Source organism: Ostrea edulis, chromosome 3, assembly GCF_947568905.1.
Source record: "Ostrea edulis chromosome 3, xbOstEdul1.1, whole genome shotgun sequence".
NCBI classification, from domain to species: domain Eukaryota; kingdom Metazoa; phylum Mollusca; class Bivalvia; order Ostreida; family Ostreidae; genus Ostrea; species Ostrea edulis.
The window spans coordinates 53362553-53501546 of record NC_079166.1 but is presented as its reverse complement, the minus strand read 5'-3'; the positions used below and the strand labels follow the sequence as shown (position 1 = coordinate 53501546).

At 36.2% G+C, this 138994-nt stretch overlaps 7 protein-coding genes and 1 long non-coding RNA gene across 16 annotated transcripts; 3 read left to right on the top strand and 5 right to left on the bottom strand.

Annotated features, from left to right (window-relative positions):
• Positions 1-403: 403 nt before the first annotated feature.
• Positions 404-26900, bottom strand: LOC125676430 (uncharacterized). 6 transcript variants are annotated; one of them, XM_048914293.2, is made up of 12 exons: positions 26648-26900; positions 23047-23129; positions 22721-22946; positions 21750-21866; positions 21416-21473; positions 20986-21146; positions 14974-15045; positions 9565-9627; positions 9413-9464; positions 8707-8782; positions 2692-2953; positions 404-699 (listed from the first exon to the last, which is right to left on the bottom strand). In XM_048914293.2, the coding sequence occupies exons 2-12, from the start codon at positions 23104-23106 to the stop codon at positions 494-496; spliced, it is 1353 nt and encodes a 450-aa protein (XP_048770250.2). In that variant the 5' UTR covers positions 23107-23129; positions 26648-26900; the 3' UTR covers positions 404-493. The 6 variants fall into 6 exon arrangements, with proteins under 6 accessions (XP_048770250.2, XP_056014105.1, XP_056014104.1 ...); XM_056158130.1 differs by having other exon boundaries at positions 2692-2902; XM_056158129.1 differs by lacking the exon at positions 26648-26900 and adding an exon at positions 26525-26620.
• A 5599-nt stretch (positions 26901-32499) lies between these two features.
• LOC130053587 (uncharacterized) lies at positions 32500-33220 on the top strand. The gene is made up of 2 exons (XM_056160936.1): positions 32500-32514; positions 32651-33220. Exons 1-2 carry the CDS (start codon positions 32500-32502, stop codon positions 33218-33220), a joined length of 585 nt encoding a protein of 194 aa, XP_056016911.1.
• Positions 33221-38289: 5069 nt separating this feature from the next.
• LOC125674922 (multiple epidermal growth factor-like domains protein 10) lies at positions 38290-43660 on the bottom strand. The gene is made up of 5 exons (XM_048912292.2): positions 43493-43660; positions 43371-43420; positions 42591-42725; positions 39615-39752; positions 38290-39514 (listed from the first exon to the last, which is right to left on the bottom strand). The coding sequence occupies exons 1-5, from the start codon at positions 43606-43608 to the stop codon at positions 38991-38993; spliced, it is 963 nt and encodes a 320-aa protein (XP_048768249.2). The 5' UTR covers positions 43609-43660; the 3' UTR covers positions 38290-38990.
• Positions 43661-53797: 10137 nt separating this feature from the next.
• LOC125674210 (melanocortin receptor 5-like) lies at positions 53798-67082 on the bottom strand. Its single transcript, XM_048911310.2, has 5 exons — positions 66216-67082; positions 57971-58192; positions 56461-56612; positions 56017-56216; positions 53798-54263 (listed from the first exon to the last, which is right to left on the bottom strand). Exons 1-5 carry the CDS (start codon positions 66541-66543, stop codon positions 54023-54025), a joined length of 1143 nt encoding a protein of 380 aa, XP_048767267.1. The 5' UTR covers positions 66544-67082; the 3' UTR covers positions 53798-54022.
• Positions 65105-78789, top strand: LOC125674214 (uncharacterized). Its single transcript, XR_007370055.2, has 3 exons — positions 65105-65234; positions 73388-73441; positions 77985-78789. It is a non-coding gene; the product is annotated as an uncharacterized LOC125674214 (long non-coding RNA).
• LOC125674211 (prostaglandin E2 receptor EP4 subtype-like) lies at positions 74202-82336 on the bottom strand. 3 transcript variants are annotated; one of them, XM_056158128.1, is made up of 2 exons: positions 81314-82313; positions 74202-74547 (listed from the first exon to the last, which is right to left on the bottom strand). In XM_056158128.1, the coding sequence occupies exons 1-2, from the start codon at positions 82037-82039 to the stop codon at positions 74485-74487; spliced, it is 789 nt and encodes a 262-aa protein (XP_056014103.1). In that variant the 5' UTR covers positions 82040-82313; the 3' UTR covers positions 74202-74484. The 3 variants fall into 3 exon arrangements, with proteins under 3 accessions (XP_056014103.1, XP_048767268.1, XP_056014102.1); XM_048911311.2 differs by lacking the exon at positions 74202-74547 and adding an exon at positions 76165-77361 and having other exon boundaries at positions 81314-82336; XM_056158127.1 differs by lacking the exon at positions 74202-74547 and adding an exon at positions 77464-77600 and having other exon boundaries at positions 81314-82298.
• A 14637-nt stretch (positions 82337-96973) lies between these two features.
• Positions 96974-127034, top strand: LOC125673831 (ribosomal biogenesis protein LAS1L-like). Of its 2 annotated transcripts, none has more exons than XM_048910665.2 (14): positions 96974-97145; positions 99774-99866; positions 100601-100744; positions 100883-100955; positions 101116-101226; positions 107401-107526; positions 110499-110566; positions 111669-111754; positions 117315-117530; positions 120009-120126; positions 124041-124174; positions 124567-124677; positions 125687-125840; positions 126837-127034. In XM_048910665.2, the coding sequence occupies exons 1-14, from the start codon at positions 97063-97065 to the stop codon at positions 126922-126924; spliced, it is 1605 nt and encodes a 534-aa protein (XP_048766622.2). In that variant the 5' UTR covers positions 96974-97062; the 3' UTR covers positions 126925-127034. The 2 variants fall into 2 exon arrangements, with proteins under 2 accessions (XP_048766622.2, XP_056014101.1); XM_056158126.1 differs by lacking the exon at positions 96974-97145 and adding an exon at positions 98658-99051.
• An 8541-nt stretch (positions 127035-135575) lies between these two features.
• LOC130053586 (uncharacterized) lies at positions 135576-137286 on the bottom strand. Its single transcript, XM_056160935.1, has 2 exons — positions 136549-137286; positions 135576-135584 (listed from the first exon to the last, which is right to left on the bottom strand). Exons 1-2 carry the CDS (start codon positions 137284-137286, stop codon positions 135576-135578), a joined length of 747 nt encoding a protein of 248 aa, XP_056016910.1.
• Between the last annotated feature and the right edge of the window lie 1708 nt (positions 137287-138994).

Below are 138994 nucleotides of genomic sequence, written 5' to 3'. Positions count from 1 at the left end.
TATCTTATTTAAATTAGTAAATGATTTAATAAATGCTTAGTTTATATTGAATGTACCGTGTCTATATTAAGAATATTTATATAGATAAATGATGTCTTTCTTTTCTCTAGCCGTGTGAGTCTAGATTTTATTTGTTTATACTCAGAAATGTGTCACGGATATAATGTGTATGAATACATGTAAAGGAATAAGAATGTTCCTAAGTAGTGAGGAAGTCCTGGCTGAAGAGTTTCCTAAGATGTCGAGATACATCCTAAGACGTGTTCTAAGTTGATCTTAGAATGTTCCTAACTTTTTTCCTAAGTTATATCTTAGGACATATCTTACGACATATCTTTAGAAAGTTTTGAGAACATAACTGTAGGTGCTTAGGAGGAGTAAGTCTTTCATGTTGACCAGTGACAACAAGAAAAAATGTGTTTAATGAACAGGTATCATTCATCTTATTTCAAATATTTTGATCAAATGTAAAATCGAGAAAAAGTCAGATTGGTTATACGTGTCGCCGTTTATCGACCATCTCCTTGGTCGCTTTATTCAATTTAACTAGCTGCGTGAAAAATATTGTTTCGTCGTCTGACATAGCGCACTTCTCAATAAGTTCTTCCATTCCCCACTTTCCTTTACACTCTGGACATTGCACGCTTACACTCCCAGACTTCAACGAGCTTCTAGTGTGGGCAAAGAGGGTATCAGGAGCTAAAAAGCAATAAAAACTTTTTTAATATTCAATTCTTATATATTCATACTTTCATATGTAATGCTGGGTTGTTTTTTTTTTATGAAAGACAAATTGATAAATTCAGTTTTATTTCAAATTGTGCTCTATATTACAAGAGGCCGGTGGGCCTTGACGGTCACCTGAGTATCTTATTCCATACAGGGAGTCTCATATTTTCATATAATATAGGGTTATTGAACTTATATTGGTGAATATTGGCACAAGTTGGCTGTGAAAATTCACGAGCTTGCGAGTGCATTTTGACAGCCAATTAGTGTCAATATTCACCTATACAAGTTCAATAACCCTTTTATTATATAGCTAAATTATTCAGTTGTTAAATTATATCCTTTTTCACTCAAAATACTCCAAAATAGACGAGAATTCGTCAATATTGGCATCTAAGCTGAAGGTGTGCAATATCAGCATGCATTTCTTAACTGTTCAATATTCAACTCGTCGTTAATGCATGAAGCAAGCCGATTTTGTGAATGGGAACATCATAATTCATATACAGTAAAACATTTCACTTAAGTAAATATCAAATACCGGCTCTGTCAGATTCGGAGGGCCGTCATCTGCCATTTTGGCTTGTTTACGTCGTTACGGTAACGTCAATATTGAACGCTCGGAATGTTTCGGGCGCATACAATTTACGCAATGCAAAGTTAGTGTTCAATAAATTCTCAGGATATTGAACGCTAACATTCTCAGATTTTACGCAGATTTTATACTTTTATAATTATATTATTAGCTATATGATAAGCCCCAATATTGAGTCTTTTGTGTCCATGTTTAGGATCTTATAAAATACATAGAATTCCTTTCCAATTACAGAAGAGGGATAAATGGAAATTTGAAGCATATAAATCATTTTCACATTCCCTCAATATTTCTATATACATATATGTATTTCACTATGTGGTCACATTAGTTTCATGGACATCATAATCATGCATTTAGTTTTTATCAAATATATATGGCAGTAGAAACGATTTAATACATTTTAATTATAGATTCATATTGGTACTGCCCAAGGGCATGAACCCCTGACCCAGGATCCATGAATTTCACAATTTAGGTAGAGCGTTTCATGGACATCATAATCATGCATTTAGATTTTCTCAAATATATATCGGATATTTTCTAAGATTTAATACATTTCAACTATATGGCAATAATGGCCACACCCCAGGGTCTGAACCCCTGACCCAGGGGGCATGGATTTCACAATCATTTGATTTAAATGGTTTCTTGGATTTAGTTTTTCTCCCACATGTGTGACACTAGAGAAGAAGATTTTCAAAAATATGGCTTTCTAAAACCATATTTGACCCAACCCGCCTATGAGGCCCCCAAGGGTAGTAGGGTAATATATTTCACAACTTGTTCTCATCTTATGCTAGTGATGCTTCACAAAAATTGGTAACAATTGGCCTTATAGTTTTCAAGACGAAGTTAAAATTGTAAATTGTTAACGGACGATGGACAACGCACGAAGACCAACGGCAGTAGGTCACTTAAGAAACTCAGGTGACCAAAAAAGGCAAATTGATCGATTTTGAACTTAAAACTGTAGCTAAATGTTTCGTTTAATAAAATGTATTCAAGATATTTGAAACTCTTAAAGGTAAAGTACTTTTAAGTACTTTTCTTTGAATTTGTTTGAATATATGATTTTTATCAGGATTAAAGTTGTCCTGTCATATGTTTGAATCAACTTACAAAACATTCTCTTTACATACGAATTACATAATTATGTACGAGTTAATTATATAATAAAGTATGGAGCTCTTTTGTATACATTATATATCGATGTGTGTCATGATTGTGAACTTATGATTGTTTTGTTTTGTTTGTAACCACATTCACTTTCACTTGCACCTGTGCAACATTAAAAGGCGGTTAACTATCTGTGGACTTCGTCTTGTCTATGGCAGAATTAAAGTATCGTATGCAGAATATTTTACTTGTTAGATGAGCGCAGTTCATTTCGCATCTTCTGGAAAATATAGACTTCTTGGATATGACGTCACATTCGGGCTCTTGTACAGTTCTGTCGGAGTTTCCAATAACTACTTCTATGGTATTTTGGTGCTTTTTCAAATCCGCAAAATCTCTGTCATCATCATAGATAACTCCCATTTCTTTTTCAACTATCCAGAGTGAGTTTGTGTCTACCTTAAATATTTTGGACAAGTTCTCTTTCAAGTCCGAAATTGTTTTCAAATTCTGCAAAAAAACATAACTAATGATTATATATTAATGTACCGAAAACAACGTTGGTTAGGATTTCGATATAATGTACATGAATAGCTCATTACAAAAATTCAAATATCATGATATGAGTCACCTTGTGCATGATGATTTTGACTTAAAAATATTAAAGTCTGAAAGGCAGTTTTACACACAGATCTGTCACAGCTACCCGACGCTTTACCGCAGTAATCACTTTATATTTCAAGGCTTTGACATCTTTCCCTTACGCCAAAGCGATTTATTGGAGGAAGTTTGGGATGTAGAAATACAGGGTCATCTAACTACGTAGCAGCATGGATTCCGGCGACAAAATAGCAGATGTGTGAAGTGTCATTGTTACTAAGATAGTAATACTGTAGTAGACTTTAGTATATATGTATAATACGGGTAACCTTAAAATTGCTGCGTTTCAAGTAAATTTTAATCTCATTTAATTATACCCCCGCAACAAGTTGTGGGGGGGGGGGGGGTATACTGGAATCGGGTTGTCCGTCTGTCTGTCCGTCCGTCAGTCTGTCTGTAGACGCAATGGTTTCCGGGCTCTAAAGCATTATCCTTTCCATCTACCGTCACCATATCATATATATGGACTACCCATGGGATGAAGATATTCCCTATTGATTTTGGCGTAAAAAGGTCAAAGGTCAAGCGCACTGGACATTGAAGTAGCAATATGGTTTCCGGGCTCTAAAGCGTTATCCTTTCCACCTACAGTCACCATATCATACATATGGACTACCCATGGGATGAAGATGTTCCCTATCGATTTTGGGGTCAAAGGTCATGCGCACTGGACATCGAAGTAGCAATATGGTTCGGTTTGTCATGCCATTTGTTTTTTACACTCAGAAAAGAGGTAGTTTATACCTATTACCAACACCCTTTGAGAGATTGGGGTAAGCGGGGGGTATTCTTAGTGAGCATTGCTCACAGTACCTCTTGTTTTACATGTTACACGCTTTTTCATTAATTGACAAATTATTGAAATATTTCATCCAACGAAAAATAAATTGCTGGAACTATTTTCGGATTCCTCTGGATGCTTCGTATTTATAGATCTATTTATAGATAGGGAATCCTGAACAGAAAAACTTTACCATTTTATCGATCTATATAAATTTACGCAACAAAAACAAATATAAAATATAAATAATAACTAATTATGCAAAATCAAATAAACATGGCTATTTGAAGACACCCCCCCCCCCCCCAAATAACACACATCTGGTTCTGCAATTCCGTGGCTGAGAGTCAAATTTTTTCAACCGGGGATGACAATAATCCATTTTGCACCTTGCGACAACTTCTCTCATGTCACAAACCCAAATGCCAGATACACCGCCCATTGCATCAGAGATACTGCAATATCGTAGCCCTTGACGACTATGGTTTCAAACTCCGGCATACAGGTGACTCTCGATGATTCGAACTTCGATCTCTCGAAGTGAAATCATGGTCCCGATTTTTTTTTCTGTATAACAAAGCAAATTTACGATCGATCTCTCGAAGTGAAGTTAGGTCCCGTAAAACACATTTCATTGGTTTTCATTCTCGATCTCACGAAGTGGTGGAAGCGTATACCCACCGTTACCCAAGCGTGTAATAATTTCCGCTTGGGCCGTAATTGGATTTTGTTGAATGCCGGAGGGGTAATTAGGTGTTTACATAGTTGAAACATCGCCCGTGCTTCTTTGTGGAGTATATAATTGACTAATTGGGGTTTTGTGTCGTGATGATTAAATCTATATACAATTCGACTAGGAATAAAAGCTATATCTTGTTTTGACGTGACAACGAGAAAGTAAGTTTTATACTTAATGTAGGATCTACAGACTGTTAAATTTCTCTAGTTTGTTCTTTGTGTAAAGTTACTCTAAAACATTGATTTACTCGTTCGTTATAATTTTTGCTTTGGGAAAAGCAAAACATTGTGCTTTGTTTAGTGTGCGGTAGTAAAGAACAAATAAATACATAAACTTTAAAATGTTTTATCAATGCAAAATAAGTGGGGTTTTTTTAATTTTGATATCAAATTAACTACCTGACGAATATGAAGGAAAACATGTCAAAACGATACCATATGATCTTGTGATAAACATTGCAGGTTATTGTAAAATCTTAACCATACCGGCGGAATTTCAATTTCCAAATTTCGAACTCTCGATTTCTCGAAGTTTTATGAAGGTCCCTTGAACTTCGAGTTATCGAGAGTCATCTGTAATATGTTTATGAGTGGGCACCGAAACAAGGCTTCCGTACGACGTTACAGCAGCTGTCACTGCCTTAGGAATTCACTGATAAAACTCGAAAAACCCTCTGTAACATTCAAATGTCCACCTGGAAGCCGTGACAACCCTCAACCTGGCATCCCAAGTCATGATCATGCACGTGTCCCGCGTTTGCGGTAGTACCGGCATCGAACTTTGCACTTTTCCACTCAACAAATTCCAGCAATTTTCTATCTCTAGGACTTATTTCTAACTCATCATTTTAAAACTACATTCTTCAGTCCACAAGAAACCCATTTGCTCAACAGTAAACTACAGTTCGTGGAAGCCGCCATTAACGGGTTTAGTTGAAGGTTTTAAAGTTGTGTATTCACAAATTACTATGTCGATTGATTGATTGTACAGTTTAACGTCCCTCTCGAGAATTTTTCACTCATATGGAGACGTTATCACTGTCGGTAAAGGGCTGAAAATTTTAGGCCTATGCTCGGCGCTTACGGCTTTTGAGCAGGGAGGGTTCTTTATCGTGTCACACCTGCTGTGTCTCGTCAGAAGGACTGCCCCATTTAGTCACCTCTTACGACAAGCAAGGGGTACTGAGGACCTATTTTAACCCGATCCCCATGGGATTGCCCATCTCGAAATGACATAAAATATAGTCCGAGAGAAAATCGTTAATTCAACTCAAATCATATGTTTTATGATATAAACTCAATGTTTTAAAATATTAAATGATAAGGAATAAATTATTTAGTTTTTCGTTGGTATACCACGAAAAAAAGACTGGACACTTTTGCATCGTGCGCTGCGCGCAATGATGCAGTTTTCCGTCTTTTTTCGTGGAATACCTGCATCCAACGAAAAAATAACTGATTCATTCCTTAAGTCGTTGTTGATATATGTTGTTTCTACATCACCTTGTAAAGAAATGTACATACATGTATAAGCAATTGTTTTCTGCCTCTCGACATTTGACTTGAAGTATCTGCTAATGCGATATTCATTTACTTTTTTTCTTGTTATAAATTCATCTTGAAGTTCGCCCAACTGACCGAAAGCAACAAATCAACAATCTTAATGCCAACAACAGTAACCATTATATGCCGATTTGACGTATATTTCTGCAAACAAATTCTACTCTTGCAAAATTATTCTCACTGATCATTGATAGCTTGTCAATAATTACATGTATACAGTGTCAATTATCGATATTTTGTAATGTGTTTTCTTTATTAAGGTCTTTTTTAACCATATCTCGCGTCCAATATTCCTGTCCAGGAAGGAAAACTCTGCACCTTGACATGCACTGAGCAGGTTATCCCTGTGCTGCATGTTATTACAGTGTTTCCCTTTGCTTTGTAATTAATAATTTTGTTTACCACAAATTATGTCCAAGTCCCGCATTAGTAATCATTAAAACTGTATTAAACGCTTCTTTTTATGGTCTTAAATCCTTTTATTTATATCAACTTCTTCTGTAATACTGCTGAAGAAGCCCGGGACCACCTAACAATTCAGTGCATATTTCCTTCGAATATGCAGTTCAAACTGATAACCATCACATTGCTGACACAGATTTGTTTGGAAGATTGTTATATTCTTAAACCAGAAAACTGTTGTACCTTAAAAAGTTGATGAAAGCAAAACATTATAATGGTAATCTAAAAGTAGGCATAGTAGCCATAGAATTCACGACTTTTCAGGAATTATTTTAGTTTTGTCTTGCATATTAAAAAGGGGTGGGTCGAAGGGAGTGTGGGTTCGAATGTCAAGTGTATTTGAGGACCGTTAGTATACACATATATGCCCAGGTATCTTAGAATGCTAATAGAAAAGTTTGACTTTGATTGATTGATGTTTTCTGCCACACTCAACAATTTTTCAGTCATCTGGTGGCGCCCAGTTTTAATTGATGGAAGAGAGAACCCAGATACAAAGTACCTGGGAAGAGACCACCGACCTTCCGAAAGTAAATTGGGAAACTTTCTCACTTACCAGCACGATCAGGATTCGAACCTGCGCCGACAGAGGTGAGAGGCCGTGTGATTTTGAGCGTTATGCTCTAAACACTCGGCCACGGAGGCCCTGACATTGATATTCGTGGATAGTTTTCTACAGAATGTACCTTGTCAATGCTGCAGGCCCAAAAAGCATAGGCAATTTTTTCTGCGTGTGGACAAGTTTTCCTCATTCAACCCCTAAAGTCAATTTTTACCATTCTTAATTCAAAATAGTTTTGACCCGAGAAAAGCCACATCCCAAACTTCTGCTCCAGTCCCTTCATGGAGTACATGTAAAAACTGAGTGCCGTTTTACCTTTATGTAATCATTAACTTTATATGCATGTACATATGTAACTGTGTATGGAAAAATAGGCTTAAAGTTTTTAAGATACCCCGCGTACTGTGGTTCAAAAGCTTACCAATGAACGTTAAATAGCGATGTTTTTCTTTTTACAATTTATCCTCATTTTGAAAATTCAGTCAATTTTAAAAGCTACATAATCCACAGACTCTGGAGGGATGATAAGTATCATTATGAGATGTCAATCTACTCAACATACCATAAAACTTCCTGGTCAAAAAACAGCCAACATGAGAAGTTACTGCATACTTTGATTCTATGCCATGTCGTGGAGTTGAAATAACTAAACAGGTGCATATTGACTACCAGCTAACAACTGAATAACATTTTCTGGAGATAGAGTATGAGAGCCGATTGATTGTATATTCTTTAACGTCCCATTCGAGATATGTTCACTCATTTGAAACGTGACCATTACCGGTGAAAGTCTGCAAAATTTATGCATATGCTCGGCGCTTACGGTCTTTGAGCAGGGAAGGATCTTTACTGTGCCACACCTGTTGTGACACTGGACCTTGGTTTTTGTGGTCTCATCCAAAGGACTGCCCTATTTAGCCGCCTCTTACAACAAGCAAGGGGTACTGACGACCTATTCTAACCCGGATCCTCTTGTGAGAGTGTGAGAAACCTACTATTTGGTGGAGGCCTACTGAAACAGTAAATCCCCCGGGCAATTGCTGCTCTAAAGCAGGACTTACCCTCGGGCGGTCCTGTAAAGTAGGCCTTCCACCATAGAGAAGTTTAATTCTAGAGCCTTAGTTTCAGGGAGAGCTCACATTAAGGAAGAGTTCTGGAGAGTCCCATGAGGAACTGTGAAAAATCTTGACAAAAACTTAATAGTTTGCATTTTACATTTGTGCTGGTGTACATTCATGCCAAACAGATTTAGATGATGTTAATAAGCCTTTGTGAAATTATACTTTTAACGTCAATGACCAAATATTGGCAAGCGTGAATGTATGTTGCACACATCCTTTCAATGATATCAAAAAACCTCTTCATATGGGTGAAACAATATACAACCAACATATCCCCTCAGCTTTTTAAAATGCTTTCAAAGCTGGAACTGACATCTTTTTCTGAGTGTATGGTATATTCAGTATACCCTATAAAACAGTTCACTATCCTACATACCTTGATACTACATTGTCCACTTTTTCCCGACAGTCTTTTGAAATCCATTTTTTCATCTTTAGCTTCATCCGCCAATCTACAAAAGTAATGTTACAGATGCAAATCACAAACAGGAGCACCGCAAGGTTACACATATCCCCTAGTTAAGAGTGTCTACAAAGCTCTTTCTATGAGGTCCTGTAGTGACCTTGAGACCACAAAATTAATAGGTTTCTTCCTTTCTTAATAAGAAATCACATGTACAGTATCAAATCAATCGAGAAAAAGATGTGGTCTGTGGAGTGTCTGCCATTTTTCTTTGAAGTCCCATTGTGACCTTGACCTCTGTCCTTCTTACTCTAAAATCAATAGGGTTCTTCCGCTTTGATTGCAAAGCATTAAATCATTTGAGCAAAAATGTTATCTGTAGAGTGTCTACAAGCTGAGTGTCACGTGTTTTACACACACACACACACGGGCACGCGCGCGCGAACAGCCATGCTACTACATGTATATCCCCTCTTGCAATGAATTGCTAGGAGAAAATACGGTAATGTAAATTTCCCTTCTTTCTCTTATCATTTTGATTGTGTTGATGATTCTGTTAATGATTGTGCTTGCACAATATGTGTGTACAAAAAATTTGTTTATCTCCGATTCGTATTTAAAACTCAAGGAAATCTAAGAGATTTATTGAATTCTTTCATAAAACGGGGTTAATGTGTACCTCTTTGTATTTTCTTTTTCATCTGCTTCATTAGTAGAGCTACGGGTATTTCCTTAAAACAAACAAAAGATATCCTCATCATTCTATAGAAGACAACTTAATACATGATACATGTAGACTGTCTATAATGTAAATGTAATATATGAATTTACTTTCTTCGATGGGTATGGATATTAATCCAGGATCATCATGAGCGCCTTCAGCGTTTGCAGTCTCTGAAAATGAATATACAAATGTGATGTCATTAATCAACACATCGCTATTGTTAATCAAGTTAGCTGAATAGGAAGTCAAAATTTCATTCAAAATCAGCGGTATATCTAAAGTACATGTATATGAGCACGAGATCTACATGCAGTCGTTGTTACTGCAATTATTCACACGATTGAGGGTTTATGTTTTAACATATTTTAGATCACCGCGGCGGAGTTGCATAGTCGAATACCCACGGGTGATCTTGTTTTTTTAAAGACGAGATCACCCGTGGGTATCCGACGATGGCGGAGTTGGGAAGAGCATATAACATACCCACAACCGCCAACGGCGTTCATATTTTCATATTTAAACCAATTATCAAGTTGTTATAAGCACTACCTAAACCACGCTTGCGCGAAAATCTCATCTAGGGATATACTCAGCAATTGCATTTTATTTTATCTCTATAATTTAATTCACGTGATTCAGCAGTGATGGGGGCAGGGTTTGGGAATGGACACATTTACTGTAATCCATAATCTAGACCCATTTTACATTGATGTAATAACCACTATCCTCGCGTCGAGTACTAAATGTTTGTATTCTGGGCGTTTACAAAATAATTTTCAAACTTTGTTAATGTTTATGAATGTGGTTACATTCTCTTGTAATTTTAGGTCCCAACGCCAAAACATGTTCAAACCAATGTTTGCCCCAGATGTTGTGTGTTGGTCAGTTTTTTATGATTGTCCAGGTTAAACATTTATGAACAAGTTATATTTTATTTTATAAAACTCAGTTGTGTTCACTGGTAAATAGAAGACTTATCTTGACATACTTTTATAGTAAAGACTTGAGTCGGATGCGTATATAACCTGCATTTTCTCTACAGTGGTACTAGTGACCCAGATACAATTTGAAAATCCAGCATAAATGTATGTCATAATAATCCCAATGATGAATAAAAATATACATCCTAGGTGTACCTGCAATTTTAGGTTACAGATGCTGGGTACGACTTTCATTTCTTTTCTAGAACGATAGACAAATCATTATATATGGTATAACTTTCCACTCTACAGTCATATATTTATATTACTTTGCGACTACATATGCCAGAAATGGTGTTAATCAAATGTGGATTCTAAAAAAATAGAAAGCACGTTTAGTAAACTTGAAATCGCAAAACTTTTCCCAAATCAATAACATCAAAACCTATCATTTTTCAACACTTTACACGACCATTCCTCACGATAATTTAAAGACTAGACATTTTGACATCATAGAAAGTTGTTTCTTCAACAAACATGGAAAATGGAAATATTCTAGTGATCAGTCATCCAAAAAATTACTTTGTTAAACACCACTCTGATTCCACGCACAACTACTCTGAAGTTAAAATTAAAAAATATGCTAGAGTTCCTCATTGACAATATCTTCGTGGTCTTTGGTGATCAGGTCTTCCAACAGTCTGTTGGAATTCCCATGGGCACGAATTATGCTCTTTCGTTAGCTGACCTGTTTCTATATTCCTATGAGGCATAATTTATTCAAAAACTTTTACGTGAGAAGAAAAAATCTCCTACTTTGGCCTTCAATTCAACATTTAGATATATCGACGACGTTTTGTCTATTAACAATAACAACTATCATTCATATATCGATTCGATATATCCATGTGAGCCCGAAATAAAAGACACCTCAGAGTCGTCCTCTTCTGCTTCATACTTAGATATTTTATTGAAAGTAGACATTAAAGGCAAACTGACAACTCAACTGTATGACAAGCAGGATGATTTCAGCTTGTCTATCGTTAACTTCCCATATTTATGTAGCAATATTCTATTATCACCTGCATATTGTGTTTATATATCTCAACTGATTCGATATGCAAGAGCTTATTCTGCGTATGGTCAGTTTTTAAATCGAGGCAAGTTACTGACAAACAAGTTGATGGTACAGGGGATTGAAGTCAGCATTTCGCAATTAAATTCTATGGTCGTTATAACGATTTAGTTCATCAATACAACCTATCATTGGGTCAAATGCTGTCTGACATGTTTCATACCGATTGTTGGGCCGTTCTTGTTACACTGATTTTGTCTACGGATAACATCGTTTACCTGATTAGGATATAGGGCTCACGGCGGGTGTGACCGGTCGACAGGGGATGCTTACTCCTCTTAGGCACCTGATCCCACCTCTGGTGTGTTCAGGGGTCCGTGTTTGCCCAACTATATATTCTGAGATTGATCACTGTTCACCTTTCATGCAATATTTAATAGTTACCCAATATATACATGTACCTGCTAGTCATTGGCATACATGTATTTTCTCAGTTTTCAGTATTCAAAAACACACAAAAGAAGAAATACTAAAAACAACAAGCCTCACTATCTCGGGAAAATGAAGCAAAATTGTGAATAAAAAGTTGTTTCTGAATACACATTGCTAAAATTGCTTTTATACACGGTGTTCTACAACTGTAAGTTTTTGTACACGGTGTTCTACAACTGAAAGTTTTTGTATACAATGTTCTACAACTGTAAGTGTTTATATACGATTTTCTACATGTGAATGACTTTGGGGATGTGGGGAATTGAATTTAGATTTGAGTCAACTTTAACATAACCACGACCGTATGAAGTTTAACGTCTATGGACGAGCAATGAAACTCTGCAAAGGTAAGTAATATAACCTTTATCATCCCGAATATATTGTTTGGATCATTCCCCTTTGACCAGACTCGATAGAGCGTTTAAGAGAATCTAATGAAAAAGTGAAAAAAACGAACAGTAATCAATCTCATAATCCCTATAAAGAATAGAAAATGAGCTGAAAATTTTCGAATTTCATTTTTTCCATTTGCATTGTTTATTTCTATTGTATTTCTAAAGGTCAACCAAAATGTGAATACCAGTTGTTGATACATGTATACAACACTCACAATTCTTTGTTATTCTAACAAGGCTCGTGTCATGTTTTTGTTTACATATAGATTCTTTCATAGAAAATAGCATGCGTTATGATAAACACAGAAACTTTTTAATTGTGTTCAGAATTAACTTGTAAATTAAAAAATACTTTAAACAAAACTTTTACCAGTACAGTGTATATCTAACCTGTGTAAACAAAACTTTTACCAGTATATCTAACCTGTGTAAACAAAACTTTTACCAGTATATCTAACCTGTATAAACAAACCTTTTACCAGTATATCTAACCTGTGTAAATAAAACTTTTACCAGTATATCTAACCTATGTAAACAAAACTTTTATCAGTACATGTATATCTAACCTGTGCAAACAAAACATGCACGAGTGTTGTAATTGTGAGCTCTGTATCTCCTATGTACCTCGACAACTGACATTCAGTTTTTGCTGACGATTAGAAATACATTTTCAGCTCATATCATGTTCATTCTTCTATAACCTCAAGTCGTGTCCATTCTTCTATATGTTGATAAATATTTACCTGTTTTAACACCGGTTTACCACATTTCTCTTTTCCAAATTCAACATTTGGTTGGTGGTTGTTGTTTTTGTTTTTTTTTTTTTGTCTTCATTATTTTTCATTTGTTTGTTTAGCAATAATGTAATGCACTTTAAAGTAATTTACCAATTAAAAGAGATGCTGTTATTTGAAATTTGAAGGATTGATCAATAATAATGATAATGTGGTGTGATCCAAAATATATTCCAAGCTCCCACCAATTATGCATCACTGAATATAAATCTCTTCATTTATTCCCTGTATATGTAGGGGCGATATCAAAAGTTCAATGTCTGACAAAAAACTAAATCCACATAGTTTACACCAAGACTCCTCTTTAAACTATATATGATGAATGTTGAAACTAGACTATACACAAGTAAAAACTATAAACATACGAGTATAAATAACACTCTGTCTACCTTTTCTACTGTTTGTTCACAAATGAAAGCATCACTGAAGAGACATAATTTGTCGAAATGCGCATCTGGTGCATCAAAATTGGTACTGTATAAGTTTTACATATTAACACTATTGGATGCTCATTGAAATGTAACATTATTATGTGCTTTCCCCCTTTTCCACTAAAGTGTAATCGATGTCGAATGACAGAAACTTTTTACCCCCTCCCCCCTTAACTAAATGAATTTACATTTTTATCCGACATCAATCTTTTCTCGCCCCTTATCTCATAAAATAAAACAATATAATTTATTTATACCCTGAATAACTTTCTGGGACAAATGAATCAATCCTCTTTGTGATATAAACATGATGTAAGCACGACTTTCTAAATGCCGGAGAAACAAAGGATTATCATTGACAAACCATTGGTCGATATTACCAGACAGCATGGACGTAATCCCGCCCTTATCTCATTTATGATTTGTTAATTTTTTTAAACAGGAAATCGTTATCATGTCATACATTGCATTTTATTGAATATGTACAATTGTATCTGTCTATTTGTAGATTTTGCATTTATAACATCCCAGTCAATCTAAAAATTACAAGTCTCAGTCTTATTCACCGATTGATGGTCTTCGACACAAGGCATGAGGCTTTGCCCATCTTATGTTTATTTCAATAGTCTGTCTTCTACCTGATGATTTAAAACATATTTACATGTACCTGTTTTGTTGAATATCAATCACATCCCCCATCAGGATATTTAGGACGTCTGTAGTTTCTTTAAGGTGGCCCATTACATAATAATCTTGTTTAATGGCTCGTTTAAGCACCTTGTATGAAACACGAGTTCACCATCGAAAGAGTGATACAAGCTTAGAATTATTTTACGTGAATTGTTACAACAAAAATTTTCTTCTGAAATGATAAAAAGATGCTTTTTTGCAAACAAGGGATTTTAAATCCAAACTTTTCTTTGATTTGATGTATGACATGAATATCTAATTTTAAAAAGGTGAAGAAGACTTGTTCGTGTAAATACTAATAATTTTTTAGATTAAAATATTTGTGAAAATTATAATAGTTTATTGTTAATATTTTTTTTAAATCTACGACTAAAATGTTCAAGAAACAAGTCATTTTAAAAAAAGATATGTTAGCAAAATTCATTTCAAAGAATTTCAAGTGAAATGACAAAATTTCAGAAATATAGCTACTTTTTTAAAATTTGAACCAAACCAAAAATAATTGATGAAATCATAGATCTTACGAGGTGATTTAACTAGCCATTAAATAAAAGTTTGGTGCAATGAGCAACCTTAAATTCGAACATAATACTTTTCAATTTGAAAGACTGTAATTTATACTTTATAGCATGTTTATATGAATATTTTGTCTAATCAAAATCTGTATTGAAAATAATTCTACAAGTACTATGAAGAAAACTATTCTTCAATAGTATTACCCTCAGTATTAGGACTGCATGCTTCTGGTAGTAATTCAGCTTTCTCGGGAGTGGAAGGACTTCCTGCATTCTCTTTAATATGAATAATAAAGTATTATTCAAACAAGTTTTTGAATTTCTATCCTTTTTAAAGAAAACAAGGAACATCACTGTTGTAAGAAACGCTAAGGAGGAACACATCAGATGAAATTTGAAATGAATGAAAAGTGGAGGATATGTACAGTAATATTTTGAAATTGAAAACTTTCAAATTTAAATTGTATATTCAATAAATGCAGTTTCAGTAGAAAGTAATCTGGAAAGAAAAATTAAAACTCCTACTGGACTCAAACCCACAATCTACAAATCAGCGGTCGACACGTTAACCCACTGAGCTACCCAGCGATCAAATTTAAAAATGAATATAAAAATATTGCTGCTATTTGCATTTTCATTCGTTTCTAAAGGAAGTCACTCATTATGACAATGTAGTTCACCTCCTTAAGTAGATACAGACGTGTGTTTACAATCATTATGTTACATCTTAAGTAGATACAGACGTGTGTTTACAATCATTACGTTAAGTAGATACAGACGTGTGTTTACAATCATTATGTTACATCTTAAGTAGATACAGACGTGTGTTTACAATCATTACGTTAAGTAGATACAGACGTGCGTTTACAATCATTACGTTACATCTTAAGTAGATACAGACGTGTGTTTACAATCATTACGTTAAGTAGATACAGACGTGCGTTTACAATCATTATGTTAAGTAGATACAGACATGTGTTTACAATCATTACGTTAAGTAGATACAGACGTGCATTTACAATCATTACGTTACATCTTAAGTAGATACAGACGTGTGTTTACAATCATTACGTTAAGTAGATACAGACGTGCATTTACAATCATTACGTTAAGTAGATACAGACATGTGTTTACAATCATTACGTTAAGTAGATACAGACGTGCGTTTACAATCATTACGTTACATCTTAAGTAGATACAGACGTGCGTTTACAATCATTACGTTACATCTTAAGTAGATACAGACGTGTGTTTACAATCATTACGTTAAGTAGATACAGACGTGCATTTACAATCATTACGTTAAGTAGATACAGACGTGTGTTTACAATCATTACGTTAAGTAGATACATACGTGCGTTTACAATCATTACGTTAAGTAGATACAGACGTGTGTTTACAATCATTACGTTAAGTAGATACAGACGTGCGTTTACAATCATTACGTTAAGTAGATACAGACGTGTGTTTACAATCATTACGTTAAGTAGATACAGACGTGTGTTTACAATTATTATGTTACATCTTAAGTAGATACAGACGTGTGTTTACAATCATTACGTTAAGTAGATACAGATGTGTGTTTACAATCATTACGTTAAGTAGATACAGACATGTGTTTACAATCATTACGTTACATCTAAGTAGACACAGACGTGTGTTTACAATCATTACGTTAAGTAGATATAGACGTGTGTTTACAATCATTACGTTAAGTAGATACAGACGTGTGTTTACAATCCTTACGTTAAGTAGATACAGACGTGTGTTTACAATCCTTACGTTAAGTAGATACAGACGTGTGTTTACAATCATTACGTTACATCTTAAGTAGATACAGACGTGTGTTTACAATCATTACGTTAAGTAGATACAGACATGTGTTTACAATCATTACGTTAAGTAGATACAGACATGTGTTTACAATCATTACGTTACATCTAAGTAGACACAGACGTGTGTTTACAATCCTTACGTTAAGTAGATACAGACGTGTGTTTACAATCCTTACGTTAAGTAGATACAGACGTGTGTTTACAATCATTACATTACATCTTAAGTAGATACAGACGTGTGTTTACAATCATTATGTTACATCTTAAGTAGACACAGACGTGTGTTTACAATCATTACGTTAAGTAGATACAGACGTGTGTTTTCAATCATTACATTACATCTTAAGTAGATACAGACGTGTGTTTACAATCATTACGTTACATCTTAAGTAGATACAGACATGTGTTTACAATCATTACGTTAAGTAGATACAGACGTGTGTTTACAATCATTACGTTACATCTTAAGTAGACACAGACGTGCGTTTACAATCATTACGTTAAGTAGATACAGACATGTGTTTACAATCATTACGTTACATCTTAAGTAGACACAGACGTGTGTTTACAATCATTATGTTACATCTTAAGTAGATACAGACGTGCGTTTACAATCATTACGTTACATCTTAAGTAGATACAGACGTGTGTTTACAATCATTACGTTAAGTAGATACAGACGTGTGTTTACAATCATTACGTTACATCTTAAGTAGATACAGATGTGTGTTTACAATCATTATGTTACATCTTAAGTAGATACAGACATGTGTTTACAATCATTACGTTACATCTTAAGTAGATACAGACGTGTGTTTACAATCATTATGTTACATCTTAAGTAGATACAGATGTGTGTTTACAATCATTACGTTACATCTTAAGTAGACACAGACGTGTGTTTACAATCATTACGTTAAGTAGATACAGACGTGTGTTTTGAATCATTATGTTACATCTTAAGTAGATACAGACGTGTGTTTACAATCATTACGTTAAGTAGATACAGACGTGTGTTTACAATCCTTACGTTAAGTAGATACAGACGTGTGTTTACAATCCTTACGTTAAGTAGATACAGACGTGTGTTTACAATCATTACGTTACATCTTAAGTAGATACAGACGTGTATTTACAATCATTACGTTACATCTTAAGTAGACACAGACGTGTGTTTACAATCATTACGTTACATCTTAAGTAGATACAGACGTGTATTTACAATCATTACGTTAAGTAGATACAGACGTGTGTTTACAATCATTACGTTAAGTAGATACAGACGTGTATTTACAATCATTACGTTAAGTAGATACAGACGTGTGTTTACAATCATTACGTTACATCTTAAGTAGATACAGACGTGTGTTTACAATCATTACGTTAAGTAGATACAGACGTGTGTTTTCAATCATTACGTTAAGTAGATACAGACGTGCGTTTACAATCATTACGTTACATCTTAAATAGATACAGACGTGTGTTTACAATCATTACGTTAAGTAGATACAGATGTGTATTTACAATCATTACGTTAGATCTTAAGTAGATACAGATGTGCATTTACAATCATTACGTTAAGTAGATACAGACGTGTGTTTACAATCATTATGTTAAGTAGATACAGACGTGTGTTTAGAATCATTATGTTAAGTAGATACAGACGTGTGTTTACAATCATTACGTTACATCTTAAGTAGATACAGACGTGTGTTTACAATCATTATGTTACATCTTAAGTAGATACAGACGTGTGTTTACAATCATTACGTTACATCTTAAGTAGATACAGACGTGTATTTACAATCATTACGTTAAGTAAACACAGACGTGTGTTTACAATCATTACGTTAAGTAGATACAGACATGTGTTTACAATCATTATGTTACATCTTAAGTAGACACAGACGTGTGTTTACAATCATTACGTTAAGTAGATACAGACGTGTGTTTACAATCCTTACGTTAAGTAGATACAGACGTGTGTTTACAATCATTATGTTACATCTTAAGTAGATACAGACGTGTGTTTACAATCATTACGTTAAGTAGATACAGACGTGTGTTTACAATCATTATGTTACATCTTAAGTAGACACAGACGTGTGTTTACAATCATTACGTTAAGTAGATACAGACGTGTGTTTACAATCATTACGTTACATCTTAAGTAGATACAGACGTGTGTTTACAATCATTATGTTACATCTTAAGTAGATACAGACGTGTGTTTACAATCATTACGTTACATCTTAAGTAGATACAGACATGTGTTTACAATCATTACATTACATCTTAAGTAGACACAGACGTGTGTTTACAATCATTACGTTACATCTTAAGTAGACACAGACATGTGTTTACAATCATTACGTTACATCTTAAGTAGACACAGACGTGTGTTTACAATCATTACGTTAAGTAGATACAGACGTGTGTTTACAATCATTACGTTAAGTAGATACAGACATGTGTTTACAATCATTACGTTAAGTAGATACAGACGTGTGTTTACAATCATTACGTTAAGTAGATACAGACGTGTGTTTACAATCCTTACGTTAAGTAGATACAGACGTGTGTTTACAATCCTTACGTTAAGTAGATACAGACGTGTGTTTACAATCATTACGTTACATCTTAAGTAGATACAGACGTGTATTTACAATCATTACGTTACATCTTAAGTAGACACAGACGTGTGTTTACAATCATTACGTTACATCTTAAGTAGATACAGACGTGTATTTACAATCATTACGTTAAGTAGATACAGACGTGTGTTTACAATCATTACGTTAAGTAGATACAGACGTGTATTTACAATCATTACGTTAAGTAGATACAGACGTGTGTTTACAATCATTACGTTACATCTTAAGTAGATACAGACGTGTGTTTACAATCATTACGTTAAGTAGATACAGACGTGTGTTTTCAATCATTACGTTAAGTAGATACAGACGTGCGTTTACAATCATTATGTTACATCTTAAATAGATACAGACGTGTGTTTACAATCATTACGTTAAGTAGATACAGATGTGTATTTACAATCATTACGTTAGATCTTAAGTAGATACAGATGTGCATTTACAATCATTACGTTAAGTAGATACAGATGTGTGTTTACAATCATTATGTTAAGTAGATACAGACGTGTGTTTACAATCATTACGTTACATCTTAAGTAGATACAGACGTGTGTTTACAATCATTATGTTACATCTTAAGTAGATACAGACGTGTGTTTACAATCATTACGTTACATCTTAAGTAGATACAGACGTGTGTTTACAATCATTGCGTTAAGTAGATACAGACGTGTGTTTACAATCCTTACGTTAAGTAGATACAGACGTGTGTTTACAATCATTATGTTACATCTTAAGTAGATACAGACGTGTGTTTACAATCATTACGTTAAGTAGATACAGACGTGTGTTTACAATCATTATGTTACATCTTAAGTAGACACAGACGTGTGTTTACAATCATTGCGTTAAGTAGATACAGACGTGTGTTTACAATCCTTACGTTAAGTAGATACAGACGTGTGTTTACAATCATTATGTTACATCTTAAGTAGATACAGACGTGTGTTTACAATCATTACGTTAAGTAGATACAGACGTGTGTTTACAATCATTATGTTACATCTTAAGTAGACACAGACGTGTGTTTACAATCATTACGTTAAGTAGATACAGACGTGTGTTTACAATCATTACGTTACATCTTAAGTAGATACAGACGTGTGTTTACAATCATTATGTTACATCTTAAGTAGATACAGACGTGTGTTTACAATCATTACGTTACATCTTAAGTAGATACAGACATGTGTTTACAATCATTACGTTACATCTTAAGTAAACACAGACGTGTGTTTACAATCATTACGTTACATCTTAAGTAGACACAGACATGTGTTTACAATCATTACGTTACATCTTAAGTAGACACAGACGTGTGTTTACAATCATTACGTTAAGTAGATACAGACGTGTGTTTACAATCATTACGTTAAGTAGATACAGACATGTGTTTACAATCATTACGTTAAGTAGATACAGACGTGTGTTTACAATCATTACGTTAAGTAGATACAGACATGTGTTTACAATCATTACGTTACATCTTAAGTAGATACAGACATGTGTTTACAATCATTACGTTAAGTAGATACAGACGTGTGTTTACAATCATTACGTTAAGTAGATACAGACGTGTGTTTACAATCATTACGTTAAGTAGATACAGACATGTGTTTACAATCATTACGTTAAGTAGATACAGACGTGCGTTTACAATCATTACGTTAAGTAGATACAGACATGTGTTTACAATCATTACGTTACATTTTAAAGTGCATCCTTACCTTGCCTGTGTGCTGTTCTTTTCCACCATTTATCTATTGTCAATAATTTCTTTTTGTATAATAACACACACACAATGTTCTCTATAACCAAAATTAGGATCACTATGCAAACGACGACAATTAATGCAATTAGTGACTTGCAACTGGCTTGTGAATTCGTTCTGTAAATATGATCGTATGTAAAACTTAGTAAACAAACTGAACATAACAAAACACACCGATTATAAAATCCATTTATCGACAACACTTTTGCACTGTACAATGTTGTTGGGTTTTTTTTCTCTTGGGTTTTTTTTCTCTTACGTTTTCTCATTATTGTAAACTTTGGATTTTTTCTTGTAAATGATTGTAAAATCTTTATTGATTCCAAATTAACTGGTTACGTACCCTATTCGAGCTGATTTTTGTGGAGGTGGTGATGGTTACTTACCCTTGTGGAGCTGATTTTTGTGGAGATGGTGATGATATTTTGCTGTAACACGTCTGATCTGTGGTAGTAGTATCACAATAATAATGTTAAAGACGCATACCATCACATGTATGCTTGCATTCTAAACAACACATGTACTTTGTTTTATCCATAACACTTAAGAGTATATTACTGTCTTACTAGAATGCAACACAACTGTAACACAGATCATCAGTGTGAGAATATATTTACACCGATCTAGGCAATAAAATAATGGTCGTAGATAAGATATTACTGTTCTTATACGCTAGGAAATTATTTTGGAGTAATGGATTTCCTAAAACAAATTCAATACACTTAGCAGATGAATTGGACAGAAATCTTGTAGGACAGGGAGGATTAAACTGTGTACAGTCCAGCCCTGGCTGATTGACAATTCTCTCATCTGTAATGCTGAAGCGTGCACAGTAACCTGTCAAAAAGTAAAGATCAATAGCTAGACTTCTATATTTATACAGGTAGTACATTTTAGATTTCAAATTACACAGAGTATATTACAAATGATAATCAAATTTTAGGGAAATTCTTTCTGTCAAGACAATGTCATAAATACCATATATGACAGAGCAACGCCAAATGACAGAAAATGATAGGATTCAAAGAAACATGATTCATCTCTCTCTCTCCTTTTGTCTGTAAGTATAGGGTAGTATTAGTATAAGTAAAATGCTATATTTTTCTCTCTCTCCTTTTGTCTGTAAGTATAGGGCAGTATCAGTAAATTGATGCATTCATTTCTCTCTCCTTTTGTCTTTAAAGGGACATGGACACGATTGAGGGGAAAATTTTATTTTTCCATTTTTGTTGTTTACAATGCTTAACTAAAGTATTTCTGATGGTCAACCAAATTTGAATATCAATTTTTGAGTTACAAGTGAAATACAACACTCCCAATTCTTTGTTATGTAAACAAGGCTCATGGCATCTTTTTGTTTACATATAGATTACTTAATAGAAAATAGCATGTTTAAAGCAAAATGATTTATGTTAAACACGAGAAACTATTTAACTGTTCAATTGTAAATTGAAAAAATGTTCAGCTCAAATCGTGTGCATGCCCCTTTAAGTATAGGGCAGTATCAGTAAAATTATAAATGTGTGCAAGTCTATGTGGAACACACGTGGTAAAGAGAAAAGAAGGGCCTACTTCCGTACTCTGTGGAACTCTGTATTGAAACTGATATACCCACAGTGTGAACGTTCAAAGACAGGATATTTGCTGGTCTGTATCGGCTATCTATGATAATGTAAAATCAGATAACAAACCTGACATATACCATGTTGGAGCACAAACTTCTATAAGCTTTGTTGCTTCTTTGTTTAATATACAGTGGTAGACGAAATCTTCTGGAGACGAGCAGTTCTGATATTTCGCCAGTTTATCGCACCTTTTCTCCTCAGCCGCTATTTTCCATTCCTTCTCATTAGAGGGGCATTTTCCAACGTACGTCACAGTTGGTATGGTCGCTGGACATGTTAGTGCTTTCGGATACTTCATGTCAAAGGTAAAACATGATCGATTTCTCATAAAGAAAAACAAATAATGCAAAAAATGTGAACTTCAATTCTCAGCATTCTAAAATAATACTTACTATCTCTTTTACCAAAATGCTCACATGAAGAAAAATGGATAGGAAGGGATACGGGTCCATTTTTCTTGTTTGTGGACAAGTAACTGCAATATATCAATATTTTATTTCATTGCGTGGCACTACACTATAGAGATTTTTTAAAAGATTTGTATAATGCTGCTATCTGCTACAAATTACGAACAGATTTTGAACTACATACTATTATATTTAACAAAACAGTAAGAAATCATGCAAGAATTTTTACGATAAGTATAGATCTGTTGGTTGTGAACATTTTTGAGATATTCATTATACATGTACATTTCATTTTACTGCTTTGTAACAAAGAAAGCAAATGCACGCCTGTAGCAAAGTTCATTTTCTATATGAAACTCAAATACATGTATAAATTTTAAATCTGCGAAGAATCAACATCTTTTCGTCCTACGACATCCGGGTGAATTTCCTGTTGTCATTTCCCATGGAGAGTCATCTGCAGTTGAGTCACCAGAATTCATTCCAGCAGATAGAAACATCATGAAAGACCACAGTCAAGGTCGTGTAAGTTGCACATTTCTGTACAACTCAATGTCTGATCAGTGAAGTGTGTGGGAGTGTTAATAATGCCTTTAAAAGAGCAGCATGGAGACAAATGTCTACGGAAACAATAGAAAATATACCTCGTCAAACCAGTTTAAACTCTTAAAAGATCTGTAAAGTCATACTGTTAACCGTGTGTTACACCGGGATAAGTCTCTCCATCCTGCGTAAGTCATACTGTTAACCGTGTGTTATTCCAGGATAATTCTCCATCCTGTGTAAATCATACTGTTAACCGTGTGTTATTCCGGGATAATTATCCATCCTAGGTAAATCATACTGTTAACCGTGTGTTATCCCGGGATAAGTCCCCATCCTGCGTAAATTAAACTTACATGAAGGTTTGGGATTTGTTTGACCTGTAAATGGCAAATCCCACGGTGGTTGCAACAATTTTGAGATTGGTCAAGTCCTTGTTGGTATGAGGAGGAACAGATTTGGACTAAGATGACCAACATTACATCATTTAAATCCCTAAACTGCATAAAGGTATCTGTGCAAAGTTAGTCATTCCATTCTCAGCCCTCAGACAATGGCTGTAAGGAATCATCTACTCTAATACACGGCATGATGCTGCGCGGTGTCCCCCAGAGGTCTTGATTTGTGAAACAATACTGATGGGGAAACCTTTCGCATGTATCGAGTAGTCAGACTGTTCATCTGACCTCAATCCCACTCCCAGTGCTTAGGATTAATATTTTACAGGCCCTGTCGTGTGTTACTAGAGAGACGGGGGACGCTTCTGATGGCAATGCACGAAGATAAAAAGAAAAATGGCTGCAGCAGGCAAACATTACATGGTTTGCGACTCTAACATAAAACTGTTTATCCAAATATTCAAATGTTTTACATTTGACTTGGTTTGTTTGGTTTTTTTACTTCCATACACAAAATGATATTGATACAAGTGGTATATATGATTTTTGTGTTACTATGTGTTAAGACAAGCGAAAATAACGAACAGTGATCAATTTCAGAACTCCGAAAACCAATACAAAATAGAGTTGGGCAAACACGGACCCCTGGATATATCACAGGTGGGATCAGGTGCCTAGAAGGAGTAAGCATCCCCTGTTGACCGTTCACACCCACCGTGAGCCCTATATCTTGATCAGGAACACGAAATGAAATTAATGTTCTTATCACAGTTTTGTGTTTGCAATAAATCTGTCAAAACATTCTAGAAATTCAAATATCATGAAACGTATTTGTAAATTATCTTCTAACATTTTGTCCCATATATATCGTCGACTGCCCTATTTCGGTGACTGACCAGAATCGTTGACCTTTTGTTTACGTGTTCGCGTTGTCGTTTCCGGTTGTAGATTGTGCCATCAATTTCGCCGTAGTGTTTGCAAACATATATAGAGTACGTCTTCATTTTTTTTCCCGAAAATGAACCACTAGAAGGAGAGTATGCAAACAATCAACACGAGCACCCCAAAAATAAGCCCATTTACTTATTACTTTTTCAAGCAAACTTTCAAATTGATATAAAGTATACCAAAAGTCTAGAATTCTACACTATGTTATTTTATTCATTGACGTTTAGTTGCACATTCCTCCTGTATATACGTTTTAACAGTTACAAACTTTTGACAAACTTATATCAACAATGGTCACCGAAATGGATGACGTCGCCGTTTTAGGACCACAAAGTGACATGTTTTTTGTTACGAAAATATATTCAATTAACGTACCAATGGAGTTGGAATTTTTGGATGAAAGTAAGGGAATTTAATTACTTTATTAATCCAAGTGATTAATGAGAAAATCGCGGTTTATCATTAAGGTCACCGAAACTGGTCAGTCGACGATACATACATTACAAACAGGCATAAGAATTGTATGGTTGTAGATATAATGATATTTTGAATTTGACATACCTGTACTACACTATACTTTTTAAAGGTTTTAATTCATGAAAAGAAAAGCAACAGCTGGGTACCAAAAAGTGTAAATCAATTTTGAAATGCATGCCATTATTACCAAAGATTCCAAATGATATAATTTCAAATCCATGTGTTACAAAAAGTATCCACGAGATTTTCTGTGCTTTATATGAGATATTTCTTCACTTAGGGTAGTTATGTATATTTAAGAGTTCATTGCTATTTCCGTGCTCTATATAGAATATTTCAAATGCAATGAGTATCTTGTATGATCATCTTACGTGTACGTCAAATAATTGTATCCTATTTCCAAACTTGAATCTGCACTATGTGAGGAAGTTTCCGTGTAAATTTCAAACTTTTCTGGTCCAGTGATTCTTGAGAAGTTTTTCAAATGACCCCACCCTATTTTTACATTTTGGGGAATATCTCCCCTTTAAGGGGTCGTGGTCCTTCATTAAAACAATTTTGATCCCCCTCACTCAAGAGTGATTTGTACAAAGTTGGAAATTTGCCCAGTGGTTCTGGAGAAGAAGACGAAAATGTGAAAAGTTCACAGACCGATGAACGGACGAACAGACGACAGACAAAAAGTTATCAGAAAAGCTCAGTTGAGCTTTCAGCTCAGATGAGCTAAAAAAAAAAAAAAAAAACAATTAAGATGGACTATGCTTCAAACGGGAAAATGTCATCGAGTAGGAAGTTTGTTTGTTTTGGGGGTTTTTTTATTCGGATGGTAGTAGTCCCTTATGCTTTTGAATGTTCACAGTATAAGCAAATCCATTATGACAGAGTTATCCAATATGTTTGTAGTTTACTACATTTCTCACTCAACAAATTGGCAAGAATAGGGTTCCGTATAATTATTGGTTTTACCTGTATACTTTTATTGGAACATAAAGCGAAAGTGCAATTTGATTTTTTTTTTCTGAAATACCTATTTTTAAACTATTATGCTGTAACTAATAATATTATGCAGCATTTGATTGTCCAGAATAATTACTTACATGTAGAACATGTACCATTGTTATCTACTGTCTCCAGTCATTGACAAAGTGTCTTAACTGAGACGATCACGGTGTTTTCAGTTCCTTATATTGCACAATATATATATATATATATATATATACCTAAATCTCCAGGTAACGTTCGAGTTCGTATGGAAATCCAAATTTTATGCTTTTCTGATAATCACCAAATTCCTCTTTTGTACATGTACAATATCGGCATTCGCCAAACCTTAAAATTCCACGAATAGCCCGGAAGCGCCGCCTAGCTTGTGCAGGTGATTTATTTAAATGGAAACTGAGAAAATGGATCGATCTATGATAAACCGATTGTGACATGCGTTATGTACAAACCGAAACTGGCTGAATTTAACTCATGATAAAGCATTGTTTTTGGATGAGACACTGACGTAGAAAAAAAGAAGAAATAAACAAAGGCAAAAAAAATGAAACTGAATTCCCTCTAAACATCGTCGGACCACAACGGGTTTTCTCTCCTTTACGCTATTGAATGCAGTGTAAAGGATTTAGAGAAAACTCCATGGGTTCCGACAATGGTCTCTACAAGAAAGTTTTTTTCAAAAATGAAACCTAAAATAATGCTTTGAGTAAGACATTTTTTATATTGAATTCTTGAGACGGCGATGCATAAGGCCTAAGCCTTGCGCATTTTTTTTTCTGCGCCGTAAATTGAAAGTTTATATACATGTAAAGAGTGGAACTGTAGCCCTCTGGTCTATCCCAACATCTTCCCAGTGAGCTACAGATCTGCGATTTATGGCATACTGGTTGAAAACTCTCCTGAGTGGGAGAAGGTACACCAGGAAGACAAGGGGGTCGAGAACACACAGACCCTTGTGGACAGTGGTAAATCTGAGGACACACTGGTGTTGATCTTCACCGCTTGGATGCAGCCACTCAGGTAAGATTGTACCCAACGGAGTGCTGTGTCCATCAATCCAACTTCTCCACGTAGTCTCTCCAGCAAGAGGGTATGATCGATGATATCAAATGTCGCACTTAGGTCAAGAAGGACTAGGAGCATAGCGTTACCTTCATCCAGTACTGCTTCTACGTCTGCTTTTATTTGCAGGATAGCTGTCTCAGTGATGGTACCGGTCTTATAAGCTGACTGCAAATCATCATGTAGACCATTCCTGGTGAGATGACTATTAAGCTGCTGTGCAACAACACGCTCGATGACCTTGCTGATGAATGGGATATTTGAGACAGGTCTATAGTTACTAAACGTTTTCATATCAAGTTCAGGCTTTTTCAGATGTGGTGTAACAAGTGCACGTTTCAGCTCATTTGGAAAGACCCCGGTTGAAAGTGATGTATTCATCAGCTCAGTAATAGTCGGTAGCACCACAGAGAGAACAGTGCTGTTCTTCAAGAGCGAAGTGGAGATGGCATCCAGTGAGCAGGTCTTATTAGCACAGCTCCTGATGACCTTGTCCACTTCTTTCTGCGTCTGGACCTTGAATGAACCAAGATGAGGCACTGGTCTGTCCAAGTCAGGAGAAGCTGTATTGTCGTGGAGATCTGAGGCATCGAGACTCTGTGTGATCTTTTGAACTTTGCTGTAGAAAAACTGCACAAAATCGTCGGTAAGGGTCTGGTTACTGGTAGTCGGTGATAAGGGAGTCCCTGCATTATAATTCACCAGACTGCTAATAACTCTGAAAGTCTCTTTACTGTACGCTGTGGTGATTTTTTCCTCATAATAGCTGGACTTAGAGGAGTTGATCATGTGCACCATAGCTCGGGTCTAATCCGCAAGCATCTGTCTATGCACATCCAGGCCTGAGTTCATGGCTTTATCCTCCAACTGTCATCTCCGTTGCCTGGCTTCATGGATTGAGTCATTGTACCACGGTTTGAGGGATTCGCCTTTAATGGTGATGATTCGAAGGGGTGCCATGTTGTCCAGAACCTCTTTTGCTTTGGAATCGACATCTGACAGCAGATGGTTGACATTGCTCCCCTCTTTGGTGGAAGATAGCGATTCTCCTAGCTGCTGTGTCAATATTTCCACAGGGATGCGCGTCAATTGCCTAGCTAGTCGAGCTTTGTTTGCCAGATGTAATGGACAAGCATGGAGTTGGCATGTAACAGCATAATGGTCTGGTATCCCTTTATCAATCACTGAGATTGACTTCACTATTGAGTACATAGGGTCATCCCTTGTGGACACCAAGTCCAGAGTGTGTCCAGCTGCATGAGTGGAGGACATCTACATGTTGTTTGAGGTCTAATCCAGCCACTATGTTCTGTATCTGTTTGGTGTTGGACATGTCCGGTTCGTCATAATGGATGTCCATGTCTCCGAGGATGCACAGTTGGGATGGCGTAGTGGTGCACACATGTGACAGGAATTGTTCCCACTCCTGGAGAAATTGGGTCACTGTGAGACCATTTTGTCGTGAGGGGGAGGATGATACACAAGCATTAGAGTGACAGGATGGTTACCATTGAGTTTGACCGTGCAAGTTTCAAATGTTTTGAATTCAGGTTGAGGGGTACATGTGATATCTATACTGGCCCTGATAACAAAGCCAACCCCTCCCCCTCTAGCCCCTTTGGATATAGGTCTGGGCTCACCAATGTATTTTTACCCCGAGGGGCATAGGTAATTTTTATGTTAACCATCTCCTTCACGCAACCAGATTTCAGTTATAGCCAAGATGTCGACACTCTTATCAGTGATATATTCAGAGGGATACAGCTTTTCCTGCTATAGATCTTGCATTAATCAGATACAAACTGATGGATTTGTCTGTAATGTGCACCTGCTTGTTTTTGGTAGGTATATGCACTATGTTATGTTCATTTACACCACTAAATTGTTTGATGTTTACATTTCTCTCCAAAGAAATCTCACCTGTATTCTCCTCTGTTTGGAAAACTGATCCTCAACCGTTGGAATAGGGACAACCTCGCTAGGCTCATCAGAGACTGTTACAGTTGATATGTGAGTACTGGATGTATCACATGATATACAAACTAGGTTATCCATGTTAACTCTAAATTGTTGGTGTCCCACATATCTAGACCGCTCAACACACACCGTATGGACATGCCTGATGAGCCTGCGTCCAGCTTTCGTTCCTCTTATAACGCGAATTTTTTTAGTATGACCTATCAGAGGTAGGTCAGTTGATCTGACAAAACATATCATACAACTATTGAATATCTTGACGTGCACGAAATTTGATAGAGCGACCTACTATTACAATTAAAGACGGAAGACAGTCAAATCATACGGCAACTTAATTTATTTACATATCTTTTGTAAAAAAAACAAAAAAATTAATAGGACGACTTACCAATACAATGAATCTGAGACAGAAGGAAATCAAGTCGTACGACATTTGAATACCTAGCCGAGTACGAAATTTATTTATTTTTTTTAACTTGATAATACGTACAATTAGGAACAAAGGAAAGTTGATTTGAACCAGAAGAAGTCGTGGAAAGGTCACGCATCAGTGAACACAATGCCTAAAATTATTGTCTACAAAACTGTTTAAAGTGCAAGTTTCTTATGGAAAATATCCCCGTCTTTGTATCCAACAAATTGGTCTGTAAGAGCTCAACAAATCTCAAAAATGGTGGAACTTTCGTAATTAAAAAAAAAATCGGGTTAAACAATCAGAGGTGAAGCCGTCACGACATAGCGCTAACTCAAAACAAACTATTAAAAACGCGGAACGGAAAACAGGATATTGTTATGAGAAAGTCAGGCTTTAGTGAAACTAAATGGATGATAATGAACAAGGGAAGAAGATATTATAGATAAAACGGGAAGTCATCCACAGAATCCACCATTTCATACATGTACTTCACACTAATGCATATCTATTTTAAAACCATTATAGCTTATTATGAAAATATCAATTAAGCAAGAGTCTGTGGTTACATTTACCCCTTTCCCCGGCTTAGCCATTTTCTGATTCAGAAATTCTGAAATATCTCCATCCCCATCCCTGATGTTGTTACACAAAAATAGAATAAATAAATTTCAAAAAATGTACTAAAAATACATGAATTATAAATCAACCCCTTTCAAATTTCATTTCTTTATTCTGGCCACGATCTTATGAGCCTATCCAATGAATAAGAGGTTTTCACCCCCTCCCCCTTAAAACAACATTGAAAAAGAGAAAATAATTTTCTCATCAATTTTCCCCAAACATAATCGAACTTGCTTTTAAGAAAACTAGATATTTTTAAAGATAATTGAACTTGGATTTGATTTTAGTTCTACGCCTGGTATAAAATGAATATGTGTTTCAAAGCGAACGAGTCTGGTGTGAACATGTGGGAACGATTGATGTAAAGCGAAATTCCGTACATGTACCAGTGTTGTATAGTAGCCTTTCCCCCATAGTAGATCCCCCCCCCTCGGAAAAATGGCTATATAGTAGCCTTTCCCCTGGGGGGAAACATTAATATATAGTAGATCTTCCCCCATAGCAGGGTTCCCCCCTCACGTTTTTGGTTTTGATTTTAGAAAACTTACTATGGAAAGTTAGTCGGGATAGGGGGAAAGGTTACTATATATAACACCGGTATCCTGCTGAGAGGTGTTGGACCAAGATACGGCGGGGGGAAACGATTGAAATAGAATTAACGACGACTAAGGTAACGTTTATGACCCTTCCGAATGTAATTAAAAAATCATCTCATTATTAGCTGTGAAAGTGATGGCAACCTTTTTTTCCCCGCAAAATCTCTCAATAGTATAGGAATATATATTAATGACTATTAAAAACATTCATTTTGTATAAAACAAGAAAAACCTGATAAAACCACATTAGATGACCACTTTTAGTGTAAAGAAATATATAAGAAAGAATCATTATCTTGCAAGAGACAACAATTATTTAATCATCAAAATTACATATTCACGTGCCTGCTTTGAGGTTTAAAAGTGTTTGAAATAATTGAATACCAGTGTTTTTCCTGAAACATATGATGTAGAGGAATTGTCATTGAATTTAATTATTGGTTACAAAATGACAGCTAATACCCCTTTAATCTAAATGAAAGATGAAGATAACGAACAATGATCAATCCCATAACTCCTACATGTATATGCAATACAAAATAGATAGTTGGGCAAACACGGTCCCTTGGACACACCAGAGGTGGGATCAGTGCCTAGGATGAGTAAGCATCCCCTGTCGACCGGTAATAAGATATCAGAAGTTAGATAAGAAATAAAATGCCAGAAATTCTCGCATATTTAGGATAAAGTGTCTTTGCCTGATTTTAGATGCTATCTAAGCTACATTAATAATGCTAATTCTATAAAAAAAAAAAAAAAAAAAAAAAAAAAAAAAAAATCCGTTTTCCGTTCCCGTTTTAGCAACATCCACCAATGCCTGCCGCGACACGATCCCTCAGTTTTTAGGGTCTTGTCCGAAAGACCCGTGATTCTCACTTCTAAATGCTGAGCGATTTCAGATATGATCTTAAAATATGATCTTAGGAGATTCCGTGTCGCGGCAAAAGCGTTGGTACATTAAAGAACCCTCGCTGCTACGGCCCTAAACGGTAAGTATATAAGCGAGGTTAAACCGGTTGTTATAGGGAAAAGTTAGCTTCCGCATGCACAAGAGTATGTTTTCACCATTCTCTCACCAGAGGGCGCATAACGCAGTGCTCGTAACGCATGGAACTCTAGAGAGAATGCGTTTTCACCGATGTTGCGACCTTTACTTATAGATTGGAACCTAACAGGGTAGCACGTGACCGTACACAGGGGGGATCAGTTTGTAGATATTAACGGAATCAGCAATATTTCATACACAATTGTGAAGAGAATTAAGAAAAAAAATGTTTTGGGTATAGTTTGTGGCGCTAGCAACAAGACTTAAAATAAAATGTTTGCATGTTTCAAGATTTTTTAAACTCTGTCCTAAACTTTTATTTCAACCTAGAATGTTAAGTTTCTGTTAGAAGTGCACATGCCTATGGTCCAGGTATTACAGTCCTTTAAAGAACAAAAATTGTTCTATTTTAAAATAACTTAACATTGTTTGTACCAAAAAATACTTTTTTCAAACGCAAACAAATTACTGGGTGTATGGATATGCATACAGATATTTCTGCTTTAAGTCGTGTTTGCTTAAAACCACGCTGTGTGACACCGTGTCCCCTCCCTACAAAACCACGCTGTGTGACACCGTGCCCCCTCCCTACAAAACCACGCTGTGTGACACCGTGCCCCCTCCCTACAAAACCACGCTGTGTGACACCGTGCCCCCTCCCTACAAAACCACGCTGTGTGACACCGTGCCCCCTCCCTACAAAACCACGCTGTGTGACACCGTGCCCCCTCCCTACAAAACCACGCTGTGTGACACCGTGCCCCCTCCCTACAAAACCACGCTGTGTGACACCGTGCCCCCTCCCTACAAAACCACGCTGTGTGACACCGTGCCCCCTCCCTACAAAACCACGCTGTGTGACACCGTGCCTCCTCCCTACAAAACCACGCTGTGTGACACCGTGCCCCCTCCCTACAAAACCACGCTGTGTGACACCGTGCCCCCTCCCTACAAAACCACGCTGTGTGACACCGTGCCTCCTCCCTACAAAACCACGCTGTGTGACACCGTGCCCCCTCCCTACAAAACCACGCTGTGTGACACCGTGCCCCCCCCCCTACAAAACCACGCTGTGTGACACCGTGCCCTCTCCCTATAAAACCACGCTGTGTGACACCGTGTCCCCTCCCTACAAAACCACGCTGTGTGACACCGTGCCCTCTCCCTACAAAACCACGCTGTGTGACACCGTGCTCTCTCCCTACAAAACCACGCTGTGTGACACCGTGCCCCCTCCCTACAAAACCACGCTGTGTGACACCGTGCTCTCTCCCTATAAAACCACGCTGTGTGACACCGTGTCCCCTCCCTACAAAACCACGCTGTGTGACACCGTGCCCCCTCCCTACAAAACCAAGCTGTGTGACACCGTGCCCCCTCCCTACAAAAAAACGCTGTGTGACACCGTGCCCCCTCCCTACATGTACATTTTTGTATATGATGCGTTATTGCTTGAAGAGATCAATTCAGGGTAACAAAAGAAGAGACCTATACGGGAGGACAAATTTCCAGAAAAAGTCATTTTTGTTATATCAACTTCCATTGTTTTATTTGGAATAGAGGAATTTTAGAAACCATGCCCGGTTTTAGTATTTACAATTTCGCTCGTGAGATTTAAAAACTGCAGAAATGAAATAATCAAAATCATCTGTATTGAATTTTGATTTTCTACAATCGACAGGGCCGCATTTGGTAGATTTTAGCTTTAGTCATTTACTAAATGTTTTTTTTTTTAATTGTTGAGAATCCACATTTGATTTCACCACTTCTCTCCTTCATAGCAGTTAATGTTTCGTGAGGAGTAACGGTACACTGTATGCATGTAAAACTTATACGGTACGAATTTTGATGCACCAGATGCGCATTTCGACAAATAATGTCTCTCCAGTGATGCTCAACCGAAATGTTTGAAATCCGAAATAACTACGCATGTAATAAAATGTGATATGACGTAAACTAGGAGCGTAATAAAGAATCGGGGTATCTTATAAATAGCTGTAACACGTGCTTTCTTTCACTGGTTCTTCTCCAAACATAATCGTAAAGGCTGTGTATGCGTGCGTGCATGTGTGTGAAGCAGTTGGAAACTTGCATTGTGCATGTACATGTATAATAGACATGCATTGGTGATTTATAATTAGCTAAACTTATAAGAGTCAATGATAGATTAGTTTACCTCAGCAAAGATTAACCAATTCGTCCCAAATGTCAATTATTTAAGCAAGAGGCGAATATAACATTAACGTCATACTTTTTCTAAAACACTATGTGCATGTCATTTTTGCATCGGAAGAAATCAATGATACGCGTCTTTTTGCTCTCCACAATATTGTGTATCATTAGTCTTTACTCTGTACAATATTGTGTATCATTAGTGTTTCTCTGTACAATATTGTGAATTATTAGTATTTACTTTGTACACTATTGTGTATTATCAGTGTTTACTCTGTACACTATTGTGTATTATCAGAGTTTACTCTGTACAATATTGTGTATTATCAGTGTTTACTATGTACACTATTGTGTATTATTAGTGTTTACTCTGTACAATATAGTGTATTATTAGTGTTTACTCTGTACAATATTATGTATTTTTAGTGTTTATCTGTACAATATTGTGTATTATTAGTGTTTACTCTATATTGTGTATTATCAGTGTTTACTCTGTACACTATTGTGTATTATCAGAGTTTACTCTGTACAATATTGTGTATTATCAGTGTTTACTCTGTACACTATTGTGTATTATTAGTGTTTACTCTGTACAATATTGTGTATTATCAGTGTTTACTCTGTACAATATTGTGTATTATTAGTGTTTCTCTGTACAATGTTGTGTATTATTAGTGTTTACTCTGTACAATATTGTGTATTATCAGAGTTTACTCTGTACAATATTGTGTATTATTAGTGTTTACTCTGTACAATATTGTGTATCATTAGTCTTTACTCTGTACAATATTGTGTATTATTAGTGTTTACTTTGTACACTATTGTGTATCATTAGTGTTTATTCTGTACATTATTGTGTATCATTAGTGTTTACTCTGTACACTATTGTGTATCATTAGTGTTTACTCTGTACAATATTGTGTATTATCAGAGTTTACTCTGTACAATATAGTGTATTATCAGTGTTTACTCTGTACAATATTATGTATTATTAGCGTTTACTCTGTACAATATTGTGTATTATTAGTGTCTACTCTGTACAATATAGTGTATTATTAGTGTTTACTCTGTGCAATATTGTGTATTATTAGTGTTTACTCTGTACAATATTGTGTATCATTAGTCTTTACTCTGTACAATATTGTGTGTCATTAGTGTTCTTTTTTAGTATTTACTCTGTACACTATTGTGTATCATTAGTGTTTACTCTGTACAATATTGTGTACTATTAGTGTTTACTCTGTACAATATTGTGTATTATCAGTGTTCACTGTGTACAATATTGTGTACTATTAGTGTTTAATCTGTACAATATAGTGTATTATTAGTATTTACTCTGTACACTATTGTGTATCATTAGTGTTTCTCTGTACAATATAGTGTATTATTAGTATTTACACTGTACAATATTGTGTATTATTAGTATTTACTATGTACATTATTGTGTATCATTAGTGTTTACTCTGTACACTATTGTGTATCATTAGTGTTTACTCTGTATAATATTGTGTATTTATCAGTGTTTAATCTGTACAATATTATGTATTATTAGTGTTTACTCTGTACAATATTGTGTTTTATTAGCGTTTACTATGTACAATGTAGTGTATTATTAGCGTTTACTATGTACAATGTAGTGTATTATTAGTGTTTATTATGTACAATGTAGTGCATTATTAGTGTTTGCTCTGTACAATATTGTGTTATTAGCATTTATTATGTACAATATTGTGTATTATTAGTGTTTACTCTGTACAATATTGTGTATTATTAGTGTTTAATATGTACTATAAATCCTCAGTAAGCAGTTCTGTTTTAGTTTAGTTTGAATATCTATGCAAAATTTATTACATCAGAAATACATTTTTGAATTCAAAAATTTTGGTCATACGTTTACGAAATTCACTAGGATAGCTTGCTTCTCGTGATTAATGAATTCCATTTTTAGACGTATCAGAAACGAATGACTGTATCTAATCCACACTTAGGAATTATATAGTTATTGACTGTTATGAGTCGTGTATTTTGAAATACTTCCCCGTTTGTTTGGCATTATTTCACTTAGATATTTAGGTATTTCTACAGTATGAATTTTTTGCTTAATAGTTAGTTTCGTTCTTTGATGCCGCTCAATGATAGGTACCCATCCTATTTCTAAGTACAAAGACTTCCTTGATACCAAAATTGGAAGACTTGTACCTATTTTTGTTGCATTTAGGTGAACGTTTTTCTTTTTTTCAACCATCAAGAATGCAACCCTCCCAACATATGCGATTTTTTAGTATTCCAAATCTATCTAGGGTGGTTTCATGTATATTTTAAGCAATCTAATTGTTAATTTTGTTTCAAATTTTTCTTCCTTTATACATTATTGTGTAGATCGATCTTTGATTTGTTGGTAAAACATGTCGAGATCTGAAATCGCCTAAAATGAAATGTCGATGAAACTCACTCCAATTTCCTTATCATAAAATTCGTTAACATTACCTGTTACATACCTTACATTCACACCGCATTGTTACCTCTCTATTTAGCAAATAATTTGCATTCTTGGATTCAGCCATCAAAACATATAGAAAATTTACATTCTATTTGATATTTTTAACAACGTATTCTGACATGCATGCAATACCATGCAATGTCTATTAAACTGAGTATATGGATTTATTGGAGATATGTGGAGTAACATCCGGGGTTCTAGACAGGACACATGCAGATAATCTGCAGAAAATAGCCTCGTGCTGAACATTGTTATACATCTCCTGTACTAAATACAATCTTAACAGTTATTTGTTGTAGTCATATTTTATCATTTTACTTACGATTGTGTCATTTCATAAATCTCTGTCTTATTTAATGTTATGATCAAGAAATACATTGACAGACGAGCACAGGTTCATACTGACAAAACGTCGTGAAATGATGATATTCTGAATTTATGTACCTATAGTTTTTCCGTGTGTCGATACTGTTTATTTCACTGAGATGATCCGACTCTCCGGATCACCACTAAGGTACGCCGACTTCACAAGACTAAGATAAATATAGCACTATGTTTATCTGGCGTAAACAGCATTGATTATTGTTAACGCTTTGTAAACTTTAGTTTACGGCTGATAAACTTTGTTTATCAAATGTGAAACTATATCTAACGTTGAAGACTATATGTATCAAATGCAAATCTAGGTTTATCAAATTGAATGAACGTGTTAAGGGTGGGTTTTCTTAATAAATGTCGTTTATCATTTTGTTCGTTTTACGTCCCGTCGAGAATTATTCACTCATATTGAGACGTCACCTGCTGTAGGTGAAGTACCACAAATTTAGACCTATACTTACCGCTCAGGACCGTAGCAGTGATGGTTCTTTGACGTACCAACGCCTGTCTCGATTTTACGGTCATATCCGAAAGACCCGTGATTCTTTTAAATGCCGAGAGTTTGGCGAAGAAGCAATTACTACCTATATTTTACGTCTTAGGTTTGGCGTCAAGCGGCACTCAAACTCACGACCTCCCTGTTACGAAGCGAACGCTCTACCACTGAGCTACCGCGGCGGTAGTTTCGTTGGAATATGACATGAAGTTAGTCACGTGATCAAATTCACATTGAATGCAGTGATAACGGAGAGAAAGCCCGTGGGTTCTGATGGTGACGTTATTGCAGATTTGACAACGTACCAACTTCATGTCATGTCCCCCAGGAACCTCTAAGAAAGATATGTTATTTCTTATATGTAAATATTTATATTTTCAATATTTTGATTTAAATGTTGTTTTCGAGCTTCCATACTTATTTAGCAAATGATCAGACAACACAATATATAATTCATTAGATCTTACACGAATAAACAATTGAGCACAACATCAAAAACAATTGATATGAAATATAGATGGAATATAAAAGATGAAATAAGTGTAAAAAGAAGATAATTTAGAGCGTAGAGTCAACTCAATTAAAAACAACAAAAGTGGAGTACATCCGTTATGTGATTTATTCGATCAGCACAGAGATGGAGAAACCATTGGCCTACAGTACATGAAGTTGAAAATGCAATTGCTTTAAACAGATTTCAACAGAAATTCAGAGGATCTTAGAGAATTAACGGAGGATGGATTGGTCAAGTTGACGTTAAGCTCTTAGTAAGGTATTTGCAAGTTTTGGAATGGAACAACGGCATGTGCATCGTCAGGACTCATGGCTGTAGCATTTACACTGACAAACTAGTGGTTATACACGTAGGACAGATTTAGACGAAGTGCAGGTAGGTTGCTTTCTTTCACCTCCCGTATGTGTAAAAGAAGATAAACACGAACTGAGAGATTTCTCGTGTACGATTTTATGAAGACTCAATGCGATACCTTGACATGAACATAATTTGTCGAGCCTGTTAACTTGCCTCGCCAATGGCCATTGACGGCTGTTGGTTGCCCGCAAACAACAGGATATCCTCATCATAAAGCAAATATAACCCTGCCTCCATTTCCTCGCTTCCAATATCAAAGTCACCGTATAAATATTCGCCATTTTGCAGAAGTTGCAGGTTTAGTTGCAGACGGTATTTAAAATAAATGACGTCTCTTTATGAGTGAAAAAATCTCGAAAGGGGCGTTCAACGATATACAATAAATCGATCAATGTATTGCGTTAAAAAGATGTGCTCTCTAAGACTCAACCTCATATCTCCATTTTAACATAACTAGATCTGTCTTCTGTGACTCTATGGTAGTTGGATTCTGACGTACACGAATTTTCCATCAGCACACTGGATCTCCCATCTTCTCCAGGCGGACGAAACTCAACAGGTTCATAGTAGTTTTCTGACAATGGGTATATCACGGTATTTGAACGATCTCGAAATTGCATTGGGTCAATTCTACATTGCTCGGTAAGATGATCTGGATCACGTGATGTTGACATGTATAAGTGACTGGACCCTGCAACAGCATTTGAATCACAATACGTTCTGTCAGTGTTCACTGCGCAGACGTTACCGTGAGAGGTTGTCGTGTTTGCCACAAGACGGGTGTTTGTTGTTGATTTCCGGACTCGGCAGAATACAAGCATGACAACTAACGCCAAAACGACGACAAAGACCAAAGCTGTCGATGATATAACGACCAAGTTAACCGTTGGATCGTGTGAGTTTTCCTTAGTACTTATCTTGGGTACATGTGTTTCAGGAAGAAAAAAGGAAGTGTCTGAAATTAAAATAACGTGTATTTCTAGAGTATGGCGATGTTCTCTTCTTTCTAATGACATTGTAATAGAAATAAAGTCATTCATCATTAAATAAGGTACCTTCATTCAATGGACAACCAGTTATGTAATGGCAGGCCTCTTCGTTACACTGACACACCTGTTGACATTGTTTACCGTAATTTGGATATCTACATCTGTACAAACACCTATCACCATAGTAGCCTGATCTACAGCCATCTGAAATAATACAAATCAATTAAACTTAACAATAGTCACTTCATATCTCAATCATAAATCAGGCAAGTTTCAGAACCAACCAATTTATTTAAAATAGTTCGAGAGATATTGAATAGGTCAGAGATTTTAAAAGTAAGTCCAACTTCAAGGTAAAAGTCACAAGGTCAAATTTCACGAAATGATAAAGTCTTTCCATAAAGAACCAATATACGAAATATGAAAGCCCTACATTAAATAGTTCAGAGGATATTGAATAGGTAAGGATTTTTTTAAAAGTAGGTCAAACTCTAGAGGTCAAAAGATCAAACACCATTGTGTACAAGGTCTTGCCATAAAGAATCTATATGATACATGTACAAAATATGATAGCCCTACGAGAGATAGTTCCTTATATTTATTTAATAGGTTATGTCTTTTTAAAAGTAGGTCAAACTCCGAGTTCAAAGTCGCAAGGTCAAATATCATGATATCAAATGAAAGGTCATGCCATACAAAATATATACAAGATAGGAAAGATGAACTTAAATAGATCACGACACATTGATCAATCGATAGGTAAGCTTTTTATTAAAAGTAGGTCAAACTTCCAGGTGAAAGTCACAAGATCACTCGTCATTGCATCACATGAGAGATCTTTCCACCAAATGTATATACAAAATATGAAAGCCCTAACTAATTAGTTCAAGAGATATTTTTAAAAATTTTGCATATATATATATATATATATATATATATATATATTGATTGACATTGTTTGTTGTTTAATCGTGTTCTTCTGGTAATCATATTATTTTTCGTTGTCAGCACTATTTACCATATCCGAATCATCAATGGTACAGATTACCAAATATTGTTTTGAACTTAATCACGCCATATCATTATCTTCCCACCATTTTATTCCACAATCACATTGTTTTGGAAGTTTTCCTTCTAAATTTATCTGATTTCTCCATCGTCAGCAAATACGCTTTACAACGAAACCACCACCATTTATATATATATATATATATATATATATATATATATATATATATATCAGCATATAACACTTTGATCCCCTAATGTGGCGCCCACCCTACACCCCAGGTCCATGATTTGCACAAACTTGGAAATAATCTATGTCAGGAAACTTTCATGTTAACTTTTCTGGCCTAGTGAAAAGAAGCTTTTAAAAAATTTCCGTATACACTCGCATGTAAAATTTGATTCCTTATTGTGGCCCCACCCTACCCCTGAGGTCCATGATCTTAACAAACTTGCGTCAGCACTATGCCAGAAAGCTGCCAAGTATTTCAACTTTTCTAGGCCAGTGGTTCTTGAGAAGAAGATTTTTAAAGATTCACCTGTAAAACTTTGATCTCCTATTGTGGCCTCATCTCCCCCCCCCCCCCCCCCCGGGGGGGGGGGGGGGGCATGATTTTAAGAAACTTGAATCTGCACTATGTCAGATGCTGTCAAATAGATTTAAACTTTTCTAGGCTAGTGATTCTTGAAAAGGTTTTTAAAGATTTTCCTAGGTACTCACATGTAAAACTTTGATCCCTTATTTCTTTTCATGATATATTTCTTCGATATATCTCTTTTTCAAATGACATGTTTTTTAAAGATTTTATCCGTAGATTTAAAAAGTATTAACAAATAACGTTTTCAATTTTCATAAATATTTTTTTCTAAAAGAAAAATTAGAACGTTTATATTTGAATCTTTTAGGCATGTTTTATTAGATATATATTCATATCATGCACCAAATCACAGCGAAAGAAGGTGTTGCACGTCTCATGTTAATTTCCCTAAAGGTGTTGCATGAAAAATCGATAATATCAAGTTATTTAAATTTATGATAAAACCAATTGGAACTTATGTCTTGATTCAAAAATTTGTGAAAATAAGTTTAAAAGACGTGTATTGACAAAAATTAGCCAGAATAATTCGAGTTTAAATCAAGAAATAAGCGATTTATATGATTTTTAGAGTTAAAGTGGGGGGGGGGGTATCCCCGAATTTCAGAAAAACTGCCTCCGTGAAACAAAATGAATTTAGCATGAACATGTTCTTCAAGTTTTTCACTAAAAAAAAAAACTGTCGCTTTGAAATTTTGGCTGATGAGTTCCATTATTTATTTATACATGTAGTACTGATGGAACTATTAAAAAATCAAGATTGGAAACCTTAAATATTATACAAATATACCAGACAAATATAAATTTAAATAGCTTCTTCATTGCAAAAATGTTATTGTACTTTAAAGATTATTCAAGTCTTTAATGGTTATAAGGGAGAGGGCATGTCCTCCATGTTATCTGCATACGAATTACTTCTCTACAATACACATGTTGTATCTATTTGAGAATAAATAATGTTGTTGTTGCCGTTGGGAAAAATCACAAAAAATTCATATAAAATAATTGAGAGCTTATATCCCTCTTTCAATGGTGAAATCATACTTAATGAGGTGTTTTAACGAGCCATATAATAAAAGTTTAGTGTAATGAGCTACCTTAACGTAAAAAATATTTTTGCTTGAATCTTAAAAATCCTAGATCGTGAGGAATATTATTGGTTTCATCAACTATTTACGCCTTTAAAAATCTCGAAGCTTAGATTTCTTAATGCATTGGCAATGTGTGTGGGGGGAGGGGGGTAACCTTAGCTACATGAATTCAATTCATACCCTTCAAGCTTACAGTCTTATCTTTTCATTCACTGCATCGAAAACAGTGCAGGGGTAAGGGCAATCACCCAATATATTTTTATTTGCATATGAAAATAACAGAAAATGATCATTGTCAAAAATTGATATATAATAAGGAACAGGAAATTGAAAAGAAAAACATTTACCAACAACCGAGAAACATCCTGTAGTTACGTCACAAAGTCGCTCCTCACATTGACACTTCATCTGACACTCCACGCCATAACCCGGATAAGGACATATTTCTGTACAGTTCGTACCCACATAACCAGGGGAACACTCTGGAAGCAGAAGTTATTTAGAGACTGCGCGCTGTTTATAGACTGTCTAGCTTGTCACGTGATTAGTTGAGAAACAGACAGAAAAAAGAGATAGAGAAAGATATCACCTGTGGTAGTGTTGAAGTCTATAATGGTGATGCTTTGATTTTCCTGAGAAGTAAAAGGGACGGTGGTGCCTATTTGTTATATGTACACTTGGTAGATAGTCCAAGACATGTTGACGGATCAGACATCATTTAAGGAATCTGGGATTGTACGGTTTATCTTTTAATCAGGACAATGCACTCTATTGTACTGATATAGTACTTAACGCTTCTCATACATGCAGATAGATAGAACAGTTTATATCTGTTCATCCAAACACTGCTGTAGTTAGAATATGAAGGCTTTGTATGCGATAAGTATTTTGAAATACATATGTATATTGAAGGGGAGGTAGGAAGACAAGAGAGCTAAACGTTGTATTTAATGCCAAACATCGCTTAGTTGTGGAAACATGAAATGTGATCAAACACAAATCTAATGAAGAATTCAATGAGGATAATAAGTATTTCAATGTGTGACGTATATGAGAAAGGATGAGTAGCTTAGTTATTCATCATCAGTTTGTAACAAAGAGAAGTTGAGAATTTTATTTTAAAATACCTTTACACTCCATTGTAATTTCATCCCAAACAAGGCAGCAATCATCCATTCTACAACGATAATCGAAACCAAAGAAATATTTGTAATACAAGACAAGAACTTTAAACGAATTGATTCCTTACCTTTCACATTTGATATTCTTGGTATAAACCTTATTGAAGTAAATTAAGACCACAGCAATGGAAATGAGCTTTGCTAGATATCCCATGATGTGCCGAGCCATGTCACAGAACATCATGTCGTACAGGAAATCTCATTAGCATGTCATTATAAATGAAACATAAAATCTGGATATTCATTATTTCCTTGTACTATTTGTAAGCATTGTAATGCGTGGTGCCCACCCATCCAAGGCTTGATCACGCTCGTCGTTGCTTAACTTACGTGATGAAGAGAAAGACTCTACCACACCACTAGAAAAGCTAGCTCACTATTGAGGCAGTATAAGTTCCCTCTATACTATCCGCTACACGTTCTCCGCTCAGGGAAGCTTCGTCCCTAAGCTTAGCGTGCGTTCTCTCTGAACGTTTAGCAGGTTTTCAACGGCATTCGCTGTTCCCGATAAGCACCACAGTCGTTCCCGGACGTGGTTCCCAGAGCTCCGAAGAGACTCTGTTTGAAGCAGTCCCACCAAACATCGGAGTCACTACGCTGTCCCCATTTTGTAACGTGTAGCGGTCACCTATCCAAGGACTGATCACGCTCACCGTTGTTTAACTTGCGTGATCAAGATAGAGACTCTATCACATCAGCAGAGGATCTCTCTAGCGAGAAAGTATAAGTTCAATATATACCAGCATGTTCAACAGACAAACGTCATACTGCTGCATGAAATTATAGTATCTCAGTTTTGGTAATTTGAGAAACAACCTTGAGGGGTTTTTGTTGTTTCATGGAGGTTTTTTGTCGTTTTGCATGTAGCAGAGATATAAAGTGATATTTTGCCTGTCTTTGATATAATGGTCTTTCTCATTCCTATGAAGATATAGGTCTTAAGGTGGATCGATCCACATGCGACTTACTAATATTAATGGTTGAAAGTGGAAAAACTGTATTAATTTCAACTCAATATAGTTAGATTTAATAGATAACCAAAGAAAATGTGTATGTTGCCACATTTTTAGAGATGTCAGACGTACAAAAACAGAAGTATATGTTAACAAAAATTTTTGGTTATGCAGAAAAATTAAGATAGATAAAAACTTGTTAAAATGACAAATTTTAAATGTCAATAGTTTAGAAAAACTGCTAATTCATAAATATTTATCAATTAATTGTGGATATTATGGGGAAATCATGTATAAGAGACATGGGGTAGAAGAAATACCAACATAGGAGTTATTGCCCTTGACAACATTTTTAAAATCATAAATAATTCATTATCTATGAAAAATATAAACTTTTTCAGTATCAATAGTTTACCAAATGTTTTATTCTATTCAGTGAATAAAATTCCTCTGAAAGATATATTTCTATCATGCACAAAGTTTGATTTAATAAAAAAATTTGCAAAAACCTATGACATCACACGAGGATCGATCAACCTTAAATCTAATCAACGCTTACATGTTCTTCGTGCAACAATAGTTAGTGATTATGACACGTTTTACTCCTCTAATATGTTATGCTATGAGTAGTGACCAAACGTTATGGGAAGGAACTATATGTAAGTGTGAAGAATCATCGAAACTTGTTTCTGTAACTGCAATTCTATATCAGAAATATGATATTGGATCATCTAAGCTTGTTTCTGTAACTGTCATAACATATCGAATCATTCAAGCCTGTTTTGAATTGGTTGATGAAGATGGGTAGTTGTCAAGTTCAACTTGTAGTGGGTTTGAATGGGGTTAATAATGAGGAAATCATTTTTGATTTCGTTAAAAAGAAAATCCCTATCATTATCTGATGCTAGTTCTTCCTCCCGGGCTGAGAGAATGAGGTCTGTAGGTCTAGCTAACAGGGTTTTGTTTTTAAATCAAGTGATGAAATGCAGCATATTTATATGCACAACCTGGTACTGAACAAACATGTATAAATTTACAGCGCCTAACAAGACAGACGCTTGCAAACATTGAGGAGAATGGGATGCACAGGATGGTAAGGAATTGGATGGTATCTGGGTGCGGGATCTGTTGTTTCGCATAGGATTTGGTATATTTTGATGTGGTTTGAGAAAGACTGTTTGATATGTGGTATATCCGTACCCCATCTGAACCTGTGGATATGCTGTAGTTTTCAATACTCCCTATCATAGAAGTACACTGCTCTAACGGCATGGGATGTGAAAAGCTAATATATGCGTGCGGCATATGACAAATAATCCAAAATTTATGACTAATTTAGAGAGTCATCTTGCAATACCTTTTGCATAATGACCAACTTTGCCACCGGCCATTGAGTAATTGTAATGGACTCTAATTCTAGTTTGCTAGGACCTGACTTAAAGATCAGATTGCTAATCATCTGTATTTGATAAAACCCACTCTGTTCGAGTGGAACTAGAGTTGACAAAGTCAACTATGTCATAAAAATCTTCAACACCCCTCACTCCCCCCCCCCCACCCACCCACCCCCGAGTTCAAAATCCTGCCATAAAAAGTACCTGTAGGGGTCGCTGCACGGTCCTCCTGATTCCTTGTCGCTAGATGATCGAGGATATTGAGAATAAAAGCGTCTTCGTTTGCATCAGTTGTAACAGGGTTAAAGCCACGTGTTACTAGTTAGGTTTTCTCGCCTTGTACCGTATGCAGGGACATCTGCCGAGCGTCTCGTCTGAAAATTGCCGTGCTGAACTGGTAGCCGGGCCAAAGGGGATGTATTTCACACATGTCAGATTTACAGCTGTCGTTGCTGGTTTACGGGTACATGTAAATCGCCACCGATATCCTTGACTGTAAGTAGTGATAGGGACTGTAAGTAGTGATAGGGCCTCCTTACTGTTATAACACAGGGATGTAATAGTGCCCGCTTTTTAAGTCATAATTTCTTAGATGCGGACCATTTGTGAATGGTGTTCCCGCCTGTAAAAGCTGACTTCGGATTCACTATCAGAGTCAAGATCCGACATTTTGTATTGTTCCGGTGAGTACAAGGTGTTTCATTCATCAATTACATGTAGTTCCTCAGTCAGAACGTGGTACTGTGAGTGACATGCATGACGGAATGGGGTGAAAGTCTTCAGGATGACAAAACTACAACCACCACACATGACTGCACAGTCTAAGGAGAACATAAATAATGTCCTGTACAAGTCAAAATTCGTTTCCTCGCAAATAGCGATCAACCGACCTGTTCTTCGTATTGGTGCACAATATACCATAGCGCCCGATGGAAAAGCTCATGTACCGGTACGACCATTTGAAAAATGTATAAATAGTTAATAAGAAAAATTCAGCCAATTCCATGTCCGAAAAAACAAAACAAATTTTTAAAGTTCAGCAAAATCTGTCCGAGAGAATATTGTGGACCTTGCCTCAAGCATTTTCCCTATTGTGGTCAGATCTAAAGGCAAGTACCCCTAGGAATGAAATGATTGGCTACGACCAGTTGTTATTTTTTTAATGGACTAATAGGACATTTGATTGGTTATGGATGGGAGACCTCACAAGGTGCACCATCAAAAATATCCTATGCGGTGCCCTCTATTCTTTGGCAGTCACCATTTCAAATGCCTCGACGGCTGACTGGCCAATCCATTTCTCACTATGCCCATTGGGCTATGGTCAATGACCACAAAGCGTAGAACCCAAAGTCAGCAATCAATATGACCATTAAATCTTCATTTAATTTTTCATATATGTTATTTCTATTTTTTTGTTTTCTATTTCATTGCGTCGCTACATTTGACATCCTGCTGTGACTGCTTTGAATAGGTTTATTTAACAGTTTAAAAATCCATTAAACAACTTTCCATTAAACAACTTTCATTGCACGTTGTTCAGAAGCGGCATTTATTCAAAAAGAAACTGAAACAATTTAATTAAAAATTGTCATAGAAAGGTATCAATGATGTTCATTTGCCTTGTTTTGTTAACTTTCTAACCACATTTTCTTAAGAAACTATCAATTTATCATTCGTAACTTTCAACAAAAGTATGCACAAAATGTTTAGACGGCAAACTATGCATAAAAAAGTAAAGATAATGAGTTTTTATCAATTTTAAAAAGAATACAAAATGGAGAGTAGGGCAAACACGGAGCCCTGGATATCAGTTGTATAGGATGAGTAAGCATTCCCTGTTAACCGGTTACATCCGCCGTTACTTGTATATTACGCGTATCTTGAGGAGATAAAGGGAGTGTACATGGTGTTATATAATGAGAATAAAAGTGAATAGAATAAATATAGTAACACGCATACTGTCACCCATTAAGACGTTCAATGCAAACAAATAAAACAACATAAGTCACAACATAAATTACATTAAGGAAGAAACATTCAGAAGTATTCACAGTTCCTCACAGCACTTTTTTTCAGGGGCAATTTCCCTCAGAGTCGTAGCAATGAGGGTTCTTTAACATGCTACACAGCAACCTTTTCCTATGTTAAACGTCTTAGAAGGGATGAACGGGGGTCAAACTAACGACTTCCGGTCACAAAGCGAACGCTCAAACCACTGACTTGACGCGACCAGTTCATGAACATTTAGTTTCAGCAGATAAATACTCGTATCATACGAGCGCCACATACCGAAGTGGATGTCTACAGAAAGCAAATCGGTGTACGTGTATATGTGTGTGTATGTACATGTATGTATGTATATGTTTTGTTTTTTCTTTCTTCTTTTTTCCTTTTCTCTTTTGTTCTACTCTGGATACTGATTTTGTGTATTGTATACTGTAGTATTTGTATTTCTCTATACCTTTTGTACATTGGTTTATGAGAATAAATCATCATCAAGAATTGATAATGGAAAGAGATGGGAGAAGGCGCATGTACATAATGTAGATGGTGGTTTAATAAGCTACCGCTGTCGAACGCTTGTCAGTATGTGTAGATGGTGGTTTAATAAGCCACCGCTGTCGAACGCTTGTCAGTGAATGTACACTGAGTAGCCAAAAGTATTGCAACAAACATGGCTGACGTCATCACAATTTTACTCGCTTCAAATTTTATTTTTATTGCTGACGCGTAACAAAGTAAGCATGGGTCGTGATGTCAGGTATGCGAATTAACTAGGGTACGAATTATATGGGGAACCGTTTGTACCTGAAAGTAGCAGACGATTTCCAGTAAGGTATCGAATGAAAACACTGTCGAAGAATGAGAGAGAATTGTCAAAGGACCTAAAGAAACGGATTGTAATTCTAAATTCAAAGGGATTTAATGACAACAAAATTAGTGAATCATTGGGAATCCATCGAAGCACTGTTGGATGAGTTTTGAAAAAAATTCCGTCCCAAAGAAAATGTTGAAAACGATCCCCGAAGTGGAAGGCCCCGAGTGATTGATGAGAGGGGTGATCAGAAACTTTATCGCATTCTGAAAACTAACAGAAGGCAATCTCTTCAAGACTTTACATCAACTTTTAATAAGAATGAAGGTACAAATGTGTCCAGGAGAACTGTTCGTCGTAGGTTACATCGGGAAGGATACAGGAGCCGCAAAATTCAGAAAACGCTTACAATCGCTAAAGTCAACAGACAACGTCGAATTTTGTGGTGCCGAGGAAAAGACATTGGAAACCTGAACAGTGGTAGAAAGTTATTTTCTCAGACGAAACACAGGTAGTCATTGGACAAAATAACTCTGTAAGTTTGTGGAGAAAATCGTCTGAGAAGTGGAAGCCTTACCGTCTGAACCAACGCAAAACGCCCGTGAGAGTAAGTTGTATGTTCTGGGGGTGTATTACCTATGATGGTATTGGTGTTCATGTACCTGTTGATAGAAATCTAAACTCATCAAAGTATATTGAATTGCTGGATAATCACTTATGGCCTGTTGTTGTCAAAGTTTTTGGAAATCAGCAATTTATTTTCCAAGACGATAATGCCACCCCCACTCCTCTAGACAGACCAATATTTGGAAACAAGAAAACGGTATTCCAAATTTCAACTGGCCTGCACAGTCCTGGGACCTTAATGTCATTGAAAATGTCTGGCGTTGTATCAGAATTAAACTGTCCCGTGAGTTTGATTATATAAAAAACCGGGATGACCTAATGGCTGCAGTGACAAGAATTTGGAATGGCCTCTCTCAAACATATATTCAAGATTACTACAAGTTATTATTCAGAAAGGCTTTGTAACCAAATACTAGGGGGGGGGGGGAATGGTAAATAAATCATGTTTATTTCATTTAAAGTTGGTTTTTTCCATGCAGCTGTAATTTACATTGTGATGACGTCAGCCATGTTTGTTGCAATACTTTTGGCCACTCAGTGTAGATGGTGGTTTAATAAGCCACCGCTGTCGAACGCTTGTCAGTGAATGGAGATGGTGATTTAATAAGCTACCGCAGTCGAACGCTTTTCAGTACAGTATTTGAGAACACACATGTTGCCCATACCCTATAGATCTGTGGAAGAAATGAAAATGTTATTGAACACAAGTGTCAGAGTAACTTTGACAACATCTAGGAATTCTTAAGAACCCTTTGATGATCTAAGATTTGAGTAATCTCTGCCGTTGATAAACTTTATAAAACTGTCAATATGTTCGCACAAAACTATTTCTCGTCTGATTTATTATATCCCGACATTTTGCGAGTATCGTGTAAAGAATGTTTTGTGACGCCTCAGTGAGAGAATGAAATTAGTAACTCAAACTAATTAAAGATTTCCCTATCGTGTGATAGTACAACTAATTATAACCAGTTCATTTCTACTTCCTGGCTGTAGTTTAATTTAGCCAGATCAAACGATCTCGTATTTCCGTGGACTAAACGCCTACTTCAAGTAAAGGTGATTTTAGAATGTTCATTGAAATTCTGATTGAATGTTAAAGATTAATGCTTGTAAAATCATTTACAAATGTCATCAAAGTTCGATTTAAAGTGTATGTTGCTATAATATTTTCTTTGATTCAACAAATATATTTAAAATGTTTCTGTTGCAAAGATAAACAACTATTTATAAGTGAGAAAAGACTTTGATGCATGAAGATCCAGACTTTTGTAAGCTATTTATAATTTCTGTAGTGTGTTAAAATCAGTGTTTACGATAAGTATCGTTACTACAAATTAAAATAATTATACATATGTGCATTTTCTTTATGTACGGTTATCAACTCCTCTAACACCTCTAACTCCTCTAACACTTCTAACACCTCTAAAACATCTAACTCCTCTAACACCTCTAACTCCTCTAACTCCTCTAACTCCTCTAACACCTCTAACTCCTCTAACACCTCTAACTCCTCTAACTCCTCTAACACCTCTAACTCCTCTAACTCCTCTAACACCTCTAACTCCTCTAACACCTCTAACTCCTCTAACTCCTCTAACACCTCTAACACCTCTAACTCCTCTAACACCTCTAACTCCTCTAACTCCTCTAACACCTCTAACTCCTCTAACACCTCTAACTCCTCTAACACCTCTAACACTTCTAACACCTCTAAAACATCTAACTCCTCTAACACCTCTAACTCCTCTAACACCTCTAACACCTCTAACTCCTCTAACACCTCTAACACCTCTAACACCTCTAACTCCTCTAACTCCTCTAACACCTCTAACTCCTCTAACACCTCTAACTCCTCTAACACCTCTAACTCCTCTAACACCTCTAACTCCTCTAACACCTCTAACTCCTCTAACACCTCTAACTCCTCTAACTCCTCTAACACCTCTAACTCCTCTAACACCTCTAACTCCTCTAACACCTCTAACACCTCTAACTCCTCTAACACCTCTAACTCCTCTAACTCCTCTAACACCTCTAACTCCTCTAACACCTCTAACTCCTCTAACTCCTCTAACACCTCTAACACCTCTAACTCCTCTAACACCTCTAACTCCTCTAACTCCTCTAACACCTCTAACTCCTCTAACACCTCTAACTCCTCTAACTCCTCTAACACATCTAACTCCTCTAACACCTCTAACTCCTCTAACTCCTCTAACACCTCTAACTCCTCTAACTCCTCTAACACCTCTAACTCCTCTAACTCCTCTAACACATCTAACTCCTCTAACACCTCTAACTCCTCTAACTCCTCTAACACATCTAACTTGTCATTCCTCAAACTGTGTACAGTTGTTATGGACACATTGAAGATGTGCATGTGTCTTTTTGAAAGTGATCAGACATTTTTCGAAAAATTTGCATGCAGTTGAACTTAGTCATTTGCATAAGCTTTCTTGAATAGACGGTACCTATTTTGTGTAATCAACTCCTCGTATACCTCTAACTTGACATTCCTCAAACTTTGTACAGTTGTTATGAATACATTGAAGATCATCTTCACAAGTCAAGAGTTATTGATTCGGTACCTCGCACTAACCCTAGACATCAGTGACTTTCAAAAAATTGGGCTCGTTCGGATCGTTACCACAAAAGAGTGGGAACCAATGAGAATGCGGTTCTATTTATAACAATGCGAAGCGAGAGATTCAAATAAAAACACGTGTAATGATACCTACAGTTGTGGCTATTTCATTCGTGTAAGCAATATTGTCTTCAGCAAAAAGGTTTCCAAACTTGATCTACTATCCATAAACGTACTTAGTGGTGTAAATATTACAAATGCGCGTGTTTATCAATACAGCAGTATGAGATCGTGTCATGTACACTATCACAAAAATGCAGTGATTTCTTTGGATGTTTTATTTATACTGGATTGCGTAATGGTCTAATGAGCCCAACTTTTATATAGCAACTGATGTCAAGGGTTAGTGCGAGGTAACGAACCAATAACCCTTGACTTGTGAAGATGATTGAAGATATGCATGTGTCCTGTTGAAAATGATCAAACATTTTTCGAAAAATTTACATGTAATTGAACTTTGTCTTTTTTTTAAGCATGTCTTGAATAGACGGTACCCATTTTGTGTAATCAACTCCTCTCACACCTCTAAACTTGACATTCCTCAAACTTTGTACAGTTCTTATGGACACATTGAGGATGTGCATGTGTCTTATGAAAAATGATCAGACATTTTTCGAAAAATTTACATGTTGTTAATCTTTGTCATTTTTTAAGCATGTAACCAACTCCTCTCACAGATTTTACTTGACGTTTTTCAGACCTTGTACATGAAGATATGCATGTGGCATTGCAGGGTTTGACACTAGGGCACGTCCGACAAACCGAGTCTACTGAATGATAGGTCCAGTCGGTTTGATAGTCCGACTGGTCGTGTTAAAAAATAGAAAAGGAAACTTTATTTCAAATCATAAGGTATTTTATTCTACATTAAATTATAACTGTAAAGACTGCGAACAATTTCAAACCATGTGATGACATAATCTTTATTTTGGTTGTAATAAATAAGTCGCGATCAGAGGTGATGTTTTACGACATCTACTCAATGTTGAATAAATGTGTAAAAAGTTTTGTTTCGGATAAGTAGATATAAATTGAATTCATTTTAATTTAGAAAACAGTTTATTTGAATTAATATAAGAAAATGTTCATCAAATTAATACATTACATTGTAAACAGCCGTTTTTCGGTGCTAACATATGTGCGGGAATGTTTGTATGCAAAGAACAGCCTAACAAATTAGTATAAAATATGTCAGACAGCATTCGACCCAACGGCAGGTTGTAAATTAGAGCGTTATAACAACCGTAGAATTTTGGAAATGCTGTTGAAAGCAATTTAACATCAACTTATTTGTCAGTAGCTTGCTTTGATTTAAATAATGATACAAGGTTGTATTTGTAAATTAAATCTTTGTAACAAACATAGAATTTGCGAAATGCTGGCGTTAAACGAGACTGTTGAAACCAATGTAACATCAACTCATTTGTCAGTAGCCTGCCTTGATTTAAATATTTATCTTACGCAGAACATGCTCTTGAGTATATATAATAGCATTGTACTTTGAATAAACTCTAGCATTCATCTAATAATTTTAATTCATGTAAGACTAGTTTTTTCCATGTACGTCGCTATTTCTACATTTTATATAGGAACACACAACAGACATTATTCGAAGCTAATTGGATCGATGATTCGTTTTCTTGAATCTAAAATATCTTACGTCATTTGTGCATTCGGGTCATAAGAAATTAATTTGCGCATACAATTTATATGAAATATGATATGTACTCGTGCATAGTTCTTTTGATAGGATATGACAGTATTAGAATGTTCTAGCAGTATGACCACATCAGCTTACCATTCAAGAGTAGTCTTTCTTTGCATATTGGAATGCATCAGCATCTCTCTGTCGATGTCAAAACATTCACAAACAATCTTTTTGTCAAAAGGACGGTCAGTAAATCACTTCTACATGAATAACAAAACCTCTATTCTTTTTAAACTTTATTTTATAAATCGATATGTGCATAAAATATTTTTATAGATACAGCTGTAATGTATTTCCAGTGTGTAAAAACAGGACGGATCCATACACCAACGTACAGCGCAAAGTCCATAGAACTGGGTACAAATGTTGCTCAGCTTCACCAAGAACCTTTGTAATGTGTTCTATCAAAGTACAATCACTTTTCCTAGCCTGGTACGTACATTTATTTATACTATAAATTGGTGCTGAAATCCCAGTTACTGTGGCTGATGTCAGTGTGTGTTCCTACGGATTTAGTGGACGAGACGCTGTTGGAATGTTTCATATTAAAACCCTGCACAGCACAAGAACATAATACTTTGTAAAGTTTTGTAAAATCGCTTTTAATGCTTTTCCGGAAAGCCGCTAGACGACCAGCATAGATAAACACGTTTACAGCCGAGTTCATGAATAGAAGGATTCGACAGCTAGCCCTGCAACAGAAAAACGTCAAATCTTAGTTGTTTAACACAATGTTTCAACATTGTATCTGGTTCATTACAATTGACAATGTGGCAGAGAAAAACAATCGGGTTTTAAGAAGAAAATACAGGCAAACAAAGTGAACATAAATTTGTCACATCGAGTTTTTATAATTGGGTAGAAAACTTGGTAATTGTAAGTTATGTATATAATATATCACACGTACAGGTTCTAAATGAACTTCAGTTTTATTCTTGACACACTCAAGACATTTCCAAAGAGGTACCTATGGACCTTCTAGTCGACAGCGATTATTTTCTGTCTCATAAATCGCATAAGAACGTCAATATTTGACATATAATTATCTTATATTTATTAGACATTCAAATTATTTTTTAATGTTCTATAAGGTACATCAGTAAATAGTATTATCAATATATCCATTGTAGCCCTTTTGTACTCAAAGAGAACACCTTTACATTGAAAATCTTAAAATATCACTGTGGATGTTAATGAATGATTCCTAGGTATGGAATTCTAACAGCAATATTTTAGTGATGGCATATACATTGCCATTCAATATTTGCATCCATTGGATTTTTAGAGTCAACATAAACCTGGCCCATTATTGAATGCCAACTTTCCATGAAATAATAGGATCCGTACCGAAATGTTCCGAGTACGAGTTACCGTTATTGCAACTTGTCATTTGGTACCAAGATGTTAACCTCCAGCTTTCAAAAACGAATATTGTACCGAGTCAAAATAGTGTGTTCAATATTTCTTTATTTATGTATAACTAGAAAAATAGCTACAGCTTCAATGGTCGTATTCCCGTAAATTCATTTTCAAAGCCCTTTAATCGCTACGCAATCGCATGCAACCAGTACAAATATTTTGAGTATATGTTTGGAATATCATATTGCCCTCAAGTACTCCCACACCTAATTTATTGAACTTAGATGACTATATTTACTTTATGATATAAATGGTATTGTTCATTGTAATGTCAACAGACACTGTGGTCTATAATCCGGTAGTGTGATGTCGAGTGTTAGTTATATATCAGTGTCCAAGAAATGTCCTCCTAATCTTAAGGTTTTCGTCGGATATATATTCCAGTGGAAATTTCGACACATACTAAACAATGATGGACTTTTGTCTTAGTTAATATATGGTTTATGAAATCAAGAAATATGATATTGACTGCCTCGATCACTATGATTGTATAATTCCGAGTTGTCCGATTGGCTGAGATCCGACAAACTAATAATTATAGAATTATAGTGCCCTCGAGGTTAATATAGCATTTAATTTTTTCGCCATCGAACCAGAAATAAATTGAGCATTCCCGAATCGATACAATCGGTTATAATTCGGGGGGGGGGGGTAGTCCAATGAAAACTCGCGTCTCTAATCACTTTCTACTAGGTCTTGCACTTTAGATGTAAACAAAGATGGTTGACTGGGTATCGTTTCTTAAGTTTTAGTTGTCACCTTTGATGTTTTAGATTATTCAATCAGATAATGAAACAATTATTGACATTTTCCCGGCAAATAAAATGCAATATTTACCGAAACCGGAGGGCACTATGAATATTGTTCTTCTCAGATGGCAAAAGTATCGTATTGATCAGCTGTTGACATTGTATCAATGATTGTATAGTATTAACCATAACATAAGTTAAGAATTGTTTACTATCTTACATGCATCTTATCTATTCATACGCAAATAATTTCATCTATTTATAAACAAAGAATTACCTTATGAATGGAGTAACATAGCAATTTACACACGTTATTTCATAGAAGAAATATATCATCATCGGCATCCATCCTATTGTGAAACACCCCAACAAAATTGACACCATGAATGTTGATTTCAGTTCATGACGAATAACATTACTGCTGGCTTTTGGACTGTTATTCCACGGGACGCGTTCCTGGAGGGCTATAATCTTTGCCTTCAAAAAAGTAACACCAAAATGATCTGTTCATCTAAAATGTCGGATAAAGTTACTTAATCTTTGTTATCTAAAATGCAATTTTTAACAAACTTAAGATAATTCTTTTAGATGTAATATGTTAGACACTTGTGAAAAATGAAAACTACAGTACTGTTAATTTTGATTTAACAAGACTTAGTGATGCTGCAGTTGACATGCACAAGACACTATCATGTACATGTAGGATTGACACTTATCGTACCTGTGCCCTTGCAATTCTGGCGATTTTCACATACAGTCCGAGCATGATCAGAAGAGGTAGAAACAGCTGGATAAAGAACAGGACACAGACGTGTGCAATGGAGAAAATGAGCTCGTAACGACACACACTTGTGGGCTCCTTGATGTATTCTTCTGTTAAAGTAAAGTCGAAAAAACATTGAGTAAGTTTGACTCCCTTGAAAGCCTTAGATAAAAAGCCATTATCAACAATTCTTATGTAATTCTAAACGAAACCATCATTTACCTAAGCTTGATACCCTCATATATATTTAAATATGAAATCCATTCGGTCACCTGAGTCACTCAGGTGAGCTATTGCTAAATTCGGTCACCTGGGTCACTCAGGTGAGCTATTGCTAAATTCGGTTACCTGAGTCACTCAGGTGAGCTATTGCTAAATTGGTCAGCGTTCATCGTCGTCCGTTGTACGTCGTTCGTTAACAATCGAAAATATTTAACTTTTTCTTGATAATTACCGTTTAAATTCTTTTTCGAATTTCATTTGAAACATCTTTGGGTCAAGGGGACATCAATTAAACATTTCATGACTTCTACACCCCAGTGGCCTTGGGGACGGGGCAGAAACTGTCAAACATTGATAAATCTTCAAAAAAAATCCCTGCAACCGCGCATCTGTTAAGAAAAAATAAAATGTAGAGCAGTAAGGCCTCTACCAAAAAGTAGAAGAGTTTCTGATTCCACTGTGGGACCAAACTTGGTATACAGTGTTTTGTGTGAAACATTTTTAGAAACTTCTTTATGCTATTGATACTAAATTGAAGTTAAATGGACACTTAGAAGGAGCAGGTAGCTCTTTACCAAAATTGTAAATTTCATGATCCCAGGGGTAGGGTTTTTGTTACAGAATGGGACCAAAATTACCATAGTGATATTGCCTTTATCATTTTCAATTTTACTGATAGTGTATAAAAACCTAAATTCATATAAGTAAAAACAGAAAGGGATATAATACCATAATTGTGACTTCCGTAGCCCCAGGGTAATGACTCTAGGGTGGGTCCAAATTATTCATATAGTGTTACTACAGTATAGCATGTATTCTGTAAAGTCTTTTTTCAGTATGGACATTTTCGGGAGCATTTGTGTACTTTTAAGAGCAAATCGTCTTATACTGCTGCTGAATATAAGAATTTAACTAAGATAAACAGGAAAAGGAGATTTAGGGTTTTCATAGCCCTTGGGGCAAGTGATACTTTTACTAATACTCAGGTGGTCGATAAGGCCTGTGGGACTAGTGATACTTTTACTAATACTCAGGTGATCGATAAGGCCTGTGGGACTAGTGATACTTTTACTAATACTCAGGGGATCGATAAGGCCTGTGGGACTAGTGATACTTTTACTGACACTCAAGTGGTCGATAAGGCCTGTGGGCCTCTTGTTTCTTAAGTGTACACCTTGTGAGAGGACCCAACTGATGACAGACGTTGTATGAGGAGTAGTTTACACAACCAACACGTACTACTCACCTGGATTGTAGATCGTATACATTACAATGCATACTCCTTGTGATAGTACCCAAATGGTAAATATGATGAACTTTGTGGACCTCGTCGTGACGTAGAGATGATATCGTAATGGGTAAACAATGGCAATGTATCGAGTGACTGTGATTGCCACTAAGTGATATGATGAGCAGATCTCCAAAGCAAGCACTTCAGTGACCAAGAAGCGACACACATTCCATTGACCTGTAAATTGAAATTCCTATCAAAATTGAAAAACGCATTTTTACAAAATCCCAAAAAAGTATAATGACTTTCATGGATTTTATCATTTTGGGTGGGGTTTTTTTTTTTTTTTTTTTGGGGGGGGGGGGATAAGAATAACTGCCTGAAAATAGCTTTATGTGAAAATGTCAAACTGGCGGAAAAACGGTATAATTACTATGCCATAATTCCGAGTTACATCGGGATTCATGTTTAAAATACATTTCACTTTTAAACAAAAGCATGACTGTCAGATTCGGTCAGCATAGAGCTCATAGGCGTTCCTCATTCTATTTCGTAAATGTCGAATGATGAGTCTATTTAGGTCTACCCCACTACATGTATATACTATAAAATCAACAGTATATAGATTTTATCAACTTCCGGCCGAGATCAGCCGCATGTCAGAATTATCAATAAATTCAAGAATGCGGGGGAATTGTGCTGGATACTTTATTTTAAGAAATTAGGGTACCCGATGCTGGTGAACAGCCGGACTAACCTGAGAAACTTTTGGTCAATCAGTAAACTTCTTGATTTTATAGTATACAATGTAAACCTATCATTCGTCGTTTACGAAATTAAACGTGGCACATATTATAGATCCCTGTATTATACATAATTCTGTATATGCAGATATTATCATGTTATTAACAAACGGCCCTAATATGGGTGCAAAATTTTAAACTAGAAGATGTGGAAAAAATCTCCTTAAAATACCTTACGTCGAAAAAATATGCAAGATTCCTCAAATAATGTATATTTAAGCTATTGGTTTTCTTTTTTAAATCATAGAATGCGAGGTTACAGTTTGATAGGTTGATGGGGTGTAGAGATAGAATGCGAGGTTACAGTTTGATAGGTTGATGGGGTGTACAGATAGAATGCGAGGTTACAGTTTGATAGGTTGATGGAGTGTACAGATAGAATGCGAGGTTACAGTTTGATAGGTTGATGGAGTGTACAGATAGAATGCGAGGTTACAGTTTGATAGGTTGATGGGGTGTACAGATAGAATGCGAGGTTACAGTTTGATAGGTTGATGGGGTGTACAGATAGAATGCGAGGTTACAGTTTGATAGGTTGATGGGGTGTACAGATAGAATGCGAGGTTACAGTTTGATAGGTTGATGGAGTGTACAGATAGAATGCGAGGTTACAGTTTGATAGGTTGATGGGGTGTACAGATAGAATGCGAGGTTACAGTTTGATAGGTTGATGGGGTATACAGATAGAATGCGAGGTTACAGTTTGATAGGTTGATGGGGTGTACAGATAGAATGCGAGGTTACAGTTTGATAGGTTGATGGGGTGTACAGATAGAATTCGAGGTTACAGTTTGATAGGTTGATGGGGTGTACAGATAGAATGCGAGGTTACAGTTTGATAGGTTGATGGGGTGTACAGATAGAATGCGAGGTTACAGTTTGATAGGTTGATGGGGTGTACAGATAGAATGCGAGGTTACAGTTTGATAGGTTGATGGGGTGTACAGATAGAATGCGAGGTTACAGTTTGATAGGTTGATGGGGTGTACAGATAGAATGCGAGGTTACAGTTTGATAGGTTGATGGGGTGTACAGATAGAATGCGAGGTTACAGTTTGATAGGTTGATGGGGTGTACAGATATATAAGGAACATTATGAATTTAAAATTACTTCAAATCATTATATATGAATACAGAGACCAATCGTAACCTATGATAAGGAATGCTAGAGATTAAAAAAAAATACCCATAATCAGGAAAGATTCAGAAATCAAAAGTTGCCGATCATCAGAAATGGTACAGAGATATATTTTTACAGGGTGTATTCATTTGTATGCAATAAATGTATATAAAGATGCCCATATGCTTTGAAAGGATATTGACGTTTTTCTAACGTTTTCTGACGTGGTTTTTTTTTTTTTTTTTTTGGTTTTTTGGTTTTTTTTGGGGGGGGGGTGTAAAGAAAGCCTTGCTGTGTTATGTCAGTAAGAGGGAGCAGGAAAATCGTTATCGAATTTCAGAGATTAAAAGCGTATAGCTGGGTCTATGTAATATGGTTGTTGGGTTTTTTTCCCACAAGCTAGTATACGTAACATTCCAGCTGAAACAATGTTCTCGAGATGAGGCTGTATCCATGAATCTACAAACTTTTGAACAAACAGAGATGCTATAATAGCAAACACGTTCCAAGACTCGCGAAATCTGTGACGTACTATCCACTGGAATTATGGCGGAAGGGAGGTTTGGTACGGTCAATAGAACTATAAAGATAGAAACTATTTTCCTTTGTGCTTCGCCGCCTCGAGGAATTATCCTTTTTGTTTCTGAGGTAACATGACTTTTGCTATTTCCCTTATACCTATTTTATAACTGTATATAATACTTCACAATTGTTTATTTCTGTAGCTAATAACGGGTCATGGTAGCTTGGGTAGGGCGCTCGGTTCGCTAGCGGAGGTCCTGGGTTCGATTCTCTATCTTGGTGCCGCGTCAATATTAAGACGGTTAGCCTAAGTGCATGTAGTGAGTGTTCCTCCACCTATAAGTACATGTAGTGAGTGTTCCTCCACCTATAAGTACATGTAGTGAGTGTTCCTCCACCTATAAGTACATGTAGTGAGTGTTCCTCCACCTATAAATACATGTAGTGAGTGTTCCTCCACCTATAAGTACATGTAGTGAGTGTTCCTCCACCTATAAGTACATGTAGTGAGTGTTCCTCCACCTATAAGTACATGTAGTGAGTGTTCCTCCACCTATAAGTACATGTAGTGAGTGTTCCTCCACCTATAAGTACATGTAGTGAGTGTTCCTCCACCTATAACAGTGGAGGTTATCCGGTCTTTCGGATGTTGGCACGATAAAGATCCCTCGCTGCTTCGACCGTAAACGCCATCTATAAGTCGAAAAATTATGGCTGGTGACGTGTTTACATGAGTGAAAGTATTTCGAATAGGTCGCAAAAGAACATATAAGCAAACTATGATAAATAAAAGTGTTACATTTTTTTAGGTCACCTGAATTCATTCAGGTGACCTATTGCTATCTGTTTTTGTCCGTTGTCGTTCGTCGTGCGTCGTACGTTAACATTTGAACATTTTCAGCTTCTTCTCTGAAACCCCTGAACCAATTTCAACCAATTTTGGCATATAGCATCTGTGGGTGAAGGGGAACAAAAATTGTGAAATTCGTGGTCCCTGCCCCCCTGGGGCCTGAGGGGTGGGGCAAAAACCATCAAAATGAGTGTAATTTTAAAAAATCTTCTTCTTTACTCCTGGACATCAAGAAGCCAAACTGTGGGCATAATTATAATGAGCATTGAGCCCTCTACCAAAATTGTGAAATTCATGACCCCTGGGGCAGGGGTTCTTGTGTTAGGGTGGGGCTCTATTGGTCATATAGTGAAAATGGCAAAAACCATCAAAATGAGTGTAATTTTAAAAAATCTTCTTCTTTACTCCTGGACATCAAGAAGCCAAACTGTGGGCATAATTATAATGAGCATTGAGCCCTCTACCAAAATTGTGAAATTCATGGCCCCTGGGGCAGGGGTTCTTGTGTTAGGGTGGGGCTCTATTGGTCATATAGTGAAAATGTAGGAATTCTTTTAAAATCTTCTCTGTCTCTGGGTATTAAGTAGACAAACTAATAGCATGGTAATGATGAGCAAGGATGCCTCTTTATACCCCCCGCAACAAGTTGTGGGGGGGGGTATACTGGAATCGAGTTGTCCGTCTGTCCGTCCGTCTGTCCGTCTGTAGATGCAATGGTTTCCGGGCTCTAAAGCATTATCCTTTCCACCTACCGTCACCATATCATATATATGGACTACCCATGGGATGAAGATGTTCCCTATCGATTTTGGGGTCAAAAGGTCAAAGGTCAAGCACACTGGACATCGAAGTAGCAATATGGTTTCCGGGCTCTAAAGTGTTATCCTTTCCACCTACAGTCACCATATCATACATATGGACTACCCATAGGATGAAGATGTTCCCTATCGATTTTGGGGTCAAAAGGTCAAAGGTCAAGCGCACTGGACATTGAAGTAGCAATATGGTTTTCGGGCTCTAAAGCGTTATCCTTTCCACCTACAGTCACCATATCATATATATGGACTACTAATGGGATGAAGATGATCCCTATCGATTTTGGGGTCAAAAGGTCAAAGGTCACGCGCACTGGACATTGAAGTAGCAATATGGTTTCCGGGCTCTAAAGCGTTATCCTTTCCACCTACAGTCACCATATCATACATATGGACTACCCATGGGATGAAGATGTTCCCTATCGACTTTGGGGTCAAAAGGTCAAAGGTCATGCGCACTGGACATCGAAGTAGCAACACTCAGAAAAGAGGTAGTTTATACTTATTACCAACACCCTTTGGGGGATTGGGGTAAGCGGGGGGTATTCTTAGTGAGCATTGCTCACAGTACCTCTTGTTAAAAATTGTGAAATTCATGGCCCCTGGATCAGGGGTTCTGGTGCTAGGGTGGGGCTCTATAAGTCATATAGTGAAAATGCATTATTTCTTTGAAAATCTTCTTCTCTGTCCTTGGGTATTAAGTAGACAAACCAATAGCATGATTATGATGAGCAAGGATGCCTCTTTCAAAATTGTGAAATTTATGGCCCCTGGGTCAGGGGTTCTGGTATTAGGGTGGGGCCCTATTGATCATATAGTGAAAATGCATTTTATTTCTTTGAAAAACTTCTCCTCTGCTGCTGGGTATTAAGTAGACAAACTAATAGTATGATAATGATGATCAAGGATGCTTCTTTCAAAACTGAAATTTATGGCCCCTGGGTCAGGGGTTCTGGTGCAAAGGCGGGGCTGACCACATAGGTATTCAATGTTTCTTCCATCCAAAAGTAAAATTCTTATATTTAAACACAAACCTAATTCAAACATTGGAAGGTTGTTACATGATACTCAGGTGACCTATAAGGCCCCTGGGCCTCTTGTTTACTAAAGTAAATAAAAGTATCACAGGTTTTACCACAGTAAATAAAAGTATCGCAGTTATTTTTATGCATAGTATCAAAGTTTATTTCATAATAAATCTATAGGATAAATCGGAATCCGATTCCTGGTGTGGAGACAATATATGGACATGAGCCTGAACCCGAGGTGAAGATGATGCTAATGAGAATGAGAGCCAAAAAAATTCTTGTTTTCGTTTCGAGAAGCAGTAATTAAACATAATTGTTGAATTAGTAAGCAAACAGCACGAATTTTTACAAATAATTTTCAAAAGATCTGACAAAGGATGAATAGAGTTTGAAAGAAACATTCTTGTGTGTTACGGGTGGCGTATAAGGAGAAAGGGGTGATATATCCACGTGCAGGATCCCGTGATCTTAAAGTGTTTTGCTTTCAATTTATTTTTACATTGCAATAACCTTTAAAATGGTACAATCATGTTTCCTGATTCTATAGAATTTTCTTTAGCTGAATTAGCAGTAAGTTACTTCAAAGGGACAAATGTGTTACATTGGTAAATGTCAATAATTTTTTAATCTCGAAGGAGGTGCAACAGGATATTGAGCAGCAGACAAGCGTTCATTTTTCTCGTTTATTTTCTTATTTCCCTAAAGCTGTAGATTTCAAATTTCCGGAGCTCATCCGTCTCAAACATCCCTAATTTAATGCAATACTGATTTCTAAAATAGTAAACAATAATTAAGGAAAATGAATTAACATTTAGTGAATTCAACCTTCAGGTTTTGGGTTTTTTTCTTTTGACATCTTTTGAATTACAGTAACAAAGTGCAAAACAATTGAAGGCTGGTGAATATATACGCGTCATCACTGACTCATCAGAAGGCTAGGTACATCTATATTCTCAATATGTACCCTAGTTTTGGTGTATCAAACCTTTTTTTATCCTTTTCATAATTTTGCACTTATACCACTAAAAAAATGTAAACAACTAAAAATAATTTTTCTTCACCTCGGTTTTATTGCACAGTTTCATGTACATGTATCTGTGTAGACAACTAAGATGATCATTCAAATACTCAAAGCATTCAAAATGTTCTACAGCTTTGAAAACGCAGTACATATGGCATGACACTGTGTATGTATTCATGTCATAAATCTTTATACTAATCCTTTTGTCAACAATTTGTACCTTCAAAGACTAACAATATCTACAATTAGATCATTTAAGGATTTGAACGATCGAAATTCACGTTTACCTCGAATTTTATAAAAATCGAAGTAAATCTATATTCATGTGTTTTTTCGTGTCGTAGTTCATTTCAGTGATTTATATAACTTTTGTATTTTACACACATACACACTTACACACAGAGAGAGAGAGAGAGAGAGAGAGAGAGAGAGAGAGAGAGAGATTGTATCTGCAATGCATGAATGCAACAGATATCATTTTCCAAAAAATATAGATGCATTTCGAATAAATAATATTCCCTGTCTGGTTTCACGTCTCACCGAAACAACAAACTGCTGGTGTATGAATGATATCATTTCCAGCCACAACACGTAATAAACTGTTTTCATTTTGACTGTTTTGGACATCAAATGTTTAGAATATCAGAGATTTTTCAACCAATTCTAACTTTTGAAACTTGGGGATTGTTTTAATCCACACGTGATTATGTTTTCTTGTACGTCAAAACATCAGAATTTACACCTACAACAACATAAGTGCGGAAGTTCCATGGGGAAGGACGGTGGCAGCTGTCCTCGCAGACTTGGTCTCTATCATTCTACTTGCTTCCCCCTTAGGTTTCATTACAAGAAGTGGTATTATTCAAGCTCATTGTCCCAGATTTATTTTTAAGTACTTGAAAACAAATTCTGATAACACTGTTTACGTGTTTGGTGAACAAAATAAGATTGTTAGAATATTATAGTTCGGTGTATCAGGGGAAATTCTGTGTTTTTCGTAAACCGCCTAAGCTACTGAGTCACCCTGCTTGGGGAAAAACATAACAATTTCCGGATAACGAACTTAAGACCAGGAAGTTCAAAAATCTCAATGAAATGCTTTCTTTATAATGCACACCATGTAAGTATCCTGTTTATGTTAAATTGTGTCTCAAAACACGAATGACATGTAAATACTGTGTAGATAAAATCATCTGAAGATGGAACTTTTATCAGTGACATGCATTATCTTATAGAGACCTTTGTTTCGTTTTTTATTTGATACAGACATTTCCTAACGAGGAATTTCCCCAGTGTTTTCTGAAGCGTTATGTAATTTTGATAATTTCGGAATGTCTTGAGATATGCCTAGCTGTTTATCGTATTTTTGTACAATTTCCGGTTCTGTCGATCAGTGTACCTGTATCTAGTAACACAAGAACATTTATTACTTTTAAGTGAAGCAGTTTATGGCGTAGTGGTGTGAAGGACCGTGTAGATGATCCTTAATTCTCGCTTCCACGGCAATATATCTGCCATCAGTACTACTGACAAAATGTCAACTCATTTAAATAACTATCCAAAGAACAGTTAGCCGTTTACTGCCAATTAGAGTTCAGACTGAACACCATTATTCTTGAGTCTAGAAATGAAATACATTTGAGACATTATTATTCCATCTCTGTCCACTGCTTTACGTGATGAGGTGAACAAGCATCAGAGGACCGTCAAATCATTCGTTGCCCTTCATTGATTTTTTATGTTTTGTTAAAATTGATATTTGATCATTATATTTTAAACCAGTAATTTTGGATCCCTTATAAAATCAGATTTAAAACAAAGCGAGTGTACAAGATTTGTGTCTTGTAAAATATAAACGAGCTAAGGACAAAATTCTACGATGATAAAGAAAAAGTTCAGATCAAATGTATCAAAATATGCATAAAAAGGACAAAATTACTAATATTTTTGCAATAACTTGTATATAGATATAGACTGGTATGTTTGTATGCTAATAAAGTAATTGCTTACTAAATGATTTTTTCCTCTTCGAAAGAATCGCATCTTTTAAAAGTAATATATTCCTGAGATTTTGTTAAGAGATAGGTTCTAGTATTCTTACCCAATGGACGGCTGATTTCTGGTACATGTTCTAGATGAGAAATATTGTACACAGGATAAATAAATCCAATGAGCAAGTCCGTAACGGCTAAACTCACGATATAAAAATTACATGGCTGTCGTAGATTGGGTGTCTTCATCACGGTTCTGATGACCAGGATGTTACCAGGAATATTGATACAGGCAATGATAGAAAACATCCCGTAATAGTAAACATAAAACACAGTTCCTGGATCAGGGCTGCTGTGAACCTGCTCCATCACTGTGCTGTTCAGATGTGTTGGAGTGGTATTGAAAGCATTGTCGTCTGTAACAGATGGTTGCGCCATTTTATCGCTACCAATGGACTGATCTATCTACTTTATCCGGTAGAGCATTACTTAATTCCCAATGACATTTCAAACACAACATTGTCTTTCCAATGAAAAGCACATTTCTGTTTTTGTTCTGAACAGGGAAGCCATTCGTTTATGCGCAAGGATGAGTGCATTTCTCGAGCTCGCTGTAATAAATAAAGCTGTCTTGTCCAAAGTAAATATGCATCGGATTTTTCCCGGGAATAGCTTATCTCTATCCAAATACACTGAGAAACGTTTAAATGATTAAATTTATATTCAGACTGTTTTAGATTTAATAAAACCGATAGAATGAGGAAATAAATTCCTAATAAAAGTTCCTGGTGTTTCTAAATCTGGCATCAAACACAATTTCAAAAAAACTTTCTAAGTTTTTCGTCCTATAGATTTTTCATATTTTAAGATGGAGTCTTTTCTCCCAATATAGCCAACCAACATTATTGTTTTTATTGCACAGTCATTGTAAATATGGAAGCTATTTTGAGGGATTTTTTGTAAAATGCATTCACATGCTGTGGAATGAAAATCACATTCTTTTTAGTTAAAAATCGGGATCCAAAAATAATTTCATTAAGGCCCCAAATTTTAAAACGTTTATAGAAAATGTATTCTTACATTGCATTCAATCTTTGTATGAATGGTAATCCTGGAATGGGACAAGTAAAACAACATAAAACAAACACGCTTAAGATCAAAGGCACCACATAGGATAACCAGCACCACATAGAATAACAGGCACCACATATCATCACAACCACTACATAGGATAACAAGCACTACATAGGATAACAAGCACCATATAGGATAACAAGCACTACATTGGATACTAAGCATTACATAGGATAACAAGCACCACATGGGATAACAAGCATCACATAGGGTAACAAACACCACATAGGACAACAAGCTCCTCATAGGATAACAAGCACTACCTAGGATAACAAGCAACACATGGGATAACAAGCACCACATAGGATAACAAGAACTACATAGGATAACAAGCAACACATAGGATAACAAGCACCACATAGGATAACAAGCACCACATAGGATAACAAGCATTACATAGGATAACAAGCACCACATAAAAATACAAACACCACATAGGATGATAAGCATCACATAGGAAAACAAACACCACATAGGATAACAAGCACTACATAGGATAACAAGCAACACATAGGATAACAAGCACCACATAGGATAACAAGCACCACATAGGATAACAAGCATTGCCTAGGATAACAAGCATTACATAGGATAGCAAGCACCACATCAAATAACAAACATCACATAGGATAACAAGCATTACATAGGATAACAAGCACCACATAAAATAACAAGCACCACATGGGATAACAAGCATTACATAGGATAACAAGCACCACATAAAAATACAAACACCACATAGGATGATAAGCATCACATAGGAAAACAAACACCACATAGGATAACAAGCACCACATGGGATAACAAGCACCACATAGGATAACAAGCACTACATAGGACAACAAGCACTATATAGGATAACAAGCACTACATTGGATACTAAGCATTACATAGGATAACAAGCACCACATGGGATAACAAGCACCACATGGGATAACAAGCACTACATAGGATAACAAGCACCACATAGGATAACAAGCACACATAGGATAACAAGCACCGCATAGGATGACAAGCAACACATGGGATAACAAGCACTATATAGGATAACAAGCACCACATAGGATAACAAGCACACATAGGATAACAAGCACCGCATAGGATGACAAGCAACACATGGGATAACAAGCACTATATAGGATAACAAGCACCACATAGGATAACAAGCACACATAGGATAACAAGCACCGCATAGGATGACAAGCACTATATAGGATAACAAGCACTATATAGGATAACAAGCACCGCATAGGATAACAAGCAACACATAGGATAGCAACCACAACATAGGATGACAAGCACCACATAGGATAACAAGCACCACAAAGGATAACAAGCACCAAAGAATACAAAATCATATGAACAATAAACGCTAGGACGCTGCTCTTTTAATGATCACCAATGAATTTAGATAAAGGCACACAAATTCAATATTACATCTGAAGTTGCGTTTGTATTCAAGCCCTTTTTACGAAAAACTCCTCTTATTATTACTATGGTTCACCTACTTGTAGCTACGCCCCTGAGTTGTTTATTTTACAAGCATTTTAAACTGTCAAAATTCAACGTTTGTCGTTAATTTTCTTGATTACTTTAATCCTATTTTCCTCGCTACAATTATTATAAAAAAAATTGTCCATATTGAAATACTCATAATTCAGGGGCGTAACAAATGATAAATGATACTGTAGGCACCAAGCGGCAAGGGATCTGGGGACTGCGTAAGGTTCCCAGCTGATCCAGGAAAGGGCTCTGGTAGGGGGTCCTGCCGAAAACGGATTTAAGCATTCTGAAATGTTATAGGATGGCTGTTTTATCTTCATATTGATTCAGAATTGCCTGATGTTAGCCTAGTCGAAACTTTCAAATAAAAATCAAGATTAAAGCCAGGATACAGAAAATTTTGAACATGCATGAACAAAGATTAAACTTTATTTTTTACGGTCAATGGAAATAGCATAATAATCAAAGTGACTCTATCAAGAACGTGCGGAGATAGATATAGACGACATATTTATTTTAGGCATTGACGACTTCATTGTGTGTGTGTTCTGTGTAGTACTGGGTTTGTGTGCTTCCGTCGATGTCGCGCCCCTGACTCTGCTATATGTAACGTGTAGGGGGTCAGACTACATGTATCTGTCTGCCTTATATCGTGGGACCGGGTCTGCGTAGTAGCAGACTTCAGAGAGCTTGGTGCACTTCATAACATACAGATATGCGCAACGTATTTACAGGAGAACTTAATGCGCTTCAATATATACAAATATGCGCACCGTATATAAATGATCTACCTGATCTTCGCTATGGATGTTAATTGTTTGCTTTCCTTCTGTCCTGTCACAAGACCTCATGGAGACCTAGGGCTCACCAGGTTTACAGAGCCTTACTGAAACCAAGTATCTATGCAGAGGATACCAGCACCTCCTGCGGATGCTAGATACAAGGGGATACCAACATCCCTTCCAAACTAGGCTTCACGAGGATACCAACACCTCTCGTACCCGCAACTCTGCCAATGAGATACAACATCTCAATTAATGTCACTGACGCTTCTTCAGCCTCAATAACGCTGCTACACAAGTTCCCTAGCACCTATTCAGCATTAGTGATGCTTGTGTAGAGAGGAATCCCTCTCTAGCAGTTGCAATATAGTCTTCTTTTCCTCCTGGTGTATGCTGCTTAGAATTTTACATAGTCCTGCAGCCAGACTGGGGGTTGACGTGTTCGTTTGCTTCCAAGCTAACTCTCTTAGACTGGAGTGTAATATCATTGTCCCTGTCGTTAACCCCATAATCGTCAACTTTGTCTGCCAAAAATTAAGGTTCTTTAAGTTGCATGCGATCTACGTGGATCATTTGGGTTTTACCACGAGGACCATCTGATTTCTTACTGACTATAGTGTATGGACCCCTTCAGTAGCTTGTAAATATGGGGGGAATGACTTGCTTTCTTCTGCAGAAAGAAAACATACACCTTGTCATCTTTTGTGAATACCTACCAGTTTATCTTGGCATCATGTTATCGTTTTTGCCTGCACATTTCTTGGCTTGTATGATGTCTTACTGCACTGTGAGCTTCTTCCAAGCGTGTTTTCAGCTCCCATACCCACTTATACTGAGGAATATCGCTTACATTAGGCAGCATTTCGTACATAATATTAGAGTTGTAACAAACTTTCTACCAAGCATAAACGAGTTGAGAGTCCAGCGTGCAGTTTTGTGTTCAACTACTTTAGTAGGCCCAAGATCAGAGTTATTCTTTGCAAACAGATTACTACAGTTTTCAGTAGAGTTTGTACAAAGTATCTCTGTTGTCCTGACAACTCGTCACTGCAGCGACCAAGAAGATCTTCTAGATCTAATTGTTCATTCAACTGTTTTGTCTTCCATAAAGTTTCAATCTGCACACTGTTCACAAAACACACAGACGAAATATGAGCTAAGTGTGCACCCTTTGGAATTATGCATGGATCATCAGTGATACATAGCATGAGTACTAGTAACTAAAGATCTACCAACTGCAGCAGATTGTTATTGATGCTCCCCTTTGCAGGATCTATGATGCTCTCACAGCAATAGAGCTGTTCATCTTCAGGGACGCAAACATTTCCTGAAACTATAACTTCTTGGTTCGCAGTGTTCAGGTCATTACTCTTTATCATCTGGAATTTGTTATGGTCCCCAATAGTAATTTCTTGCTTTCGCATGTCTACAACACAGTTGTACTGTCAAAAAGTCCAGACCCATGATACCGTCTACCATTATATCCACCACAGCTGCTTTTACTGTACAAGAGAAGCTACCAACCTTCAGTTCGAATGTCCCTTTATGAGACACATTGAGTTCTTTGTCGCCTGCATCATAAATATTCTTTGGCATTGGACCGAGGATAGTCATACACTTTTCCGCTATTATCTCAACCACTGCAGTTGAAACAAAAGTTAGAGTTACCACTGTATCAACAAGTAATCAAACATCAATGCCTTGAAAACTAGCTCTCAGAAATATTCCAGCTTCTACCCCTATATTATTAGCATCCACAGAACCATGTGTAGGTTTTTTAAGGACTCTTTTCCTTGACGCTTGTCGTTTGGTTTGTGTATTTCCCTGCTTCTTGGCTTTCTTTTTTTTAAAGACAGTCCCTGTGTACATGTGTACATGACCAGCCTTATGGCACTAGAAACATTTTCTTTCTTTCTTTGTGTTGCCCTCACTGACATATGAATCGCTGTTGAACACGGGGGACGATGACGAGGTGGGGTTTTTTTTGTTTTGTTTTTTTCATCTCGTCTACATCTTTTTGTAGTTTGTCAAACTTCTCTGTCAGCTTTGCTAACATAGGTGACAAACTGTGTTTCTTTTCTCGACTGGTTCAGCCAGAGAATCTCTAACATGACTCTTACCCTCAGATCTATTGTAAGACTCTAACTCAAGGGTCATCTTGATCGCCTCGTTGAGATTGGTAGGTCCTGATTGCTTTATACAATTCGCATATTGGAAGCAATAAGGGCATCCACAATGTGATCTTTTGACAGCGTCTCTGTAATATCTGAGCTAGCTGTAGGGTATACCAGGTTTAAAAGCCTTAGAGGTGGCCTGTCCGAGCTCTGGGAGCGTCTCCCCTAGTTTCTGTCATCGTTCTTTCATTTGTACCCTATAGAGCTCTGTCTGACTGGGAGGTGCAAACCTCTCCCTTAGTACTTTTACAAATTCCTTATATTCAGGTGTCTTTCATCTTAACAAATTACTAAGGACACCAAGTGCATTACCCCGGAGTAACACTGCTAGCCTTTACTTTTCTCTGTCCAACCATTCAAATCGGCACAAGCTTCAAAGTGACTTTGATAGTCCTGCCAAGCAATGGTTCCATCATAAGTGGCTGGTTTCATCTGTTCACCATTTGCTTTGGGCAGCTCATCATTTGCTCTGTCCGTCCAGATTAGGTATATTCCAGCGCATATGAGTGGGATGGTCTTTCACTTCTAAACTTTGTTGCAGCTCCTTGAGTTTCATATCAATTATAGTAATCTCTCTTTCAAGGTCATCCATGGTATTAGTGCAAAATCTGTAACTGGCTGATGTCTCGTTACTCTTCTGTATCCCACCACTGCCATCGAAATTTCTGTGTATCGTGGGACCAGGTCTGTGTAGTAGCAGACTTCAGAGAGCTTGGTGCACTTCATAACATACAGATGTGCGCAACGTATTTACAATAGGTTTAACTGACCTTCGGGAGAACTTGGTATGCTTCAATACTGTATATACAAATATACGCACCGTATATAAATGATATGCCTGATCTTTGCTATGGGTGTTAATTGTTTGCTTGCCTTCTGTCCTGTCACAAGACCTCATGGAGACCTATGGCTCACCAGATTTATAGAGCCTAACTGAAACCTAGTACCTATGCAGAGGATATCAACACTTCTCGCAGACGCTAGATACAAGGGGATACCAACACTCCTTTCAATCTAGGTTCCACGAATATATCAACACCTCTCGTACCCGCAACTCTACCAAGGAGACACCAACACTCCTAAAATCCACACAATGTCAGCCTCAATAACACTGCTACACAAGTTCCCCAACACTTATTCAGCATTAGTGATACTTCTATATCGATATGGCGCACGATAGATAAAAGTTTGTCGACTTATCATCTCATTTCACATATGTTTCTTCGAACTTTCGTTTTGTTTTGATTAACAACGCTTATATAGTACACAAAATAATTTCGCTGTGGTGTAAATTAAAAAGGCCAGTGGTATTGTTCGTCTGTATCAATATAGAGTGTCTTGTTTTGTCTCATTTTCTTGGCTGTTCTTTTCTCCTTTTCAAGTAATGCGCTATATAAAATGAATGAAAGCCTAAATGCTAAGTATTAACTGAATTTTATGTGCAGTCTTTAAACCATGAGCATTTCATCATCAATCAGCTTTTATTCGAGTGAAGGAATTATTCGTGAACCTTCTCGTTGATTTACCGGTATTTGCCAATTGCGAATAATGCATAACCTTGGTTTGGCCTTCCATGATTTTTTGCACACAAAGCCCTACTATACAGAGCAACAAGGGATTCGTACTCAATTCCTTCGTTTACCGGTACCAGGACAAATAATTTTAATTTGGTTTTTGGATTTTCTACAGGGTGTTGCTGAACGCAGTGCAGAGTTTTGTCAATACCCTTGCCACACTTTTATGGTAACTGAAATAATATATGGATGGAATGGATATATCTAGAACTAATGTATGGTTTGCATGGATTTTCTGTAGCTTGAAAACACGTTAGTCTGAGATCAAATTTGCAACCTTCTTTTGAAGTTGCTTACTTGTACCCTCCTACGCTCCCCGAGACAAGTTCTATTGTCCTTTAACTTAATATGGCGGGTCGGAGTTGTATATCAGCTGCACGAATTACTGCTACATTAATCTTTGTTTCATTAGTTTACAGAAATCTTCTTTTAAAGACGTAGAACAACGTCATGCCCACAGTGGGTGCATTAATCAAATACACTCAACACTTGTTTTCCCAATTCTCTCAAAACATCATTTACATTATACCGATCGAGGAGTTGAACCACGCTTTGAAAATGATATATACAGAGTCATATCACTAATCAAAAGTTATGTGTTTTAAAATCCTTCAATATGGCATTGACAGAAGTTTTTTGAGAGAAGACACTGTTGAAGAAACGAAGCCTATTTTTCTATGAAGTAACACCTCGTATTCCATCCACAACTGTTAAAGCCCTGTAAGATATATAAACATGTGGCGTTCAGACAGGACTCGCGTGTCTTCAGGGACTGCTGTTGCTCCGCCATTTCATTTCTAGCCGCGGAGTTGTCAAATTCAGAACTCCACGACTTGGGTTGCTTGATGAAAGGGTGTAGTAACATGTATAGCACCTTTATCAGACGAGAATTTGAACTATTTAACGTGCATAGAATAATAAATTATGGAAAATGAACAGCTCATGATAAGAATTCTTGTTCGATTCAAATATCTAAAATCAGCTATCTCTTGACAATATACTTGTATGATTACCGACACTTGTCATGAACTTAGAACTGGAATATTTAGATCCCACATCTGGTGTGTCAAGGGGTCCGTGTTTGCCCAACTATCTACTTTGTATTGCTTATAGGAGTTATGAGATTGATCACTGTTCGTTATCTTCACATTTCATCAAAGGTTTGGTTTTCTTTTTTCTTTTTATTTCCGAATGAGACAACCAATGTCAAAGTCATCTGACGTACCCCCGGTCTCCTGGAGTTGAAACCACAATAGATGAATCAACAGAAGCTGCCTAAGAAATAAATGGAAGTATATTAGCGATTTTATGACTTTTCTGAAAACATTTTACTATAATTTTGTACAGCAACAGATGTTCATAACAACACTCAACTTCATTACAAATAACTTCCAAACCGTGTATTTTCACTCTCCGTACAGAAGATATTGACCGCTTTAATAAGCAGTATTAACCCCTATCACATAAACATTCTAGCATCAATATTTAATTAATATATAGTTGTGCATGTGAAATAGGAATAAATTTGGGACAGTCCAAAAGGTGAATATCTCATTCCTATTCTGATAAACTGCAGTAAACATTCATTCCTTCGATCGAAGCTACGTAAAAATGACTGGGCGTAGAGGAGGACTATAAATAACAGTTACTACTCAAGCCAATGGTCATCCTGGTCTTCTCCAGTAGGTAGGGACTTTGCACCATGCCAAGAGTTTGTTCAGACTAAGACAAAATCCATTATGGGCTATTATAAACGCATTTCACACACATGCGTGTGTTTGTGTGTGTTATTTTGTATATAGGATGCGTGCAAGATCAATCATAAAAGAAATACATTCACAGAAATGCACTTTACGGCTAATACTAAGTAAACTATATTTTTTATTTCAACAGAAAGCATTTAATTTTATGTTTTCGGTCATTTCTATTTTATGATCGCAAGTAGAGTATTTATGAATGGTAAGCAAACTTCCATAGAATGAAATACACTCAAATTCCAATGTCCGTATTATCTAGCACAAAAAGCTTGCCTAAAATGGAATTGCCTAATACGGTCACATAAAAACCTTTGGGACAGGGGTCTGAATAATCTTAAGAGTGCTTTTTGAGAACGATAGTAAGCCGCCCTAGCTATATCAACAGAGTAACAGATGTTCTTTAAAAGCTTAAGAAGCTGGTCGTGATTATTGAGAAAACAAATCAAGTGGTGAGGATGATGGACGTAGAGTTCAAGTGATTTCTATGCATGGAATTTTTAACATTATGGTCGTGTTTGTGATTGCAAGAAATATATGCAATGAAAAGGTGAAGATAACGAGAAGTGATCAATTTCATAACTACCACTAAGAATAGAAAATTCAGAGTAGTGCAAACACGTACCCCTGAACACACCAGAGGTGGGATAAGGTGTCCAGGAGAAGTAAGCATACCCTGTCGACCGGTCACACCCACCGTGAGCGCTATATCTCGATCGTGTAAACAGAGTAATCTGTAGTCAAAATCAGTGTGCAAAGAACGGCCTCAATTGGTATAAAATATGTCAGACATTATATAACCCAATGACAAATTGTAATGGTAAATTAGATCGTTTTAACGACTATAAAATGTACGAAATGTTGCCTTTAAACAAGACTGTTCAAACCCCTGTAATATTAACTTAGTTGTCAATAGCGTGCCTTTATTAAGACTGATCATACGCAGAACAAGCTCTTGCGTATCGAATCAGCTGAGAGACATTAACACCATATGCAGGTGATAATGGAAAATTGTTATTGATAAGGGAAGTTGACGATAGAGAAGCTGCAAGCATCCCGTTTGTCATAAAGTTGAGTTGATAACTTGCCGTTAACATCTGTGTTCAATAAAATATCTAAGTTTGAAGCAGATATGGAAGACTCTGTGATGTCTTTTATTTCGGTGTTCACATGGATATATTAAATCAACATATGAATGAAAATAATATTTTCAATAGATAAAACGTCGTCGATATATAACAATATCTTTTGAAAAGTAATGGTCCATGTGAAAGAAAATGATATATGAATTGGTAAAAACTGTAAAGCACACATTTCATGTATATAAACTTCTTATCATATATCCACAAGCAATTAACAAGTATCTGCTTTAGAAAGTTGTCAAATGTATGAGGTTTACAATTTTCTCAAATCACAACTATTTTTCACGTATAATCTACAACTTGTATCCCCTCTAACAACACAACACCATACGACCTTAGTCATAGCAATAATCCTAACATTGTTATACATTTATCACATATGATCAGGCGATATCCCATTTCTGTGACGCCCACGATTCTGTCTGTTCTTCACAAGATGTCGGTATTTGGTCGTCTATCCGGCCATTTTCAAGTGAAGAGATTGTTAAAATGTAAATTATTTGGCTGTAGGTATACAGTAAAGCTGGATAGCTTGTTGGAAAGTTGGTTATAGATGAATGACTGGTGGTTTGGCTCTCTAGACATAAGATAGTTGATTGATTACTTGCATAGATGGCTGTTTGGTTGTTTGCTTGTTTGGTTGCTTGTTTGCTTGTTTGGTTGCTAGTTTGCTTCTTTAGTTGCTTGTTTGCTTGTTTGGTTGCTTGCTTGTTTGTTTGGTTGCTTGCTTGTATGTTTGCTTGTTTGGTTACTTGCTTGCTTCTTTGGTTGCTTGCTTGCTTGTTTGGTTGCTTGCTTGCTTGTTTGGTTGCTTACTTGCTTGTTTGGTTGCTTGCTTGTATGTTTGCTTGTTTGGTTACTTGCTTGCTTCTTTGGTTGCTTGCTTGCTTGTTTGGTTGCTTACTTGCTTGCTTGGTTTTCAGAAATTGCTAGTCATCACATATGATCCGGCGATATCACATTTCTGTGACGCCCACGAGTCTGTCTGTTTCTTCACAAGATGTCGGTATTTGGATGTTTCCTATACAACACGATTTACAACACAGGAAGACATTTCTCAGGTACTCCTTCCGTAATAACACATAGAGGAAAGGATTTATATTTGACTTTATGTCGATCAGCCGCACCAACCACAACTCCCATCTCCCAGGGTTACCAGATACCACTTTAACAGATCGTAAAAGTACATCTATCTGGAAAAGCATACAAGACAGATTCATAAAGATGTATTTTTAATCCTTTTTATGCTCTCAATCATAATTGTATTATCAGTGTGAGTCACGGACGCTTACTTATATGATATGGATAATACAATCGTCAGCTGATTTAATCAACGATATTTCACATCAAATACACGAAGTAGGTCTATAGAACAGCTAAATTTCGATCCACCATGAAAACTCGATGTGTATGCATGTAATGAAAGAAATATCTACAATTAAATGCATGAACAGCCAGGTTATTCGTCCATGTCAAAAATTCTACTTATAAAATGGTTTCAGGCTGAAAATGGTGGAGAAGTCCTCATTTGCTACGACATTATTACTCCCTCGGGTTATAAAAATCGATCCCCTTGGTCATGTGTAATTTGTAGTTCACGTGCATGACTCATTAAGACGAGGCCAAAAAGACACTTTCTATCAAATACTTTCTCATGAACATCCAGAACATATATGTAAATGTAATTTTGCTCCAATTATTAAATGATCAGGAAATTTTTAAACGCCATAATATTACCGTGTGTAAATCTTACACTTTCGCAATTTATAACGCAGAACAATATTATTTAACCCAGTGTCATTTTTTATCATTATAGGTAGAGTGCCTACTAGGGGACCACACCACGTAAAAGTTCGCCACCTTCCTTCCAGAGGTTTTAGTGATGAACCATTCACAAATACATGTACATTATGTATATAAAATTGTAAACAGATGATCCGAAGAATCTTCTTGCATCATATTATTGTATCTTATTACGAGAACCTTATTGTATGTTATTATGATAATTTTATTGTATCTTTTTATGATAAGAAGACGTCTTAAGTTCCCTAAATGTGTTGCGTGAAAGATTGATAAAATTAGGTTATTCAAATATTTGATAAAACCAATTGAAACTTATGTCTTGATTCAAACATTTATGAAAATAAGTTTAAAAGACGTGTATTAACAAGAATTAGCCAAAATAATTTGAGTTTAAATCAAGCAATAAGCGATTTATATGATTTTTAGCGTTAAAATAGATGGGTATCCCCGAATTTCAGAAGAACTGCTTCCGTGAAACAAAATAAATTTAGCATGAACATGTTCCTCGAGTTTTCCACTAAAAAACTGTCGCTTTGAAATTTTGTTTTCAAATTCACCTGTAGGTTAATCTTCCATAGGAAGTTATGATCTACTGCGGGATTCAGTGGATAAGCTTGGAGAATTTAATATGTGAAGAAGGTGTCTTTTTAACGACGGGGTTCGAATCCCTCATGGACACAAGATTTTTTTTTTTCATATTACGTTTTCCATCTACATTTTTTGCTTAATTGAAACACACTTCAAGTCTTTGTGAATGTTTCCTGTCATTTCTCTGTTTGTTACAATGTGCCGAGATTGAAATAAACTTCCAACCTGGACATTGTTTAGTTTCTGAATGGAACTAGCAACAAACACGCCGAATACAACATGCAATACCTGTGTTTTAAAATTCAAGGCTGCTAACGAGAACTTTTATGGGGTTTTTTCTGAGTGAAAGGTGTTGACAAAGGCATCATGCCTTTTACGAAAAACCTTTGTGAACTTTGTAAAGCCTTGAAAGAAAAGGCCAAACAGGGTTGAATAAGTGTTAAACAGTTCGAATGGATAAGATACAGTGATATGTATTCCAGTCGCAAATTGCTATGGTAAATCAATATTTTCAGGTGCATGTACTTAGAATTTTGTTGAACTTTATCAATGCGTATCAATCTTCCCATATATTGTTTTGTGGTCAGAGTCATGACATTGTACAGATGGTTGTAGAAAATAATGCATAGAAGTACAAGAGCTATTAGACTGTAGTAGTATAGAATGTTAAATATTTGATACACTCGTAACTGTATACTTGATTTTAAAAAATCATGTTTAGACTATAATGTATTGACACACAAAATGGTTTTGGTTTGCCCTTAGTACTGGGGAATATTATAGGTATTTAAATGACAAATACCCAATAAGAGTATAAATAGGGATGAAGATAAGTTCTACGTCACTAGTGTTTAAATAACAGGCACAGCGCTCCGATTAGGGAGAGTCTTCTGTGCAATACCCTCTTTTACTTTATATTATTATAATAATTTTATTGCATATTATCAAGATAACTTTATTTTATCTTGAAACTGTATCGTATAATTGTACTACTGGTTTTGGTTGGAGTTTTTGTTGGGGGTTGGGGGGTATGCATTTTGATAATTGTATCTGGTATGTACTTAATGTACTCATGGCACAAGTGATGCATTGTTAACCATGTCCTGTATCTGTAACATGAGGGACAGTTCTATCAGACCTGGTACTACATGTGTAAACGATCAATGGCGCATGTGCAGAAAGTACACCAAAAAATGCATTTAAAACTGGTCAGAACTTGTCAACCGATTATGATTGTGAATTTCTTAGTTTGAGATTTCAACTTTTAGATTGTTTGTCATCGAGTAATTCAATTGACCAATAACATAGGGAGTCTCTACATCTAGAGCTGTGCAGCTCAGTACAAACACATTGTCAATTAGCTGTGCATAAGAAGGGGAAACTATTCAAATGTAGGCTCTACAATTTTCCAAATGAACTTAAATTCTATTCACTAAAAGCAATTTCAGCCCGATAATTTCAATGACGTTTGCGTTACTGTTTGACTGTTCTGAACACATAACCCGTAAGTTATAAAATAAAAGCCTCAGGCAACAGTTTGGTCCTCCGGTTTAACACCACACATTCAGCAAATGTATAATCTTTTTATTATAAACGTACAAACGTGCGTTATTAACTATTCTGTTCAAAAACCCAAAGTGTGTTTAAATGCCTGCATACTACAATTCATAATAAAGATATTAATTGTTCTATTTTTAACGACTGGGGATTTCGACAAATGTAAATTTGAAAATTGAATTTCATTTTTGAAAATACACGAGGAAATTAACTGCATACAGACGTGTATGCAGACGTGAAGAGTCGCAATTCATGCCTTCACGTATTTCAAAACATAAACTTTGAACAATTGACTAGTTGTCCTATTTCCATTGGCTACGCACATCACTGAACTTCGATACACATCTGCAACTAGTCAGGTTCTCGAGCATGAGGGATCTCGGGAACCTGTCTGGCCTGTAACGTCATGTATTTTCCGCCAAGTTTGTGTTCCACGATTTTTACGTATTGTGATTAAACAGCATTGTTGGGGTTTTTTAAATATAGTTACTTATGTAATACCGGTAGTAATGAAGAAAATGCTACAGCCCAGACCGGGATTCGAACCCAGGCCCTTGAATCTCCAGTCAGGTGCTCTACCACCTGAGCTGTCTGACTACCGGATATCGAACCGTCTGACCGCCACATTCCTTCATCTTCACGCCCGCCTAGAAGACATCAATCCAGGATTTTCATCCCCTAGCAGGTATTTCCAAGGTAACTGGTCTAAGGCACCAAATGAAACAGAGAGAAAAGAACGCAACATACCAGACTAGAATTCCCGCTGAATCTTCAGTCAAGTGCTCTAGCAACTGAGCTGTCTGGCTACCGGACCAGACTAAAATGCCCGCTGAATCTCCAATCAGGGCTGTAGCAACTGAGCTGTCTGGCTTCCGGACCAGACTAGAATTCCCGTTGAATCTCCAGTCAGGTGTTCTAGCAACTGAGCTGTCTGGCTTCCGGACCAGACTAGAATGCCCGCTGAATCTCCAGTCAGGTGCTCTAGCAACTGAGCTATCTATCTACCGGTGATCAGTCTCGTATGAACGCTACACTTACATTTCAACATGAAGAAAATAAAGATGTATAACAAAACAGTCATCTGACAGTTACATACTACAGCTTCGGTCAACAAATCTGTTCTCGGGTCGAACAAAACTGTTGTCGTCCTCGACCCCTGTCAATAACTGTACATCATGTTTAAATTAAAATACTCACCAAGAACGGTCCCCAGCAAATAACATAGACTGTCACAGACACAGCTAGAAACATGTTGACGTGAAAATCATAGAAGCCCGTTATACGGTTGGCATCTACCAAGTGGCATCGGTGTTCGGGGTTCCTGTAGGACTTGTACACAATACATACATTTAACGACACGGTGTAAATGAGAACAGCGATCCCCGTCAGCGAGTAGAACAGGGCACTGGTTATGTTTCCAATGCCTCCATCTGTGACGTCAACAAAGCACCAGGAGCCAGGATAAAATACTTGGCTAGTCCCTATGAACAAATGTAGTGAAGATACGAGTGCCGAAACTATCCATATAACACACAGAAAGAGAATGTATATTCGGCGATTTCCCTGCATCGTATCAAGACTCTGTCCAATCATTAGAAATAGGTATTGGTCTGTAGTGATTCCTGCAATGATGATACCAGAAGAAATTTGTGTGAAGGCGTAAAAGAATGACATTAACTGGCATATCTGTGGAGAAATCTCATAATCAAAATCCGATGCATATCTCAATGCCGTCACTGGAAACATTACCATCTGATTTAAAAAGTCCGACACTGCTAGACCCACAAAGAAAATGTAGAAAGACCGCCATTGGTGATTTTCACGGTTCCAACAAATTACACCCAGCGCCAACCCATTTCCCAGAAGCCCAAGAGCGAACAAGACATAAGCTGGTACTCCTGATTCCTCAATATCATTTGCCATTTAAAAGTCGATCACTCGGGTCACATTATTCGATTTAAGAAATCTTCAACATGATTTTGTCCATCCATAATTGATAGACCTCAAATCGATCATTTCATTAGTATCAACTATGTATGTTTTCTTCGTTGTACTGAGATCCTTGAGTTTTTCGATCTCGTTAGAGTTTGCTCGACATTGTGATGGGATTTTTACATGGAGCAGATAGAGATGGCCTTATCACGTGCTTCAATATTACATGTCCTGTCTATCCGGAAATTAAAAAAAATACAACAGCAAAGGCGAAAGTACAAGTGCTGTGTACTTGATTATACAAAAACAAAATCATGCAATCCATGTGTCACTGAATTTGATTTTGAAAAAATATTGTCAACATGCTCCAGTCAGTTTAGGTCACTTATTGCTATCAGTTTTTTGTCGTACATCAGTCGTTTTGAACATTTTCAGTTTCTCTAGAACGGATTGACCAAGTTCAAACAATTTTGATAATTGTATAATAACATATATGAGAAATGGGGAACAAAACTTGTGAATTTCATTGACCACACCTCCCTGGGGTCTGAGGGGTGTGGCCAAATTCAACAAAATTAATGTAATCTTCAAGTCTTATTCTGCACTCCTGGACATCAAGCGGTCAAACTATTGATTAAAATGAACTAGCCCTACACATGTATACCAAGACGGAGTGAGTTTAAGTTGATCATGTATCAAAAATTCATCACATGTTTATCTTCTTTTGTACTTCTGGACATCAAGCTGTCAAACTGTTGGCATGATTAAAAATGTATGATGAGCAATGAGCCCTATACCAAACACTATGAAATTCATTGCCCCTGGGTTCAGGGTTCATTCTCCAGGACGGAGCTAAGTTTGTTTTATACACGTATTGAAAATGCATTATATCTTCGAAAATCTTTACTTCTAGATATTACGGAGGGAAAATGTTTGCATGAGTATAATGAGTAATGAGTCCTATACCATAAATGTGAAATTCATGGCTCCGTGGTTCAGGTACCAGGGTGAGACTAGATTGACCAGAAACATTATGTAAATATATTGAAAATGCAATATAAAAATCGTCTTTACTACTGGATATCAAACAGACAAACTGTTGGTGATTATAATGAACGATGTGATTTTTATTACCCCTTTCTTTCATTCATTCTTTATTTCCTCCATGTGGAGATATTGCAATATAAGTTAATATACAATTACATATACATGAATATTACATTTTGAATAGACATATATATATACAAACAAAAAGAATATAGAAGAATAAACATATATACACTACCCTTAAAGTATGTGATGGATATGGGACAGATAACGGCATGGTGTCTGACAGCTAGGGAGGCGATACCTGTAACTGAGCCAGAGCTCTCTAGTCTCTAGTAATGCGCAGCTGCGCTTCGAACAAGATTGAAGTTCAGTAAGCGGAAGGTTTGATTATTGGTTTCGTGTATTGTATACCGCCCCAGAAGAACAAGAAACATTTCATTTTCTGTCAATCCGCATAACTCTGCACATAGGCGTATGTCAAAACAGTTTGTGATCACGTTCCACCAATTGTTCCTAATAATTGCAGTTGCAGGACATTCGCAAGAGGAATGTTGAAACACATTAGAGAAAGACCTTCCACAAAGAGAGCAATTTTGGAATTGGTCCATTGAGCACGTATTGGTACACAGTTTGCATATGAAATTGCAGAGTTCAATTTCCTTGTAGTTTTTTTGCTAAAAACCAGATAGACGACGGTTTTGAGTCCAAGAAAATTTGTATAAAGGAAAGAAATTCACGGTCGTGCAACATTCGTATTTGACGCTGAGGTAGATGCGAGGTCATGACTCTGCCACGTACCATATTCTTCCAGTTCAGTTTCGAAGGGAAGGATCCATCCTCCAGAAATTTCTATAAATGGGAAACAAGATCATATGATTGGAGAGTCCTCACAATATCGGGAATAAAACCAGGATGAACATCGGAGAGACTGTACAGATGGGAAAATAGTATTGCGAGAAATATTGACTTCGTTAATGTTTTTGGATTCAGACGACATAATCTTCCAAAGAATAAAAGTTTCCGCACGTCAATTTCAGCACATATGGGTACAACATTGAAAAATGATTCGCACATATCTGACTTGCATAACTTTGGTAAATGAAGGGAGTTTTTGCAAATAAAGTGTTGGAATGTTTTAAGTCGAACTTTATCAACAGATGACATGTTGCTCCAGAGTTCACATCCATAAAGCACTGATGGTAGTACGATCGTTTTGTACAAATGAGACATTGTCATTGGGCTAAGAAACTGCGTACCAAGATCGGATAGTGCGAAGTAAGATTTACGCCCTTTGTTGCAAGATCCCTGTATTCTGTCCGAGAGTTTGCATCTGTGGTTAATAACAATTCCGAGATTGTTATAGGATTGTTCGCATGTCACTTTGGAAGGACCTAACTGCCACGATAATTTGTCTAACTTTGTTCCTTTAACTCGCAATTGCAAGATGCAGGATTTGGACGCATTGAATGTAAATTGCCATTTACTGGAGTAGTATGCGATATTCAACATTGTTTGGAGCGATAGTGGTGATATGCCAATTAATGACAAGCCGTCAGCTAAAGAGGGGCAGCTGCTAGAGATATCTCGTACGCCAGTATTTAGACTACCCGACTGTAGTTCATGAATAAGATCATTAATAAAAACAAGGTACAAAAAGGTGGAAAGCACACCGCCCTGTCTAACACCTTGGTTAACAGGAAACCAATCTGATTGGGTTTGGTTTACAATAATTGAACTCGCTGTATTTTAGTGACATTGGTTAATAAGTGACCATAATTTGCCCCTAATGCCAAGTTCGTATATCTTAAACATAAGACCAGGCCTCCATACCGTGTCAAATGCTTTGCTAATATCAAGAAAACCCACGTAAACATTACTACCTTGTTCCAAATTAAGAAAAATTGTTTCATGTAGATTGAACGATGCAGTCAGACAACCTAATTCTTTCTGGAAACCTTGTTGTTGAGTGTTGGGAAAATCTTTTCTATGTAAAACATACTTAGTAATACGATTGTAGATAACTTTTTCAAAAAGCTTAAAAAAGCAAGGCAATAAAGCTACAGGTCTGTAACTGTTACAGAAATCTTTAGGTTTATTGCCACCTTTATATAACGGAACTATCAGACCGCGTTTCCAGTAGACGGGGACATGACTACAATTAACAATTGCGTTAAATAACTTTAGAAGACAGGAGATAAGTAGTTTACCACCATGTATTATGTGTTCATTTGTCAACAAGTCATCTCCAGGTGCTTTTCATAGTTTTAAGGTGTCAATAGCGGTGATTGTTTCTTTTAATGTGATCTTGCCTCCTGGTATATAACCGAAGTCTAGCTAACTTTCGTTTTTTAAATGTTGGAACTTCTCGATTTTCATTTGAAATTCGTTGTCAAAATTATCTTCATCCAATGGAGTGTAAAGTTTCTTGTAGAATGTTGCAAATGTTTCCGCTACGCCATGTCGATCCGTGTGAATCACTCCATCTTCATCGCAGATCTTAGGATTGTTTACACGATTACCTATAATGAGCAATGAAACTGTGAAAAATCATTTGCCTTTTTAGAACTCAAATATGAAATAGCCTATGCTGTGACGTGATGATCGTTATATCAATATATCTATAGTACAACGTATAAAAATTGAGAAGTATAAAACACGCAACACACTGATCTCTAAAGCGTAAAAATATACATACCCAGGTGACCGTTAAGGCCCATAGGCCTCTTGATTTCAAGGAAGCAGAAAGAAGTATACATACCTGTATCGTGTGTATATATAACAGCCTGCTTCAGGAAAATCTCTCTTTCTCAATTAATTCCTTTTCTACTAAATCTGGTCATATTTCAGCAACATTTAGCTATTTAATTAGTATTTAGTGCTCTGGGTCGCTCTGTGATCACTTTATTGTATCGTTATCAATGTTTCACACCTTTTTTAATTCCTGTATAGTTTCTAAATATTCTGCTAACTAGAACTACTATAATAAATCGATAAGACAAGAGACAGAAAGCAGAGTTGACCCTTGCTCAACACGCCATAAATTGATAGAAACAGGAAATATTTGACAACCCAAGTCATTATAAAATCCAAATACTTTTAAGTGGCCATTGCACATTCACTTGACAGCGGTAAAGATATCGATAGAGGTAAAATTAAAGCCGTTTGTAGAATGACAGGAAATAAGAGAGTGAGTGAGACTCCTAAGATACTTGTGTGAAGTAAGAAAGAGAGGGTGTTGTTTGGGAAGTTTTCCGTCTCCATAACTACTTTACATGTACCTGCAGTGTTTACAAATGTACTTTATACATGCGAGTGATCTGGGAAGGTATAATGTACTTTGTACCATGTGGCTAATCTCTAATGTACTTTGAATTTTCAAATATGCCATTCTTTTATGCAGAATGCATTATAAATTCCTTTTTCTTTAATAACTGATATGAATTCATTTACAGATTTCTTTGTCTTTAATAACTGATACAAAATTCATTTAAAGATTTTTTTTGATTTTTTTTGTCTTTAATAACTGATATAAAATTCAATCATTTCCAGATTCTGTGTGTCGTAAATGTCCTGTAACACACTGTAACTTTATATATTCAAGTGAATTTGATATAAGGAATCCGCAGCACCCGGCAATGTAATATTAGCTTCTCTGCATGAAAGTACCGCATTGGACGTAGGTCAAGGACGGAGCTAACGGAAGCCCGTTGAAGCCACGTCAAAAACATGTTATCTAGTGGCGCCTCTCTATTGAAGGGGACGAAAGTCAGCCTCGTATAACGGCGTCCAGCATCAATGGCGCCCCCTTTAATCACTACCATTTGCAAAATCACTTTGTTTTTTAATATTAGAGATCATTTGAAATAAAGAGTTGGGCAAACACGGACCCCTGGATATATCAGAGATGGGATCAGATGCCTAGGAGGAGTAAGCATCCCCTATCAATCGGTCACATCCGTCGCAATCCCTATGTCTTGATTAGGTAAATGAAGTAATCCGTAAACTGAAGCACGATTTTGAAAAACTTCGTCTTTTGAAAGGGCGGTTGGAGTATAAGTACGACAACCAAATGTGGAATTAATGCCAAATACGTTTCAAATACAGTTGTAATAATGAGCCTTACAAACAAAAACAATGTTGTTACAAGCTTTATCAGCTCGAACCAAAACATATTCGTCATGCATGTTGCCTGTCTAATTCTTTGTTCCTTTCTGGTTTACTAAACACAGAAGGATAGGCGGTTTCATTGGTCTAATACGGGATTTTTATATTTATCCATTATGACAAGGTATCAAGTTTTTCTTTTTCATATTTAGCCCATCGTTTGGCATAATCTTCGACAGAATTCATAATAGAGATGAAGTTATGTCGCCTATTAAAAGACTGGGGTTCTCTAAATTTAGGACTTTTTTAAATAAGTGATTCCAGGTCCTCATTTTCAACTATACCAACATCACCAGTAATGAAGACGAAGAACAAAGACATGTGGGTAGATTAAGTATAAGATGGTCTATATCTAGGCAATGCAAAGTTTAAAACGGTTGGATGCAATAGTAGAAGCATATTTGTAGGAAATACAAGATGTAGACTTGAGCTTGAAATATGTTGAAATACAAGACTGAACTTCTTTATGACGAAGAATGTTGCTTCTGTTGACGGTATTAATTCCTTTGTTAGTGTATTTGAGTTTAAGGTACTGCAAAGGAATATCGTCAATAACCCGCGGTGGTTTAAACAGCATCCATAATTATAGAGTTCAGTCTAGAAATCCAACTATGGACTATCTTTGGCTTCTTCAAATAACGTATTCAAAACAGTAGTGTTGTGCGAATATGTGTTACGTCTCTCTGTGTGTATTTGGAAAAAGTCCCATCACATTCACGTTATTTCCTTGTGGACTAGTCAAATTTCCTACATTTTATACATTATCATTGCATTCATATCGAAATGCAGTACCTAGAGTCCTGATCCAGTGATCTCGTTGTCTACGGAAAGGGGTAGTTTGTATGATGGTAATTTTTTTCTTTCTAGAATCCTCATCCTCATGGACAAGATGGAATGGTCAGAGGAATTAAAATGTTTATAGAGAAGTTGGTTACCACCTTTATTTATTTGAAATCTGTGTCTCGATATTTTTTATTAAGTGAGCCCTTAGTTTCCCCGACATAACATAAGACACAATGGTTACAATCAACAGCGTAGATAACGTTAGAAGATGTGAACCACGTCCGTTGAGATTACTAGTAAATGAATTTCTAGTCATCAATATATCACAAATTTTACTTTTTTTCAGAACAATTTGAGATCAAGAACATGAGATCTGAAAAAGGAATCATCAAACGTATCTCTTAATTAATGGAACATGGCAATCTCTAATTTGAGTATATGAATTTTCATTTCTGTACCAAAAAATGACTATTTGACGACTGTACATATGACAAATCTTTGATATCTCGAAGGATAATCCGAGGGACACCAATCATTCTGTTAAAGTCTTTGCTCCTTAGAGACTTCACAGAGTGACAAATTTTTATACTGGGCAGTATTATCTCGTTATTGTTTATATTCATGGAAGAACATATATTGAGCGACAAGTATCTCCACCAGCAGAGCTACATGCTCGATGGTTAAATGAATGGCCCAATGATAGGTTGTATTGGCAAACTAGGTCATTATAACGACCATAGCCTACCTCTATTTGAAAATTGATCATACGCAGAACAAGCTCTTGCGTATCGAATCAGTTGAGAGATATAAACACCATATGCGGGTGATAATGGAATACTACTAGAGAGAGAGAGAGAGAGAGAGAGAGAGAGAGAGAGAGAGAGAGAGATGGGAAGTTGACAATAGAGAAGTTGAAATCATCCCGTTTGTCATAAAGTTGAATTGTTAGTTTGTCGTTGATATTTATTTTCAATAAAACATATAAGTACGAAGCAGATGTGGAAGACACTTTGGTGACTTTTGTTTCGAGTTCACTGGGTTATATTATATCGACATATGAATGAAAATGATTAATGTTAATAGATAAAACGTCGTCGAGATACATGTACATGTATGTCGATTCGATATGTAAGGGTACGGCGGGACCTATATCTCTATGTAAAGCTACGGTGGTATCTATATCTTTAAAGGCCGGCGGAGCATATATCTCTATGTACAACAAGACACATATCTTTATGTAAGGGTACAGAATGGCCTGTGGGTGATGGGTGCGTGCGCGCACGCGTACGTGCGTGCATGAAAGCCAGCAGGAACTCTATCTTTCTGTAAAGGCCGGTGGGAACTCTATGTAAGGACCGCCGGTGGGAACTCTATGTAAGGACCGGCGGGACCTATTTTTTCATTAATATGAGGGTAGGTCGTGACCTATATCTTTATGTAAGGGTATCTTGAGAAAGCAGTTAGATTAATTTATTTACCGTATTTACATTTTGTTATTAAAATCCAGGAGTTTCCGGTGGGTTTCACCTTTATCCTAGACCCACTGAAAAAAGGGGGCGTAGGGGAGAGAGAGGAGGGAAATTCGAAGTGAAGGGAGATAAGATGAAGAAAAAGGGATAGAAAGACGGAGAGAAAGGGACATTGACTAGCATAGCATTTTGTGATTGCTACGTCAACAAACGAAATTATTTGCAGCTGTGAATTTTCAGTTCACAGGTATATTTGGGTATATTTGGATACAGTTGTAGAGGGAAGTTGTGTTACAATGTAAGAAATGGAAAACAAATAATACAAATGATTTTAATAATGCAAAAGAAAAATTACACAATACATATGAAATATTATACAATACATTGTGAAATGAAAAATCATATAATACAAATGAAATATTATACAATATAAATGGAAAATATACAATAGAAATGAAAAGTTATGCAATACAAATGGAAAAGACCAAATATTGCAACGGTTGGCATACCATATAGGCATTTAAATAAATATCAATTTAGTTAGATAAATCTATGGTTTTAATTTGAGATTTTGGGTTCTTTCAGTAGACATCTTTTATTTCAAAATATGCAGAGTAATGGGGGTAGTGTGACTGACAAGATAGTTGATGGTATTATCTATCAATTTATTCTGGCATCTATAAACCTTAGTGATTTTGCAAAATAATAATTTTAAGGGAAATTAAGGGAATGTATAGACAGAACATCATAACATTGTACATTTTAGACTAATCTATCATGAAATCATAGACACATACATGTACACATGTACATTACTATACAAACAGCACCTGATCTCACCTCTGGTATATCCAGGGGTCCGTGTTTGTCTGATCCCACCTCTGGTATATCCAGGGGTCCGTGTTTGTCTGATCCCACCTCTGGTGTGTCCAGGGGTCCATGTTTGCCCAACTTTCTATTTTGTATTGCTTATAAGAGTTATGAAATGGATCACTGTTCGTTATCTTCACCTTTCATGGAGATAACTTTTACCATTTATTTTAATTCTTAATAGAATGTACAAGTGTATTATGTTGCATGTAACCTACCAACTATGGGCTGAATCCTTTCCCAAAAGATAGACTTACTAAATGGATATGTTCATGATCTATAAACGATGCTATACACTTTACTGTACAGTGTCTTATAATATATACATACTTGTCATAAAACCATCCTTGATTGATTGATTGATTGATTGATTATATCTTGCTTAACGTCCCTCTCGAGAATTTTTCACTCATATGGAGACGTCACCAAGACCGGTGAGGGGCTTCAAATTTAGGCCTATGCTCGGCGCTTACGGCCATTGAGTAGTGAGGGTTCTTTAGCGTGCCACACCTACTGTAACACGGGACATCCGTTTTTAAGGTCATCTCCAAGGACCCGTGACATTCACACCTTATGTCGAGCGTTTGACGATCGAACTGTCACTATCTGTTTTAACGACTTAGGTATGTCGTGGCCGGGATTCGAACCCCAACCTTCTGCAAATCGCCCTTGATAATTGAAAACATGTGACAATAAAATGTTTAAAACAGTAACTAAATAAATTCTCTCAGATATCTCTTTTCACACTATCAATCGTAGATTAATTGATTAATTATATATTGTTTAACGTCCCTCTTAAGAATACGTCACTCATATGGAGACTAGATTAATATTATATTAGTTATATATAAAATTTTAAAAGTATGGAATGTCAAAGTCAACTTACTGTCAGTGATTCTACAAATCCTACAACAATCAACTTACTGACAGTGATTCTACAAATCCTACAACAATCAACTTACTGTCAGTGATTCTACAAATCCTACAACAATCATCTTACTGACAGTGATTCTACAAATCCTACAACAATCAACTTACTGTCAGTGATTCTACAAATCCTACAACAATCAACTTACTGTCAGTGATTCTACAAATCCTACAACAATCAACTTACTGTCAGTGATTCTACAAATCCTACATCAATCAACTTACTGTCAATGATTCTACAAATCCTGCAACAATCAACTTACTGTCAGTGACTCTACAAATCCTACAACAATCAACTTACTGTCAGTGATTCTACAAATCCTACAACAATCAACTTACTGTCAGTGATTCTACAAATCCTACAACAATCAACTTACTGTCAGTGATTCTACAAATCCTACAACAATCAACTTACTGTCAGTGATTCTACAAATCCTACAACAATCAACTTACTGTCAGTGATTCTACAAATCCTACAACAATCAACTTACTGACAGTGATTCTACAAATCCTACAACAATCAACTTACTGTCAGTGATTCTACAAATCCTACAACAATCAACTTACTGACAGTGATTCTACAAATCCTACAACAATCTGTCCTTCCACCACTACAAGAACTATTACTGTCAGTGATTCTACAAATCCTACAACAATCTGTCCTTCCACCACTACAAGAACTATTACTGTCAGTGATTCTACAAATCCTACAACAATCAACTTACTGTCAGTGATTCTACAAATCCTACAACAATCAACTTACTGTCAGTGATTCTACAAATCCTACAACAATCAACTTACTGACAGTGATTCTACAAATCCTACAACAATCAACTTACTGTCAGTGATTCTACAAATCCTACAACAATCAACTTACTGACAGTGATTCTACAAATCCTACAACAATCAACTTACTGACAGTGATTCTACAAATCCTACAACAATCAACTTACTGACAGTGATTCTACAAATCCTACAACAATCAACTTACTGTCAGTGATTCTACAAGTCCTAAAACAATCAACTTACTGTCAGTGATTCTACAAATCCTACAACAATCAACTTACTGTCAGTGATTCTACAAATCCTACAACAATCAACTTACTGACAGTGATTCTACAAATCCTACAACAATCAACTTACTGTCAGTGATTCTACAAGTCCTACAACAATCAACTTACTGTCAGTGATTCTACAAGTCCTACAACAATCAACTTACTGTCAGTGATTCTACAAATCCTACAACAATCAACTTACTGACAGTGATTCTACAAATCCTACAACAATCAACTTACTGTCAGTGATTCTACAAATCCTACAACAATCAACTTACTGACAGTGATTCTACAAATCCTACAACAATCAACTTACTGACAGTGATTCTACAAATCCTACAACAATCAACTTACTGTCAGTGATTCTACAAATCCTACAACAATCAACTTACTGACAGTGATTCTACAAATCCTACAACAATCAACTTACTGTCAGTGATTCTACAAATCCTACAACAATCTGTCCTTCCACCACTACAAGAACTATTACTGTCAGTGATTCTACAAATCCTACAACAATCAACTTACTGACAGTGATTCTACAAATCCTACAACAATCAACTTACTGACAGTGATTCTACAAATCCTACAACAATCAACTTACTGTCAGTGATTCTACAAATCCTACAACAATCAACTTACTGACAGTGATTCTACAAATCCTACAACAATCAACTTACTGACAGTGATTCTACAAATCCTACAACAATCAACTTACTGTCAGTGATTCTACAAATCCTACAACAATCTGTCCTTCCACCACTACAAGAACTATTACTGTCAGTGATTCTACAAATCCTGCAACAATCTGTCCTTCCACCACTACAATAACTATTACTGTCAGTGATTCTACAAATCCTACAACAATCTGTCCTTCCACCACTACAAGAACTATTACTGTCAGTGATTCTACAAATCCTACAACAATCTGTCCTTCCACCACTACAATAACTATTACTGCCAGTGATTCTAAAAATCCTACAACAATCTGTCCTTCCACCACTACAAGAACTATTACTGTCAGTGATTCTACAAATCCTACAACAATCTGTCCTTCCACCACTACAAGAACTATTACTGTCAGTGATTCTACAAATCCTACAACAATCTGTCCTTCCACCACTACAAGAACTATTTACCGAAATGTAGAACTCAATGTAAAACTCTACTCAAAGACAAAAGCTTGAAGGGGGAAAAACTAAGCAATGGACTTTTAGAATTATTTGATTAATCTAGGGTTAAAGTTCATATCATTGCTATCTATGACTAAATCTGAATTGGTTTAATATGTTTATCTGTCTTTTTAATTAAAATTTTAAGTGGAGTTTATTTTTTAAAATTAGTTGTACATTATTGAAAGTTATTTCAACTTTTCAATGACATTTGAAAGAAAATGACGCTATCACATTCAGTGCAATGTAACAAAGTACATGTATTCTTCAATCTTCAATAAATTTAGTTTTGCAGGCATAGCAATAACGACTCTGAAGTTAAAGGTTAAAGTTTAAACAAATATTAGGATTACTAGTTGTTGTTGTTGCTATCATTTTGTTGTTCTTTTTAAAGGTGTGAAAAGAATCGTTTCATCACAGAATACTTTGGCCTGGTTCCAGAGACCTTCGATTATACAGCTACACGTCCTAGGGCGGAAAAACAAATGTAGCGGTCAGCCGGGTTCGATCGCCGGTGGCCAGTTAGCTCAGGTGATAGAGAACCTGACTAGAGACCTCAGGGGGCCCGGGTTCGAATCCCGGTTTGGTCCGTTGCATTGTCTCCCTTCCTGTTACATTTGGAGCCAGTGGATTATTTTGCAATTTGCAATTGTATGTTAATAATGTTTCATTAATATTTTGTGTAATTGGAAAATATATTCACTAAGCTTTACAAAACAACAAAAAGTTTGTTATAGCATATGAGTAGTAATTACGAAAATGGATACAATAGAATTCATATTTTATTTCTTTGAAAACTTTGCATCCCATTAATAACAGCTGTGTAGGAGAAACTTACTCCTCCTAGGCACCTGATCCCACCTCTAGTGTGTCCAGGGATCCGTGTTTGCCCAACTATCTATTTTGTATTGCTTGTAGGAGTTATGAGATTGATCACTGTTCGTTATCTTCACCTTTCATAGGTTACACGAGGAATATGTTTTGGTTCCAGCTGACAAAGCTTGTAACAACATTGTATTTGTTTGTAAGTCTCATTATTACAACTGTATTTTAAACGAACTTGGCATTAATTCCACTTTTAGTAATCGTACTTATACTCCAACTGCCCTTTCAAAAGATGAAATTCTTCAAAACCATGCTTCAGTTTTAGACACATTTAATATCCCAGTCAATGGGTCGAATGAATATGAGTTACCGTACCTATACTGGATTCCTAAACTACATAAAAAACACTTGCAAACAAAGATACATTGCTGGATCCAGTAAGTGCTCTACCAAGCCCCTATCTTTGCTCCTCACGAAAATATTAACAGCTGTGAAGGAGAAACTTCAAACTTACTGTGCGACTACATATGCCAGAATTGGTGAAAATCAAATGTGGATTCTAAATAATTCTAAAGAACTTTTTGTAAACTTTAAATCGTAAAACTTTTCTCAAATCAACAACATTAAAACGTATGACTTTTCAACACTTTACACGACCGTTCCTCACGATAAATGAAAGACTAGATTTTTTGACATCGTGAACAGTTGCTTCTTCAACAAAAATGGAAAACGCAAATATTCCTATCTAGTGATCAGTCATCAAAAAAATTGCCTTGTTAAACGCCACTCTGATTCCACGCACAAGTACTCTGAAGTTGAAATAAAAAAGAAATATGCCTCATTGACGATATCTTCGTGTTCTCTGGTGATCAGATCTTCCAACAGTCTGTTGGAATCCCCATGGACACGAATTGTGCTCCTTTGTTAGCTGACCTGTCTTTATGTCCCTATGAAGCAGAATTTATTCAAAAACTTCTACGTGAGAAGAACAAAATCTCTTGCTGTGGCCTTCAATTCGACATTTAGATATATCGACGACGTATTATCTATTAACAATAATAATTTTCATTCATATGTCGATTCAATATATCCCATGAAAAAAAAATAAAACATTCAGTTGCTATTTGAACTGTAGTTTGTTATTACACTTATGTCCTTTCTAAAAAAAAAAAAAAAAAAAAAAAAAAAATTAAATTATTCCAAAGGGTTATTTTAAATTGGTTGATGTTATTAGGGTAATTACATCATTACATTAGGCTCTATATATTAATAATAATGATGATGCATTTTAATTCTGACACTATGAATATTTTATTCACATGTATGTTCACATCGATTTTATAGTATCTTTTCTCTCACATTTGTACAGCACTGTATAGAGAACAATATCAATCTTTTAATTACAATTACAGTGAACTCTAAATAAACAACATCACAGAGTCGTCCACTTCTGCTTCATATTTAGATATTTTATTGAAATTTTATATTAACGGCAACAAAAACTCAACTTTATGACAAACGGGATGATTTCAACTTCTCCATCGTCAACTTATTTATGTAGCAATATTCCATTATCACCTGCATATGGTGTCTACATATCTCAACTGATTCGATACGCAAGATCTTGTTCTGCATATGGTCAGTTTTTAAATCGAAGCAGGCTTCTGACAAATAAGTTGATGGTACAGGGGTTCCAACAGTCTCGTTTGAAGTCAGCATTTCACAAATTCTATGGCTGTTATAACAATCTAGTTTGCCAATACAACGTATCATTTGGGTCAAATGCTGTCTGACGTGTTTCATGCCGATTGTTAGGCCGTTTTTGGCACACTGATTTTGTCTACGGATAACTCCGTTTACCTTATCAAGATATAGGGCTCACGGCGGGTGTGACCGGTCGACAGGGGATGCTTACTCCTCCTAGGCACCTGATCCCGCCCCTGGTATATCCAGAGGTCCGTGTTTGCCCAACTTCCTAGTTTGTATTGCTTATAGTGGAAAGTGGAAAACATTGAAATTATTTTCTTAATGTGGTTAATGCTGCACATACGTTTTTTATCATTTTAAAAAATGTTAATCTTAATGAAATATAACATATTGAAGTAGCATGAAGAATTCTTGTTTCCAATTGTGCCCGGTTAGCGTAGTAGTTAACGCACCTGCTTCTTGCCGACCCGAGTTCGATCCCCGTGATCGGCAATGGTGGGTATGGTGGTCGCCCACTCGGGGTTTCCTCCGGGTACTCCGGTTTCCTCCCACTGAAAGGCCCCCTAACATCCGTGCAAGTCGGTAAAATAGCTAATATATAGCTAATGTTATTTGTTGCTTATATATATATATATATCCGACTTAAGAAATAAAAATTATTAGAATTATTATTAGAAAACTGATTCTAAAATTCAAAATGCAATATTTCTGTAGAATGACCTCACACAACCTTTCCCGCCTTTTCTTGAACCTGAAAAGTTTGCGTTCCCTCCCCAAATAATTATAATCAGACTAATTGTATATATATTTTAGAATAATCATTAGGCCTATTATTATTTATTTTTAAAACCCTTTTTTTAACATGTCAAAATTATTCGGAAGTCATATTTGGTTTTGGCTTTTATATATACCGGATGTAAATATTGCTGTTTCTCCCTTGCACGTGTTTACTTCTAGTTTTACATTTTCTTCATTATTATTAGTTGTCAAAAATGGGAAAAAGCTCAAAATCAAAACGGAAGGAGGACGATAACATACCAGTTATTAAGATGATGGTCGTGCCATGGAAAAACAAGTATTTATGTTTGTCATTTTACATGTGTCGCATCTGCACCAAAGAGTAGGGACTTGTCATAGATATTTACACATATCTATAATGTTGATAAATAATTTATCAACTTTATAGATATATGTGACAAGTCCCTATGATTTGTGTACTATCTTTGGTTAAAATTTCTAAAGAATAAACCTGGAATCACCCCAGGATTTGCAGGTTGTCCTGCCAGGAGCGAAAAAATGTAGTAGTATGGAGAGAGAAGAAAATCTTCCGCTGGACCGGGAATCGAACCTGGGACCTCTACATTACTAGTCAGGTGCTCTAACCACTGAGCTATCCAAGGCTGATATCCTCAGTCCTATTAGCCCTAACTACTACATTCCTCCCTCCTTAATTTGTTTTCGCCCTCAAAGACACAGCCCAGGTTCTTTTCACCCTCGACAGGACCTTCACCTGCAAGTCCAGGGGTGGTCAATGGCACCAAATGTAGTATATATAGGAGAGAGGAAAAAATCTGTGGCTGGACCGGGAATCAAATCCGGGACCCTTGCATTACTAATCAGGTGCTCCAACAACTGAGTTATCCAGGCCGATATCCACGGTCTGTATTAACTAAGCCCTAATTACTACATTCCCAAATAGGCATCATTCACAAGAATGTAGGTAGTTGCGTATCGTTTTCAAAGACAGAACTTTGAATTTCAATGTACTTGAGTAGATATACATGTACAACCTTAAATCAGGGGAAGACAAATAGATTTTTTAAGTACTTATCCAAGGACAGGTAGAGATACCTAATTCACTTTTCACTTGCCCCACCTAAGTAAGACATATAATAAAACTATTTGAAATTGTTTATCTTGTTATATTTTATTAAATCAATTCATTCAAGTCTATTTCTGTTTGGTCATCGTAATAAAGCCACAACCCAGTTTCCTCCCAGGATTTAAGATATCTTCGTTTTGTCATTATTTGCGTGCTTTGTAGATACAAACGGCTAATCGTTATTACATTTAGGCTCCTTTCTTTTCCAGCTAAATGTCACAAATTTTTCCATGTTATAATTTTTCAACTCGTTGACATTGTGTCGGAGTAGATTCGGCACTTTGCAATCGATTTTAACTTTGCCATACACTTTAAAAGCCTTTGAGTGATCTGTGTGATTTTTCACTAGAGGGGTGTATGTATTTTTATTTCATCAATAATCGCTGAATGAATACTGATGATCTTTCAGTTTATCCACATGATCAATGCTGTCAGTTCATCTATATTTGATGTCATTATCTTACATTTTTATTTTACTTCAAAAATTCATTTGTCCACAGGCAAGTTCTACTTGTAATTTTATCTTCCCGACTCTAAAATATTGCTGCCATGGGCGTCAGGCAGTGCTATTTGTTTACCCCGGCTTAAATCACCCTATTTTGCTAAAGTTTGAGATTGTAATGTCTTGATTAGAAAACTAAAAAAGAAAAATGAAAAATGTACAGTATTTTTTAACTTTCATGATCAAGAGAGAGACTCTACCACATCACTAGAAAAGCTAGCGAGGCAGCTTATGTTCCCTACGTGTATTTACTATCTGCTCAGGGAAGCTTCGTCCATTAAGCTTAGCATTGTTCCTCTCTGATTGTTTGACACCTCTTCAGCAACAGCATCCACTGGTCACGACGACAACCATTGTCATCCCCAGACAAAACCACATCTGTACATGAACACATTTTAGTCCCAGAGCTCCGAAGAGACTCTACCACCAAACATCAGAGTCCCAGAACTCCGAAGAGACTCTACCACCAAACATCAGAGTCCCTATGCTGCCACCATTTTGTAACATGCAGCGGTCAGAACCTGCATGCTCACCCTTGCATGACTTGTGTGATCAAGAGAGAGGCTCTACCATATCACTAGAAAAGCTTGCTCACTGGTGAGGCAGTAGAAATTCCCTACATGTATATATACTATCTGCAACAATTATTAACCCAAAAATTTCTACTCAAAACATTCAGCAATTTATGCAGTGATTTAGATAATATCGAACAAGTTTTCTCTGAAAATTTCTCGAATACATGTATTTTAAATTGAAAAGGTAATATATGTGCCATCACTATAAACATCAGCATGAGTAAGGTGGCGGATCCAGGGGAGAGGGTCGAAGTTATGAAAATATTAAGCAAGTGGTCATGGCCTGGTGTTCGACCAAGGCCCCCAGTGGATCTATGGCAGACTGTGGTGGGGTTCATGAGGGGTGAAGTCTTTGCCCTTTAACGCAATACTTCAATTTGATGAAGTATTATCAATCAGGACTGTACTGGAACATGATTTTTGGAAAAATTTACAAACTTGTGCAAACATTCTTTTGACTGATTGAACAATTTCAATTAATCAAACAATGTTTAGTTGTGCTAGTCATCTGATTATCAGATCAACATCAGAAAAGAAAGAGGAATTCAATTCTAGTATATTGTGATATATATTCCATTACTAATGATGTAATTATTGATAAGGTGGTTTAGGAGTTCATAGAATGGGATATAACTACGTAAAGAGTACAATGCGTGTGTCTCTCCTTTGACAAGTAAAATTTAAATAATAACTCTTGGATTCAAAACGGGCAATTTATTACATGTATTTATTACTTCATTACAGAGAAGAATTCACACTGGTGTACACAGGTATATATTCAGAGGATATAGAACAGAAACAAAAGGCAATGGAGAAGATGATGACTTGGCAAAGCAGGTACATGGACATTGATAATGTGCCTTTGCCAGATGATGACATGTGTAGTCATTAATGTTACAGTTCCAAGTTCAACATGCACTTTTAAATTGGATCATGGCAAATGCTTGTGGATAGATTTCAAACAGCAGGCACATGTAATACAAAATCAGTATACAACATTTGATTAACCATAGTATTGGAAATAGTTCACAGTCTACATTTAATTGAAAAAATTTATACTTATTTGTACAAATGTAAAGGAGATTTGTTAATATGGTAAGATAAAACCTAAAATTTTATGCCCCCAGAATCGAAGATTTGGGGGCACATTTTTTGGCCTGTCTGTCTGTGGCAATAACTTTAACCTTGGTCATATCTTTAACAACATAAGAAGTACAGCTTTCATATTTGGCATGTATTCCTTGTGGCAAAACCTTACCAAACTCCTGACCTGTTGACCTTAACATTGATCCTTGACCTACTTTTAGAAAATTCAAATATAAGTCATATTTTTCAAATTGTAAAAGGTACTGTTTTTATATCAAGCATGCATTTCTTGTAAGAAGACCTTTCCATTGGTTCCAGATTTGTTCACCTATTGACCTTGAAATTTACCTCTGACCTTCTTTAGAATTATCCCCTGAAATGTTGTAGATCTGGGATATCAGTGTTTCACAAACACATTCTTGTTTTTTATATCAGAAGCACATGATTAATTAGTTCAATTTTCTCCACTGTGTCACATTTTAAAGGGCACTCAACAAATTACCCATCGCTATTGAGAGCACAATGGCATTGTGTAGAGCATGCATTTCTCATGAGCTGGCCATTCAAGATGGAACATTCCAAGACCAATACTTAAAGCTAATGTATGAATACAGTATGGCTATTATTAGGTGAGTTCATTAACCTTTGGTTTAATTTTGATCTGAAGGATTTAAAATTTAGATTTCATATCAAAGTAATTTGTGTTTACACATTGGTCGGAGTCAATAAAAGATGCGCTGTAATTAAACTGGACTTTCTGTCTTCAGATTTGTAAACAATATAACAGAACTAGGACAGACCAAATCATACAGAATGCCGGTACACAAAATAGCAGAAAATGTAAGATTCAATAGACTTCACTGCATTCTAGTAGAGAGTATGATACATACATGTATACCACAATGCAATACTCATTGAGATTGCTTATCAGAGCAGTTATTAATTACACTCAACAGTTTCACCTCTCTGCACATTCTCTTGCAATATTTGATTTTTTCAGTTTGGCATTCCCAATTGGATTGTGGAGATGAGACATAATGCCACGCATCGATCAATGCCCTCGCTGTCGGAGCTGACCTCAGGGGCAGATTGGATACTGGAATGGCTTAGGGTAAAGTGAACTATGGATTTGGCGCTTATCATGCTTATAGGAGAGTTTTTAATGATATCCATTACTTAAACATGTATTTAACTTTAGCATATATGTTTTCACTTAACAAAGAATAACACATCATCATTCTAATGTTTTGAATGGAGGTACATCATTAGGTAAAAATAAAGTCAGAAATGTATTCCTTCTACTTTTAAATTCCATCATCTGTTTGGTGAGATCAGTAGATTTAAAGCACAAGGCTGACAGTATTAGGTAGATTGAGTGTTGGATGAGATCAGTGGATTAAAGCACAAGGCTGGCAGTATTAGGTAGATTGAGTGTTGGATGAGATCAGTGGATTAAAGCACAAGGCTGGCAGTATTAGGTAGATTGAGTGTTGGATGAGATCAGTGGATTAAAGCACAAGGCTGGCAGTATTAGGTGAAGGATATAAGCCAAAAACTGTCCATTCAGACTATTTTGAATAGTCTGACAATATAACCAGTCTTGCGTAGAATTCTGTTTCTTTTGTTCACTTATTGGACAGTGTCAGGTGAGTAGTCTTGTACTGCAGGTTTTATATTCATTCTTTCTATAGTACTGAGCCATATCAACATGTCTTCCTCTGATGGGGAGAGCATTTTCATTGCATAGTCAAAATTTAAGGATTTTAGTGAAAGTATTGCAAATATGCTGGATATGGAGGGTGAAAAAGTTATGAAGCCAAATTTTGATCTGAAAAGCATTGTGTTTTCGAACATTTGGATGAGGAAATAACTAACACCAGCCAAAAGAACCCAATACGCCTATCTTGTGAAATGAAATTATTCATGAAAGTGAAAATAATAATTCAGAATTAGGATATGCTAATAAAGAAAACATAAAAAAGCATTGTGAAAAAGTTTCGGTATGTGCCTCTGAATCCAGTGAAATTCAAATACAGTATGGAAATATGTCTTTCAAATTTAAGTTTTGATGCGATATAGTAATGGCCAATGGATTTAAAAAATTGTGAATCTTACGAGTTGAAGCAGAGAATTCTACTATTAATGGAAATATCATTTTTAAGTGTTTCAGTGATTTTTCCGATATCTGTGTTGATTCTTACTTTGTAGGGAATTTAAAATTAAATTTGATTGTATCTCTTTGACAAATGTATTGTCTTTCTCTTATTTTCAGCCTACCTGTAGATGTCTAATAAGTTATTGGGTTTACCTGTAGGTGTCCAATAAGTTGACAATTACTGTCCATTATTTTTAAGAATGGACAGTATCTGTCCATTCTTAAAAATAATGTACAGCAATTGTCAACTTATTGGACACCTACAGGTAACCTTTTCACTACAAGTAGACTTTCTTCTATATAAAAGCCTAAAAAGACAAAGGATTGCATAACAAAAATGTTTTAAGTAGATTGAGTGTTTGGTGAGATCAGTAGATTAAAGCACAAGGCTGGCAGTATTAGGTAGATTGGGTGTTGGATGAGATCAGTAGATTAAAGCACAAGGCTGGCAGTATTAGGTAGATTGAGTGTTTGAGTCCCTCAGGTTTCAGAGATTCGGGAGCATATAGTATTTGGTCTGTCTTCTGTCTGTTACTCTGTCTGCTGCTCAGCGAGGCAATGATATTTGAAATTGATAAACAAATATTGCTGACATTTATATTTTCATTCATGTTTTAAGTCAGACTTCTTAAGAAGGTCCAAATTGTGGTCATCAACTTTAAATGACTTAAATTTTTAATGTAAACTTTTTTTAAAAATGAAAAATGAAATTGAAAAAAAATAATCTCAAACTGCATGAACCAGTCCTTTACAAAAACTTCTTTTCAATAATAGCAGGGCTATGATTTTGTTGTGACCCTTTGGGGTATAGTTTTGAAACACAATATGAGGTCAAAATTTTTCATGGGAATAATAGATTGCCAAATTTTTTTTAAAAAATCACAACAGCTGAAAAACAGCAGGTCCATGTAGATTCATTAGTATCTCAAAAACAGCAGGTCCATGTAGATTCATTAGTATCTCAAAAACAGCAGGTCCATGTAGATTCATTAGTATCTCAAAAACAGCAGGTCCATGTAGATTCATTAGTATCTCAAAAACAGCAGGTCCATGTAGATTCATTAGTATCTCAAAAACAGCAGGTCCATGTAGATTCATTAGTATCTCAAAAACAGCAGGTCCATGTAGATTCATTAGCATACATGCCAACTTTTAAAAATCCCCATGGGGGATTTTGCGTGCGACAACCTTTTTTCAAAGCTCAAAATTCACGACATTTTAGCATGAAAATAAATATTTGTCTTTTCGAATAAAATATCAATCAAATCATTGTAAATGTATCATATATTAACACAACATCAACTGTGTTTGACCATTCACTATTTAAAAAAAAAACTTTGAAAGATATACATAAATATTTTATTAAAATCATCTATTCAGCAAAATATCCTCTCCAACAACAAGTCACATACATATTATCAAATAATACTTAAAGTTGCATCCTTTTACACCACACAATAAACATTGGCTGGTCTATATATCAAAATTTAAATTAAAGCACATGCATTAAGGCGATCTTGCTTGTCTGTAAACATGGGCTTGCAGAGTCTGGTGGAATATTCTGCATTGCAACCAGAAAAGGAGTGATCTGCCCAGCTATGAAGTTTGCGAACAAAACCTTTACACCCATGACATCTGAAATAATTACCAGGAAAAAAACACATCAAAATATACGATTTTACTTGTAAATTAAGGCTACTTGCTAAATATAAAATTCAGTACAGACTTGTGCGAATTACGCATCACAAAGTCTATTTATTGAATACTACACTACATGTAATACATTGTGATGCGTAATTCGCACAGGTCCATGTAGATTCATTAGTATCTCAAAAACAGCAGGTCCATGTAGATTCATTAGTATCTCAAAAACAGCAGGTCCATGTAGATTCATTAGTATGCAAGCATCTTCAGATAGTTCAAATTCAAGTATTTTCAATTCTGGGGCCTTGGGGGTAGGGTGAGCTACAATTTGAGATCATTTTAAAAAAAATTAAATATGGATGATGGAGTTTAAGGTGGGGTTAGAATCAGGGATTTAATTTTTCATGACACATGAATGTAGGGAAATACCAGTATAGGACATTTCTGTGTGGTGTGGGATTGAGTTGAGTCATGTATTACACACTTATTTGTTTAAATGAATTAATAGAAAGAATTCGAAGGCTTAATTTTCAACATTTTTCTTACTATTTTACATTGAATTGAATGATCTTACACAAAAAATGGAAAAATTCCAGTATGTAAAGTTGGTCATAAATCATAAATCTTTTGTAAAATGCGGCCTAGGAAAAGATCTAGAGGTCGGCTTCAAAATTATGGCAAAAAATGCATGTAATTAAGAAAGAACATGTAAAGGAATTAAGAAGGAAAGTATTTCTGCCCAAATGTTATTATCTTAAATCCAGGGGGAAGGGGTGTGTGTTATCCTTCAGTACACCTGTTCAATTCATCAGCTCAAGCTTACATTTCCAATACTTTTCACTACATTTATTAAAAACAATAATTGGGGCCCACAAGTCTAGAGAGAGAAAAATGATGAAAACAATATAATAATAATGATTGGTTTTATATAGCGCTTTTTCCAGCTGCTCAAAGTGCTTTACAATACATTATTACCCCGGCAGACCTTATATCAATCTAGAACTTTCTCAGCTTCCTGGGAAGCATACAGTGCAAACTGCCGTTACAGGCGCTAGAGCACTAATATTCTAACAATATCTTTCACTGTCTATAGCCAGATACCCCTTTTACACTTGGGTGGAGTGAGGAAATTCATGTAAAGTGCCTTTCCCAAGGACACAACGTCAGTCCTGCTGCGGCCAGGACTCAAACCCACAACCTTTCGGTCGAGAGTCTGACAGCCTAACCACTAGGCCACCATATGTTGTCAGAAAAGATTGGGGGGGGGGGGGGTGTCAGAAAAGATTGGGGGGGGGGGGGGGTGTGCAGACACAAACACACACATACACACCCGTTGCCATGTGCTTGATTTTAAATTTCTCACACACAAATTTTATAGTTTTCATTCATGGGACGTTTGATCAGTGTGTACGTTATCAGACACCCTTAAGCTATTCTGTCTCTCATGTGACAATTTTCCCCCCCATTTTTGTGCAGTTAACCTGTAGTATTGTAGTATATGTATATGTTATTATGATAAAGAATTTTTAACGTTATATACTATGGTATTCAGGTGATCTTATGAGATTATTATCTTTACATAAACAGTGAAAACAGATAAAAGTCTCCCAGTTTCATCATTTTAAATTCCATACAATGTTGACTTGTTTGCTGCATAACAAAATATTTATATGGTTGAAATGATTGATAAATAACATGCATTGTATCCAGTAATATATCATAGATACAGGGTTTAAAACTAACTTGTGGGCTACTGAACCTTGCAATTCTAGGGGCATGCATCAAATTTACTCACCCTCTGATTAGAACACCTTTTATTTGAAAAGTATTTTCATGTTTTGTTATGCTGTTTAATCTATATGACATGCAACCGGCAACAAAGAATTAGGACCCTGTGGCATTTGATGACATTACAGAAAAGAGAATCGATCACGGTGAATACGATAAGACAAAAAGACAACAGAAGTTCTAGAAATCATGGAAGACCAACCAACCACAACACAACTACACCACACACTTCATGCATGCGACAAGCATGTTTCCTAGCCTCTTTCCCAAAGAAGAGGTATCAAGTATTAACTCTCATTACGAATAAGTCACACCCACTTCCACGTTTTCTAGCCACAGTCGGTTGGTCTTCCATGATTCCAAGAACGTCCATTGTCTTATCATAATCACTATAATACTCTTTTCTGTCTGTATTTTATTGTTTCTTTGGGTTCACTGACCCCATTATAAATTGCCACATTTTCTGTAATTCAGAATCACTTAGACGCTTTGTAGAGAAGTTGTTCTAAAAGTTAATTATGAAGCGATTTGCAGATTGCAAACTCTTTCTAAAGAAAGAAAAAGGAAATGATTGGACAAAACTGAAAAACAAATATTTATTTTGTAAATTTTCTAATCGCCATGTGGGCAACTTGAACCGTAATTTTAATATTTTAATTTGCCCACTTGGAAATTTAGTCGCAAATGGCGAGTGGGCGACTGTTAATTTCAAACCCTGAGATAATGTATGAAAAATATTTTATCTAAACTTCAATTTCATGAATTAAATTATCTTTCTTCCAAGAAAGTCCTGGTTTGTCCTGAACAGTATCTGTAAATAAGTCATAGATACCATCAGAACCCCATCTTGAAGATATGTTTCACTGCAAATTACCAAACCAAACCTTTCTGAGGATTGGAGTTTGTTAACTGCAGGCTACAAAACTGAGTAAATTTTCCTTTACTTCTACTTCTATCATTCAAATGATTTTATCATACTTTCATGTAAAATACTAGAATTTGATTGGTCTAGAAGCATTTGAAAAAACATATTGTCACCCTCTGAGAACAGAAAGCACGCGCCCCAGGGTGATAGTATCTAGCAACGGGTAACATTACTTGTCAACAAGTGATATATTGTAAAAATTATCACATGTGTTAAATTTATTCTTGTACGGTTTGCCGTAAATTGTTAAATGACATCGTTTGAGGGTTTGTAATAAAAGCGAATAGCTGCATCGATATATGAAGTATCGCATGACAGTGATTGATCAAATGTCAACAGACGTAAGTCTTTCTGCTTTGTTGTTTATATAACATTCAGTATGATAAAACAAATGTTGCATGTAATTGAGGGTAACATTGAAAATTTTCACCCCCTCGAGAAACCATTGTCAACTTTGGCTATGCCTCGGTTGACAATGGTTTTCTCGGGGTGAAAATTTTCAATGTTGCCCTCAACTACATGCAATATTTATATAATATCTGTTGGTAAGAGTACTGGGTGTAGCAGTACTGTTAATGAGAACTGTTTTCTGATGTTTTGTGAAATTGGACATAAAAACTAAACTTGGACTGTATCACTGACATTGTGATGTTTAGGATCATAGGAATGGTTACTAAACAAACTGACTGGATTCATATCATTAGCACATGAACACAGTTTATTTTCTCCAGTAAAGAATAAATGGCATGACTATATCTGAAATTTTTCTGTAGGAGGACTTTTGGCGTGCACAATTCAAAATCATGGAGAATATCAAACCCAGAAAGATGTTTGATTTGAATGAAGACATAGAATCCTTGGATCAAGTTGTAGAGAAATACATGACAGATACTATGCAGGTAAATTTAAAGAGAGATAACTCTTGATGCATGAGTAACTTCATTGAGGATCATATGTTGGCTTTATTTCCCTTTTATTTTCCTGTCATAAATAGATTTTAATAGCTTGATAACACTTTATTTATTATGTTCCCCAAACAAAGTTTGGGAACATATTGTTTTTACTCTGTTTCTTACTATTATTATTATTTTTCTCCGGTACTTTCTTGTCCAGGAGTGTTCTCAGAACCTACAAAAGGGATCAATATGAAACTTTCCAGGATGATAGTGTAGCATTTGTAGATGTGCGGAACAATAGTCATTTTGCATGCACAACCACGCACGTGCATTGGAAATTTGGCACAAAAATGGAAAATCAGAATATACAAGGGATCGATATGAAACTTTAAAAGGATGATAGTATATCATTTGTAGATATGAAAAATGATAGTCATTTTGTTTGCATGCACGTACATCACAAAATTTGTACACTAACTTTGCAATCAGTCTTAACATATTAATTTTGTTGTTCATTAAAATGGTTTGATATTTATATCAAAAGTAGATATTGAGACCCTTGACTGATTTGCATGGTCAAAACTACCAATCTGCACCCGCATGCACGTGCACTTCTTTTTCATTGGATAATACGAAAACATTTTAACTATCTTATTTATGAAGCGAATGAATTCACAGTATAGGTAGATAATATGTGTATCTTTATATCTGTGTAATAAAAGATACCAACGCGCATGTGCGTGCATCGTTTTTCGAATGTTCATTTTTTAAACGACAATAACGTTTTTGTTTTTATACGCCCGTCTTTAGGCGGGATGTATTATGGCACAGCGATGTCTGTACGTCCATCTGTCCGTCCATTCGGGGTTTTCTCTTTATAATTTCATTTCCCTTTCATATATCATGCTGAAACTTACTGTGTAGCTTCTTTGTGGGTCACTCTAGATCATACTGCAATTTTGATCCATTTCGACCTTTTGTCCAGGAATTTTGCCCCTTTATTTGGAAATAATTATTATATGGAGGGTACATAATTTGTCCGCCCTACTCCTCCCACAGTTTTCAAGTGAGAGCCTTCTTATTTTGTGGAGTGTTTGTATGGGTATTGAAGATGTGCATGTGGGGTGGATTTTGATTTTCTACAATTTTTGAGAAAATTACAGGTTGTTGAACTTAGTCTATTTGGAAATTAATATTCTATGGAGGGTACATAATTTGTTAGCTCAACTCTTCCCACAGTTTTCAAGTGAGGACAATCTTATTTTGTGGAGTTTTTGTATGGGTATTGAAGATGTGCATCTGGGAAAGGATTTTGATTTTCTTCCATTTTTGAAAAAATTACAGGTTGTTGAACTTGGTCTATTTTGAGGAAATCTCGATTTTTAAGCTAAGACCCTTTGTTCATATGAAAGTTTGTCACATCCTCATGATGGCTGATATTACCTGAAGCAAAGTTATACAAATTATAGCACAAGAAAAACACCCTATGTAAGTATTTCACGGGGCGTATTATGTACCGTTTGCGGTACTCTTGTTCATTAAATTATATTGATATTTAGGTTTTATATGTGTCTTGGTACTCCTTACAAATTGCTGTGGTTAAAATTATTGCTCAGCACGTGCATACACATGTGCTGAATTCTGATTGGACGATTTTAAAATCACTGTAACTGCCTTATATTTGATGGAAACGTTATGAAATTCATTCTGTGGGTATATGATACAAATGTCTGTTAAATGATATCAACAAAAGTGTGGAATCATACTCGTGTGCGTGTGTATGCACGTGCATTGCTTTCTTTCACTCCTTGGTACTGAAATGACCATAGTAAACATACTACATGTAATTAAAGGCTAAAATAAAATGATTATTTGCTACAGGTTTACAATGACATCTCTTTTTAATTGGGGGAGGTTTGGGGAACATATGTAACGGTCCCTGTTACAATTAGAACTAGTTTTTCATTAAAATTCTACAAAATTTTAACAAAATGATGTTGCTTTGATATTGAAAAATGATGTACAAAATTCAGATTTGTTTCTTTTGAAATATTAAGATTTTGTGCATACACTGTATGTTTATCCATCAGTGGTAATTGGTAGATTTTATACATGAAAATACTTGTACAATATGTTTATACCTAATTAAACTAATTAGTAAGAAAAATAATGCACCTGGGTAGTGTCAGGTACTAGAGTTTTTATGGAAGGGCACCCCATGATAATCCGCCTACTTCAACAGGATGCCTGGGTAGATGTGATCTGCATGTCTGTTATATGTACACTCAGCAACCAGTGATCTGAGTTATCCCCCTTTGCAGGGTCAGCCAAAGGTCAATTAGTAAATTCTTTACCCTACCAAATGTAAGAGGTCTCAATTGTGAATTAAGACATCAACCCAGGATCATATTCCGAAATGACAGGTGAAAATGCCTGCCAGGGGATAATATCCTGGGTTGATGTCTTAAGATGTGAAGATATTTAAGGAGGGAGGAATGTAGCAGTCAGCCAGGTTTGAGAGCTGTTGGACAGATAGCTCAGTTGGTAGAGCACCTGACTAGAGATTCAGGGGGCCCAGGTTCAAATCTCCATCTGGTCCATTGCATTTTCCCCCTTCCTGTTACATAGCTAATTAACAAGTTTACATAACGTTTATGGGTTGCCCCATCCTGAGGCATTACTGTAGTTGACTGCAATTGATGAAAAAATAACAAATGGCAAAGCTACAGATCAGACTTGTAAATTACAAAGGCCAATGTAGGGAAATAAGACTTTTTCATTGCAAAACGGCCGACAAGGGACATACATAAGGAGAAGTATCTTTTAAAGTTTGTTTATACAAGGTGTGAACTTAGTCCAAATGATAATCTCAAGAAACAATATAAAATTATCATTACAAGATCGCTCTGCTTTTGGGAGTTTATTAATTATTTTATTTTGCAACAAAAACACATCAGGAGTTTACTGTTTTACAGGCCATCAGATCAAGAGTGAGAATTGTGAGTGATTACAAGGATTTACTGCGATTACTAGAGAGGCACAAGTAAGTGTACCGTGTGTCAATGTAACAGCCTATCAAAAGTTCTGATCAGTTTTTGTCAATGCTTACAGCAACAGCTTATCAAACGGCAGCTGATATTTCTACCACCAACAGGGGATGGGGTAGGGTGTCAATTTTAGCTGTAGTGAGGGATTTACTTGGGTTACTAGAGGGGCACAAGTAATTCTTCTGCAAACTAGTGGTGAAGTGGAGAGTCAATAGTGATTGAAGTAACAAGGATTTGTAGCAGTTACTAGAGAGGCCGAAAATACATAGTGCCTAACCAATGCAATTTATACCCTAAAAATACATAGTGCCTAACCAATGCAATTTATACCCTGAAAATACATAGTGCCTAACCAATGCAATTTATACCCTGATAATACAAAGTGCCTAACCAAAGCAATTTATACCCTGAAAATACATAGTGCCAAACCAATGCAATTTATACCCTGAAAATACAAAGTGCCTAACATGAATGCAATTTATACCCTGAAAATACAAAGTGCCTAACCAATGCAATTTATACCCTGAAAATACAAAGTGCCTAACATGAATGCAATTTATACCCTGAAAATACAAAGTGCCTAACCAATGCAATTTATACCCTGAAAATACATAGTGCCTAACCAATGCAATTTATACCCTGAAAATACAAAGTGCCCAACCAATGCAATTTATACCCTGAAAAAACAACATGGTGCCTAACCAATGCAATTTATACCCTGACAAGATTTTCATATGCTATTCCTTCATTGTATGTAAATTATAAGATGTGTGCTGTGGTTCCACTCAGGCTTGAGGTATGAATACTGTTTTTTAGGATCACACTGGGATTTTCTACTGATTTTCCAATCCTTCCTTAATTTAACCACTGTCTCATTCTTTATCCTCTCTCTTAAGGAAAAATGATATGGTTTGAAAATTGTTTCATCAACAACAAAAGAAGTCAATAAAACAATGAAAGAAGTAGAATACCCACATAATTAAGAAGTAAACGCTACAGCACGACAGAGTGGGCTTTCATTATATGCATATTTAAAGAATGAAACTATGCTTCATTAGTCATTGTCTTCAACTTTCATATATATTTTTTTCTTTGCAGATCCAGGATTCTCTGGTGTATATTTAAGAAGGGCTACTTCATACCAACACAGGAACAGCTAAGACATTATAACATTAACATAAAAGGCAAGTAAAAATGCTTCTGATATTTATAATTGTCTTGTCAGTAAAACACCTACACTGTGTGCTATTTCATTGTAATTCATGTTGCAATAAAAACAAGGATATTTTAACTAATTGTATACTACTTAATTAAGAGACTGGTGTTTCCTCTGAAATTATGAAGTACAGTGGAGCCTCGTTAATCTGGACACTTTGGTTCCCAGCAAAATCGTCCGGATAAATGAAGCGTCCAGATAACTGAATCACATATTTTCTATCTTTACATAAGTTACCAATATGCTTACTTTATTGATGTGTAGTGAATTAAACAATTCTATCATTGGATTTAACCATTTGCATTAGTAAATAAATTATGATAATGTTAACATTTAATTGCATTTCAAAGCGCTAAAATTGAAATATATGTGAACAATGTATTTGCCTATTCTTACATTGTACATGCTTGTATATCAGCACTACAAATAACTGTGTACCTTATGCACTAAAACAAATAATGAAGCACTATAAGTAACTATAAGTAATAAGTATATATACTATAAGTAACTATAAGTAAATAAATCATTAGTAACTAACATAATCATTTATACTTCAAACATTTCATCACACTTTTACTTCTTAAAGAGGCCAGTCATTTCCATCTGTCATGATTCACGGGTTCGGCGGTCTGTTAAAACAATCTTCATCGTCCAAAGCTGATTTAAGAATTTCTTGATTATCATGTCAGTTGACAACATTCTTTAACCAAAATTCCATCTGCGAGAGTTTAAATTTCTTATTCTATAATCATCCAAAACAATATTGGGAGAACAAAATCATTTAAGCTCGTAATATTAAGACCTACTACTGCTTTGATCTAGCCCCGCACACTTATTTTCATGATGCAATAATAACGGAATAAAACTCAGGTGAAACGAACATTACGGGTACATACAAAATTTAATTGTCATTTTCCTTAACATGGTAATTTTCTCACTTCTACCCAGAGTTTAAAAATTCGAAAGCAATAAAGCTCTATACAACATCGTAACAAGAATCAATCATACACAGGTACATTCTACATGCGTGACATTCTAAACATTAAAAACTTACTACATATACATGTGCATGAACATACATGTATATTTCACGCCAATCAACAGCATAAAATCCAGAATCTAGAAGTATAATCTACACTCTTTAGATTTGAATAAGCCGGTATCAATTTACGAATCAGTTCAACTGATATGTGTAGCAGTTAAAAAAAATATCATTACGGCATGATGTTTAATTTATTAATACTATTAGGCTATTGATCAAGATTATAAAATAATATGCTACAGATTTATTTACAAAATTCAACATTACACACAATACAGATCTTATGTGCAAAAATTGGCAATACAATGTCTCGATCGGCACGTGTTATCTAATTGACATATCATCACATACCACCTAATTAAAGGGACGTGTTGACACGGTACAGGTAATTGCTTCAATTAGATAGTTTGGTTTGTTTTCTTTATAATTTACGCCTTGCTAAAATTGTTCGACACAGACCAATTCCCTAAAAAAAATTACCGTCCGGATTAACGGTACAATTTTCAATGCATTTTAACGTTTTGTAGTAAAAAATTACCATTCGGATCCGGAACGTGAATTTCCGGATTAATGATGCATAACAACGTATAAAAATTCCATTCCCTAGAAACATCGTCCGGAAGGTGAAGCGTCTAGAATAATGGCGTCCGGATTACCGAGGCTCCACTGTAGTTGATATGTCATTGTATATGATAAAGTCCCAGTGGCACTATTCCATCTTTATTTGTATAATTCTGTTTTCCTGTAAGTGCAGACAGTCCTTTCGTTCATGTCTGGACCTTTTTCATGAGTACACAGTTCAAGAAAGTTTGCAAGCATAAATCAATTCAAATACCAGATTTTGTGAGGAAGTAATGCTTTTAATGATAATGTAGAAAAGATGCAAAACAATATACCACTTTCAACATTCTTCTATTCTGTCCACTGTGTGCCACAACACAATGACAGTGATGGGTCCAGGATATATCAAAAGTGGGTCACATTGAAGGCTTCAAAGGTTTTCTCAATATTGAAATAAGAAATTAAAATGAAGAAAACATTTCTGTAGATATTGAAGTAAGAATATCCTTGGGTTACATTTGAGGAAGTGGAAGAGAAGGAGTTGGGGATGAGAAACCTTGCCAGGCTTGGGTTTAAGTCTTCATAAATTCATGCATGTCCTAAAATTTCTATGATCAAAATTGGAAATCTGGAGTCTACCATCCTCACCAGCAATGTGTTTTAATATGCTTTTCCTGTCACAAACAAAGGATCTTTTCTAGCCATGGGTTCCTGATATGCTAAGTGTAACTGCATTAGAAAACCTTGGCTAGTGAAGTTTGGTGAAGACTTATCAGATATCCTTGGTGCCCCTCCCTTTAGCTCACATGAGCTGTAAGCTACCCTTGTTGCCCCCTCCCTTTAGCTCACATGAGCTGTAAGCTACCCTAGGTGCCCCCTCCCTTTAGCTCACATGAGCTGTAAGCTACCCTTGATGCCTCCTCCCTTTAGCTCACATAAGCTGTCCATAAACTTTTAACTTTTTCAAATTCTTCTCAAGAACCACAGGGTTAAATTCAGCCAAACTTGCCAAAAAGCATGCTAGGGTAAAGAAGATTCAAGTTTGTTCAAATGAAGTGATATGCCCTTTTTGGGGATATTAGGAATTAGTAAAATTAAAATTGTGGTATCATTTAAAAATCCTCCTCTCAAGAACTACTGGACCAGTATCAAATAAATATTGTACAAATCATCTTTGTATAAAGGGGATTCAAGTTTGTTCAAATGAAGGACCATGCTCTTTCTAAAGGAAAGATAATCAAGAAAATGCAAGAATATAGTGGGGCCATTTAAAAATTGTCTTCTCTAGACCCACTGAGCCAAAAAAGTGGAAACTTATATGAAAGCTTCCTAGCATAGTGCAGATTCCAGTTTGTTAAAAACATGGCCCCCCAAGGGTAGGATGGGACCGCAATAGGTGTCAGAGTGTACATGGGAATGTATAGGATAAATCTTTAAAAGAAATTCTACCTCTCAAGAACAGTACCATGATTAATCATGTTAATATGCAAGCATCCCCAGGTAGTGTAGATTCAAATATGTTGGGGATAAACATTAACTTTTTATCTCACTTGCCCTTTAGCCAAGTAAATTCAAACTTTCATTTGTCCGAATGAAAAGCTTTGTTGTCCAGGATGTTATTACTCAAATATACCTTTCAACCAATAATTTTAATTATCTCCTTTTATGGGGTAAACCACAATCTGTGAATAGTCCAGTCTATATCCAACGGACACACTGATCCCCAGGTATATTTATATACAACAGACATACTGATTCCCCAGGTATACTTATCCAACAGACATACTAATTCCCCAGGTATATTTATATACAACAGACATACTGATTCCCCAGGTATACTTATCCAACAGACATACTAATTCCCCAGGTATATTTATATCCAACAGACATATTGATTCCCCAGGTATATTTATATCCAACAGACATATTGATTCCCCAGGTATATTTATATACAACAGACATATTGATTCCCCAGGTATATTTATATACAACAAACATATTGATTCCCCAGGTATATTTATCCAACAGACATACTGATTCCCCAGGTATATTTACCCAACAGACATATTGATTCCCCAGGTATATTTATCCAACAGACATACTAATTCCCCAGGTATATTTATATCCAACAGACATATTGATTCCCCAGGTATATTTATCCAACAGACTACTAATTCCCCAGGTATATTTATATCCAACAGACATACTTATTCCCCCGGTATATTTATCCAACAGACATACTGATTCCCCCGGTATATTTATCCAACAGATATACTGATTCCCGAGGTATATTTATATCCAACAGACATACTGATTCCCCAGGTATATTTGTATCCAACAGACATATTGATTCCCCAGGTATATTTATATCCAACAGACATACTGATTCCCCAGGTATATTTATATACAACAGACATACTGATTCCCCAGGAATATTTATATCCAACAGACATACTGATTCCCCAGGTATATTTATATACAACAGACATACTGATTCCCCAGGTATACTTATCCAACAGACATACTGATTCCCCAGGTATATTTATATCCAACAGACATACTGATTCCCCCCCAGGTATATTTATATCCAACAGACATACTGATTCCCCAGGAATATTTATATCCAACAGACTTACTGATTCCCCAGGTATATTTATATCCAACAGACATACTGATTCCCCAGGTATATTTATCCAACAGACATACTAATTCCCCAGGTATATTTATATACAACATACTAATTCCCCAGGTATATTTATATACAACAGACATACTGATTCCCCAGGTATACTTATCCAACAGACATACTAATTCCCCAGGTATATTTATATCCAACAGACATACTGATTCCCCAGGTATATTTATATACAACGGACATACTGATTCGCCAGGTATACTTATCCAACAGACATACTAATTCCCCAGGTATATTTATATCCAACAGACATACTGATTCCCCAGGTATATTTATATCCAAAAGACATACTGATTCCCCAGGTATATTGATAATATCCAACAGATATATTTGTATCAAACAGACATGTTGATTCCCCAGGTATATTTTAGTTCATGCCCGAGTTTTATAATGCTCTACTTTAACCCCTTTCCTCTCAGAACCTGTCAAAATGCTGGGTCTACCCACCATACACTTTCTCTCAATTAACATCATGTTGCAATTTTTATCTTTGCACACATGCATTTGAATAACGAAAGGAGAAGAAATGTTTTTTTGTATGGGCTGTCAAAAAGTATTAATTTTTGTGATAAAAGGAGAATTTTCAACTTTTGAAATGTGTTATTTTCACAAAGTTCATACATTCAACCATGTACATTAACAAAATTTGTGAACGCTTTTCCTCCTATATGGGTTATCTTTGTACAATGCTTCATTGCCATGTTGTAGATATGCATATTGTAGGGACAGGAGGATCAAATTATTTTCTTAAAAGTGATAGTGGATCTAAGAGGTGTGGATTGTCATTTGTAGATGTGCATATTGTCGGGACAGGAGGATCCAATTATTTTTGTTTAAGTGATAGTGGATCTAAGAGGGATGTAGAATGTTGAAATAGCTTGTGAACACTTCTCCTATATGGCTTATCGGATAGATTTGAAACTTTGTACAATGCGGGTGTATTAATTAAAAATAGTTTGTGAACACTTCTGTGTGGCTTATGGGAGTTCATTATGTCTATGTTCCTGCTCATGCTTTCTCCTCCATGCAGTGCATTAAGGGGGAGGAGGTTTCATTTGGAGCACTTCAATTTGGGGACCTGGAGAGACATTTGTTTTTCATAAAAACAATCTCTAAATATGGCAATATCATATCCACTAAAGTTTTCATTTCATGAATTTTGCTTGCAGTGAACTTTAGACTAATGAAAATAAGGGGGTATGTTGTTTTATTTTTTTAATCCAATTTCAGACCTGATGAGTTCACGAAAGTTAAAGCTTCCTGAAATCTTGGAAAAACTTTGGGGACCATTGTTGAATATTTTACACAGAATGAAACTGACCTCTTCCTTGGTACAACTGATGGTTTCCGTGGTAACAGAGAGAGAGAATTTCCAGAATTTTTGGTTGTGTAGCTGGTTGCAGAGGATCATAACTTCTAATGCAAGAGGTGTAAATTACGAAGAAAGTAAGAAGAGATATGGACTAACCGTCACTTATATATATGACTGTACACATTTATCTTTCTTTTTGACACCAGTGTATCTTTTCAAGTCACATAGCTGTAGCATAAAAGCCAACATTACATACATTAGAGTCCAGTGGTCACCAGATAGAAGGAAGGATATGTAAAGGGGATTGGACTCTGGTTTGTTTCAGCGGTGAGAAATGAGAAAGCTACCTGGACACCCTGTAAAAACTAAATACAAAATCATTTAGAGCATTTGAACATTTGAATAACATCTAATTTATAATGCAGTTTATACTAAATTGAAATGAATGGATCTTTAGAAGAAGCCGATCGCCTTTCAATTACCAGAATTTGTAAATTTCATGATCCCAGGGGTAGGAAATTTGATGCCAGGATGTGACCAAAATGATAATTATGATTAAATTTCTTTATCATTTGAAAACCTCCTATAAAGGAAAGTATATAAACAATAACTCATTTAGCATTTAAGTATCTAATAAACATTTCTCAAAGTCAAAATTTCACTGGAAATATTTCTAAATAACTGCCCCTGTTTCCAATTTTTTAAGCGCCCAAGGCATTCAATATGATGAATACAGTATTTAGCAAAAGCAGAAAGGGAAGTACCAAAACTGTAAATTTCGCAACCCCAGGGGTAGAGATTCCGAACCATGGCAGGGTCAATATGGCAAAAAATCATTACAGATTTCTTAGCCCTTGGTGCTAGTAATACCTTTAATTAATACGAAGGTGGTCCTCGTGTTGAATGATGTTTAGAATATATCAATATTCATGTTTGAAACATTTGCATGGTTTTGTAGCATGAAGCTTTCTGAAGTATAACTCTAGTTATTAACATTCTGTTTTCTGAATTCTTAAAGAGGCCAGCTAAAGGATTTTATCATCTGTATTCTTCCCCTTTTGTGATGGAAATCAGATACTAATGTAATTGTTATTAATACTGTATGTAGTACTTGTGTATAGTAACAGCATTCAGTGTAATACATTGAAATGTATGGAATTGGGTATAGGAATTCCTGGATTAAATGAACTTTGATTTGAAGTAATTGATTAATGGGTTTCCCCAGGAAGAATTCCAATTGGGTCAAAGAAATTACAACTGTACTGGTATTTTTAGCTCACCTGAGCCAAAGGCTCAAGTGAGCTTTTTTGATCAAATTTTGTCCGTTGTCTGTCGTTGGGGTCGTTGTAAACTTTTCACTTTTTCATCTTCTTCTCCAGAACCACTGGATCGATTTCAAAAGCATCCTTGTTGAAGAGGTTTCAAGTTTGTTCAAATCAAGGGCCATGCACCCTTCAAAGGGGAGATAATCACAAAAAATGTAAAATTAGGGTAGGGTCATTAAAAAATCTTCTTTTTAAGAACCACTGGGCCAGAGGAGCTTACATTTACATAAAAGCTTCCTGACATAGTGCAGAACAGAGTTTGTTCAAATTATGGCCCTCGGGGGTAGGATGGGGCCACAATAGAGGATCAAAGTTTTACATATTAGAAATATATAGGGTAAATCTTTAAAAATCTTCTTCTCCACAACCAATGAGCACGAAGAGCTGGGATTTACATGAAAGCTTCCTGACATAGTGAAGATTCAAATCTGTTCAAATCATGGCTGCTGGGGGTAGGTTGGGGCCACAATAGGGGATCAAAGTTTTACATAGCAATATATAGGGAAAATCTTTAAAAATCTTCTTCTCAAAAATTAATGAGCCAGAAGAGCTTAGATATACATAGAAGCTTCCTTACAAAGTGCAAATTTAAGTTTTTTCAAATCATGGCCCCTGGGAATTGGTTGGGGTCACAATAGGAGATCAAAGTTTTACATGGGAATAAATGAGAAACTTTAAAAATCTTCTTCTCAAGAACCAATGGGCCAGAAGAGCTGACATTTACATGAAAGCTTCCTGATATGGTGCATATTCAAGTTTGTTCAAATCATGGCCCCTAGGGTAGGTTGGGGCCACAATAGGGGATCAAAGTTTTACATAGAAATATATAGAGAAAATCTTTAAAAATCTTCTTCTCGAGAACCATCATTCCAAAGAAGTTGACATTTACATGAAAGCTTCCTGACATGGTACAGATTCAAGTTTGTAAAAATCCTGGCCTCCAGGGGTAGGTTAGGGCCATAATAGGGACTATGGTTTTACATGCAAATATATATGGAAAGTCTTCAGATATTGGCCAAGGTGATTCAGATGAGCGATGTGGCCCATGGGCCTCTTGTTGGTAATTGCTACAAATTTGGAATGAGTTTTACTTTACTGTGAAATGAAGCTTCTAGTGTATTGAATTATGTTTTAGGGAGTATAAAATCAAGCAAAAAGAAGCTTTATAAGTACAGACGACACATTCCTCACAGACTTATGGGCCTCTTGTTGGTAATTGCTACAAATTTGGAATGAGTTTTACTTTACTGTGAAATGAAGCTTCTAGTGTATTGAATTATGTTTTAGGGAGTATAAAATCAAGCAAAAAGAAGCTTTATAAGTACAGACGACACATTCCTCACAGACTTGTCCTCGAGAAGTTGCTTCGACACCCCAGCATCTACACACGAAATATCATCAAACTGTGAGTATACGGGGAACATTATTGTGCTAGAACTGTCTAAAACTTTAAATCAACGAATTTTATTTATTATATTGGTTCGGGGGGGGGGTATATAGGAATCACTCTGTCTGTCCGTCCGCCTGTCTGTCTGTGCAGATTCGTGTCCGGGCCATAACTTCTTTGTTCTTTGACTTAGGCATACCATATTTGGCGCACAGGTGGATCACCATGACACAATGTGTCAAGTACCTTCATGACCTCTATATGACCTTGACCCTTGACCTCAAGGTAAAAATTAAAGGTTTTTTACACGTGTCCGGGCCATAACTTCTTTGTTCTTTGACATAGGCATACCATATTTGACACATGAGTGTATCACCATGAGGTGATGTGTCATGTACCTTCATGACCTTGACCTCAAGGTCAAAATTAAAGGTTTTTATAATGGATTCGTGTCAAGGCCATGACTTCTTTGTTCTTTAGGCATACCATATTTGACACATGAGTGTATCATCATGAGACGATGTGTCGGGTACCATCGTGACCTCTATATGACCTTGAACTTTGACTACAAGGTCAAAAATGATTATAAGGTTTTGACATAGTAATATCATAAGACATGGGTGTATCACCATGATACTATGTGTCATGTACATTCATGACCTCTTTATGACATTGACTTTTGATCTCAAGGTCAAAATTATAGGTGTATGCCATATATTTGTGTTCGGACTATATCTTCCATTTTCTTCTATAAAGGCATACCATATTTTTACACTCAGGAAAGAGGTAATTTATACGTATTAACAACACCCTTTGGGAGATTGGGGTAAGCGGGAGGTATTCTTAGAGAGCATTGTTCACAGTACCTCTTGTTCTATAATCATCCAAGACAATATCGGGAGAACAAAATCATTTGTTTAAATTTTATTTATTTAAATTAAACTGTGAGTATTATATAATGGGGAACATTATTGAGCTAGAACTGTCCAAAACTTCAAATCTCTGAATTTTTATATAGTTGTGTTAGTACTAAGTGACTGTAGTTGTGTTAGTACTAAGTGTCTGTAGTTGTATTAGTACTAAGTGACTGTAGTTGTGTTAGTACTAAGTGACTGTAGTTGTGTTAGTACTAAGTGTCTGTAGTTGTGTTAGTACTAAATGTCTGTAGTTGTGTTAGTACTAAGTGTCTGTAGTTGTGTTAGTACTAAGTATCTGTAGTTATGTTAGTATTAAGTGACTGTAGTTGTGTTAGTACTAAGTATCTGTAGTTGTGTTAGTACTAAGTGACTGTAGTTGTGTTAGTACTAAGTGACTGTAGTTGTGTTAGTACTAAATGACTGTAGTTGTGTTAGTATTAAGTGACTGTAGTTGTGTTAGTACTAAGTATCTGTAGTTGTGTTAGTACTAAGTGACTGTAGTTGTGTTAGTACTAAGTGTCTGTAGTTGTGTTAGTACTAAGTGTCTGTAGTTGTGTTAGTACTAAGTATCTGTAGTTATGTTAGTATTAAGTGACTGTAGTTGTGTTAGTACTAAGTATCTGTAGTTGTGTTAGTACTAAGTGACTGTAGTTGTGTTAGTACTAAGTGTCTGTAGTTGTGTTAGTACTAAGTGTCTGTAGTTGTGTTAGTACTAAGTATCTGTAGTTGTGTTAGTACTAAGTATCTGTAGTTATGTTAGTACTAAATATCTATAGTTGTGTTAGTACTAAGTGACTGTAGTTGTGTTAGTACTAAGTGACTGTAGTTGTGTTAGTACTAATTGTCTGTAGTTGTGTTAGTACTAAGTGTCTGCAGTTATGTTAGTACTAAGTGTCTGTAGTTGTGTTAGTACTAAATGTATGTAGTTATGTTAGTACTAAGTGACTGTAGTTATGTTAGTACTAAGTATCTGTAGTTGTGTTAGTATTAAGTGACTGTAGTTGTGTTAGTACTAAGTATCTGTAGTTGTGTTAGTACTAAGTGACTGTATTTGTGTTAGTACTAAGTGTCTGTAGTTGTGTTAGTACTAAATATCTATAGTTGTGTTAGTACTAAGTGACTGTAGTTGTGTTAGTACTAAGTGACTGTAGTTGTGTTAGTACTAAGTGACTGTAGTTGTGTTAGTACTAAGTGTCTGTAGTTGTGTTAGTACTAAGTGTCTGCAGTTATGTTAGTACTAAGTGTCTGTAGTTGTGTTAGTACTAAATGTATGTAGTTATGTTAGTACTAAGTGACTGTAGTTGTGTTAGTACTAAGTGACTGTAGTTATGTTAGTACTAAGTGACTGTAGTTGTGTTAGTATTAAGTGACTGTAGTTGTGTTAGTACTAAGTATCTGTAGTTGTGTTAGTACTAAGTGACTGTATTTGTGTTAGTACTAAGTATCTGTAGTTATGTTAGTATTAAGTGACTGTAGTTGTGTTAGTACTAAGTATCTGTAGTTGTGATAGTACTAAGTGACTGTAGTTATGTTATTACTAAGTATCTGTAGTTATGTTAGTATTAAGTGACTGTAGTTGTGTTAGTACTAAGTGACTGTAGTTATGTTAGTACTAAGTGACTGTAGTTGTGTTAGTATTAAGTGACTGTAGTTGTGTTAGTACTAAGTATCTGTAGTTGTATTAGTACTAAGTGACTGTATTTGTGTTAGTACTAAGTATCTGTAGTTATGTTAGTATTAAGTGACTGTAGTTGTGTTAGTACTAAGTATCTGTAGTTGTGATAGTACTAAGTGACTGTAGTTATGTTATTACTAAGTATCTGTAGTTATGTTAGTATTAAGTGACTGTAGTTGTGTTAGTACTAAGTGACTGTAGTTGTGTTAGTACTAAATGTCTGTAGTTATGTTAGTACTAAGTGTCTGTAGTTATGTTAGTACTAAGTGACTGTAGTTGTGTTAGTACTAAGTGACTGTAGTTGTGTTAGTACTAAGTGACTGTAGTTGTGTTAGTACTAAATGTCTGTAGTTGTGTCTGTAGTTGTGTTAGTACTAAATGTCTGTAGTTGTGTTAGTACTAAGTGTCTGTAGTTGTGTTAGTACTAAGTGACTGTAGTTGTGTTAGTACTAAATGTCTGTAGTTGTGTTAGTACTAAGTGTCTGTAGTTGTGTTAGTACTAAGTGTCTGTAGTTATGTTAGTACTAAGTGACTGTAGTTGTGTTAGTACTAAGTATCTGTAGTTGTGTTAGTACTAAGTGACTGTAGTTGTGTTAGTACTAAGTGACTGTAGTTGTGTTAGTACTAAATGTCTGTAGTTATGTTAGTACTAAGTGTCTGTAGTTATGTTAGTACTAAGTGACTGTAGTTGTGTTAGTACTAAGTGACTGTAGTTGTGTTAGTACTAAGTGACTGTAGTTGTGTTAGTACTAAATGTCTGTAGTTGTGTCTGTAGTTGTGTTAGTACTAAATGTCTGTAGTTGTGTTAGTACTAAGTGTCTGTAGTTGTGTTAGTACTAAGTGACTGTAGTTGTGTTAGTACTAAATGTCTGTAGTTGTGTTAGTACTAAGTGTCTGTAGTTGTGTTAGTACTAAGTGTCTGTAGTTATGTTAGTACTAAGTGACTGTAGTTGTGTTAGTACTAAGTATCTGTAGTTGTGTTAGTACTAAGTGTCTGTAGTTGTGTTTGTACTAAGTGAATGTAGTTGTGTTAGTACTAAATGTCTGTAGTTGTGTTAGTACTAAGTGTCTGTAGTTGTGTTAGTACTAAGTGATTGTAGTTGTGTTAGTACTAAGTGTCTGTAGTTGTGTTAGTACTAAATGTCTGTAGTTGTGTTAGTACTAAGTGACTGTAGTTGTGTTAGTACTAAGTGACTGTAGTTGTGTTAGTACTAAGTGACTGTAGTTGTGTTAGTACTAAATGTCTGTAGTTGTGTTAGTACTAAGTGTCTGTAGTTATGTTAGTATTAAGTGATTGTAGGTGTTTAGTTCAGTGGATTCATTATTTTCTGTTCTTGCAGATTGCTTCCCTTACAAACACCACCAATTCCCTCGGCCACACAAAAGAAAATCTGGAAACTTTTGGATATTATGTGTGGAAAGTCTGTGAAGAATGATTCCACTGTCGGTTTAGGACCAGTTCACTCCATTTTAGGTGGAATTTTTTTAAGGACAAATTTCTCTATCATTCAATTGGTCAGAAAAATCAACACTTAAGCTATCAAACTAAAAGATATAACAGAAAATTGTCTTGTCAACATTATCACACAACTGAATATATTTACAAAATGTAATTTATGCATTTTCTTGGTATTTGATAACTAGGCTAAGTATTTTTTATGTGATTTGTGCATTTTCTTGGTATTTGATAACTAGACTAAGTATTTTTATGTGATTTATGCATTTTCTTGGTATTTGATAACTAGACTAAGTATTTTTATGTAATTTATGCATTTTCTTGGTATTTGATAACTAGACTAAGTATTTTTTATGTGATTTATGCATAATCTTGGTATTTGATAACTAGACTAAGTATTTTTATGGCAGACGTGGGTGATTCGGTGGTAGATGTTGCCACTGACGACAATTTGCCCCAGGATGGAGAGATGCAGCATAGAGCACAACAGTTTAACCAGTCCCCGTGGGTGAGAGATCAAGGTATATAACGGTCCTTGTGGGTGAGATATCAAGGTATTTAACAGTCCCCGTGGGTGAGAGGTCAAAGTATTTAACAGTCCCCATGGGTGAGATATCAAGGTTTTTAACAGTCCCCATGGGTGAGATATCAAGGTTTTTAACAGTCCCTGTGGGTGAGATATCAAGGTATTTAACAGTCCTCGTGGGTGAGATATCAAGGTAGTTAATGGTCCCTGTGGGTGAGATATCATGGTATTCAACAGTTACTGTGGGTGAGATATCATGGTATTCAACAGTTACTGTGGGTGAGATATCAAGATATTGAACAGTCCCTGAGGGTGAGAGATCAAGCTCTTTACCAGTCCCTGTGAGTTGGGTATCAAGGTATTTAACGGTCTCTGTGAGTGAGATAGCAAAGAATTTAACAGTCCCTGTTGGTGAGGTATCAAGTTTTTTAACAGTCCCTGTGGGTGAGAGATCAAGTATTTAACTGTCCCTGTGGGTGAGATATCAAGGTATTTAATGGTCCCTGTGAGTGAGTGAGTGATCAAGGTATTTAACGGTCCCTTTGGGCGAGTTTTTAAGGTATTTAACTATCCCTGTGGGTGAGATATCATGGTATTTAACTATCCCTGTGGGTGAGATATCATAGTATTTAATAGTCCCTGTGGGTGAGATATCAAGGAATTTAACAGTCCCTGTGGGTGAGATATCAAGGTATTTAACAGTCCCTGTGGGTGAGATATCAAGGTTTTTAACAGTCCCTGTGGGTGAGATATCAAGGTATTTAACAGTCCCTGTGAGTGAGTGATCAAGGTATTTAATGGAGATCAAATTAGAAAATACTTTAAGGGGAACCACTGAAGGGGAACCAGTGATGAAACACCTCACTTTTAGATTACATTGAAACTACAGTAATCAACTGTGTGTGCTGATATTTGAAAATGTGTGGTTTATTTTATAAATCAAGCTAGGTTGACCTGGATAAAGTTTTTATTCACATATCAATAATTCTCCATATCCTTTTTAGATATTATGAACTGGGAACGGATCCCTGTTGGTTCTCAGAATATGTTCCCAGGGGAGATAATTCCTGTCAAACTTGATGACTCTGATGATGAGAACATGGAAGAGGAGGATTCTCTATGTCAAGATGATCTCATTTCCATCTCTGGTGTAGATTTGTAAGTTATTTTCAATGACTATATTTTGTTATTAATTAGAGTCAAACCCATTTGCTGATGGTTTATAAGGAGATTGGACAGTTGAATTTTTATACCCCCCGCAACAAGTTATGGGGGAGGGGTATACTGGAATCGGGTTGTCCATCTGTCCGCCCGTCCATCTGTAGACCCAATGGTTTCCGGCCTCTAAAGCATTATGCTTTCCACCTACCATATCATATATATGGACTACCCATGGGATGAAGATGTTCCCTATCGATTTTGGGGTCAAAAGGTCAAAGGTCAAGCGCACTGGACATCGAAGTAGCAATATGGTTTCCGGGCTCTAAAGCGTTATCCTTTCCACCTACAGTCACCATATCATACATATGGACTACCCATGGGATGAAGATGTTCCCTATCGATTTTGGGGTCAAAATGTCAAAGGTCAAGTGCACTGGACATCAAAGTAGCAATATGGTTTCCAGGCTCTAAAGCGTTATCTTTTCCACCTACAGTCACCATATCATACATATGGACTACCCATGGGATGAAGATGTTCCCTATCGATTTTGGGGTCAAACGGTCAAAGGTCACGCGCACTGGACATCAAAGTAGCAATATGGTTTCCATTTAAATTCTTTAACAGCTTTTTTCATCGCATGGAGATGCTGTGTTCCTAGATAATCCATTTCTCCCTACAAACGAGAATACCCAAGGTTTGTCAAGCCATTTGTTTTTTACATTCAGAAAAGAGGTAGTTTATACCTATTACCAACACCCTTTGGGAGATTGGGGTAAGCGGGGGGTATTCTTAGTGAGCATTGCTCACAGTACCTCTTGTTTTGTTTGTGTATTTGTCGGGATTCAATGGCGTGCAAGACAAAGTTACTTTCAGATTTATACCTATTACTTACTCAGAAACTAAGCAAAATATCAAACCCAAGCTCTTTGTCTAAAGATCAAGGAAATGTGGGAAAAGTTCTTTTGTACATAATTGTGGTTATTTGTTTTCAGTGATGAAGACAGCGTCAGTAATGTGGCCATAAAAACGTGGACAGGTGAAGAAATGAACATAATCAAACAGACAATGGGCTTAATGTAGAAGTCCGAAGACTGATCTTTATTTTACCCCACAATGCCAAAGTGATTGTTGCTAACTTTGATGAATATTTGTTGCTCATTAAATTCAGTTTCATGGTTTTGTTATGTACATAACTGAGTTTGTTATTGTTTCATAAACATATTATTGAATTTTTGTAACACAAGAGGCCTATGGGCCTTAAAGGTCACCTGAGTAGGGTACAACTGCTCTTCAATGCACAGCGCCATCTAACAAGGTATTAATTTTTTCTAAACGATTGAATTTATAGGGAAAATCTTTAAAAATCTTCTCAAAAACTACTGGGCCAGGAAAGTGGAAATTTGCATGAAAGCTTTCTGACATAGTGCAGATTCAAGTTTGTTAAAATCATGACCCCCAGGAGTAAGATGAGGCGACAATAGAGGATCAAAATTTTACATATAAATATATAGGGAAAATCATTAAAAATCTTCTGAAAAATCACTGGCCAGGGAAGTTTACATTAACATGAAAGCTTCATGACATAGTGCAGATTCAATTTTGTAAAAATCATGGCCCCTGGGAGTAGGTTGGGCCCACAATACTAGGGATCAAAGTTTTACATGTGAATAGGAAAAATTTTTAAATATGAGCCAAGGTGAGTGATGTGGCCCATGGGCCTCTTGTTAAGCTAGGACCTTTTAATATGATGCAAAAGAAAGTAAGTCATAGCTTCATAATACTACCTTAAATAAAGTTCTACAAAGCTTGGCTAAGAAAAACACCTGACATAAGCTTGTGTCGGTCATATTATGTACCATTTCCGGTGTTCTTGTTAAGGATTAAACCCACCTTTTGGGGCCCAAAGGTGCCAATTGGCCATGAAATTCACAATTTTAGTTCCCCTTAACTTACAGAAGTTCTATATCAAATATGATGGAAAATGACACTACACATCCATAGGAAAGTTGTTCAAATCTTAGTTAAAAATAAAATGCTTTCTTTCGTTGTTAAGCAGATGTAGGTCACATACATTGACAAAAGACAATGCATAACCTGCATTAGCAGTTACCTACCCCCCCCCCCCCCCCCCCTTGATCTATATAATATAACATTTTGTTTGATATTAAGTTTTCAGAATATTAGATAAATGAGAAATTCACAACCTATAACAAGAATTTTAAAATTCTCAAGCAAGATATATTGGAGAAATTTCGTGACTTCATCTGATATCGGTTTGGCATTATCGCGATAAACATATATTTTACACAATCATCAAAATTGTGTCTGTTACATGTAAATCAAGAAACGATCATGAAAAGGTTTCTAAAAATTGGAAGGGTATCCTAAATGAATGCTGCGTGTCTAATCTCTTACTTGACCCTTTTGAATTCTAAATTTGTGAAAGTGACTTACCGAATTCCTTCTCACAGACTATAACAAGATTCGCTAATTCAAAAGCTTCTACATGTGTAATGGCAGATTTGCAATATTTTAAAAATTTCAGAAAAACTAAGACATAAAAATGGGTCATGACTGTTCCGTTACCAGTTAGTTGGGCAATAAGGTCACGGGTCTTTTGGACGACCTTGAAAACCTAGGTCCCACGTCGCGACAGGCATTGCCATGATAAAATCTCTCCTGCTATAGTCCTGAGCGTCATGCACTGTGCAGCACATGCCTAAATTTGTGGCAGCTGGTGACATCTCGATTACTTTTGTAAAGGAAATATACCGTACATGTATTCTTTAAAATTTGCTGGAGTACTCGGTAAAATGATTCCTTATTAATTTACATTGGATAAGATTGTCGGTGTTGCAGACACCGCATAATCAGTCTTGCAAATAATATGGTGTTATCACGTGACACAGATCGGAGATTAATAGCATTCCATTCTATATTTGACACATACATGTAACCACTTTCTGAAGCACCTTTGGTTTCTGCAATTCATTGAAATAAAATCTAAATAATGATATTCGTGTTTGCTTTATTTACATACCATGACACTTAAACATTTTAGAAATCAATTCAGTTTCTTAATTATATAATGTACCAAGTTTTTTTCAAGTTTCTACATTTTATTTTTCTCATTCGCTATTTACACAACATAGAGAATATATTAAACATGCATTCAAAAACAATATTCATGCATACATGCACAAGTAATTCATATAAATGTATATTGCAATCTTTATGATAAATAAGTACAGTAATAGACTTTATACATTTAACCCGGAGGATTTACTCTCTCGGTAATTAATTGTATATGTATTTACACAATTTTAAAAGTATAATTCTTCATTTTTGGATGCTAATAGATTATGAAATTTGATAACATTAGGTCTAATATGAAATATATCTGGTATATAATATCGCCTAATATCATTCAAAGCAGGACAAATAAGAATATAATGCATCCCATCTCCAATATCAGAGTTGCTTATGTTGCATTTTCTTTGATTTCGATCCATATCTAGCCACCTTCCCATTTCAATAAGGAGTTCTAAACATGGTTAATATTGTGTTGTTTATGCATTGAAATATTTCAGTGAAAACATATATTCTTGACATTGAAAAGTAAGGTTTGTAAGAAATCTTTAAGTTATGCCTTTTAGAAGATTCGTTACATTTAGATACACTGTCTTGAATAAACTGATTTTTCAACCTTTGTTTGACATGACAGATAATCCAGTTTCTATTGAGAGACTATAAGATCATGCCTTTGTTTAATATGGAATACATAAATTGCCTTAATGACTATGTGTGAGTGTTTGATATATATTTTTTCATTCCTATAAAAGATGCCAGTTCTTGATAAAATACACCCAAATATTTAAAATGGTTTACAATTTCAACATCGATCCCTCCTTCAAAATAAAAGTTTTGAACTTTTCATTAACAGAGCGACCTCTGGAAAAAAATCATGATTTTAATTTTATCAATGTTTACCTGAATTTTCAGATATTAAAGTATGATAAAAAAAGAATCAAAATATGTTAGTAATTCATTTTTTGATTCAGCAACAAATACCGTGTCGTCTGCTTACAATATTACATATACCTGTATTAGTTCAAGCATTTGTAGTACATGGAAGCCCATTGACAACATTTAAAGATAGGAATTGTTCTATATGATATAAGAATAGTTAATGTTTATGCTTGCTTAAACAAAGTTTGTGTCAGCACAGAGCCCCGGAACTTACAATTCCACCGTCCTGGTTTTACATAAATTCTGTCTCCTGATTGGTCAATATAAATAGTCGTCTATTGTTTTAGCGTCACTTGATCTTTGTTCACATTATCCGCCTCCTCCCCTCCTCTCACCTTGTTCCTTTATGTCATCTCTATAGGCATACCTGGTATGCAAGATACAGGATTCAGCTATTCTCAGGGATCGGCAATTTCTTGCATGTTGTAGCTCAACATGCAAGAAGTTTACCCCAAAATTCTCAGGAATCGGACTCCGTGCCGTTTCAGCAGTCAGGTCATTTGCTTCACTATACGCTAATGTCAGCACAAAGCTCATGAGTTATCGGTTTGACACCTCAAACTCTCATACTCACTGAGTTGCGGAGTATGCCAGCTGGCTCTCCACCAACATGACCTCGACCTCTTTCTCAGCTCAACTCCTGGTTAATGCAGTACCTGTTTGACACCTCAAACATCACATACTCACTGGGTTGTTGAGCTCAACATCCGAACATGCAGCATACTACCACTTGGCAGAATAGCGTACCTCACTGTTTTGCTCAGGTGGAACTCTAGCGTGCCACATGGGTCAGATGCTTTCATGTATCTTGCATAGCTGGGTTTGCCCTCTCGCCAAATATTTTATTTTGTATCATTGTCTACCAGTTGTATACATATGTGATATGCTGTATATATGTTGGAATATGCATAATATATTTTAAACTCAAACTGTCTCCTGTTTGTTGACACAAATGAAGAAAAGGTGAGAGCTAGATTTTCACCCTGTCTCATGCCAACATTACATGCAAACAGGTTTAAACATGCATTACCGCATAAAATTTGATCCGAGATTTACTTTCATTGTTCATGTTAAAAATAATTTTGAAACATTTCCCTGAGATTCCATACTTTAACATTTTCTTCCACATTCCCATCCTCCATACATTGTCCAATGTTGCCTTAAAATCTATAAAAGCACAATAAAGCTTCTTTTTTGCCCATTTGATATACTGTAGGTCTAATGTACATGTAAAGAAACAAGAGGCCCACAGGCCTTATCGGTCACCTGAATACTAAGTGAAAAAGTATCACTACTTCCATGGGCTATGAAATCTAGAAAAAATTTCCTGAATATCTAAACTAAATTCTAATGTTCAGCAACAGTATAGAACAAGAAGTTTTCTTAAAACTTCACTGCCCTCAAAAGTGCATACACTGATGAAAGGTTTTAAATAATAGGTGTATTAATATTAAAGCATCAAAATATATGACTAATTTGGACTCATCCTAAAGTCATAACCAAGGCCTAGGTTGTGAAATTCACCATTTTTTGTACATCCTTTTCTGCTATTTCTAAGTATGCATTTAGATTTTATTCAGTATCAGCAAACTTACACATAAATACTATACATACTAAGTCTGGCCCCACCCTGGGGTCAAAACCCTTACTCTGGGGAAAATCAAATGTATAATTTTGGTAAAAGACTACCTGCTCTATCCATTTAGTTTCAATTTAGTATCAAAAGCACTAAAGAAAATGTTATTTAAGTGTTTTACACATGAACACTATATAACAAGTTTGGCCCCACCCTGGGGTCAGAACCCCTACCCCGGGGATCATGAAATTTATAATTTTGGTAGAGGCCTTCCTGCTCTACATCACTATGCATTTAGTTTTTCTTACATGTGTGTGATTCTTGAGAAGGAGATTTTTGAAAATTGGGCAGTTTTTGCCCTGCCCTTAAGGCCCCACGGGTGCAGGAATCCTGAAATTTACAATTTATGTTCCCCTTGTTGCAAATATGTTTCATACCAAATTTGAATGATTATTATCAAGAAGAAGTTAAAAATGTCTATTGTTCACACATTTAATAACTGAACATTTTGGCCCCACCCTGATACCAAAACCCCTACCCCTGGAATAATCAAATTAATAATTTTGGTAAAGGACTACCTGTTCTTCCTAAATATCTATTTACTTTCAATTTAGTATCAATAGCATTAAAGAAGATGTAATTTAAGTGTTTTCCACATAAACACTATATAACAAGTTTGGCCCCGCCCTAGGGTCAGAACCCCTACCCCGGGGATCATGAAATTTACAATTTTGGTAGAGGCCTTCCTGCTTTACATCACTATGCATTTAGTTTTTCTTACATGTGTGTGGTTCTTGAGAAGGAGATTTTTGAAAATTGGTCAATATTGGGCAGTTTTTGCCCCACCCCACGGGTGCAGGAATCCTGAAATTTACAATCTATGTTCCCCTTGTTGCAAATATGTTTCATACCAAATTTGAAAAGAATTTGAATGATAGTTATCAAGAAATTAAAAATGTCTATTGCTCACACATTTAATAACTGAACATTTTGGCCCCACCCTGATACCAAAACCCCTACCCCTGGAATAATCAAATTAATAATTTTGGTAAAGGACTACCTGTTCTTCCTAAATATCTATTTACTTTCAATTTAGTATCAATAGCATTAAAGAAGATGTAATTTAAGTGTTTTCCACATAAACACTATATAACAAGTTTGGCCCCACCCTGGGGTCAGAACCCCTACCCCGGGGATCATGAAATTTACAATTTCGGTAGAGGCCTTCCTGCTCTACATCACTATGCATTTAGTTTTTCTTACATGTGTGTGGTTCTTGAGAAGAAGATTTTTGAAAATTGGTCAATCTTGGGCAGTTTTTGCCCCGCCCCTAGGGCCACAGGGATACTGGAGTCCTGAAATCTACAATTTATGTCCCCCTTGTCCCAATGATGCTTCATACCAAATTTGAAAAGAATTGGACTGGTAGTTATTAAGAAGTTCAAAATGTTTAATTGTTAACGGACGAAAACCAATTGCAATAGGTCACCTGAGTTTACTCAGGTGACCTAAAATGTGAGCATCTAAATTAGACCTGAAACTTGAAAAAGAGGCCCATGTGCCACATCGCTCACCTGAGCAGCAGTTCCTAGCAAGAAACAATTAAGCTTGAGCAAAACTATGAGCTTGGTTCAGAAAAATACTTTTCAAAGGTAACGACTGAAAATTCATTAATTACCAAACTTAATTATTAAACTTTACTACAAATTCATCAATTATCATATACCCTTGTAGACGGATATGACCTTTCATGTTAACAAATTTCATCTAAGGATGCTTTGTGTCAAGTTTGTTCCCTATACATTTGCATGTAAAATTTGACCCCATACTGAGGCCCCTTCCTAACCCCAGGGGTCATGATTTATACAAACTTGCATCTCCACTTTGTCAGGAAGCATTCATGTAAATTTCAGCTCTCCTGGCCTGGTGGTTCTTGAGAAGAAGATTTTGAAATGAACCCTTCCTCTTTTTGCATTTTTGTGATTATCTCCCCTTTGAAGGAGGCATGGCCCTTCATATGAAGAAACTTAAATCCCCTTCACCTAAGGATGATATGTTCCAAGGTTGATTGAAATTGGTTCTGGAGAAGATTTTCTTGTATATCAGCATGTAAAACTTTGACTCCCTTTTGTGGCCCCACCCTACCCTCAGGGGCCATAATCTGAACAAGTTTGAATCTACTATAAATTGGGAAGCTTTCACTTCAATCTCTATTCATATGACCAGGTGGTTCTTGAGAAGATTTTAAAAGGTTTTTCCTATATATTCGCTTGTAAAATTTGATCCCCTTTTGTGGCCCCATCCTACCACTAGGGTTCATGATTTTAACAAACTTGAATCCCAACTATGTCAGGAAACTATCATGTAAATTTCAGCTTTTCTGGCCCAGTACTAGTCGTTCTTGAGAAGATTTTTAAATGGCCCCAACCTAATTTTGCATGTTTAGAGTATCTCCCCTTTGAAGGGAGCATGGCTCTTCATTTAAATAAACTTGAATCCCCTTCACCCAAGGATGCTTTGGGCCCGGTGGTTCTGGAGAAGATGAAAATGTGAAATCAGTACGACGACGTCGCTGACAGACAACGGACAAAGCTCAATTGAGCCTTCGGCTCAGGTGAGTTAATAAAAATCACTGAAAAACATATGTACAAAATCTCCTAATGATTTTTTTTTTTACTTTTAACTTAAATTTTTTGTCAAAAATAGTGGAATGTTACTTGGCAATTGTGGTAAATAAATAAAAATACTCGATCCATTGAAGAAAGTTTTTGTGGCATACGTAGGAAAAGTACGTAGTTCCTCGGCTTCTGTCTGTGAGTGACTCAGAATCTCTAGTGAAAAAATATAACAATACATGCATGTAATCCGAAGATGATTCAGCACAGATTGCTATTCAGTCTGTAAATATGAGGGTGGGGGGGGGGTGTTGTGGCATTAACACAAACAAGAGGCCAATGGACCACAATGCTCAAATTAACTCCACGGTTCAATATAACTATATAAACGTTGATCCGAAATGGAAACGTGGAACGAGCTTGAAATCAAAAGTGGTCGTTCAATATAAATATGCTCATCATGAAGATTTTAAAATGCATCCTCATTGATACAGTATAGCTTTTGTGTTCCTGGGATTTTTAAAGACTACATCCCTTTGTGTTTCAGTCATAACCCAGGGGATGGACTATTTGAATACATTTTAAAAATTTATTCATATAATTATTTTACCCTCTTAGACATTGGAAGGGTAGAATATCTGTACAGATTCCCTTATAATCCTCACCAGGAGTGCCACATTTGGTCCATTTTCAAGAAAAAATAAACCCCGATATGGTTCAAACTCAATTGCTTACAAAACGATGTAAGCACATTGGTGAAACAATTTGAAATGAGCTGAATCTACGTGAGAATGCTTTTATGTAACAGACGTTAATTTTGTAGTCGTGCTGTGTCGGAGAAGATTTTTTAAAAATTGGTTCCTCCAACATCTTTCAGCCTCCGTGGCCTCGAGCTCATTCTCATATCCCATAGGTCATCATTTGATCTACAGTATATGCTGTTGTCCGTCGTGCGTTAACAACTGCATGAGCATTTTTAACTTCTCCTTGATAACTACCATTCCAATTCTTGTCAAATTTGGTATGAAGCATCACTGGGACAAGGGGGGCATCAATTGTAAATTTTAGGTTTTCTGCACCCCTGAGCAAAAAATAACCAATTTTTAAATTTTTTTTTTTAGAACGACATGTGTAAGAAAAACTAAATGCATCATGATGTAGAGCAGGAAGGCCTCTACCAAAATTGTAAATTTCATGATCCCCGGAATAGAGGTTCTGACCTCACGGCGGGGCCAAACCTGGTATATAGCGTCTATATGTAAAACACTTAAATAACATCTTCTTTAGTGCTATTGATACTAAATAGATATTTAGAAAGAACAGGTAGTCTTTTACCAAAATTGTAAATTTGATGATCCCAGGGGTAGGGGTTTTGGTATCAGGGTGGGGGTCAAAATGGTCAGTTAATAAATGTGTTTACAATAGAGCATTCTTAACTTCTTGATAATTACTATTGCAATTCCTTTCAAGGGTATGAAACGTCTTTGGGACAAGGACATAAATTGTAACTTTCAGAACTCCTGGGGCAGAGCAAAAAACAGCCAAAAATTTACTAATTTTCAAAGTCTTCTCTACTACTACATATCGTTAAGAAAAACTAAAAGCATAATGATATAGAGCAGAAAGGCCTCTGCCAAAAGTGTAAATTTCATGATCCCTGGGGTAGAGGTTCTGACTCCAGGGCGGGGTCAGACTTGGTACATGTATATATAGTGTATATGTGCAAAACACGTAAATGATATTCCTTTTAATGCCATTGAAACTAAATGGATATTTAGAACGAGTAGGTAGTCCTTTACCAAAATTGTAAATTTCATGATCCTAGGGGTCATGGGTTTGGTTTCAGGGTGGAGTCAAAATTATACTGATTATTGTCTTTATCATTTGAAGGACTTCTTTAAGTTTACTGATACAGCAACCCCGGGGTTTTGACTTTAGGGTGGGTCCAAATTAGTGATACATTACGAGGGCGAGTCAATAAGTAACCAGCCTAACTTATTTCCGATTGAGATCCACCTCTTCTTTTCGATGTAATTGCCCTCTAATGTGATGCACTTAGACCAACGGTGTTCAAGTGCCATCACCCCAGAACTGAAAAAGTCAGGGTCCTTTCCATTGACCCACTCCTCAACTGACGTCACGACTTCTTCGTCAGACCAGAAATGACGTTCATGGATATTCTTTCTCAAGTTTGGGAATAGGAAGAAGTCGCTAGGAGCTAGGTCAGTGGAATAGGCAGGATGTGGTATTAATTCACACCCGTTTCGCTCTACAGCATCCAATGCAACTTTGCAAGTGAGGTCTCTCGCGTTTTCCTGTTGCAAGCAAAACACCTTTAGAGAGTTTACCTCGGCGTTTTTCACGGATGGCGGTTCTCAGCTGGTCTAGCAAGTTTGCATAGTACACTCCAGTTATTGTACTTCTCTTGGGTAAAAAGTCCAACATAATAACGCCTTTTGCTTTCCAAAATACTGAGGTCATCACCTTGCCAGCAGAGGCTGCGTCTGATACTGAGGTCATCACCTTGCCAGCAGAGGCTGCGTCTGATACTGAGGTCATCACCTTGCCAGCAGAGGCTGCGTCTGATACTGAGGTCATCACCTTGCCAGCAGAGGCTGCGTCTGATACTGAGGTCATCACCTTGCCAGCAGAGGCTGCGTCTGATACTGAGGTCATCACCTTGCCAGCAGAGGCTGCGTCTGATACTGAGGTCATCACCTTGCCAGCAGAGGCTGCGTCTGATACTGAGGTCATCACCTTGCCAGCAGAGGCTGCGTCTGATACTGAGGTCATCACCTTGCCAGCAGAGGCTGCGTCTGATACTGAGGTCATCACCTTGCCAGCAGAGGCTGCGTCTGATACTGAGGTCATCACCTTGCCAGCAGAGGCTGCGTCTGATACTGAGGTCATCACCTTGCCAGCAGAGGCTGCGTCTGATACTGAGGTCATCACCTTGCCAGCAGAGGCTGCGTCTGATACTGAGGTCATCACCTTGCCAGCAGAGGCTGCGTCTGATACTGAGGTCATCACCTTGCCAGCAGAGGCTGCGTCTGATACTGAGGTCATCACCTTGCCAGCAGAGGCTGCGTCTGATACTGAGGTCATCACCTTGCCAGCAGAGGCTGCGTCTGATACTGAGGTCATCACCTTGCCAGCAGAGGCTGCGTCTGATACTGAGGTCATCACCTTGCCAGCAGAGGCTGCGTCTGATACTGAGGTCATCACCTTGCCAGCAGAGGCTGCGTCTTGAACTTCTTTGGCCTCGGGACCCAGGCCCTACCCACTGACGAATCTGAGCTTTATTTTCTGGCTCATAATGATGAACCCAAGTCTCATCTACAGTCACCAGACGCAAAATAAAATCAGCTTTTGACCTATAACGCTTCAACAAGGTGCTGCATACTGATGCTCTGATTGCCATTTCTTCATCACTAGGGGATTTATGGACCCAACGGGCTGTTAGCTTGCGCATACCTAAACAATCATGCAAGATTGTTGAAACGCTACCATGTGAAGTGCCTAGTGTCTGCGCTATTTCTCCCACCTGAATTCGCCTATCAGAGTATACCAGATCCCGAACTTTCTTACACATTTCTTCGTCAGTGGCATCCAGTGGGCTTCCAGACCTGGCTTCATCTTCTAGCGACGTTCTACCGCATTTGAATTCCCCTACCAAGAATTTAACCTTAGCACAAGATGGTGCAGAAGACCCATAAACATCGGCTAACACGCCGTGCATTTCCTTGCCTGTTTTACTTTTTAAATACAAGTACCGAATTATAGCATGGTATTCAACTTTAGATGAAAAGCATGCCTTTGCATCACTAGCCATGTTTGACATTCAATCTCTTATCAAAGAATGACTCGATACGCGTGCAATTTTGTACCCAGGTATAAAACATGTATTGAAGCAAGGCATGAAAATCATGACCGTTTCGGTCAATCGGGAATGGGATAGGCTGGTTACTTATTGACTCGCCCTCGTATCATATTATGTAAAGCCTTTCATCAGTATATCCACCTTTGAGGGCATTGAAGTTCTAAGAACACATCTTGTTTTATGCTGTTGCTAAATATTAGAATTTAGCTTAGATATTCAGAACACATTTTTTTTCTAGATTTTTAGCCCGTGGGACTAGTGATACTTCTAACTAGTACTCAGATGACTGATAAGGCATGTAGGACTAGTGATACTTTTAACTAGCACTCAGATGACTGATAAGGCATGTAGGACTAGTGATACTTTTAACTAGCACTCAGATGACCGATAAGACCTGTAGGACTAGTGATACTTTTAACTAGTACTCAAGTGACCGATAAGGCCCATAGGACTAGTGATACTTTTAACTAGTACTCAGGTGACCGATAAGGCCTGTAGGACTAGTGATACTTTTAACTAGCACTCAGGTGACCGATAAGGCCTGTAGGGTGGCCCTTCATTTGAAGATTTAAATCCCCATCACCTAAGGACACTTTGTGACTAGTATGACTGAAATTGGCCATGCGGTTCTCGAGAAGATTTTAAAACATCCATTGTATATAATTCTTATAATCTCTCCTTTGAAGAGTGTGGTCCAGCCAGGATCCTTCATTACAGGATACTTTGTGCAAAGTTTGATTGAAAATGGACCAGATTGAGTGCTTTTAGCTCACCTGAGCTGAAATGGTATGTCATCTAGAAACCAAGCAAACAGTCATACTAGCTGCAGATCTGTAGCTCTCTATGAAACATTAAGACTCTCTGGTCTGTCCCAATACTTTTCCAGAAAACTACAGATATGCAGCTGACAGAGATACAAGCAGACCTGAACTTAAATACCCTGCCTTTACCAAAGTGAGGTAAATAAACCCTTACCTAAGAAGTAGACGGTGTCATTCGGTTTTGTCTATACATGTATAAATTTTGAAAAGCTGAGGACCAGTCATGAGA

Bases quoted from the DNA above. Each gene is read 5' to 3' on its own strand.
- LOC125676430 (XM_048914293.2), bottom strand. From the start codon at position 23,106: ATGGACCCGTATCCCTTCCTATCCATTTTTCTTCATGTGAGCATTTTG. The intron at 22,947-23,046 runs GTAAGTATTATT...TTTGACATGAAG, and splicing joins GCATTTTGGTAAAAGAGATA to TATCCGAAAGCACTAACATG. The intron at 21,867-22,720 runs GTTTGTTATCTG...ACTTTTTGACAG, and splicing joins TCCAACATGGTATATGTCAG to GTTACTGTGCACGCTTCAGC.
- LOC125674922 (XM_048912292.2), bottom strand. From the start codon at position 43,608: ATGATGTTCTGTGACATGGCTCGGCACATCATGGGATATCTAGCAAAG. The intron at 42,726-43,370 runs GTATTTTAAAAT...TTCTGCTTCCAG, and splicing joins AATTACAATGGAGTGTAAAG to AGTGTTCCCCTGGTTATGTG. The intron at 39,753-42,590 runs GTAAATGTTTTT...GTATTATTTCAG, and splicing joins AGGATGTTTCTCGGTTGTTG to ATGGCTGTAGATCAGGCTAC.
- LOC125674210 (XM_048911310.2), bottom strand. From the start codon at position 66,543: ATGGCGCAACCATCTGTTACAGACGACAATGCTTTCAATACCACTCCA. The intron at 56,217-56,460 runs GTACGATAAGTG...ACTTTTTTGAAG, and splicing joins CCAGAATTGCAAGGGCACAG to GCAAAGATTATAGCCCTCCA. The intron at 54,264-56,016 runs GTAATTCTTTGT...TTTCTGTTGCAG, and splicing joins TATGTTACTCCATTCATAAG to GGCTAGCTGTCGAATCCTTC.
- LOC125674211 (XM_048911311.2), bottom strand. From the start codon at position 82,039: ATGGCAAATGATATTGAGGAATCAGGAGTACCAGCTTATGTCTTGTTC. The intron at 77,362-81,313 runs GTGAGTATTTTA...ATGCTTTTCCAG, and splicing joins TTTGCTGGGGACCGTTCTTG to ATAGATGTACTTTTACGATC.
- LOC125673831 (XM_048910665.2), top strand. From the start codon at position 97,063: ATGGGAAAAAGCTCAAAATCAAAACGGAAGGAGGACGATAACATACCA. The intron at 97,146-99,773 runs GTATTTATGTTT...ACTTCATTACAG, and splicing joins GTCGTGCCATGGAAAAACAA to AGAAGAATTCACACTGGTGT. The intron at 124,678-125,686 runs GTATATAACGGT...TATCCTTTTTAG, and splicing joins CCCGTGGGTGAGAGATCAAG to ATATTATGAACTGGGAACGG.
- LOC130053586 (XM_056160935.1), bottom strand. From the start codon at position 137,286: ATGACCTCAGTATCAGACGCAGCCTCTGCTGGCAAGGTGATGACCTCA.